Source organism: Cibotium barometz, chromosome 42, assembly GCF_041138505.1.
Source record: "Cibotium barometz isolate CiBa-2024 chromosome 42, ASM4113850v1, whole genome shotgun sequence".
NCBI classification, from domain to species: Eukaryota; Viridiplantae; Streptophyta; class Polypodiopsida; order Cyatheales; family Cibotiaceae; genus Cibotium; species Cibotium barometz.
The window spans coordinates 3,010,357-3,147,301 of NC_141087.1; the positions used below are offsets into that span (position 1 = coordinate 3,010,357).

Sequence of the window (136,945 nt, forward strand, 5' to 3'; positions counted from 1 at the left end):
GATAGCAGTGTTTTGGCTGCATTTTGCTTTCCACATGAGTTTTCTACACTCAGAGGGGGCCTATCTCCAGCTACTTCACTTGAGGATTAGTTTCGGGAGCTGTTTTGTATCTATGGAAACTTTCTTATGTGACACGAGTTTACAGATTTTGGAGGAGAGCAGTGATCTTTTCAGAGATCCTGAGCAAAGTTTATTTTGTCCAGTTCTTTACAGTGTTTGCGCAGGACAAGGAGGATGTTTTGCCCTCGAGGTGTGATCCTTTCACATGGATCATTTTTTTGTTGCTGATTCTTGGGATCTGATTCTACTTATGGACCAGTCTTCTGCTGTCAATGATGCTTTTGAGGACTTTGTTACCACTGTAGTTTATATTCCTACTTCCCTTCTTCATTGTGAGGAGTCTTCCTCTGCCTCTCTTTGTGATGCTTCTGAGGATGCCCCTCCCCCTGCCTGTTCTGCAGGTTTATTGTTTTGGAGGATGGTTTTTTGACCCAGTGGGATGCTTTGGATCTGTGGTTGCTAACCATGCCTAGGGCACAATGGTCCTTCCAGAGTTTTTTGGATTTGGATCAGAATCAGGTTGGGCTTGTACCAGTTCGACGACATCAGTTTTCAGAGGGGAATGTGGAGTCCTCTCATCTTGCGATGCCCACCTCAGTGGCATGTACTTATGTACAGCATCGGGCAACTCATGGTACGGAGTTAGCAGATGGTCCCTATCTTTTCTACATAGTCTTTACATCTTGTGATGCCAATCTTTTCAGAGGATGCTTTTGTTCAGCATTTGGCTACTCTTGGTACAAAGTTGGAGCAAATTGACTCTTTCTTTTGAGGGTTCCAGTGAGGAGCAGTTTGCTTCTCCCAGGATTGATTATATACAGGATCTAATCTTGGTTGGTTATGAGGTTTTTCATACTTTCTCCAAGCTAGATACACAACATTCGACTTCCGGAGTGTTCTTACACTTGGGTTTGGAACCATTATTTGGAGCAGTATGTCGCAGTCTCCCAGGATTGATTATATACAGGATCTTGGTTGGTTATGAGGTTTTTCATACTTTCTCCAAGCTGGATACACAACATTCGACTTCGAGGAGTGTTCTTACACTTGGGTTTGGAACCATTATTTGGAGCAGCATGTCGCAGCCTACATGGTTGTTTTCTTCCAGAGGAGCGGTGTACTTGGCAGCTTGTTCTATTGCTTTTGTAGCTGAGTTGCTCAGGAGATTGCTTGTGGAGCTTTCTTGGTACCTGTTTCTGCAGTCTTTCATCTTTGATCGAGGACAGCGTCTCTGGCTTCTTGGAGTTCACTCCGCATCCGGTGTTGAGAGGGGGTGTTAGAAATCATCCCCTTCTTGCTGGCTTCCTGTTTAGTGTCCTATTTTAGCCTCTAGGGTCGACCATGTTAGCTACATGGACTGGTCACCCCTCACATATGTTTTTCCATTTTATGGAGTCTCGGGTATTTTTCCCAATCGTGGAGGACTTTTTCCCTAGTCGGATGCCTTCATATGGGCATTTATATATCTAGCTTGTCTCCCTCATTCTTCACTGCTTGCTTAGCATTGTTTGCTGCAGTCCCTCACATACGAGGTTCTCCCCTCTTGCTTGGGACGTGTATTCCGAGAGCAGGTTCTCACCTGTGTTCTCTCCATCTCTCTCTCTCACTCTCTCTCCTATGTTTCCACTTTCCCTTCTTCCGCTGCACATTCTATCACATTTGACTTTCAAACACAAGAAAATATCTTAGCAACCTTTGTGGTTTAGAGATTAAAAACACCTTTCTTGACCTTGACAACACTCTAGTGTCACCAAAGGCTAGAAAAACCAACATTGAAGGAATGGGTAGAAATTAAAACCCTAGCTCACATACCAAATGTAATACCTATCTGTGTTGTGCAATGAAATATCAAAGAGAAAGAAGCAAAAGAGGAATTAAAATACATAGATATTGTATAGAGCTTCAATAGTTGGGACGGCTCCGCTTTCGACACCATAGTCAAACAACAATATCCAGAGGTGAAGCCATTACAGACTAAGAATCGGAAGAAGAACCAAAAGACATGAGGAACTAGAAGACCTGGAAAGAGAAAAGGGATCCCAAGAAAGGGACCGATGTCTGTGCCCCTCATGATTGCTCAAATTTCGATCCTGTGGCCAACACTCGCGAGAGCATCCTGTGCTGCTGCTGCTGCTGCTGCTCCTCCTTCCCCTCCTGGGAGTCGTGGCAAGGGGTAGAGTCCAAGTCCTGATTCCATTGAGGCTGGAGTTTTAGCAAAAGGGGACATCTTCAGTGAGTAGAAAGGGCAGCCACCTATGCAGCCAACTAGTTAGCCAACCGAGCAGACAAATGCTCTTGAAAATCACTGGCTAAAGCAGCAAACTACTCCTCATAGCTATGGTAGAAGGCATAAAAAGAAACATAAAGCTTAAGCCGAAGAAACTAGGGTGGAAAAGAAGACTTGTTTCCAAAAAGAATACTCCCTTAACATGGATTGGCCCTACTTAGGCAACCAATTTAAAAAATGGCTAGCAGTGGAGAATTTTAAAATTTAAGGCTCATTGGTCGAAGTACAAGTGAAGAACACAAATAGAAAAGCAACGAAAGACTCAACCTATTTCACATGCACGCGCACATACCTAATCTACTGCAACTGTTCTACTCCTCTGAACAAAGGTTCTATTTATAAGTCTACCAAAAGCTGTGTCTGAAGGCTGAGAATGAAGATACTAAAGAAATCTGCCCAACACCCATGGAACCTAGGTCTTCTCACTTCTAAATAGGGCTCACAACGGCCTAGACTATACCAGTCCAGTACCCCACTAGACAAACCACATGATCTCAGGCTTGATGCATGTGACACCATAATACTTGGTCAATACAAGCGTTATATACAAAGCAATGTGTAAATTTTCACTTAAAAGGTTCAATCGGTCAATCAAGGATGTTCTTTTAATGATTTGTTTTCCAAGTTCAGATGTTTTGCCGTTGCACACGTCGAGCTTTTTAGGATGGTGATGGTCACCCACTTCAGATGGGTTGGTTTGGGGAGAAAACTTCCCCAACGAGTAACCACCATTTTCCACTCTGCGTGTAGAAGAAAAATTTATGGTGCACACGTTTCAATACGGCCAAGCATGCAAAGGATGGTCATGGCAGTATAGTAAATAATAAAGGAAAGATCGCTTACAGCAGCAGAGATACGATCTGCATACTCGGACTGTGCTGTAAAAAGCCGCATCTGCCCCAACCATACCCCACGATGTATCGAGATTATAATTTTTCAGAGAGACCAATTCGAGATCTAACGGATGGGCGGAGTGATGGTATTACCTGGACAAGGACGAAGACGAGGGCGCCCAGGAGCAGCAGGACCCGGGTGTCGCAGAGGCTGCGCTGGATGAGCGATGCGAATCCGCTCGCCATGGCTTGCTTGCTTGCTCCGCCTAACAATTACTTGAAGACTCGAGGTATTAAACTTCACTTTTTTTGAGTTGAAAATTGTATGCATGAGAGAGAGAGAGAGAGAGAGAAAGAAAGAAAGATATACTAACGTCTCCTAACGGCCGAAATGGCCCATGAGACCAAAACAACGTACAACTTATGATGATGATGTCTCATCATAACAAATCTAAAAGAAAGAATGAAAATAGTAACATCCTAAGAGAGCTAAGAGCTGAAAGCTGAATCACTGAATCGTTGCGGTAAACTCCTCCGATGGCGGGCAATGATGGCTCGAATTTGCCGATGGTGAGAGGGAGTCGTGGATGCGATCCTCGTGGTCGTGGTCGTGGTCGTGGTCGTCTCGCTCTACAGATGGCAATGGCTCTGTCCAGGGTGACTCCTCTAGAGGGTGGTCTGCCAGGTAAGCCTGTAGATGGGGGAGTAGAGGCTGGTGGGGTTACAGTGCTGGCTCTGAAAAAATCTGAGGGCTCTCTGTCTAGGCGGCTCTGGTCCCACTTCCCTCATGTCCTTCAATAGGCTCTCTCTGTGGCGTCTAAGCTCAAGTATGAAGAGCCCTAAGCACCTTTGGTCCCCAAAGTCCATGATCCGATGCAAAGGTCCAAAGCCTTCACGAAACAGGCAGTGGTACCTCCCTCGAATCTCATAGTAGACAATACAACGACATATATAGTGTTCCTCCGACTCCACCTCCTAATGGCAAAGCTGGCATATGCGGTCCTCTAGTGATATATCCTCATATCGACGTGTCTCTATCCTCAGCCGGTGTGAAGAGGTGTAAATCTGTCCAATAACACTCCGAATACCATGTGAGAGGTGTGTGTCCATGTAAGCATAGCGTATAATAAACCCTGCACACTGATGGGTCTCCGTATAGAAGATAATGTCTCTATCTCTCTGAATGTGTCTTCAAAGTATCTTGCATCTAGACGTAGAGATCCATTACAATTCCATACTGTCATCTTTAGGGTCCCATGGGCCGCGCACCATCATGTAGATCGACGCTCTGTAATAATCACCCTACCGTCCCTGTACACTGCCCACTTCCCTTCCTTCCGTGCTTCATATACTCGAGGCATATGCTCTTTTCTGTGTGCTACTTCTGTTGGTGATCCTCATCCAGATAAATCTTCTCTCCCTTTAGAGCCATCCTTTTTTATAAGAAGGCCCTCTTTGATCCCATGTCTAGGAACTTCAAGATCAATGCCCGTGCCTTTGTAGCATCCTTGCCCACTCTCCAAGCATCCACTATGGGGAGCTCATATACTCCCATTTTAGTGCCAAGATCTTTTGCATCCTCTTTGGGGAGCTTTTCTGATTCCATCCAGTAACTCGCACATGTAAGGCCCTGGCACGTCTCTTAGCCTCCTCCTTCAGAGTGGCATTCATTACCTCGACTTTATCAACTGACGTACCCTTGTGTTTCTTCACTACATCAATCCACTCTGCCTAATCCTCTAGTACTACCTGGTGTACGTGAGTGGGGGTGATAAACCGACTCCCATGTATATCTGCGCACTATCGGGAGGCGACTCCCTGCACACTGATGGGTCTCTGTATAGAAGATAATGTCTCTATCTCTCTGAATGTGTCTTCAAAGTATCTTGCATCTAGACATAGAGATCCATTACAATTCCATATTGTCATCTCTAGGGTCCCATGGGCCGCGCACCGTCATGTAGATCCACGCTCTGTAATAATCACCCTACCGTCCCTGTACACTGCCCACTTCCCTTCCTTCCGTGCTTCATATACTCGAGGCATATGCTCTTTTCTGTGTGCTACTTCTGTTGGTGATCCTCATCCAGATAAATCTTCTCTCCCTTGAGAGCCATCCTTTTTTATAAGAAGGCCCTCTTCGATCCCATGTCTAGGAACTTCAAGATCAATGCTCGTGCCTTTGTAGCATCCTTGCCCACTCTCCAAGCATCCACTATGGGGAGCTCATATACTCCTATTTTAGTGCCAAGATCTTTTGCATCCTCTTTGGGAGAGCTTTTCTGATTCCATCCAGAACTCGCACATGTAAGGCCCTGGCACGTCTCTTAGCCTCCTCCTTCAGAGTGGCATTCATTACCTCGACTTTATCAACTGACGCACCCTTGTGTTTCTTCACTACATCAATCCACTCCGCCTGATCCTCTAGTACTACCTGGTGTACGTGAGTGGGGGTGATAAACCGACTCCCATGTATATCTGCGCACTATCGGGAGGCGACTCCCTGCACACTGATGGGTTTCCGTATAGAAGATAATGTCTCTATCTCTCTGAATGTGTCTTCAAAGTATCTTGCATCTAGACGTAGAGATCCATTACAATTCCATACTGTCATCTTTAGGGTCCCATGGGCCGCGCACCGTCGTGTAGATCCACGCTCTGTAATAATCACCCTACCGTCCCTATACACTGCCCACTTCCCTTCCTTCCGTGCTTCATATACTCGAGGCATATGCTCTTTTCTGTGTGCTACTTCTGTTGGTGATCCTCATCCAGATAAATCTTCTCTCCTTTGAGAGCCATCCTTTTTTATAAGAAGGCCCTCTTCAATCCCATGTCTAGGAACTTCAAGATCAGAGAGAGAGTTTCTATGTTGAGGAGAAAATAGAGAGAGTGTATGAGTGAGAAATAGAACCAGACAAACAAAAAATTTATGTGTGAAAAAGTGTGTGTGGCGGAGAGAGAGAGTGTGCATTTACATTAATGCATGTACGCTCGTGTGTGTGTGTGTGTGTGTGTGTGTGAGAGAGAGAGAGAGAGAGAGGGTGCATATGCATATGTGCGTGTGTATGTGTGTGTGTGTGTGTGTGTGTGTGTGTGTGTGCATTGAAGTTTTCATGCAGCAAAGGGATTTTAGGCTTGCACAAGTACATGGGGGATGGGCCTCGGCACATAGGGCTTATGAGCATTTACACATTTGGTGTTAGGGTATGAGGGCCTTGGGACTATAAAAGGCACTAGCCCTAGGATGATGGTACCTTTTGTAAACCCTTAGAATACCTTTTGATACTTTTATGGCATTGGATATCTTTAGACTTCTCTAGCTTTCGCTCTAATGTAGCCTAATCAAGGTTAATTAAGCTAATCTAAAGCTAATTTAAGTGTAGCTAATCTCAAGCTAATCTCAATGTAACCTAATCAAGGTTAATTAAGCTAATCTCAAGCTAATCTAAGTGTAGCTTTCTTGTAGTGGTATCGAAGCTCTTTGCCTAGATCTTGATGCTTTAATTAAGGAGTGCTTAATCTATTTTTGGATCAGTGCTTTACACGGTTTTCACATTTTATGTTGATTCTGTTTTGAATAAATTGGCAATGAGATTAGGGATTTTACAAATATATGCTAATCACATATTTCAAAAACCCTAATTCTTGCATAGATTTGAGAGAATCTTAATTTTCAATTTCAAATTTACAATCATTTTCAACATGAGTTTTCCTGAAATCTGTTCCCAAACCATCTTGATTAGAGCCTTTCTTTAATCAACCTACACATAAGCCCTAGTTTTTTTCATCATTTGCCTAAATCTAGGGAATCTTGATAGTTTGAAAAACCTTATTAGTTGCTAAGTAAAATCTTGGTGCAGTTTTTAAGAAAGTGTGCAGAATACAATTCTGTGCAAAATTATTAGTGCAGAGTGTTGTAGTTTGCAAATTCAATAAGAGTTTGCAGACAAAGTTGTGCAGAGTACATTTTACAAAGACTTTGATGTAGCTTCCAAAGACAAGTGTGTAGATTTGATCAAGGTATATGTGCAGACAGTTAATTGCAAAAATCATGAACTATTTACAATATTTTGGTTAATTCTTGATCAAGGTTTATTAAAAGCAAGTGTTTCTTGTTCATCTTAGATGAAATGGTCATAATCTTGATAAATTTTGAAGTAAATACAATAAGGAAAGTGCATTGAAAATAGTTTTGCAAGCATTGTGGGGACAACAGTGTTTGATGCATTGTCATCAAGCTAACGTATGGAATACAATCTATTACAAATCTATCCAATCAGTTCTTTGTAAAGAACACATAGGTGATATCTTGGTGCAAAAGAACGCACAGTTTATGTACAGACCGTGTGAATGCATTGCAAATTTGTGCAAGCATGTGTACATAATGTTTTTCATTTATTTCTTGATGTATGTGTACAATTGGCACAAGAGAAATCAATAAGGGACTTGACACAAGCAAGAAGTTAAGTGTATAAGAAAGGAATTGCACATGCATTGAAAGCAATCTTATTGCATTCAAGGTAGTAAATAGTGGATGCAAGGTAGTAAATAATATTGATTAAGACTGTTACTATGGTCATTGTAAAGTCCCTCCCAAGCCATGTATGTGTCTATTAGCTCCAAAAATCCTAAAAGAAATAAGAAGACAAGAATAGTTCTATTAAGAGATAAGTATCTTCAAAAATAGAAATTCGAATTTAGGTGATAAGAGGTCGTATTTAGAGTATTTTACATATTTAGAGTCCATGCATACAAAAAATGTGAAAAAGCAACGCATTTCTAAAGATGGCACGTTTGTGGCTATATACAGACGTTTTTGCTTATTCTACCTACGCTAGCTTGTAGACTAGATGCCTTCGGGTTCTTTTAACTGGCTCTATGGCCATATTCTGAGTTTTTATCAGAGAGTTATGGCCAAAACAATTTGCTGATTTTGTCAGGGTCTCTACACAAGGAAAACTGTAAGAAGGCAGCAAGTAACCTTAAGGTAATCCTAGAGCTTGAGATATATATATCCCTTCATTCTTATCTAATCTCTTAGAAGAGAAGGTTAGATTGCTATGGCCTTTCGCGAGGCGAGGAAGAGACCAAAACTCCATAGCTTTTCTTTTAAAGAAAGAATAGTATGCCATAGCCCTGCAAGAGAAGGCTATTTTGCCATAGACCTTCGAAAGAGAGAAAAGTCAGAGTATGAGTAAGAGGAGATAAATCTTGGGGATGATCGGATGATTTCAATCGTAAAAGAAGGTATTAGAAGACTCTCTATTCTCATATATCAAGCTCTAAAACTCTTATTAACAAGCAAAGACAACGATAAACGATAAATTTCTATAAGGTATTTTTTTTTCAATTATATATCATTCTTAGGGGGTTGAGTTAATAGTGATCTATTTGATTGATTTACTAGTTAAAGTCTGTATTCTTTTAAACAATAGCATATGCCTTAATAAAGAATGTCTTATCACAATCTCAAGTTTAAATTCTAAAATCTTTATGAAAAAGATTGTTTTCTTAAGAAGGTAACATGGTTTGTAGTCCTATGGTTTAGTTAAGTAAATGGATTGTTATCTTGGTTAAATTAAGATACAGGTACAACTCTCCCTGCCTTGACGTTGCTCGGTTCTTATGCTTGTATAGCCGGACGGCTGAGAAGTTAGTAAGGCCCAGAGTTGGCCCATGGTATCCCTCATACCATTGGGAGAATGAGGTTCGCCGATTGAGAGGCGAGTGATTGTGATGCTGCCTAGTTCTAAGGGCCCAGGCTAGTGCAATGAATGAGCCTACCCTAGTGCGTAGACATCCCTCTGAGGGGCGGGAGGATCGAGCGACGGAGCCTAAGAGGGCGACAGGCTGGGTTGAGTCCTCGCCAGTGGTCGACGATGAGGTGTATGGTCCCGTAGGGTTTTGCCCGGCATGTAGAGGCTGGAAGGCCGAATTCTAGATCATCGATAGTATAAAGGAAAAGAATAAGAGAGCCGATTTGGCTTGTATGAAATTGATTCATGTATAAACGATTTTTATAAATCTTGTCTTTGGCATTATTGTACTGTGGAAAAAGGTTGTTTTAACAAACCTTGTGAAAAGGGCCTTAATTAAGGAACATGTTTATTTATGTCAAACAGTGTGGTAGGATTAATTAGAAAACAAATTGAGTGGATAATCCTAGAGCTTGAGATGTATATATCCCTTCATTCTTATCTAATATCTTAGAAGAGAGGGTTAGATTGCTATGGTCTTTCGGAGGAAGAGACCAAAACTCCATAGCTCTTTTAAAGAAAGAATAGTATGCCGTAGCCTTGCAAGAGAAGGCTATTTTGCCATAGACCTTCAAAAGAGAGAAAAGTCAAGAGTATGAGTAAGAGAAGAAAAATCTTGGGGATGATCGGATAATTTCAATCGTAAGAGAAGGTATTAGAAGACTCTCTATTCTCATATATCAAGTTCTGAAACTCTTATTAATGAGCAAAGACAACGATAAACGACAATTTTCTATAAGGTATATATATTTTTTGTTTTTCAATTATATATCCTTCTTAGGGGTTGAGGTATGGCCCCGGCTTCTCTATTAATTGTTAATAGTGATCTATTTGATTGATTTACTAGTTAAAGTTTGTATTCTTTTAAACAATAGCATATGCCTTAATAAAGAATGTCTTATCGCAATCTCAAGTTGAAATGCTAAAATCTTTATGGAAAAGGATTGTTTTCTTAAGAAGGTAACGTGGATTCTAGTCCTATTGTCTCACTCTTCTCTAAGTACACTCTCTTTCCTTATTGAAATCTATATTAAAAGAGACACATACATGGCTTGGGAGGGACCTTACAGTCATGTCCTTCATTTTGATGCAAGAAAGAATAACATCACTATATATAGATTGTAGAATTTTAGTGTTGGTCTGTGTGCAAGGGGAAATCCACCAAAAGATTATTGGTACAACAAGGCAACATCACAACTCCTACTAGTCATACTTAATCCACATGACAATTCACCTTAATCTCTATTTTCTATACTTTATTCACATCATTCTGATACCTTACTATGTCCACAATTCACCAAAATCCTATGTACGTTGCTTATGTTGCTTAATTTGGTGATGTGCTAGTATTACTGAGCTCATGGAGCTCTCGTGGATGAGCTAATTTGATGGTTTGAACCCCTAAGTCCACCGATAACCACTCATGCTAGAATCTCTTTACTGGCCGCTCAAAGCATTAGACTTTGCAATAGCTAGCCCCAAATTTGTTGAGGCATGGGGACAAAAGTATTTGATAGAGCTGAGGCAGAGGATCGTTTGATAAGGGCCCAGTAGAGGATGTTGTCATATCCAAACTCAGAATAGCCTTCGAGGCATTGGTCAAGGAGTATAAAACATTTACTGATGAGGAAAGGGAAAAGGGTGTCGCAACAAGGGGACCAAATGTTATTGGTTTTAAAAGGCATGAGTCTCAACGTATAAATAACCAACTACGTGGGCACAGTGGTAGGCAAGGAGATCCAAGGAGCTCAAGGTTTCTTGAGTCTTGAAGACAACATCTTCTGCATATTAAGTTGTTTTGAGCTTTGCTTGTGCTTCATGGCACATGGCAAGCTGAGAAATGCTACCAAAAGGCTCGACAGCATGACCATGTAGAGATCATTGCTCAACGAACACCACTAGAGAACACCCATCATCGTGCAAAAAACTCATCATCAACAAGTCTCAACCTAACTCATCATTACTACAACGCAAGCTTCATCAGTGTGATATTTCGTTTTTAGCACGAGTAAGCTGCAGTGCAAGCTTCATCAACATGACAAATCATTTTCATCATCTATCTCTACCGTTGCAACATTGCAGCTTTGCACCCTCAGTGTAGTGAGTGCATCATCACCTTTTCTCACACGGCCTTAGGTGTACACTTCAGTAATTCAAGCATTTCCAATTGCAGTAGCTCACGCATGACAAAGATAATCTCTTTATCTACTGTGCCATATCATCACCTACTTGGGCTCAATGCTTGGAAACATGGAGTAAGCATTGGCGGGAAGTGCTACACCGGTCTTTGTGCAAGGAAACATAAAGCACGTTGGCAGGAAGTAGGTCTTTGTTCTTTCATGCCCATTGATCCTTAGCATCAAAATTAGCAACAATGGCATTTCAAGCACAATAACAGAGTATTGCAAGTAGAGAAAAAAAAATCTAAGCGCTGTAGAAGAAACGATTTATAAAAAAAAACTGAATACAACGCATGGTTTGTAACAAAGGGATTTTAGGCTTACACAAGTACATGGGGGATGGACCTAGGCACATGGGGTTGGTGGTGTTAGGGCATGAGGACCTTGGGACTATAAAAAGGCACTAGCCCTAGGATGATGGTACCTTATGTAAACCTTTGGATTACCTTTTCATACTTTTATGGCATTTGATATCTTTAGACTTCTCGTTCTCTCTAATCTACGCTAATCAAGCTAATGAAGGCTAATCTCACACTAATTTAGGTGTAGCTTTCTTGCACTTCATCATGAAGCTTACATTTTAAGAGAGAGACCCCTATTTTTTTTCTCAAGCAAATCATTAGGTAAGAAGGGATAGCTCTCCTTTCAAAAATTGAAATGACATGAGATGAGAAATTTCAAATTTGAGAAGGGGGTAGCGTGAATCTCTCCCCTTTCTTCTTTGGCTTACTCTCTCGTCTCCTTTGGCAACGTGAAAGGGGAGATGGCTAGAGAGAGTGACACCTAGTATTGGACCCGCGTGTTGCTATGGCCCCTCCTCTATTCATATTAATTAAATTTCATTCCCCTCTCCTATCCAAATTTTTTTTCTAAGGCTTTGTTTTCCTATTTAATAAGGTTTTTTTTCTTAGCTTTTTTTTCTAATGCTTTTTTTTCTAATGCTTTTTTCGCTTGATGCCCTCTCCATCCCTCTCCTCCCCCCTTCATGCAAGGCTCTCCTACTCCCTATCCCTTTCCCTCCAACCCTCTCCTCCTCCTTGCTGCCCCTTCATGCCATCTCCACCCTCTCCTCCTCCCTCTAGTCCACTCCTCCTCCCCCCTACCCTCTCCATGTAACCCCTTCAGGCCATCTTTTCCCTCTCCTCCTACATCCAGCCATCCCGATTACGTAGCCCTCCGATGTTCCTACCCTCTTCTTCTCCCTCCCCAGCCCACTGCTCCTCCCCCTCGTGTCATCTCCACCCTTTCCTCCTACCTTTGTCTTTGGGCTACGTAAAATCTCTCCTCCTCTTGGCCAACCACCCCCCCCCCCGACGCCACCACGTGCTCCTCCCTCACCATCGTTGATTCCTCCTCCTGACCACCCACTCCTCCTCCCTCCTCTCCTCCTCCCTCACCACCTAGTCGTCCTCCTCTACTCCTGCCTAGCATGTTATCCTCCTCCTACTCTTCTATCCCATAGTCAAGCCACATAGTGAAAAACCATACACTGCAAATGATACACCCAAAGGTAAATGTCATGGCTCTGAAAACCATAGGGTCATGTCAACAATCATAGGAACCAAACGCACATAGCTCGTAGTCAGCATCATGCAAAGTTAGATGGGAATCAACGCCGTTGAGCCCGATGTAGCACAATCGAAACATCCGAGGCACGATCCACTATATCCATGTGTGTATGGACATGATTTAAACTATGCACCAAATCCTCGTGTGCAAATCCCTCTATGTGTGTGATCCTCTAAGGTAAAAAAATACGATTAATAGGATCATCATAAGTGTGATTGTCACTGAAGACTAACAATGTATCCACACATGAGAGATAAGTGAAATCATCCACTGAGTCACTAACATCTATGTGTGTCACTAACCATGTGCAAATCCCTCTATGTGTGTGTGTGATCCTCCAACGTAAAAATATGATCATCATAAGCGACATCATCATCACTGAAGACTAACAATGTATCCACACATGAGAGATAAGTGGAATCATCCACAGAGTCACTAACCCTGGAATCTCCAAATTCATTGAAGTAATCCTTATAGGTAAGGTTTATCTCCATCAATATTGGATGTAAGAAAATAAGTCAAATGTAAAACTCTCTAGATCTCACCTCAGCAAAGTCATCACTATCCTCACGTTCAATGTATGACTACTCAAATATATGCACTATACCCACATAAACGCTGCCAACAGATAAACTATGAACACTAGGAGTAGTGGTATCATGAATGCTTTCACATGTGAAAGCCCTAAAAGAATAGCATGATATATCTAGCACAAGAAACTCAGGCCTATGCTCATGTGTATCTTGTGATGCATCACTATTTGAATGCTGACCCCCACAAGATCATCTAATGCTAAACTATGATCCCTAGGAATGTAGGTAGGCCTAGGTGTATTAACTCACATAATGCTTGATGCCATCTCTGCCCTTGAGATCAAACTCACACACATCACTATCACCACATACATCATCGTGCATGTGTCCATGATGCCACCATGTGCACATGTATCACTATCATCATGTGCATGTGTATGTGATACAGTGATATCATCATATGTGTGTGTACGTGGCAATACATCATGTGTGTATGAGTATAAGATACATCATCATCATCATGTTCATGTCATCTATGTTCTCAGGGATGTAGTCATGATTGTTCAAGAATTACAAGTCACCATAAGAAGAGTCATCCCATGCAAACAGTGCTGAGCCATCCATGTCAAGGTAGTAGAGGAATGAAACTACAAAATCACTATGTGTGCGAACAACGTGGCAAGTACATCTGCCTCATCGAAAAGATGCGTTAAGAGGCTAGGCATCAAACCCTCGATCTCAAACATCCACCCGTGGCATGAGTAGGCAGTCTGGGTGTGGAAGTCTAAACCTCAAAGTGCCAAAGGTGTGTGTGAATGCAGCAGAAGATAGGTGTACCAAGAAATAAAGTGGTAGTTCAAGATAACGAGCGTAGAGCCATGATAATAGTGCATGAGCACATCTCCTACTATCAGGATTTGAGAAGTTAGCAAAGCGATGTTTATGATGATGAGAATTGACACTGTGGTGATCATATGAAAGATAGAAATAGTAAGCATAACCCATGGCTAGCAATCACCTAAAGTGTGTGAATTAAGCCCACAATGTACTAAGCATGTGAACAAGGCCTAACAATGCACATGGAACTCACAAGCCCACAATGCCCTGAAGTGTGTGAACAAGGCCAAATAAATCCAAAGGCACGTGAAAGAAACACAAGTGTGGATACAGCAAAGAAATGCTCACAAATGCGCTAGTCATGTGAACAAGGCTAGTAATGCACACAAACTCACAACACCACCACAAAATTTGATGTATCATCCAAATCCCACCACTCACATGTGAACAGCCCTACTTGAAAAGAAACCCTCACATCACATAAAGACTAAGCCGCGTGTAGAGGAGGTGTGAATGCAAGAGAATGGGATTGGGTTAATGTTTGCAAAATAAAAAGCTAATGGGCTCGGCAAGAGGAAAAATAGAGAGCGGACTGAATGTAGACTTGAGTGGGAACCAAATTCTGGCAAGGGTGTGAAAGGAGGTAAAAGAAAACCCTAAGGTTTTAATAGCGCCCTTCTTTATTTTTTGTAAATAAAAAATTTACCCTTCATGCTAGCTTTCTTCTCCCCTTCTCCTCACATTCGCTGGTGGCAGCGCTCGCCTTCTCTTGTGAGGGGTGACTAGCACATAACGGGGGCCGGCCAGCCAGCCACATTAACGAGTGGGCCTTTGCTGAGCTGGCACCCCCTCCCACCCAAAAAGCAACCTTAAGGTTGCCGACTGGGGTCGTGCCCCAGTTTTGCCGCCCAACCTGTGCAAAAGGCAACACGCTCAGGCAATGGCTAGGAGCAACCTCATGTATGCAACGGCTACTCCCTCAGCAAAAGCATAAAAAGGATCATGCTCAACGTTCTCCTCTCTTCTCTTCTCAGCTGTAGAAAAGGCGTTCTCTTCTCACAACAAGGTGCTTAATCATGCTTTGTGTAGATTAAGTTAATCATGTTTTATGTAGATTGTGCTTAATCATACTTTAATTAATCATGCTTTATGTAGATTGTGCTTAATCATACTTTAATTAATCATGCTTTGTGTAGATTGTGAATTAATCATGCTTTGTGTAGATTGAGTTAATCATGCTTTAATTAATCTTCTCTTCTCACAGCAAGGTGCTTAATCATGCTTTGTTTAGATTGAGTTAATCATGCTTTATGTAGATTATGGTTAATCATGTTTTACTTAATCATGCTTCGTGTAGATTGTGATTAATCATACTTTAATTAATCATGCTTTGTGTAGACTATGAATTAATCATGCTTTGTGTAGATTGAGTTAATCATGCTTTATGTAGATTGTGCTTGATCATGCTTTGTGTAGATTATGCTTAATCATACTTTAATTAATCATGCTTTGTGTAGATTGTGCTTAATCATACTTTAATTAATCATGCTTTGTGTAGATTGTGAATTAATCATGCTTTATGTAGATTGTGCTTAATCATGCTTTAATTAATCATGCTTTGTGTAGATTGTGCTTAATCATACTTTAATTAATCATGCTTTGTGTAGATTGTGCTTAATCATACTTTAATTAATCATGCTTTGTGTAGATTGTGAATTAATCATGCTTAATCTACTCTACAGCTATGACCAAATCTACCCACTTACATGCTTAATCTACCCACTCTAGGGAATAAAGTTAGTTATACTTACTCACTTACTGATGAGGCAATCACTTTTATGTGCTAAATAGGTTCACATCACGAGTCAGTTTCCCTTCCATGTTCCGAGATGAGTGAGGGGTTTAGGGAGGGTGACTAGTGGGGAAATTGAGGAGGATAGAGTGCCATGCACACAACAATCCCAAAACATTTACACTGCCATGATGACCGATCCTAATTGGGAGGGATGTTTGAATGATAACGGTGGGACTCTAACACATGGGGGAAATGTCCAACAACACGAAACCATTTCTATTAATCCACCACCTTACTCTAGTGACCATAGGGGTGTGAAACGAGCTCGTTCCACTTTGAAGGTTTCTACTTAGCACATGGACTTTCTTCTAGGACGGTTTCGGAGTTGTTTGGTATAGGTGATTCGAGCATGGACGGTTTCGGAGTTGTTTGTTATAGGTGATTCGAGCTCGTTCCACTTTGAAGGTTTCTACTTAGCACACATGGACATTCTTCTAGGATAGTTTCGAAGTTGTTTTGGTATAGGTGATTCGAGCATTGGGAAATACCTTCGTTGGTGTGCTTTGTACCCAAAGCATGTTAGAGAAAGTGCGCATTTCAGTCCCTTCTTCTGGGGAGTGCTTAAGCCAAATCATATTGGACTTTGAAAACATCATTGCGCTTCCCAATATGTGCGGAGCTATCGATGGCACCCACATCAAACTTCAAAGAAAGCCAGAGCTTGAGTATTTTCCAGCACAATATGTAAGTCATCATGGGTTACATAGTATTGTGGATTCCAAAAAGACATTTTGGAATCTTGTTTGCACGGTGGCGGGACCCATGACTCGACTCTTTTCAAGGGATCAGCTATCTATGCGCAATTGAAGGCATGCAATGTCCTTGGTAGCCCTCTTAAATGCATAGACGGCGTGAATATTAGACCTTACATCGTCGAGGATTCCGCTTATAAGCCAACAAGTTTCTTGTTGAAGGCATTCAAATCGAAAACAAGAGAGAACCTAGAGAAGAAAAATGAGTTTGATAAACAGATTGCCAAGCGAAGAGTGAAAGTCAAGAACACTTTTTGGGATCTTGAAAAACAGATGGCGTATACTCAGAGATTTGAATGTTGCTTTGCCCTTCATTCCTTCTGTGGTCGTAGTTTGTTGTGTTTTGCACAACTATGTGCAATTGCAAGGAGAGAGGAAACCCATTGATCAAGTCGATCCACACCCCAATGTCGATGAACCTCTTAGATGGAGGTGTACGAGTCGACAAAGGGCCATGGGCTTGCGAATGAGAACAGTTCTTTTTAATGATTACGTGAGACGAATGAGTTCCATTCTCACACAGGTAATATCAGATTTGTTGTTGTCAAAAAATATCTTTAACATTTCTCAGACTATGCCTAATGAAAGCCATTCGTTTTTGCAGGACACATGATGGAGAGGGTTTGAGGTGAGCTATTGGACGATGTCCCATTATTTCGTAGGATTTTTTAGGTTTTGTTATCTGTGTGTGTGTATGCATGTGAGCGTGTTCGTTTCTGTGATTGTGTGTGGTTTCGTATGTGTGTCATTTGTTTTATGTTTGATTGGGTTATTGTTTGACAGTGCATAATGTTTGTACTTTGCATGTGTGAAATTTTGTGTGTTCATCATTTGTATTGGCTTGTGTTAGTGTTATGTGTGAATCTCATGAGAGGTAGGTACTCTCTTGAGATTGTGTGTGCGCCATATGGCTTACATCATTGAGGTGGGCTCTCAATGATGGTCTAACAACCTGTGGAGGGTCGGGTTCAATTCTCGGGTGACTTTGACGGAGTGGTCTCCCCCCGTAGCACGCATCTAAGCAATTGCAAAAAAAAAAACGCTATTATATTCATATTTGCGCAAAAAATCGATCATAAATACATGTGTGTGTTTTTTAGGTCTCGTTGGTGGCTGGCCTCCCTTATGTGCTCAAGTATTTCGGCCAACTCCGGTCACCTTACCCGAAACTGACCAACCTCCTTATGTGCTCAAAACAATGGGTGGCAGAAGGCATATTCTAGGAATCTTGGGTGGGCTACAAAGTGACCTTAGGGTGGCCGACCTCCTATATGTGCTAAGGCTATCTGACCTCCTATATGTGCTTAGGGTGGCCGACCTCCTATATTTGCTAAGGCTATCTGACCTAAGCCTTGAAAAAGGCGATGAAGCATTGGCCTTCTCTGCGTTGAGCCTTCACGAAGGCAATGAAGCACAATGTTATTTTGTTTTTTAAAACTATTTGTTGCATTAATCCTTCTCTACACTTGGTGAGCCTCTGATAGGTGATGATATCTTCTCTGCACCACTTGGTGAGCCTCCCCGATCGGTGATGATCCACAAATTTTTTTTTTAAGGTTTAAAAAAAATTTAAACTGCTTGTTGTGATACTTACTAAACTGCTTGTTACACTGCATTGAATTAATGGCTAAGCCATGAAGAAGAAGAGCGATGAAGCCCTGCACTACGTTGATGTGCTACACTTACTGATCATCTCTGTCACTTGAAGAGGTGTATCATGGAAATTTCAAGACGTTGTCTCTATCAAGAAATGTGTTGTGCTCCAAATATAAAGGCACGAGGTCAAGGCCCTCTACGAAGTGCGCTGGCTAGTTTTGGCATGGAAATATCTCAAAGGACAGCTCGGATTTTTGCGGGTGAAGCTAGAGTGATGGCGTAGTTTGTCAACAAATTAATGCGCTTGCTCTGCTTTATTTTCTGGCTGTGACCACTACTACAAGACTTTCCTTGTAACACGCTTGTGGAGTCATAGCAAAGACTCAAAAGAAACAAGGAAAGATGTTGCTAGGACCTGAAAAGCGTCTCATTAGAGAGTGCAGCTAAGAAAACTAAGGAGACAAAGAACCCAAGCGAGGCTCAAGTATGTACATGCACATCATTGTTGAGGTGTTGAAGGCAACAAAGATAGGGAATGGGCTATAAACGAAACAATCTACTAGAGTTTGCACCGTAGTTAAGGAGTAAGTAAGGCATTGGAAAGTTGTGGATGAGGAGATGGTGGCTGCCAAAGAGGTAACGTGGCAATTGAAACATGAATCTTTCTAAGTATGAATTTAAATCATATTGTTACAATAACAATATGATTGAATAGAGAAAAATAATACAAGCATAGAGAAGATGAACGTGAATACTTGAACGGAAAAATGCTTCACCACACAAGACACACCCATTGGGTGCAATCTCTTCTACAAGTGTGGCTCTTTCTTTCACATGCATTATTTATATCATATTCATATTTTTAGTCCTTGGAGTCAATAATAGTACCTTTTCTTACTTTTCGGCTTTTGCTTTACATATAAATAACGTTATCAAAAGTTTGTAAGGTTTATATATGATAAAACTTTTGTCCAATAATAAATACTAATGGGTCTATATAGATACATAATTGTTTGTGTACACATACACTTAGAATCTTGTGTATATTTGCATATAAAATAATCTTGTGCACATTCGTATATATAATAATATTGTGTACACTCGCACATAAAATAATTGTGTACATTTGTATATAGAATAATTTTGTGTACATTCATACATAAAATATACTTGTGTATACTCGGACATAAAATAATCTTATGCACATTTGCTCATAAAATTAGTCACATGATAGGTTACAAATAATTAATCTGATTTTATCTTCATACCATCGTTCAAGTCACCATCCATATACGATATCTCAATTGGTATCCTCATATAGTGTGATACTTCAATCAATATTCTTGTACATCTCATTATCTATACTTATAGGCATAATTCATATTAGTTAAATAATCAATTGAATACTTCAATTAATCTCAATGTTGTTACGAGAAATAGGTAATCATAATATGAAATCATACGTATTAACTAGCACGGTATACACAGGCGTCTCGGATATAAATTACAAAATATAATTCTCAATAATCCAAGAGTGGTTCTCATAACATTTTCTCTTCCTTGGGTTGCAACTGTTCTTAGTTATATAAATCCATGAGAGGATGTAAAACTTGATCAATGGATAGTGTAGATATACAACAATCCAATCAAATAAACATATATAAAACAAGTCTAAGTATCTTATATCATTAAGGCACATTCTTTACATAGAGATGATAAAAGATAAAAGATATTATGTGTTTGGTGTATCTCCTTGAAGTGAATCTGATATTCCATACCATCAGATTAATTTCATATATCACTTCTTCAAAATAGAAGTTTGAGACGAAGTGGTCAATTTTCTTTTGAACTTAAATTTTGACATAATTTTTTATTATTTAAATTTTAAATTCTTAGTTGTGGTATGTTATAAATTAATATCTTAAGTGTGAAAAGTATTTAGATTATACATGCTAAAGTCTATTCTTACTATGAAATGAGAGGTGAGTGAGATGTTAATGAATTTCTTTTCAAAAATCTTATTATGAAAGTTAAGATATTTTTAAAGGAAATTTAAGTTATTTTCTTGAATGTCTTGGTAGATTATCATTATAGATTCTAAATATTTCTTCAATTTTCTAATTTGACCTAATCTTAATGTTGAATTTATGGTTTGATATTTAGGTCTCTAGGTTATAGAAATGATAAAGCAAATGTAAAAACAAATGTAAACTGTTTGCAAAAAGAAGTGAATACATACTTCCATTGTTTGAATCTAAATATTTCTTAAGTTTCCTAATTTGACATAATCTTAATGTTGAATCTATGGTTTGTTATTTAGGTCTCTAGGTTATAGAAATGATAAAGTAAATGTAAAAACAAATGCGAACTGTTTGCGAAAAGAAGTGAATATATACTTTTATCGTTCGATAGTGTATTGATGATGATACTCTCTTGCTTGAGATGTTTGTCATCGACGATTGTGGATGTAGATATGAACTTGTTCTTTTTTTCGTTGAACAATGTTTAGCATAATGTCCTTTTTTAACGACATCTGTAACATGTAATGACATATTTCTTGAACTTTTTACTATAAATGAGTTATAGGTGCTAATTTTCTTGAATTCATTAACTTTCCTTATTTCTTTTTTATTGCTCCTACTCAATCGTTTCAAAAGTTTCTTTTGAAATTTCTTACAAAGCTCTTTTTCTTTATATAAGGACTCACGAAAAGAGTCAATCTATTCTTGGATTGTCAGACGTTGTGGCAAATATGCCATAGTTGAAACTTAAGCAATAACAAATATTTTTGATGAGAAGCGTGTTAAATTCATAAATTATTTGATTAGATACGATTACTTTCTCGAGTGGTAACATAGATTTAAGGTAGTGAAACGAGTAATAAATTTTTCATCAGATACTATTGAGTCGTCTTCTATGCTATATCTCCGAATGATATTTAGGTGTTTCATGATTTGACAAAGGCGGATGTTTAGACCAAAAACTTTGGTGTTGTCCGATGGGTATCATAATGAAGCATTCCTTGTGGTCACGTGTTTAAATCTTCGATCATTCATCATTTTATTTATTATTAAAAATTTGAATTAATTTTTTACATTTCATTCGAATATGGAAGCTAATCGGCTACACTCTAATATGAGTCGTAGGAGTTCAGAGGGTGGATAAGGGTCATGTGGAGATGTCCGAGTCATAGAGCTACAAAAAAAAGAATTCGGCAATCAGAACTTTTCATTTTTTAGGATAAAGAATCCATTAGGATCTTCACTTTTGTTTGTGTAGTCTCTTACATTTATTTTTATCATTGGGAGCTGTTTGATTTGATGTGAGATTGTACTACGTGAATGGATAATAGAGTGAATAACTTTCAATACATCCAAAATTTAAACATGATATAAACATAAAAATAACGAATGACTAGTATCAATCCAAAAACCTTGATGAAGTTGATAAAATGAAGACATGAGTTTAACAATATATTTCACTCCAAGAAGCTATAAGCTTCTCTCATAGACACTCTTTCTAAAACATGTTCTGTAGTATAAGGCAATGGATAATGGTCTTTCCTAGTGGCTACGTTAACCTTTTTAAGATCAACACATACCCTAAACTCTCGTATGTGATAGTTGGAATACTTTTTCTCATAATGGATAAAGTCCATGGATTAATTCCATTAAATCTTGTAGAAGTATCTTCATAGGCATGTGTATCTTAAACTTGAACAAACACCCTATGGTCACAATTTTTAATTAACAAATAAGTCTAACTAAAAGTCTCTAAAAGTTTTACTCTTAGAGTCGCATAATGGAAATTATTTCCTATAGTTGTTCTATCATTTTAACATGGATCCATTTTTAGCAAAATAGAGAAAATAGGAACTTGCAAGAAAATAGATAATTCAAACCAATTAACTCATCAAAGTCCATAAATTCAACACTTAATGTTTGAATGAATAGCAGAAAAATACTCAGCTCAAGATAACGACTCAACATTGGGTGTAATCATCCCCCCTTATGTGTGTGGACTCTCCCCACACATGAGTATTTTCATAATTCTTTATTCCAAAATAGGCCATAGTCTCAAAAAATACAAAAAGATACTTTTACTTGCACAGCACTCTCTTATGCTCAAAATAGAGTGTCCATAAATTGAGGCTAGGGTTAAAGTATATCATGCATTACAAAAGTATGAAAGTTTAAGTCTAAGCTTGATAAATCAAGGCTTTTCAAAATAAATCAAAATGTGCACAAGCTAGCACATGTTTATACAAAGCTTGTCTACAAAAATGTGTGGTGCCAACAAATAATATTGTGCGTATTCTCCTCAATCTTTTGAATCCTCTTTGCTTATAAAATAACCAACAACAAATTGGTAAACAAATATTTCATAAGTATACAAATTATCACCACACACATGTTTGCTAGGCGTAAGTAACTGAGGAATTACTCTTCCATACGAACCAACTGGAGCAAACATTGGAGGCCCCAACCATACATCAATGTATACCAAATGTTTAATATTTATAATGGCATCACTTATGATATTAACATGATTTGGCATGATGCATAGATAATCCAAGTGTCCCCAAATTACCTAAGAGGGTAAAATAATATTTTTAATGAGAGCTTAAAATATATTCTCATACCACATTTCTTGGCTTTAAAAGGTATTAACTTATGTTACATAAGTGAAGTAAAAATAAATAAATAAACTGTTGGAATTAGGGTTGCAGGAATGCACACACAACTTCAAGAAGATGAGGAAGCTTGAGCACAACACAGTAGTGTATTATGAGTGCCAAAAATGAAAGATAACAAGCCCTAGAAGATAATGGGCGTATATACAATGCACGGGGGAAAAAACCTCCTAGTGAGGGAAAAAGTGCCCCGGCGGTCCTAAGTGTGTTCACACACATCACTACTATAATATGGTAACAAATCCCCCCTGGAGTGATGCGGTGAACAAGAGCTAGCACTCATGTATAGGGAAGTGTCTAGCTATGTGGACGAATCCACAAAAGGGAGTAAGCCCAAAGCTTTGCGAAAAGCTTCGAACTTCTCACGAGGCAGAGCCTTTGTGAAAAGGTCTGCAAGGTTATCCTGTGTTGGCACATAAGCCAAACTGATCTCTCCTGCAGAGAGTCTCTCCCTGACATAATGGTAGTGCACCTCAATGTGCTTCGTACGAGCATGGAACACTGGGTTCCGTGCAACTGCCAATGCGCTCTGACTGTCAGTGAAGATGGTGGTGGCAGATGGCTGCCCAACACCCAAATCAGCCATAAGGCGTCTGAGCCACACACACTCAACCGTAGCTGTGAAAGCTGCCTTGTACTCAGCTTCACAACTAGAAGTGGCCACAGTAGGCTGCTTCTTGCTCAACCATGATATGCATGAGCTTCCAAGCATGAAGCAAAAACCACTCGTGGACACGCGTGTGTCATAACAACCAGCCCAGTCAGAATCTGAAAAAGCATGTAAATCTGGCGGCAATGATCCCCCCTTGGGATAAAACAACCCAAGATGCCGAGTACCACTCAAATAGCGAAAGATACGCTTCACTGCCTGCCAATGCTTAATGCCTGGGCTATGCATAAATCTGCTCACCTGTGAGACTGCAAACTGAATGTCTGGCCTCGTAATGCATACATAAATGAGGCAACCAACAGCTGTCTGATAGAGTGTGACATCAAAGTGATCTCCAGCATCATGAAGACTCAACTTCAAACCTGTCTCCATTGGAGTAGCAATAGGCTTGCAGTCTTCAAGGCCAAATCTCCGCAACAATGTTTCAATATACTTTGTCTGACACAAAGCAATACCTCCATCACACTGCTTAAATTGTATCCCCAAATAATGATGCAAATGCCCCAAATCTGACATCTCAAAAGAGGCATTCAAATCAGCCTTAAAATCAGCAATATGACTCTCATTTGGTCCTGTGAGCAGCATGTCATCGACATAGAGAGCAATGATTAGATGTACACCATCCACACGTTTAACATACAAAGTGCTTTCTGTTGGACTATTCTGAAACCCATGTGCAGTCAAATATGCATGTATTTTTTCATACCAAGCTCGTGGAGCTTGCTTTAAACCATATAAAGCCTTTTTTAACCTGCACACTTTGTTTTCCTGCCCTCTTTGAACAAAACCACGAGGCTGCGATACATACACCTCCTCATGCAAATCTCCATTTAAGAACGCAGTCTTTATGTCCAGCTGATGTACATTCCAACCATTATGAGCTGCTAATGCACAGATGCTACGAACAGTGGTCATACGACATGTGGGAGCAAAAGTCTCATCAAAATCAATGCCCTTCTCTTGAGCATAACCTTTTGCAACAAGCCTAGCCTTATGGCGATCCACTGTGCCATCACGCTTACGCTTCAATTTGTATACCCACTTAGTGCCAATGGCCTTCTTGCCAGGGGGCAAGTCACATAAAGACCATGTACCATTCTTCATAATAGCATCGTATTCTGCTTGCATAGCAGCCATCCAATTTTCTGAACTTTGTGCCTCATCAAATGAAACAGGCTCACTTTCATCGCACATACTAGAAACAGCCAATGCATAACAATCTGACGCATAAGAGGCACCATGAGAGCCAGAACGAGTGCGACTAGACAAAGGGGCATCCAACTTGCTGTCACGCAAAGTCTGCACCAGCCATCTAGGCATATTCCTAGAGCCCTCAATCTCTTGTCTCTCATCCTCAAGTGCATCATGCACATCTGCATCAGATATAGGCTGATCTGTGCCATCATTTAAAACCTGCATAGGCTGAAAAACTGCCTCATGAGGTATTGCACTTGACTGTGCACCATTGAAAAGAGGCAACAATGTATCATAGACATCACATGAGCTGATATCTGTCTCCTTAGTACATGAAACCAAGGGCTGAACTGCATCTTCCACAAATACAACATCACGGCTAACCAAAATGCGCTTTGTCTGTGGATGATACAAACGATAGCCTTTGCTCTCAGCACTATATCCAACAAAAATACATTTGACAGCTTTGTCATCCAATTTTCTGCGATGTTGCACAGGCACTAATGCATATGCCAGGCAACCAAAAACACGTAAATGGCCAACAGATGGCTTGCGGCTATGCCAAGCCTCATATGGAGTGACAACCTGTAATGCTTTGGTGGGACACCTGTTTAGTACATAAGTGGCACACATGACAGCCTCAAGCCAAAAACCATGTGGTAGACTTTGACTCTTAACCATACATCTTGCCATTTCCATGAGAGACCTGTTTTTTCTCTCAGCCACACCATTTTGCTGTGGTGTATACGGCACTGTACATTGGTGTTTTATCCCACGCTCAGCCAGAAATGCATTAAATTCTGAAGACATATACTCCCCCCCTCGATCTGAACGGAGGGTGCCCATCTTACTTTCTGACACATTTTCAGCCATAACCAAAAACTGTTTGAAGCACAAAAACACTTCGGACTTTGCCTTCAAAGGATATACCCATGCATGCCTGGTAAAATCATCAATGAAAGTCACGAAGTAAAGGTAGTTTCCAAATGATGGAGTTTGCATGGGACCACAAACATCACTGTGAACAAGCTGCAATCTGCGTTCAGCTCTCACTGATCCATCTTTGGGAAAGGAAGCACGCTGCATTTTACCCAATATGCAGCCCTCACAAACATGCTTGACAGGTGCCTCAAGCTTAGGCAAAGAAGACACCATTTCAGATTTCTGCAGGCGCAGCAAACTTGCAAAATTCAGATGACCAAAACGTGCATGCCACAGTTTTGCATCTGAAATAGCCTGCGTATCCATAATAGCACATGCTGAATCCTCTACACATTTGCCATTCATATTGAGCTTATACAGCCCTCGACATAGTGAACCAGATGCTACAATGATGTCACCACAAGAGAGATCATGAACAGTACATCTGTCATTCACAAATTTTACAACCAAACCTGTTTTGGCAAATGCGGAGACTGACAGCAGATTCTTTTTGATCCCTGGCACATACAATGCATCAAAAAGTGTAAAGGTGTTGCAATTTGCAACATTCAGCACAATCTGTCCAACTCCTTCAACGGGATAAGAGGAGTTATTGGCACAAGTGACAGTATTCCCTGTGGGAGCAGACTCAAGGAAAGTGAATAAACTGCGCTGCGAGGTGATATGCTTAGTGGCACCACTGTCAAAGTACCATACATCTGAATCTACTGCAGACATACATGTGTCATGCAAAGATGGGTCATAACTGCACTGCGCATTGAATGCCCATTCTGTATCTTGCACAACATTAGCAGATTCATTGTTAGAAGGAGAGGCATCTGCAACAGCCATACCAGCCTCTTTCTTCTTAGCCTCTTTCGCAGCCAGCTTAGGACAAGCTTTGATGACATGTGTCATGCAAAGATGGGTCATAACTGCACTGCGCATTGAATGCCCATTCTGTATCTTGCACAACATTAGCAGATTCATTGTTAGAAGGAGAGGCATCTGCAACAGCCATACCAGCCTCTTTCTTCTTAGCCTCTTTCGCAGCCAGCTTAGGACAAGCTTTGATGACATGATCATTTCCCTTACAGTACTTGCAAAATGTCTTCTGTTTGTCACCCTTCTTCTCATCTTTGTCTTCCTTCTTTGGTTGCGCAGCATTTGCAGATTTCTGCTTACTAGAAGAAAAGCCAGCTTTACCTTTCCCGCTTCTCTGACTAGCAACGAAAGCTTGATCTGCGACACGCATAATATTCCTGTTTTGCCTTGACTGGTCTTCTTGCAGCAAAACAGAAACTAACTCCTCAAATGATAAGGCCTTTCATCATCAAGCGAAGAGTGGAAGCAAAACCCTGATAAGAATCTGGTAGACCATTCAAAACAGTCTGCACAAGTGAACTGTCTGACAGGATTTCATCTGCAGAAATGAGCTGCTCTTTGAAATCCTTGATCTTTGTCAAAAAGCTATCCATAGAATCACCTTCGTTCATATGCTCACTCTCCAACTGTTTTCGGAGGTAAGCAACACGAGCCTCATTTCTTGCCTGATACAATGTGGCAAGTACATCCCAAGCATCCTTAGAAGTCCTGCAGGAGCGAATATGTGGGATAATGGTACGTTTGACAGACAGCGCAATCAAGGCATGAGCCTGCGCATCTCTACCATCCCAACGAATCTGCTTTGCTGAAAGTGGTGGTTCTCGAACAGCTGCTACAGCACTTGTGCCTGCACCATCATCTACAGTACCTGTTTCTGATGTGTTTGCAGCATTCCCAGCCACAATAGGACGTGCATCAATACCCTGCACAATGTTCCATAACCCCTTTGCTACCAATACATGTCGCATCATATATGCCCACAATGGATAGTTGGTGCCATCCAACTTATCCTCAGCAGCCAACATGCGGAATACATCATTGTTGTCAGCCATGGCCAATGACTGTACTACTAGATGTAAATGCTGTCTGTAAGAGGTAAACCTGTATAAAATCGACCTGTGCTATGTAGCACAGCCCAAAACAGACGAATGGGCACCTGTCCTGCAGATTTTAATCTTGACAGAAAATCTGCACAGTAGGACGATTTTGCCTGCGCAGTACTTGGAATGCAAAAACGGAGGGCGAAATGACTTCAGATCAAAATTCTGAAACGACCAAGCCCTACGGGCTATCCCACGGCATATACTAACCTGCAGACGCTCGTGAAACCTCGTCGCAATCGGAGGAGATGAAGCGACAGGTGCCGATGATGCTGCCCGGGAGAAGGAAGCCTGCTCTGATACCAATTGTTGGAATTAGGGTTGCAGGAATGCACACACAACTTCAAGAAGATGAGGAAGCTTGAGCACAACACAGTAGTGTATTATGAGTGCCAAAAATGAAAGATAACAAGCCCTAGAAGATAATGGGCGTATATACAATGCACGGGGGAAAAAACCTCCTAGTGAGGGAAAAAGTGCCCCGGCGGTCCTAAGTGTGTTCACACACATCACTACTATAATATGGTAACATAAACTACTTCAAACCCTCACATAAAAATTATGCTTGAGGCTTTGGGAGACTTAAATTTGGCTTTATGAGTTTTAAACTTTGGCATGAATGAGGCCTTTTTTTGAGAGCTTAAATAACAAGGCTTTTAAGTCTGGTAAGCTTTATAGCTTAGTATAGCTATACTATTAGCTATTAGCTATTATGGCTATTGCATGTAAGTAAGCTTAGCTAATAATAACTTGTTTTGACAATAAGAAGCATCACAAAATTGAGAGAAAAGATAAGAAAAACAAGAGGCCAACACAAAACAAGAAAAATTAAAGCTTTTTAAAAAAAGATTTAACTAAAGCTTTTAGACAAAACTTTTATACATTTGTAGTAAAACAACCGACAGCACTACGTGGAGAACTCGCTTGTACACTTGGAATTTTCACCGCCTAAATCGATGGAGAGAGGAGAGAAACATTTTAAAACTTTTATTTTCTCCTTTTTTCCAACTTAGCTAATCTTTAATCACATGGTTAATGACCTGTAAAAGAGCCAAAAAGTGATTTCTCTCTTTTTCCTTCAATTTGCTTGAGTCCACCGTTGCCGTCTTGGAAATCCAACTCCTCTACTAGTTTAGTAATCCAATAATTGAAGAAAGCACATGCTTTTACCCCCAAACCTCAAGGATTATTTGTACACTTAACGATTCAATTTGATAGAGGCTTGTAGGCTTTTTAAAACTATTTTCATACTCCTTGAAACTTTCAAGATATCCTTGTACTTATTACCATGGCTTTGATACTGCTGAAATAGTAATCTTTCTCCAAGTACAAATTAAAACCCATGCTACCAGTGTGTAAATTGTTGCCACGTCTATTTCCACAAAGAGATATGGCTCAGTGTGCAATTTGTTACCAAAATTATACAAGTAGAGAGTGTCCGATGCTATGGCCTATTGTGCTCATTGCCACCTAGTACCATGGGAACCATGATATAACCATTATTAGTACCATGCACTCGGCACCACCATAACCTATTCTACGAGTGCCAAACCAATCACTAGCCCTATCACCCATACTAAATGCTTCTCAACCATGATACAACCCATTGTTAGTACCATGGACCTGTGGCACCACCACAACCTATGCTACTAGTGCCAAAGCGACCAATAGCCCTATCGCTTATAACAAATGCTTCTCAATTAGCACATAATCCAATGCCTATTTATCAGAACCCTATATCAAGAGGTATGTATAGACCACCACCAATGGCATACCCACCTTCAGTATTACCACCCCAACAGGTTCCTCCTAGAACCGCACTAGTATAAAAATGCTCGATGACTTTGCTAGTGTGGGGACACTGAGAGTCTTGAACATGAGAGCTATGACTCATACGAGCAATATGACTCATATAGAACAACCTCTAGCCATAGACTATATACCTCTATGTTCAAAGTCATGGTGTAACAAAGAGTGAGGGATCTCAATAATATGGCATGCTTGCAAGGGCTCACACTATGTTGTTGAGTGTCCCAATGCCATTCACTAATCCACAACCAAATCCTAATGTCATTCATATAAAGGCACATGTTACAAGTGTGGATTCAAACATGCCAATAGATAATGACAATAACCCTAGTGGATAGGAGCATCAGCCACATTGGCAAGCCTTAAAATATTAAGTGTACAAGGATGACTTATACACACTATCCCCTTAATGCCATCACAAGGCTCCAAACCAAGTCGAGGGTAGTTGCTACTAAGGTAAAGAAGTGAAAATCTCAAGCTTTGACCTCAAAGCTAGCATTCCAAGGGCCTATGGCACAAGCCCAAAAGAGTGTAGTAGAGCCCTTGAAATAACTAAAGGACTAAAACAAGAGGTCCAAAAGAAGACCTCAAAGAGTACACATAAATGCAATGTGCAATTAGTTGTCACAAGGGAAATTATGGTGTGACCATTGAAGTGGTTTAAATGAGAGTTTCAAAGCTACCTCCCTTGTAGAGATAGCTAGTGATCTCTTACTCAAGCCTGCCCTTCCTAAGGAAAAGAAACCCATAGATTATGAAAACCTTCTAAAGAAACTCAAAGAGTACCCCAACCCAATGTTGGGAGAAAGAGGGAATGATACAAGCCCAAGAGCTTGTAAAGGAAGGTGCAACTTGAACTAGAGCTAGTACTTGAGCAAGCGGTCGAGTATGAACAGCTAACCTTGCTACCTTAATAGATCTCTAACCCCATTCTTGAGCCAATCATCATAGAACCAATGAAGGGAACTCATTGCCTACAAAAGGTCTTGATCAAAATCGTGACCATTCTTAAGAGGTTATAAAAAGAGTAGTTCTAGCGCCTTTATGTCTATAACCAATCTAACCAGTTATTGTATTTCTAGATTTAGTGGGAGGTGAAAGTTGGCCTTTCATGGGTCATCACAGTCACCACAATATTTTCTCCAATGTGATAGGTCATGATTTCATTTTGATCCCATTAGAGGAACCACCTCCTATGGAAGGATCAGTTTACACATCCTTCACACAACATTGGGTATTTCAAATCCCACCTCCAAGTATGTACAAGCCAAGTGAGGGAACATATCACATGTGGGACATAGCATGCCTCACAAGCTTTTTGTTCTCAGAAGTTTGAGTTGCAATAAGTTCTCTTTTACAAGGAATTTCTCAACTTTGGAGAGACTTGTCTGATTGGATGAACGGGAAATTAAGAGCTTATACAACTAAACCTAAACACCTGAAGAGGAGTAGGATGAGCCCTGTCCCATAAAGCATCCTCCCTCCATAACCAAAACCAAAAGATAACCAAAGGTGCTTATGAACAAGTTGTAGTCAATGTGGAATAGTGGAGCATTTGGAAGATTATTCTCCACCCCTAGTGGGGGTTCTCCATTTGGAATTCTGGAAAGTGTTTAGCGTGGACATGCACATACCCTTTTTACACAATGATGGTGAAATCAAACTCCAAAAGAATAAGCAACCATCTGATGATATACAATGTGGTGCAAGGCTTATTCACCAATTACAACAATGCTTAATGGTTGACAAAGAACATAAATTTGGTAAGCCAACGGGTATTGCGCTTGCACTTCTTCACAACATATACCATGGCTAACCCTTCTCTCTCATTTGGCTCTCCATGTTATTAAGTTGACAGCTAGCAAAGTTCACAAGGAAGTGTGTGTTGTGCTCCCCTCGCTATGCTAACATACATCTAATAGGAAATGCTGAAGTATCAATATGTACATGGAAGATTGTATCCCAATTGGTGGATCTCCAAGTGGGTGTGCTTACTAATGTATTCTTCAATATCTTGTATTCCCTTAGCATTCTTCCATCCATTGGAAGACAATCAACAGCCTATATTATGGTTTAGCATATAAAAGATAAATCTTTTGTAATACCTATGTGCTTGATACTCTCTATACCCCCTTTTATCGGCTGTCAAAACTCTAAGATCACGTAGATCTTGTTTCCATTAGCAGTGGAGATGTCATTCTTGGAAACAATGTGTCTTAAGGATAACACCGTGTTTAACCTAAAATTGACATTTGAGTGGGTTTAATAGGATGTAATAGAGTTTATGGACTAGTCAAAGATAAGCAAGATTCTTATGTGGCACATAGGTTATCAATGAATATATCCATGATCCTTTGAAGGATATCCTTGAAGGCTATACATATCAAGCATTGGAAAGTGGTAGGGGCATTGGCAAATGGCATGACACAATATTCATAGGTTCCCCATTTCATAGTAGCAAATGTCATCTTGTATTGGTTAGCTAGGTTTATCATTTCTTGGTTGTAGTCAGAGAAGCCATCCAAGAGGCTGTAATCTTCTACTTCGGTTACTCTTTCTAGCATATGGTTTGTGTAGGGCAAGAGTAGTGATTGATTGTAGTTGTGGCATTAACCTTTTTAAGGTTAACACACTCTAAGCCTTCCATTCTTTTTAGAAGAATAATCACTATTGGCAAGGTGACACTTAGTGTGCTCAAATTCATACACACAAATCATATTCCACACATTGATAAGATTGTCCGATTGTTCTTTAACCATTTTACTACTTAAATTCATGTAGTAGGCTCTCTATTTGGATTGTTTTGTACCTTTATGTAGAGGGATGGTGTGTTTAACCACTTTTGGAGGAATTCCTTTTTATCTATCATGGAATTCCTTAAGCAAGGTGATTAGTTATTCTTCTTGTAGAGGAATTCCTTTTGTCTCTATGTATTTTATGGTACATCTTGAAATTCCTTGAGCAAGGTGATTAGTTCCTCTTCTTGCTTAGGGGTGAGGTCCTTTTGGCAATTAATATGGACTTAGGTTCTTCACTTAGGACCCCTAGCACTACCACCTCAGTTAATTCCTCTAAGAACCACACCAATATAATAGTACTTGGTGACCTTGCTGCCCCGTAGGAATAGAAAGCCAAGAATAAGAGAGGTATGAGTCTTATGACCAACAAGATACATATGAGCACCAACAATATGATCCCCAAGTATTCTTGGTTGCCACGCTTCACCCATAGACTACACCTCTTTGTTCAAGGTCACGGTGCAACAAAGAGCAAGAGACCTAAATAATATGGTATGTAGGTCATTGATGCAATGTTTCTAATGCAAAGGCCCATTCCATATTATGGAGTGCCAAAACAAAGACCCTCGACCAAGTCCCCCAAGTGCTCTAAGTACTCAAAATCCCATGCCCAACCCTAATATAAATCCTTATGGAGGCATAAGCAATAAGTGTGGATTCGACCATGCTTACAAAGATTGTCCCAATAGAGTGACAATTGCCCTCGTGGTAGAAGCATCTACTTCCACTTCGATTTATAAGTGTACAAGGAGGAATTATTCACTTCATCATTCACACACTCCCTCTTAAAACAATCACAAGTCTCCAAGCTAAGACGAGGGTGGAAACCACCAAAGGAATATCCAAGGCTACCAATAAGTAGAAAGCCCATGTTTCAACTTCAAACCAAGCAGCTAAAGAACCAGAGGCACAAGCCCCACAAGCTATAGTAGCCCTAAATAGCCAATGAACTAGAGCCAGATGTCATGAAGAAGAAGACCTCACAAAGCACACACAAATGCAATGCACAAGACCTCACAAAGCACACACAAATGCAATGCACAAGATCAATTGTCAAGGGTGCAACATGGTGAGACCAATAAGTTGGTTTAAATGAGAGTTCCAAAGTTGCCTCCCTTATAGAGACAATCAGTGATCCACTTAAACATGGTGAGACCAATAAAGTTGGTTTGAATGAGAGTTCCAAAGTTGCCTCCCTTATAGAGACAACCAGTGATCCACTTAAACTCACACTTCCCAAAGAAAAGAAACCCATAGACTATAAGAACTTTCTAAAGAAACTAAAGGAATACCCCAAGAGAGAATGAAGCAAGCCCAAGAGACTATGAGAAAGGTATAGGCTAAACTAAAGCCAATGTTAAAGCAAGTGTTTGTGTATAAACCATTAATCCTACCTCATCGTATCCTAGACCCTATCCTAGAGCCAATCATAGATCTAGTGAGCCACTAACCTTGCTTGAGGGAACCTCAGAGTTTGCCCAAACCTTAGATAGACGTGTATCCATTCTTAAGAAGCTGCCAAATAGAACCAATTCCAAAGATTTTACCTCTGGAACCAAACCAACCAAGCCCCACATGCTAGATGTAACGAGGGAGGACTTAGTGAAAGGTAAAATTTGGCCTTCCGTGCATCACCGTAGCTAATGTAACATTTTCTCCAAAGTGATCGGTGATGACTTTATCTTGTTCCGTTTTCAGAGGCACTGCCTAGTGCATCACATACCTTACACATTAGCGAGTCCTATCCCACCTGTGAGTATCACTCATGTGACATACCAGACCTCAAGATTTCTTATCCTTGGAGCTCTGAGTTTCGATATGTTAGCAAGGAACTTTGCAACATTGGAGAGACTTATCATTTTGGATGAATGGGAGTTTAAGACCCCACATAGCTATACTGGAATTGAAGGAGGAAGAGGATAAACTATGCCCCATTTAGCAGGCTCACTCTATACCAAAACTAAAGGACAACTAAAAGTGCCCATGAACAAGCTTGGATATTATTTTGAAAGCAACAAAATGAATATAGTGTTATTTATCTTGTACAGTCTTTGTGATTTTGGATTGTGGTACTAGTGTCAACTTAATTATCAAGGATTTTTGGGAGGCCTAGGGGGCATGCCACTTGTAGGCACAAGCCTTGTAGTGAAGCTTTTGTCGATGGGAACATAACCAAACCTGTAGACATCCTACAAGATCCAAAAATCAAGACCTTCAAACTAAGCTTTCACCACACATTTTGGAGATGGAACCTTAGTTTGAATGGGAATTTAAGAGCCCACATACCTATACTAGAATCGGAGGAGGAAGAGGATAAACCATGCATCATTCACCAGCACCCTTGCTCTATAGCCAAAACTAAAGGATAGCTAAAAGTGTCCATGAACAAGCTGGGATATTATTTTGAAAGCGACAAAATGATCACAATGTTACTTATTGTGTACAGTCTCTGCAATCTTGGATTGTGGTGCTAGTGTCATCATAATTACCAAGGATTTTTAGGAGCCCTAGGGGAGCATGCCACTTGTAGGCACAAGCCTTATAGTGAAGCTTTTGCCGATTGGAACATAGCCAAACTTGTAGACATCCTACAAGATGCAAAAATCAAGACCTTTGAACTAAGCTTCCACCACACATTTATGGTGATTGATTTTCGTAGAAGTGGGTCATAAACAATGATCCTTGGAAGGCCTTACATGAGAGAAGCAAGGCTTGTTCATGATTAGGAAAACCAATCACATCTATATATGCAAAGGCAACAACTAGTCCTTGAAGATACAACCTAAAAACATAGAAGAGTCATCCCATGGGTCAAGGCATTCTCACCAATGAATCTAACATAACTATTCAGATTGCTTTGGTCAACATCTATAAATGTTCCAGCAAGTTGGATAGTGAAGAACGATGCATTCCAGACATTGCGAGGCTTTAAAAGAGGCCTCAAAGATGATTACCTTGAGTACTTCAAATTAAATCTCGTACTGGAAGGGAGTGAAGAACTCTCTGAGTATCTTACCTAAGGATTTCCACAAGACAAGCCATTAAACAAGGATAGGATACAATGACTTATTAAGTTAGCCGCACCTTATCAGTTTTAATAGTTGGTCAATTGTATAAGCTAGGTAAAGATCATGTGCTAAGAGGATAGTGGAATCATCGTGGATATTTTTTGAGCAAAGTAACTGCAAGAAAGATCTTGCAAGCTGGGTTATGGTAGCCAACTATGTTTGGTAATGCCATGGAAATTCATCAAACACTGTGATGAATATCAACACTTTAACATTTCTCCCCACAAATAAGACAAAATGCCTTTGGTTCTGATCATTGTGTAACAACCTTTTAAGAAATGGGGAATAGACTTCATTGGACCCATTAGTCCAACTTTGCGATAAACATAAACTCGGTATATAATTGTGGCCACCACTGACTATTTCACAAAGTGGGCAAAAGAAAATGCCACGTGAAAGATAAATGCTCATATAAATACTTAATTTTTATACGAGCATATCATATCAAGAATTGGGTGTCGTCTTAAGGGCTCCCATTTTATCAACAAGGTCATTGACGAACACTTGTTGACACAATTTATGGTGGTACACCATAAGTCATCACCTTACTAGCCTCAAGCTAATGAGTAGGTAGAAAGTACTAATAAAGTCCTTTGTGGTATCCTAACTAAGATTATAGAAGCTATCTAAAACAATTAGGAGCATAAGCCAATAGTAGGAAATGTGAGCCTATAGGACCTCCTACAAGGCAGTAGGGCAAACTCATTCTTAGCTCGCTTACAAAACTGAGGCAGTGATGCCCATGGAATATTTGGTGCCCAAGTTGAGAATAGTTGTAAAAGAATGTCTTAGGGAGAATACTCTAGTAGTAGAAAGCTGAGAGGTTAATCAAATTAGAAAAGCTTGATGAGATTAAAGTAATTGCTCTACATTGAATGATAGTGGAGAAGCTTAAGCATAGATGATGGTTTAACCAAAACCTGAAATCTAAAGAGCTACAAGAAGAAGACCTAGTACTCATGTACGAGGTCATCTCTTCCATGAGAAAAAACAAGGAGCAACTCGCATCGAGACCATTGATGAAATTGAGATACAAGGCTACATAAATGGTAGCAAACTTAAAAAATACTATGGACCCTTAACAAAAGACATGTTGAAAGAGGCATGCAAAATAAAATAAGAAACGCTAAAACAAGAAAAACTCAAGGAAGCATAGAAAAGAGGCTAAGGTGAGGGTAGCCCAAGCCAAGCAAAACAAAACGGGCTAGCACTGCAAATAAACATGGCTACTCTAACCCTGAGTGACGAAGAAGACCTTGAAATAGAGCCTGCATGGCTCTAGGTATGACCCTTTGTGGAAGGGAAAACAACTAATCTCCTTGCAATGATTGACTCGGGGAATCACTTTCATATGAGACATGGGTGAAACTGAGGAAGTGAGAGTTTGGAGACAATATCATCCAAAGTTACAAGTGTGCATGTGGGGACCATAAGAGCTATTGGAAGTTTGAAAGTTAATGTTTCTACCAAAAACAAACTTGATCGTGTAAGGGTTTTATCATGCCTACAGGTATCTTCGAAGAGGTAATGTTGCTCGGGCAAAGTTGGATCTCTGTTATGAATGTAAGGTCTCCGCCTTAGTTGGATCAAGGGGATCCTTTTGATAGGCAGCTAAGTCCCCTTGTCTTCGATTTGACGACACCTTGATCTCTTGGAAATATGAGGATACGAGCAAACGGAGGGACCTAACTCTATCTCGTAGGGAAAACGTAATTATTCTAATAGGAATCTATTCCTGTGATCAAATGACACTCAATGTGCATGATCAAGGATGGAACAAATCTGCACTTGGTTCATGGAATCCAATGCCTTTTTCCTCTTTTCTTTATGAGGCACGGACGGCCACTAGCTTGTTCTCCTAAAAATAGAACTTGTTTGGGAACTATTCTATTATGGATCGTAAATAATAATTATGTTAGGAAGTAACCCAACAAATCGGGTCTACCCATCCACAGGATGGCACCGTCGGGGCATCCATCCACCCATGCACCCAATCATTTTGGTATCTAATTAGGTCCTATCACACTATGAAACATATAAAAACACATTCTTTAGTTAAAGACATTCCACAATGTTCCTTAAAACAGCCTTTGAGAACAATATTTACATCAAATAGTTCTTATAGAAAAATATTCACAAAAGAGAGAAGGAGAGAAGCTAGAGCATCACCATTGTGAACAAGTGGTGCGCACTCAAAAACTCTTGTATTAGTTTATAAAATGCTTTGTAATGTTTATCACCTTTGCAGGTTCACATTCATTTAAAAATGGGTGGATGTTTTTATGAAGTGTTCGGGGCCCAACTTAGTGGGCACCCAGTTTGGGCACCCTAGTGGCCACAATGTGTGGGGTGGGCACCCCATAAGTGAGGGGTGACAACCCATGGGTTCAAATTTTGGTGTGGGCTACCAATGACTCTCTACACATTATATTTAATGAGTAAGCCACCTCACCACACAAATATAGAAGTCATCCACCCAAACTTAGAGATAGGGGGCGTACCATCTAACTAGCACACCCAAGAGAGTCCTAATCAAGGACATAAGCATGGATGAGTTGGCAATCTGGTCAACCAATTAGACTGGAATTATCAGGGCTAGGCCCAAGGTTAAGGACAATCCAAGCTAGTTCCTCAAGCCAAACACCCACACTTATTCCTATGAAGAGATATTGTTTGCTATGTCAAACCCATACAAGTAGGACAATCCTAGCTAGTTCCTCAAGCCAAACACCCACACTTATTCCTACAAAGACATATTATTTTTGCTATGTCAAAGCCATACAAGTATCGAGTGTCCATCACTAAGGCCTAGAAAATAACAATATTTTACTTATTTCCATTACAAAAACCATAAGATATTTAATTATTGGTACTAAGGAAACCTAGAAGGGTGGATGGACTCTGACAAGTACTATAGATGATCCTCCCCATGCTGAGGTAGCATTAGCCTTAGTAGCTCCACCCATTCCTCAGACAGCATAAGATCTAGTGCATGCATAACGAAACCCCTTGTATAGATTGCCAAAATTGCAATATCCACTTTTGGTATTACCACCTCATTGGGTTCCTCCATGAGTACAATAGTATTTGGTGACTCTACCTCCTACAGAGATAAAATTTAAGAAAAATGAGAGCTATGAGCCTTAGGAATAGCAAGATGGCAAACATCATGATTATTTTTATAGTATACATTTATATCTAGAATAGGATCCAACCATCGACTATTCAACTTTGTTCAAAGCCATGATGGTTTAACAAAGAGCAAGAGACCTCAAATATATGGTACATAAGCTAATGATGATACAATGATTTTGATGCAAAAACCCACACCATATTGTAGAGTGTCCATACAAGGATCTTGCACCAAATACCCCATGTTTTCTAAGCATCCAAATCTTGCATCAAACCCTAATGTCATTCCATAAGTCGGCACATGTTACAAGTGTGGGATTTGACGATGCTTAATAAGGATTGTGCCATTAGAGTGACCATTTTCTTGGTGGAAAAAGCATCAGTAAACAATCACTTCGTCAATTTTCTACATGCACTATCTTAGGTTCCTCCTTTGTGAATGTGAGCACAAATGCCTTGCTCTATTTTTATTTCATTTGAGGGATCCCAAAAGACACTTTTATAATATATGACATAGTTATATGTGAGGTTTTCATTGATGATTGGAAAGATGTTTTTAAGGATAGGTGATATTGGGTTTGTATTGAAGCAAGAATGTGTAGATGATGTGTTTGAGCTGATTTCTAGAATTGAACTTGAGGATGGGGTCTTTGGATTCAAACTAGATGGCACATATGTTTGTAGTTATGTATATTTGATGTGTGTACTAATTTTGAAGTACCGTGTGGTTTGGACATGTTGAGTGATAACTTATATATGTCAACTTCATTTTAATTGAATTATTATGTTAAAACTTGTTTCCCATTGAAGAAATCATTGTTCTACTTGGACTGATGATGCTCTCGAGAGCCTTGCTTAGTTCTCGATTGCTCAGATTTTAGTAATCCTCAAAGTGGATTGATACTACATAATGTACAATCCATTAATGATCATGAGACCATGTCATAATGCTAAAGCTGTGTAATAGTGCTATTATGAAAAGATAAACCAACTATGGGCTCTTCCTCCTTAACCACCCTATTGAGATCGATGAAGCCTCGATGTCGACTTTCACTCAAGTTTAATATCCTTTGTCTCATTATCAAGGCAACTCAACCTCACACTAAAAGATAATGCAACATTTATCCACCCAAGTTAACAATCCTCATTGTCTTTTCATAATGCTGAAGCTCTGTGATAGTGCTATTATGAAAAGATAAACCAACTATGGGCTCTTCGTCCTTAACCACCCTATTGAGATCGATGAAGCCTCGACATTAACTTTCACTCAAGTTTAATCCTTTGTCTCACTGTCAAGGTAACTCAACCTCACACTAAAAGATAATGCAACAATTATCCACCCAATTTAACAATCCTCATTGTTGATTCTTGGATTGTCCAAGACCTGTAACTTATTTTCCATGCTACTCACCAGTATAAAACTAAATGCATAGGTTAATTAATAATAATTACAATCTCAAAAGTATCATCAAGAAATCCCCCTTGTTATTACCACTTCATAGGTTAACAAGGTTTCACATGCCCCAACCTATTGTAAGGTGTTTTGCCATGTTACCACGGACTTTATAAAGTGGCATTACCTTGAGCTCAATATCAAATAGATAAGTTAACAACTTCGTGTACATATTTGCTTAAAACTAGAACTTAAGAAAGACACATTCATTTCCTTGCAATAGAATACTTTTCTTGCTTACTTGTGTTTTGTTGGATTCTTGCATGCTTGATGGTTTGCTTTCTTGAATAGTTTCAAGTGTAGACTTCTCTCTCCTATTAGCTTCTTCTCCACCCATCTCTTATGAGAGAGAACCATCTGTTCCCGGTGCTCCATCTAGGTAAAGAGATATCTTCGTTCACCCCTTTAGCAAAAGAAGCATTTCAGTGTGATAACAAAGTGAGGACACAATGGATTAGCTAGAACTCCCAAATTGAGAAGCTACTTCTTATGGCTCTAAGGTGAGACTAAGCGATAGTTGTCTTTGATAAAGGCTAAGGTAAGTTCTTGACGAACATATTTGGCACCACTGCAGACAGGGACTAGCCTAGGAATTACCTGTATTTTCTATTGATTCCAAGCTATTGGGATCATGAAATATTGATTGGTGTTGATCTTGGTCACACTTCAAAAAACTTACGGTTTGAAGGTTTGGATATGTTAGTTTCATTGTTTTTTATTTTGGTTTGAAGCTTATTTACATTAGGCCATTCTATTTGTATACTTGGGAGAATGGTTTGAAGCCCACAAGGCTTTGATTTTGTTGCATTGAATCAATAAATATCTTAGCATTTATTATTAGGAGTGTAATTCAACTAAGCTTGGAGTTCATTTGGTATGGATTAGAGCTTCATTTGGTACGGATTAGAGTGAGAAAGCTGTGATTTTGTTTATCCATTTCTTAAATTTTCATGCATTTCTGAAATTCATAGCTTAGAGCATGTAAAATCAACCAAAAATAATCAACTCAATCACTTTCACAAGCCTCATTAATTAAGACTAGTATCCTTAATCACCCTTATTTAAGTCTAAGAAACCATTAAAAAATCTAAAAACCAAGCCAAAGAATCTCTTGGGAGATGGGAGACGCGAGCCCACGTGGATTCTTGTGAAAAAGAAACGACATGAGTCTAGGTAGAGACAGGAAGAGCCATGAGGTGGAGATATGAGTCGTTAGTCTATAGACGTGAGAGCTTGGAGACGTGAGTTATGAGCGTGTAACTAAAGATAGATGAACCTAAAATTACACCAACCAATCAAAACTACCTTGAAGACATATAATGTCACACCTACTCATGTCATTCTATAAAGATTTTCATGTCATTATTTTGTACCAATGAAAAATTCCAAGAAAAATTCATGTCCTTTGTAAACTATTGGATCATTAATTATATCTATCACCTAATAGTTGCTTACCAACCTTGTCATAGGCCCAGAGAACCATCTAGTATTTAGAATTTTTGCCCAAGGGCTATTTCATAAAAATCAAACTTCATGAACCTATTTCATAAAAAAAATCAAACCCCGTGAACATAGTTTGTAAAACAAATCCATGGGCCCATCCAGGTGTTAGTTGTTAGTCCACAAGATGTGAGCAAACATGAACAAGTCCAGTAGATACGATCATGTCCACAAACATGAGTTTACTATGTGTAATGCAAATTTAGCTCACTAGACCCGCATCATGAGCCTATTTCATATAAAAAAGGATGTGAACAGTCACCATACATGAGCCTAGCTAGGTGTGAGTCCACAGAACCATGAGCTGTGAGCCAAGAGACATGAGACAATAGACATGAGCCAACAGATGTGAGCCCACTTCTGTGATGTGAGCTGATATTTTCTTTAAAAAGAGGGGTTTAAAAAAAACTAAAAAAAACATTTAGTTTTTGCAACTTGAGTAAATGCATGTGTCCCAATCCGTTTAGACCTGCACAGGGGCCGATTCACTAGAGAGAAACCCTTTGATGCAAACTCTATACAAACTAGAAATGTTAATCCAATAGAACGTAATGCATTGATGGTAGTGCATTAAAACATACCTCCTTAAATGCACCTAGACTCCTTTAAATCTACCTTAAGTAAAGTGTTCAGGGAATAAATAAGCCAATTAAACAAAAACATGGGTACAGAAGCTATAAAACCCTCGAAATAGGAGTTGCCAAGTCCTTCGAGCCCTAGATTTTCCAATAGGCTTAGTGAATAGTACTTTTAACTTTATGAAAAGGGTATTAAACCACTTTGTCTTTGGGTGAAGCTCTAGTGATTGCCTTTTTTGGGTAAAGGAGCAAGAGTAGTACCAGGAACCTCAAGGTTTTCTCCCACAAGAAGTGCTCAAACCATGTGAGATGCCACACCCTTACATCCTTTTTGTCGATTGCAAGTTGGCCAACTCATGATCGAACTCAGGATTGGCACAAAATGTTTGGAAGAGTGTGGTTTTGGCCAAGTGCAACACCAACAGTTACAACAATCATGACTTGTCTTTTTTGTAGTATCATAACGGGGATGAATAATCCACAAACCAACTAGTAAGCACATATAGTGTAAAGAGGAGTCCAACCTTCTTAAGGAGCCCATTATGAAAACTTCTTCACCATGGAACCAAGTTCAGTTCCCCTCCATTCGGGCAAGATTTAGACAAGGAACTTGGAATATGGGGAAAGCTAAAGAGCCAATAACAGGGACCACTTCAAGCCTATATGATTCTCTACAAAGGTAATCACATAAGTTGTCTCTGCAAGTTGTTGCTGCCAGCATGTATCCTCAAAGCCAAGTAGGCTGAATCCAAGACTACCAATACGTAGAAAGCTCAAAGCAAGTAGCTAAAGAGCCTTAGGTGTAGCTCTAAAAGCCATAGCAACCCTTAAATAGACCAGAGATTTAAAAGAAGGAAACATTAAAAAGCATGTGGAAATGTTTGCACAATTTATTATCAAGGAGTGTACTGATGTCATGACTATTGAAAGTGGTTCTTGGATTAGAGCTCCAAAGTTGCATTTCTCTTATAAAAACATCAAGTGGTCTCCCACTCAAACTATGTCTTCCTAAAGAGAAGAATCCCTAAGTGAAAAAAAACGTGTGAAACACATTTTAAAAAAAACGATAAACGGATTTATTTTTTTCATGTGTGTCGCTGAGTATTTTTAGGTGGTACTAACTATACTACTATAAGGTGGGATGCTCATAAAAGCTTGATTTTTATTGTCTTAGGTATTTTAAAAAGGCCTTTTCTTGGGGAACAAAAATATTTATGTATTTATGGCCTTTCTATAGAACTTATACTAAAATATCTCTAGTGAGTGTATTGACCTTGAATAGGTCTTATGGTCAATTTTTGTGAATAACTCTCATTAGTTGTATGTAAGCGTTAACAATTATGGTTGAAGTTGCAGTTTTGCCCCAAAGTTGTGAACTTCTTTGATTGGCCATGTAGTGCAAGCTTATATTTAGCATGTCATTCATTAAATGGACATATTTTTTTAGTGTCATTCATTAAATGGGCATATTTTTTAGTCGAATTGCACAACATCATGTTTAAATGATCTTGGAAATATGTGCATAAATGCTAGCACACACATTGAGGCATTATCCTATACGCTTGAAAAATAAAAAAATTCTTATTGCTTCCCCCTCCCCAACCCATTTTGTAGTTGTAGATCATTCCTATGTAGCTATAGCTCTCATCTCTTTGTAACTTCTTTGTTTTAAAAAAACAAAAAATGCTAAAGTCCCAACTAGAGACATATTGGTACGAAACCACTGAGGCTAGATACATCTTTTTCATTTGAGATTTTAACTAAATCAATTTTCTAAGTTCCCGGTCTTTAGTTGTTATATTCTCATTGCATTTTTGCATAAAATCTTAACTCTATTCTACATAGTGCATTCTTGAGTATCCTATTTAGTGAAGCTAGTGAAGCATTCTTAAACATCCTATCTAGCGAAGCTAGAGAACCTTTGAAAGCTTCCTTATGCTAACTAGGAAGACTTATAGGCTAGAAGAGTAATGGGAAGTGAGGTGAATAGAAGTAAAAGGAAGCTCTTTTGAAGAAGAGAAATGCACTACACATTTTATTAATAAAAAAAAGCACACGCAGTGTCAAAAATTACACATAAGTACGTTGAGTGAAAGAGATTCTTAGGAGAAAAGTGGAGTCTAGAAGGCAAGGAAAAGGATCAATGCAAGAGGGGAGTACTATAAAATCACTAGAGTCTCCTCTGTAATGTAGGAAATTATGTACACATGTAGGATGAGGGCCTAAGCACATGTCATGGGGCATAGGACTTGGGTTTATGGGCAGCCCATGTGTGAAAGGTCCTAGGAGCAAGTGACTGTACAAGTCACTTATGAGATAGTTTGTACACCTTTTTTGATATCTTTGATATATGATCATCTATATGGTTATCTCCTTGCCTTGAGCAAGCTTCCATGGTGAGCTTCTCCCACATGAGATTCTAGGATGGTGACCTATACTCATGTTGTCTACTCCATGTGATGAGTGAGCCTTCTTTTTGAAGTGGTATCATGATCCATTTTTCTTGATTTTCTTGACTTTCTTGATTTTTTGATCAAGAAGATGGTTATGGTGACCTTGATTGGGTAAAGTTCCATTTCTTGATCTAACTCCTAAAGCTTTTGGGACCATGGGTTTACTGTGGACCAAATCTTTGGGAGAGCCGTACCAAAATTTGAATCTAAGGACCAAAATTGGGGGAAGAAAGTTATTAATGTCACTAATCATGATTACTTTGATAATGCAAAACGTTTTTCTTTTCCCTCTTCTCTCTATTGATCTCTAAGAGCTATGGTGCTTCATAGTAGCTTGCTTGTGCTTGGAGATTTGATTAGGCAAGCTATGGGCAACATTTTAAAAGTTGTTGGGCTTCGTTTGATGGTGATTTCGCACAATCTTTCTACCCGCCACAGGGCTGTTGTATTCCACGCTTTTCTCAGGCCGTTTTGGATCATTATGGCTTGTATTTGAGCTAGCTTAAGTTTAGATAAAGCCTAAACAAGCATATGGTCCATTCTACGCCTTACATTGCATAATCCTTGAGAAACTGTGGCCGTGAGATGTTGATTCACGCTGCGCGTTGTTCATGAAGAAAGGGAGCTCAATATTCACCATTGGACGGCTACAAGGCTTGAAAATGCAAGTAATATGCGTAAGAAAGCTTCTAATTCCATCTATGCTTCAATTTCTCCTTCTCTTGCATATTAGGGTTTCCTTCATCATCATATGTTTGGATAGAGTTGCCTTCTATTCACCTTGATGCATTTGCTTTTCTATCAAGTCATTAATGCACATTACATGCTATAATCAAGTCATTAATCATCATATGTTTGAAAAATTCTAAGATTAGCCATTCTCAGCTTTTCCTTGATGCATGGGGAGCCCTAAGGTTGCACATGAATATTCCTCAATGATGCTTATTAACTCATGAATACAATGGTATTAATTACAATGTCTTGATTCTTGCAAGAGTTGCCTTTTATTTGATTCCATGGCTCAAGAATTGGGGGTTTTCATGAAGAGTCTATAAGTCCATACCATTGCTATTCTTGCAAGCTAATTGCATTGATTTTTTGCCATTAAGCTTTTCAATTGATATAATTTGCAATGACAAGCTATCATATAAGCCATTGAGCCAACCCTAGAGCAACAATGTGGGGGTTCTCGCTTCATTGTGCCATTTGGATACAAATTATGATATTCATGGCCATCCTTATGTCATTTAAATAGCATATATTGGAATTACGTACTCCAATCATATTCATGATTGCCATAACCACATGTTAGATGTGTTTGTTTGATTGATGGAGTTATTCTACATGATGGAAACATGAATCAATGCTTTGGAATAGCATATGATATGCTTATGTGAATGCTCAATATGCATGTACATGGAGGTATTGAATGCTCATGCTTTTTTGACATGCCTATGTAAGGGGCATACATGTGTTTTGATTGATGCCTTTGGAGCTTTATGGTGTTGTGGAAGAGCATGAAAAATTATGAGATTGATATTATGATGTTGGCATGAGTACATGCTTGAGTATATGAACGTTTGTAAGAGCATGAGTCATGCTTAAAATCATTTGTAAAGTGATCTCACCATCTATTTGAGTTTCAATCACTCTCCACATCACGATAGTACTACTCTCATTTCTAGCTACTAGTGTGATGTGTGAGGGTACTGTATGTGGGGAAGAGACCGAGGGGAGCATGGCTTGAACTCACCGTGCCGTGGTAAAGCGGTACGATGAGGGATTAGGTATTGGTGGTGACGACTTGGCCCAAACCTTTTCTTCTAAACTTGGGTAAAGGGGTTGGAAGAGCTTTTCCAGGAGATCGGCAAGCTTCAACGCGCATCAACAATGATCTTGTGGGTAATTACATTTGGAGCAATGGCACAACAAAGTGGCATTGACAATCATCTTGTTGGTAATTGCATTTGGAGCAAAGTAATGGCATAAGCAAAGGGAGAAAAGATTGCAATTGTTAGTATTTGCATATTGTCTATGCTTGGGGGTCATTTGTGATCACATTTTGGATTGAGTTTCGGTAGAAATTGCCCAAAGGTCGTATCGAAATTTCTAAAACTTTTCATGCATACCTGCAACCTAAATTTGGTCTTGCCTAGGTCATTATACTCTCTTTTAATACTCTAAGTACTTTGCCTCAAGCTTTAAAGATCTTGATCCCAACATCGTTTGGGGAGTAAAATTAGGGTTTTTAAAAAATGACCAAATCTTAATTCAGTCATAAACCCTAAATTGTATCGCATGGGTCTTTACATATATTCTTTTATTACTTCATTAGACCTTCCAATAAAGCCCTTAATTCTTTGATTCCAATTTTATTTGCTAGGTCAAAGTGACAATTGACTTTCTAACAAAAAATAGAGTTGACTTTCACTTTGACTTTAGTCAAACACTTTGGGTGAATGATAGTACATGCTAAGATAGTTCCAAAAAGATATAGATCATCAAAATCGATAAAGTTTTGGTCATAAAGAGGCAATGGATGTAAATTCTTATCAAAGGCCTTTATCAATTGAGAGTGAAGACAGAACAATATACTTTTGAAGACATAAGGATTATGGAACACTATGATGCAAAAGCAAGGTTTAGATTTTCTATGATGTATGAAATTTTGCATACAAGGTTGTTGGAATCAATGAAAGTGCAAGATTTTCTTGAGTATATGGTATCTACTCAAGTGACTAGTTTATGGTTGAAAAGAGAAGAGCCATTTACACAAAGATTTTTTGCATTCTATGGTGAAGAAGTCACTTGCATGGGACTCAAGGATTGGATTCATGATTGGGATGCCTATTTTCAGGCCTTTCCTAAGCAAGATAGCATGTTGAGCTAAGCAAGATAGAAATGAATGAGTTAGTGGTACCCATTCTTGGCTACACTTCATGCTTGAATGGGGATGAAATGCTTCAGCTCATGTTGAAAGATTTGAATATCAAAAGGGATAAAAGAGGTTACCTACTCACTCAATCTTTTGGTGATTGCATGGATTATGATTATGTGGGTCTTTGTGAGTTCATTGAGGGTATCCTTGGGGTCAACACACTTGCTAAAAATTCTGAAAAGCAAGTGATTATAAAACCATACACTCAAGTGCAAGAAGTTTTGTCTCATGTACCGATTGTGTTCGACATGCATAGATCTTTTTCTTATGTTGGAAACATCCATATGTGTTGATGTAGCCGGGCCATTGTGAGCCAATGATGAGTTTTGTGATGGGCAGGAAATTCACAGCTCATTGATGGTTGTGTGAATGAGCCTCTTTCACCTTCTTCAAAAACTCTTCACACTTGGCTTAGTGATGTATCAATTGATGATATTTATGGACAATATACACGTGGATTGGCACCAAGTTTCTTGTGGTGACTTATCTTTTCTTTCGGTTAATATGGAGTCATCCTCAAAAGATATCGATATGTATGAGATGACGGAGTCCATATGTGATATGGAGGTGGATGGTTTTTCTTTGGACACTACACCTTCTATCGATGCATGTACCTATGGGCATAATAACTTGGCGGAAGTGATGGATACCTATGTTCACAAGAGGTTGGATAGTTGTGCATCTACTTTGTGTGATGCTCATGATGTGTACATATGAGATACTCATAGTGTGGACAGCTTGGCTTTTGGTCTGTCTATGGTAGGTGTTACACACTCATTGATTGGTGGCAACAACCATGTTAGGGATTCACTTATGGATGCTTTAAAGGATGGTCCATCGACTACATTTGTGAATCCAATTTATGATGCTTTTCCGAGCTCGAAGTGGAAAATTTATGATTGTGAGCTCTATGAGACCGTTTCATGTGTGGATGTCTTATAGCAGTCTAGTGTTGAGAGGATCATGCTTATGATGGTCTTGAGGATTGTACCTTGGATGCGTGGGCAGATTACACGTGGTGATGGTTATGCACATCATGATTTGGCATGTATTTATCAGTGTTGTGCCTTACAGTGATGCCTTACACACACCTATTGGAAATTCTTCTTGTTTCCGTGATATGTATGACGACTCTCCTTGTACATGGGACATTGATAGGTGCTATGCTCATTACATAGAGGATGACATAGAGAGACTCATGAAGGGATTGCCATATTATTATTGTACTATCATCTATCATGAGGATGGGGATGATTATGATGATGCATGCTTCATGCTTGATGGTGGAGATTTCCATATGTACAGTGAGCATGCGTATTTGGATGATCACACATATGCCCATATGAGATGTGTATCTTTCGACTTTGTGGATGTCAGCTATGAGGTGGATGTTGACATGAGATGATGGTTTATGCAATTGGGGCATTGCTTTTTGGATGTGCTTCGTGCCATTTTGAGTGTAATTTTGATGGAGAGCACATGACTATATTCATCATAGATGATGGCCCTTCACATTTTCCATTTGATCCCGGCAGTCATGTGGATCATCATTTTGGTAGATTATTGGATGGAGCTTCCTTCAGTACATGTGGTTACACATGTGTGCATATGGACCACTGGTTCTTTGGACTTCCATTTGATCCAAGAGACTATGTGATGATTGAGGATGCATGGCTACATCATCTTTTCAAGCCAGGCGGCATCATGTTCTACAGCTTGGGAGTTGGCCCATGGAGTTTTCCATTCGATCCAAGAGGCTATGAGGACCTTTGATGTTGATGTTGATGTTGATGTTGTTTGTGCATTGACATTTGAGGGTTTCCATTTGATGCTAGCGGTGACTCGACTTATTATATAGGATCATGGACTATTGGCACTTACCATGGTCTATGACTCCACATGTTGTGAGTCGGTTTTGGTTTGTTTTGCATGACCACCCTTCGATTTTAAGAACGAAATCATTGTAGGAGGGGATGGTTTGTAATGTAGAAAATTATGTGCACGTGTAGGATGAGGGCCTAAGCACATGTTATAGGGCATAGGACTTGGATTTATGGGCAGCCCATGTGTGAAAGGTCCTAGGAGTAAATGACTATATAAGTCACTTATGGGATAATTTGTACACCTTTTTTGGTATCTTTGATCCATGACCATATGGTTATCTCCTTTTGGTATCTTTCTCCTTGCCTTGAGCAAGCTTCCATGGTGAGCTTCTCCCATATTAGATGTAAGAAGAAGGCCCATGTGATGAGTGGGCCTTCTTCTTGTATCCTTAGTGTCATGATGATGAGACTAGGCCTAGGCCATTGTCGCGTTAAATGGGATTATTGGTCTATTCGAGTCTAAAAAAATCTGGAAACTATATACCATGGACCTACAACTCTATTATATATTTTTTAATAAATTTTATTTTTTCTCAATTTTGAGAAATCTGCAAAAACTTAATACATTTTAGCTATATTTTAGCTCATAATCTAAAAATTCTCAACAAAAACTTTCAAATTTTTAAGACTTAAGTTTTATAATTTGTTGAGATATTTTTTTTAAAATGTGAACACTAGTATGGGTGTGTTTACTGTTGGCAATGATTGTGATGTGACTTGCATGTGATAGGTAAGTGAGGTGTAGGGCATGGATAAAGGGAAGGAGCTTACTTTTTTTAAAAACTTCTTTCTAACCAGTTAAAATGAAGTTAATGCTTGACAGTAACATATATAGTAATAAAATAGAGAATACCACGATTACAACTAAAATGCATTGATTTTTGTTCCTTTAAAATGAAGGCAATGCCAAACTTCAACCAAGAATTTTGAGATTGCAAACCGGGTTTTTTAAGCACTAGGAAGGAGGTGGGAGTAGCATAGGTAAACCACAACCAAACATAGCTCAAGAAAACATAAACTTAAAAAGCCCAAAAACCAAACTTGCAACAAGTCGACCAACTCATAGAGGGGTAGAAAAGCTCGCTACCCACATCAACTTGAACGGTTATTCATCGGAGCTTGTGAAGACCAAAATTCCAGTATGAAGTCATTTGTCTTGTGGAGCTTAACTCCATGAAAGATATAAGGGAACATCATACAAAGTTTTTTCAATTTCTATATATCATACATTAGACCCACTAACCATGGTTATTGTTTCTATAGAAAACCCCCAGAGCTACCTACCTATGGTAGTCGAGAAGTCGTAGGTTTATATCGCTTATAAGAAGTTAACAAGGTCACAAAGGAAAACATCATCTTACACCCTTTTGGGATTTGAATTAGATAAAATCTTGTATATTATTTTTCAAAGTTGTATCCCCAAAATTTTGAGTATATACTCCACATTGTGAGAGAGTGTGTCAAAGCGCAAAACCTAACCATAGATGCAGCCTCCTATCAAGCACAAACAATAAGATGAAGAGTTCTCAAACCCTGTCAAGCACAAACAATAAGAGGAAGAGCTCTCAAAAGCAAGGAACGCTAGTATGATAGTTGGTTTAATATATGACATCATGTATATACCAATCCCTACCATGGCATAAATGGTTAAACTTGCCATTCATATATATATATATATACCAATGACTCTGAGCATCCAATGTGATGTTTCCAATGCTCCCACTATTAGGACTGTAGCAGCTCGAGTGGGAGATCTTCTTTGGACATTTTATTGGATGTTTTTATAGACATGCTTGTGTGAGCTATTTCTCAAACACATTATTATAACTCACACGTCAAACTACGAAAAGGAGCAATACGATAAAAATAAGACATTACATTTCATATAGAGTCAAAAGAGAACCCATTGCCTAGCTTCCAACTAAACAAGCCACTTTGGTCGAAAATACAACCAAAAAAACAAAGGAATGACGGTGTGCTCTTCCCTTGTGAAAAGGTTCTAGTGCATCTTAAAGTTCACACACAGATCACTAATCAATAGGAGGTAATGTGTGAACATGTTTTCTTTTGTTGAATCCATACTACCAACGTTGTTGTGTGAACACGTTTTCTTTTGTTGAATATGTTGTGTGTGTGTGTGTGTGTGTTGTTAAGCAAGTTTTCATCCTCTACATGTTAGAGCAAGTGCATGAAGGTTACCAGACATACACATCATATGTGGTGGCTCCATCCATTTTTGAGCCATGAAACATCATGTGGAAGCCATAACCGATATACAGGTCTCATTTACAAATAGAAAAGAAAGGACTAGATTTTCGATATAAGCAATTGAGATACGCCAAAGGCTAGTTGCAATGGAAAGGTATACAGATGGTAATTTTCTCTCTTGGCTTTCAGAAGATTATGCTTATTTCTTGTTTGTAGAAATTTTAAGATTTGTCCTGTAAAGCTATTCACAATACTTTGATGTGAATCTCTGATGCCATCTCTATTGACGTGAATACCTCTCTCTCTCTATCTCTCTCTCTCTATATATATATATATATATATATATATATATATATATATATATATATATATAATAGTGAATCTCTGATGCCATCTCTATTGACGTGAATACCTCTCTCTCTATATATATATATATATATACCTCTCTCTCTCTCTCTCTCTCTCTCTATCTCTCTCTCTCTCTCTCTCTATATATATATATATATATATATATATATATATATATAATAGTGAATCTCTGATGCCATCTCTATTGACGTGAATACCTCTCTCTCTCTCTCTCTCTCTCTCTCTCTCTATATATATATATATATATATATATATATATATATATACACTATCCACTTAAGACCAGCCTTCATATCACCGTGCCCTGGGAAGGCTTGGCAACATACTTGCTCATGCACCTACTACACGCAATTTTGCAGAAAACAATTACGCTTGCAATTACTTTTAGTGTCTTGCACACTTTCTCCACAAGTGACACAATAAAGAACACTCCTATACTTCCCTTTCATGTACAATGAACCTACTGTGCTTTGACACAAACATCAATATTTATTTTCCTGTCTTTGCTTATAGCAATACCTTTACAAATGATCCATGTGCCTTGCATGCGCTTCACTTCAGATTAGCTGTGCCAACCACTCAGAAAAAGGAAAGAAACTAGCCGACATAATTTCGCTGGTCCTCAGAACTAAGTCATTTGTTACGTGGCGGAATGAAGCAAACGGTAACTGACCAGCCAGTACAGGAAGTACTAAAACCATGATAATGTGAAAAGAAAGCCTCCTAAACCAAAATGGGATCCCGAATTTTGATCTGGTACTCGAAGGTGAACCATGTAGTAGGCTGTAAAAATAAGGGGTGAAACAGTTGGTGAGTGCATGCAGCATGCAGAACATTTCCCATGGAACCAACCATCGGATTCCACTGCCACCTAAGCTGTCCACAGATATCTTTCCTAAAAAGCCACATAATCCCCCAAGTATGATAACGAGTATTGTTGCTGGCATTGACTGACTGGAGCTTGTCACACTCCGCCGAAGAAGTGATGAAGCTACCACTGCAACGACGGCCGATCCAATCAGGATACGCCCTGTCACAGTGATGTGGCACACAAAAGCCTGAAGCTTCCCTGCCAGTGAATCGAGAGAGTTGTAGAGCCAATCAATATGAAACATCGATGACCGGCGTGGTTCCTGCAATATAAAACAACATAATCATAGATAAGTGGCATGATCTTTTGAATAAACACTTCCATTGTGAAATCTAAGCAGTGCTTTCATGTAAAGGGCCTTAAAGCAAAGTTCTGTGTACCTACCTTGACTGAAGGCTGGCATGTTGAAACTAGATCATTCAGCAGCACAAAGGAGTATTTCCGCACACCATATATCAGTGATACCAGCATGACAAACAGCCCCGCAACCAACTCATCTGCACATGTGCTGCTGAAGCTAACATATGCAGCATTCGCCCTCTGTTCGAGAACTGTGCTTTTCTTGAAGTTTGATTCTGACCGATTTAGCTCTATGTTCTCTCGCATGAGATCATTGGATGCAGATGTCAGTAGTATTTTCTCTTCTTCTAAAATATGTTGCTTTATTAAATGTGCCACCTCAACAGATTTAATATGATTGTGCTGCTCTTGTGCTCGAACATACCTCTCAAAAATATTAAGGAATGCCTTTTCAAAATCAGAATGGGCCGCTCCATAAGAATGGCCCACCAAAGCAATGGCATCCAGTGTCCCAACTGTGTTTGACTGCATAATGCTAGACACCTCTTCACAAATACTGCTAGCATTGTCAACCTGGTAATCTAGCTCTGCCACAGCTTCTTTGCCTATCACTTTCACTTCACTATTGATGAAGGAAGTTTGCTCAAGATCAACTTCATTGCACAACCTAGGAGTCCCCTGTATCTTCTCCTCCTCAGATTTTACTTGTCGGTGTTCAACACTTCTATAGCCAACAGCTTGTTCTGCATGTGAAGAGTTATAATTATGGACCGCAGATGTAACAAGAGCACCATTCTGCTCACTTACAATAGCATTTTCCACGGTGCGACAAGTATCTCTATTTGCCAATTTGTGAACTCTTCCAGTAGAATAAGACTCCCCATGATCAGCCAATACATTAAAATTTCCAAGATTCTCTAACACAACATCCACAGCAGGGGAACTCCTCGACTCAGATTTGTCTTGCTTACTGTCATGGGTAGAAAAGTGGCGAGGCACCTCACATTTAACCTGCTCACTATCATTCGAGGGGTCTGTGCTCACAGCATGATTCATTAGCTCATTTAGTTTGGTGCTTGAACTGTGTTTCTCAGTAGCATAGCTGCATGAATGTTTCAGATTAGAGGACTCGCCATGCTCACTTTGTGGGTGCATGGAATTCATCTCCCTTGAACCTTCATATGCAGCTCCCAGATATTCTGAACATGCTTGGTGAATCCTGTAGATTGTCATATATGTACTTTTAAATGAAGTCATTAAATCCTCTACAAGTCCTGAACATCCAACACCTCTGCCAACCTGCACGGAGAAAAGAAACCACTAACAATGCTCTCTCTCTCTCTCTCTCTCTCTCTCTCTCTCTCTCTCTCACACACACACACTCACAGACAAGACCCAGCAATAGTTCCAGCTTCTCTCTCTCTCTCTCTCTCTCTCTCTCTCTCTCTCTCGCGCGCGCTACTCCCTGCCTGTGGGAAGCGCTGCAGAGTAATCTCGAGGAATGGCTCCGAGTCTCCAAGAGAAGCTCGAGGCCCTCCAGACGGCAATGAAGGCACTAATCAAGGAGAACAAGAAGACATCCGATTCCAACCTCAATGAGGTGGAGAACAAATTATACCGGCACATCATGGCCCTCGAAGCACGGGTCACGGACCTTGAACAAGGGAACACGGCACTCAAGGAGAAGGTGAGTGCATTCAAAGTGGAACTGGTAGCCGTCAAGAACACCGAGAAGGAAGAAGGGGAGATCAATGACAACACTCTCATGGCCATCAAAGAGGAGATCTCCAAGGAGATCACAAAGGACATGGAGGGAAAACTCGAAGCCAAGCAGTCACGATGGGTTGAAGTGGTGAAGAAGAACATCCGTAAAGAAGTGAGGGAGGAGACTCAAAGGGAAGAACACCAAATCATTCACACCACCATTGAGGAGGAGAAGATGAGGCAGGCCCGCCGCCTCAACATTCGAGTCACAAGTATAGCCGAGACACCCGACTCCACTCCCGAGAAAGATGGAAAGCTTCTATGCACGAAGCTCGGCTACAGGGAAGAGGACCCTCTCCCCTTCACCAAAGAATGGAGAGCCGGGAAAGACTCAACACGCAAGCGAGCCCTCATCCTACAGTTTGCAGGAGAGACGGAGAGGGTCACCTTCATGAGGAAGAGGGTGATTCTACGAGGATTACAGGGAGATCCCATCTATTTGGATGACGACCTTACAAGGATGCAGATAGAACACAGGAAAACATGCATGCCGAGAGTCCTACAGGCCCAGAAAGAGGTCAAGAGAGCATTCTATCGCGATGGCCATGTCATCATCGATGGCAAGGCCACCTATTAGCGCCAGGCGGCCTATGGGACATCGACTATGGAGGATCCAGATTCACAGATACACAGCAGTTTGGAACTGCAATGGAGCACTTTGGACACATCCTGGGAGGATGGAGGAGGTCATGGAGGGACGGGACATCATACTACTTACAGAGATGCACCAGAGCCCAGAGAGGGGGCTACCCAAAGTAGAGGGCTATCAATGGGAGTTTACATACAGGGGGACCACACGACAGAGCACATCGAGAGGATCTGGAGGTATAGCGGTACTCTTCAAGCGAGAGCTACAAGAGCGCCTACAGGTGGTAGCACGTGACCAGGATGCTAGATACATGTGGATCAGAATGCAGCTCTCGACAGACAGGGTGTTATACATTGCTTTATGCTACTTCTCTCCTAGAGGATCGAGATATGCCATGACAGCAAAGGAGGAGAGTAGAGGGGAGGAGGAGGACACAGGGCCATTAGGAGAGTCACCATATGCAGCCCTTTCAGATGAGATCATACACTACTCCAACCAAGGGGAAGTCCTCCTTATGGGGGACTTCAATGCATGGACACAGAGCCGACAGTGCGACATTTATGATTTCGAGCACCCCGAGGTGATGCACACACTAGAGGTGGAGGACACCGGAGCTTGCAGGGTGTCAGAGGACATGGGGCCGGATAACACCAGATATGGTCATCACTTACTTGAGCTGGGAGCCCGACACCATCTCGTTATTTATAACGGGATGAGACAGTGGCAGGATTTAGGAGCACTGACATGCTTTCCACGATCAGGGGGGGTAGCACAGTGGACTACATCATGGGGTCCACGGAGACCACACAGACAGTGACATCTTTCACCATCCCCCCGTCCTATTGGTGCGGATCACACGTACCTCTTACTGTCACTGGCGAGCTCCACACTAGCACCCACACAGCCCACACAGGCATCGCATACAACTTTCTACTTCACCCATGACTTGGCAGACATATATGAGCATCATGTATATGACGGGCTACTCCAGATGGATCCCCTGTCACCTCTAGACACACTCACCACCCAGCAGTCATCTCTACTACATAAGGCCGCCACCCGCACACAGAGATCTGGGAGCATGCCCCAGAATCGGTGGTATGATGATCAGTGCAGAGAGCTATATAGATACCTCTGTGCCCAAAGAGCATTGGGGACCATTACACAGAGACAGGCGAGCCGATAAATGAGGACCCTCACACGCCGTAAGAGGCGTGCATATGAGGAGGCACAGTACTAGGATATATACCACCTACTCATGAGCAGAGATGCAACCACTGCATGGCGCAGGATGAGAGAGCCTCCCCCTCGCACCCCGATTGAGGATCCACACACATGGCACACATATGCAAAGAGCCTCTACCATATCCCTCAGCAAGCTGCCATACCACAACCACAAGAGTCCCGCCCTACCACCTCTTCTTTCTTTACCGCCTTGATGGTAGAGAGAGCTATCCGCCGGTTACACCATGGGAGATCGGCTGACCACACATGTATACATAGTGAGCATCTCCACAAAGCGGGAGACATGCTAGACCTCAGCAACTACAGGACTATCATGATTGGTCATACATTGGCCAAAATTTATGGCGCAATGCTCGAGGCAGAGTTAAGCTCATATGCAGAGAAGGAGGGACTGCGAGCACCAAGGCAGGCTGGATTCCGACGAGCTTTCTCCACTGTTGACCATATATTCACTCTGAATGTTTGATTGACCAGGCTAGGGCGCGGGAGAAGAGATTATCCTGCTGCTTTGTGGATTTCCGCAAAGCATTTGACACGGTGCCACGAGAGACTCTTCCAACGCCTACAATCATTGGGGATCCCATTAGAGATGGTTTGGGGCATCTATGCTTTATATGAGCAGGTCCTCGGGCGCATACGATGCCACGGGGAGCTATCTGATGTTACTGCTAGCACCATAGGTGTGAAGCAAGGATGCCCACTCTCTCCTACACTATTTGGGCTATACATCGATGAGGTGGCTGGCTTCATTGGTCACAGTGGTGGGGACGGGGTAGACATCTCAGGTACCACAGTTCACATTATGCTATATGCAAATGATATTATTTTGGTCTCTGAGTCGCGGATGGGACTTCAGCACCATCTCATGCACTCAACAACTTCTGCACACAGAGGAGGCTTACAGTGAACCGTGGGAAAACCAAGGCCATGATTTTCAACACCTCAGGGCCGGTTCGACGACAGGCCATCTTCACACTAGCAGGAGGACAGGTAGAGGTGGTAGACTCATATGTGTACCTGGGAATTACATTTACGACTCCGCCAGGAAGATTTACTATGGCCCAGGCAGCCAAGGATAGACTCACACGAGGGTATGTAGCTCTGGCCATGCTAGAGAGAGAGTGTCACCAGGCACACTTCCAAGAGCCCCGCACGAAGGGGTGGTTGTTTGACACACTAGTCACCCCTGCTTTGATGTATGCTGCAACAGTATGGGCACCTGGTGTCATGTGCACAGTGTGTATCTACCGTGTGCTACACGCACACAAGACTAGCTTCGAGGTTGGGGAAGCTTGGAGCTAGGCAGGCTGATTGGCGAGCTGAGTTAGGGATAGACTAACGATCGGGCACCCAAGTATGGACGGGCGGACGCCCAAGTGTGGACGGCCGATGACCGGCCAAGAGCCTATAAAAGGGTGGCCAAGGTTAGTCATTAGTTATATAGCATCTCGCGAGTCTTTGTGAGAGCTCTATGGTCAAGAGCCTGGATCTAGTGCAGACGTGCACCTGCTTTATGGAGCCGAGGCCGGCAGCAGTCTCGAGGCCCGCAAGGGTAGCTTTGTGGCGATATGGGACGTCACGAGGTAGAGATTGGTCGGTACGTCCATCTAGTTAGCTCAGCTCGTGGCTCCGTGGGGACAGCCAAGACTTGTGGGCTTGCCCACGGCTGTCAAGGTTGGGAGGTGAGTCAGGCCTGCACCCCCTTCATGTTTGTTCGTTTGTTTGCAGGTTTCAAGTCTTATAGCAAGAACGTTCTACAAGGAGACCTAATTAATAAACCATAAATTCAACATTAAGATTAGTTCAAGTTCAATCAATAACTTAAATAAAATTTCTAGATAGAGAAAATTTGTGTCGAAATTTAAGTCTCAGAGGAAACTGGCCACTCCGCCTCAAACTTCTATTCTGAAAGGAAGTGATGTATGGAATTAATCTGGTGGTATGGGACATCAGATTGGTTTCATATACTTACTCCAGATACATTTATGTCTTCTATCTTTTACCATCCTATGTGTGTATGTGCAACGTGCCTATGTGGTATGGAACACTTAGACTCGTCTTACATATATTCATTTGATTGGTTCATTACATATGCATTGTGTAGATCTAGTCTTCCACACCAATCATGAAGTCATCCTCTCATGCGTTTATTATGCAAATGTATATCGGGGGCGCTCGTATATGGCATGCTTTTGGGCCTCCACTATTTGTTTCAGTTGGTTTGTATGTAGGGGTGATTCCCGAGTTACTTACGCTTGGCAAACATGTGTGTAGCTGTTATTTGATCCTATGGAAATTTGACAGTGGTATCAGAGCAAGCCTCGTGAACGAGCAAGTCGGTAGGTAGAGAAAAGAGGTCGAAGAAAAGAAATGAGTTCGAGAAGCTTCCTGTTTTTTCTATGCATACTGTTATTTTTCACATTCAGTATGTTGTTTTTTCATCGTAGGAGCCCGTGATGATGGAGGTTTTGGTCTAGTTGGATTGTTTGCTTTACAAAGAAGGCTGGATGCGTTTTTGCAACTGTGTGAACAGTTATGAGAGAGAAAATGGAAAAGCCTGTCGGCTGTTTGTAAGAGAGAGAGAGAGAGAGAGAGCCTGTGTGGCTGTATCGCCTGTGGGATTGGAGCGTACAAGTGGCTGCGCATAAGTCACTGTGTGGCGCCTGAGTGGTTGCGCACCACACGTAAGCGAAGTAGGCAAGCGGGCGGTACACGCAACCTTTATGACTATCACACGCACGCAGGCGACTGGTACGCGTAGGCGGGCTTACACGTGGTGCTCGCAGTCGGTCAGGTGCAGGCGCAGGCGAGTCAATATGTGCACAGACCGATTGAAGCGGACACGCTACAGGGAAACGTGAAAGCAAAGTCACCGGGTGGTAAGTTTTTTTTAGCTTTTTATTTTTATTTTGTTTAAACAAAACAAAAACTCCACGCGATGCTTTCATTGTTTTGAACCTGCATTGAAGGGTTTTAATAAACCCACACCTTGTTTTATGTGTTTTTTTACATTAAAAAAACCTACATACATACATACATACATACATATATATATATATATATATATATATATTCTTTTTTTCTTTTAAAAAAAAAATACAAAAGCAAAAGCTAAGTTAGCTTTTGGGGAAGCCTATATATTCCCCTTAAGCGTGCTTCTTGCCACACATCTCTCAAGTTCTCAAGCTCTCAAGCTCTTAAGTTCTCTAGCACTCTTATTTGTGCAAGATCAACCTTTTCTCTCACCTTACCCTCTTCAAGATGTCGACCCAGGAATCCGAGTTGGATCCCCTTATCGAACGTGAAGACCTGCCAACTACGAAAGACACCGGTGCCGATCTTTTCGATGATTATGTGTCAAAATCAGATTTCCAAGAATTTAAAGTTGGTCTCGAAGCTTCTTCCTTGGAACGTTAAGCACAAATCGCCGCGCAGATGCAAGCTTTGCAAAACTCCATCTCTTTGTTGACCACTACCCTATCTACTCTTTCGGGTATGGATACCTTGGCATCTGCTTTAGGCCCCAATATTACTCCGGAACAGTTTGGGGGCGAGCAAAAGCAGCGTACCAAGGAGATAGTGAACACTTGGCTACATAAGTGGCAAGTCCATTTTCAGTTTGTCACATGCACTCTGCACTAAGTGCATGGTGACAAACTGGCTCATCATCAACAGTGCAACATTTGTACAGTATTAGATCCCTGTAGGATGATAATTGTCATACGCCGTGACCCCGTTGTACATCCTCAGTCCAGGATAAGTCAAGCACGAGCTACATAGGTCATTCCTCGGCCTTAGCGGGTCAGTCAGTCAAGTCCCTTAACCCACTTGGAGAGAATCATTCATGCATGTAGAGTCAGTAGAAGCCTTAGGGTTTGCATCAGAAAGCACTCTGCATCTTGCATAATATGCATTCATATGCATGTGCATCATTTAGAACATCCGAGAAATCTTAGGGAATTTACTAGGATTTATCTGGTATTTTTTCCATAATTTATGGTATTTATTTAGCATTTAATGTCATTTATAAACATAAACTTTATTAAATAAATGACTTGACCAGCCCCTATCTAGTATAAATAGGCTTGCATAGAGCTTAGTTTACAGGACTAGTCACTCTCTCCCACTTTTTGGGCTATACGATGAGAACTCACGTTTTATCAACAGATTGAGAGGTGCAGGATCACGGCTAGCTAGACAATAATGTCACCAGCTCCGACATTTCCTAGTATGAAAGGGGTCTGGTGGACTCCAGGAAGTCTAAATATTTGGAAAGTACAAGCTTTGGGAATGGGAGATTATCCAATACAAAAGATCTAGCGCCTGAAGTTTGGTCTAAGCACTGGAGATGGTTTCTTGGACACAAAAGTGGGCATTAGAGCTCAAGTGTCAAGTGGAAAGCATGTATGGCGAGCTCCCAAGCATTTGGGTGAGATCTAGTATTGAAACATGGTTCTACATGGTGCTCACATACATTTCTAATAAGGTGGGATACAAAGGATCACCTTCCTAAAATCTAGGAGGGTTAATATTTTTGGACAACCTCCAATGGAAATTCCGTTTATGTCATTACATCCGTAAGCTAAGCGAATGGGGAGACTTGTTGAAGCACCTTTGACAAAACGCCTATGAGTTGAGATATTTTTAGAGATGAAGTTTAAGGGCGGTAACCACCTCTTAAATTGAAACGTGGCACGACAGTGGATCAAAGTAAGACAAGGGGCCTCACACTTGTCACCTCAGCCCGCTTGTCATTATAGCTTTTACTTGCCATTCTAGCTCATGAAAGCCCCAAATCTATAAATTGGAACTCTCTCTCTTCATTTGCAGGCTCTATTGCTGCAAACTAGCCTCTATCATGTCAGCAACTCTTCTCTATTCTTGGTGGTTCTTTACTCCAAGGTTATGGCTCTCTACCATCGCTAGAGGCAGAGCACAAAACTTAACAAAGCTAAAAACTTGAAAATTGCACATGTACACCATCACCATTCTTCTCCCCTGGCATCTCGCATCTAACCTATAATTCACGCCGCTAGGTGTGAGCACGTATTGGACACCGTCTCTTAGCACTTAATGAAATGGACACAGCACAAAACTTAACAAAGCTAAAAACTGAAAATTGCACATGTACACCACATTGGGGCCAAAGCCCGGGCTGACCTCCCCCCCTTAGAAGTATATTATTAGAGTATTTTATTTGTACAATGTTCCACAGGCTATGATAGCTAGATTTGCCATAAACAAAGAAATGAATACAAATACCAAAAAGTGTTCGTCGGAGAAGAATTCGGACGACGAAGACTTTCAAAATTCCCCATCACTCACTGGAGAGAATCAAACGCGTCCCTATTATTCCGGGTCTACACATGACACCGGTGTGCCAGTACTAGCGCCTAGCTTGCCCTCTCACAATGCAGGAATGCTGAAAATGGAGAACTCGCACCGGTGGACACTGCAAGGCACGATTTCAAGCAGTGGTGATGTTGATGATGAATTTATGTCGCATAAACTTCAAAGGATTTGTTGTGAGCTGGTCAAGCCATTCTGGGGGCTGGTTGTGCTGATTTAAGGCTGTTTTGGGCATCCATAGTGCCTGCTTGTGCCTATGGGGGGCAGCTCACGGAAGCCGAACAGCAGCAAAACCAGCCGTTGATGATGGCGTGGCGCCCACATGGCCACCCTAATGAAGTAGCCAGAAAGCCAACGCAGAGGGAGTAGCTGGACAGTTTTATAATGCCGATCACACATATGTGCTCGAATTTGCAAAAGGGTGAGTGTAGCACCTACAATGAGCAAAAACGATGGAGAGGCAGGCGTGCTAGAAAGCAACAATTTGCTTGCAAAGAAGATAAAAATGAATCGTGCATGGATTATTAGTTGCCCACACCAAAATTTGAACCCATGGGTTGTCACCCCTCACTTATGGGGTGCCCACCCCACACATTGTGACCACTAGGGTGCCCAAACTGGGTGCCCACTAAGTTGGGCCCCGAACACTTCATAAAAACATCCACCCATTTTTAAATGAATGTGAACCTGCAAAGGTGATAAACATTACAAAGCATTTTATAAACTAATACAAGAGTTTTTGAGTGCGCACCACTTGTTCACAAGCCACAAAACACATCAGAATACATGGCAATCGCATCTTTCACAAGTAGGCCCATGAACTGAACATTCATAGCAAGCAAACACACGAAAACAATTCACGTGAAAACAATTTCAAGCATGCAAACATCTGTGCATGTGCACTTTATGAGCAGATCTCTTGGATATGGAAGAAGTATAGCACTAGCATTTTCGGGCACAAACCTAGCACATCAGAAAGTGTGGAACTAGGATCTCACACACTCAGATCCACACACTCGCCATAAACAAGCACGAGAAACTCGGATTCCGGACACTCAAATCCACAAACTGGCTATAAACAGGCACAAGAAACTCGGATCCCGAACACTCCAATCCACAAACAAGCCATAGACAAGCGCGAAAAACTGGGGGTGGCCAAATGGTGACATCCCCCTTCCCGGCTTTTAAACAATTGTCCTCAACTGAAAAGTGTCGAGGTACGCCGGAAGAAGCTATGGATAGTCAAAGAAGTATTCTTCATCAACCCACTTTTCATCAATCGGAAGATAGTTTTTAAATTTCACAAGGAATCGCTTGGAAAGCTTGCCTCAAGCTAGCCAGGCCTCTCTCTTGAACCTCCGGGGGAAGCTGGCTGTATGCAAGCCAATCTCCAAGGGACCTAGCAGGTCCTATGGTCGACGCTCCCCATGATACATGGGGTCGGCCCCCGACATATGGCCACTGGGTAAACGGATCAAGGGTGATCAGGGGCTACTGAAGACGCTCCTCCGAGGCTACCGAAGCTAATTGCCTAAGGGCCGGCCTTAGGTGATGCCAAGCTCGGAGTAGGCTGGCGGCAAATTTGTCCTCGAAAGCTGGGCTAAATCCACGGGCTTGCATCTCTGTGAAGATCCATCTGGTGCTCTGCGGCCAAGGCCCCCCCAGGCTCGGAGTACGGACTGAAATCCAGGCCAAGGGGAAGTCCTTTCAAGGCTCACCACCTAGAAGGAATCCTCTAACGATCAACTTGCCCAGCAAGGCGTGACTCTGAATGCCGGGGTCAATGATTCCTAGGCCCTCTCTGCGTCGCGACTGAATGATCACTCTCCAAGCTACCTTGGCCCGGGCAAGCCTCCCATAATTGCCGGCCCACAAGAAGTTCCGGATTAACCATTGTACCTGACCAATGCATGCTCAAGACTTTCCTCAAGTATAAATCTCGAACCTCTCCCTTCTCATCATTGTTGAAGATTGGAACCTCTCTTGTAGCACCTGGAGCTATCATCAAAGCTTGAATAATATCTTCTCCATCATCATCATCAAGCTCGTGGAAGTGAGCGAGAAGATCATCATCATCAACAACGCCAACGCCATTGGTTTACCCCTCCTAGAAGCGCCGCTTGCGCCAGCCCTACTACCGCCTGACTCCAATTGCATGGTTGCTGCCTCCAAAGCCAACCGCCTGGTCACAGCTGCCCGTGTACCGCCTTTTGCCAAGGACAACCAGCCAACGCCTTGCGCCATGATTTGTTGTGCCTTCTGCCCAATACCAGCCACTTGCAGCCAGTGTTATGCATGTCCCAGCCCCCCCTGTGTCACCATTTGGCCACCCAATTGGTCCACCCGTGCTTTCTCATTATGTATGTAGATTGGACTAGCGTCCATGGCAGTTGCATATGCCAGGGATTGATGTCACTCAGGTGATACTGTGGACTTGACTTTCCGTTGGGACTTGTGTCTGTGTGTACATGGCCGGAAATGCCTTGAGGATTGGTGTTCCATTGGGTCTAGTACCTCGTGCACTTGCCAAGGGCATGTCTATTTTGGTATAGTTTCATGAACGGGGATTGTCCATATCAATGCTGCATTGCATAGTATCTTTATGGCAATTGAAATTGCATGTTGTTTTCATACTGGCTTGACCAATGTGTAGTTTCATGTAAGGGGACGCCCGCCCGTGAAGTTTGAACCATGCGTGTGAAATTGTCTGCTGACATGGTTATGTGACATGTGACAGGTGGTAAGTATTGGTCATAAAATACACACACCATTAAGTTTTAGGCGACCAAAACTCACTTGTAAGTTATAACCAGCCCTGTGTTCGTACACACTGATGTCTCGAGGTGGACAAAACCCAATGCCCACCACCCAGACCTTATCCCCTTTGTAAAGGGAGCAACCAGCCATGTGTCCGTTCTAGCTTGCACCACAAGGCACTTGTCCTCTCTACTTGACACCTAGAGTGGACAATTCACCATCTCTCTCTAGAAGTAGACGCCTCCTTCATGAGGCCTCTTTGGCAGTATTTTTACACTTTTCTCCTTCCCAACTCCATATCCAAGCTTGCTAGTGTGTTTTCCAAGCTTCCAAGAGTGTTTCCAAGTGGTGTTCACTCTCCCACACACTCCCAATGACTGAAATTCAGCAAAACAGCTCTTATTTTTGCTCTAATTTCTGGTCTTTGCTGAAAACCCTAATTTCAGCCTTCCTTTCTCAAGTTGAACCATAGGGAAAGGGAATGCTTTCCCAAGCTTCCCTTCATCCTCTTGAAGACTCTTGTCACGAAGGATCGCGACAAATCGAAGATTTCAACACTCCAAACGCTTCCATCACGAAGACTTCCACTGTCATCGACTCTACTTGCAATTGGTAAGCTTTGATGCTTAAATATGGAAGCAAAGAGCACAAGGGAGGAACCGGATTCCATGATCACATACCATGTGTAGTGTTCTCTTGTCCTACGTGCTCTTTTGCAGATTGTTGCTACCATGTGTTGGTGGAACAATAGAGAGCAAATGGTAGGGAACATGGGCACTTGAGAGGGTAGTGTTAGTTGCAAGTCTACACCATCAACCCCATTGTTTGCAATACTATATTTGTTGGAAATTATTTCATCCCTAGATGGACTTTCCCATGCATATTCATGCTTGTATCTCGCTCCATATGAAGCCCTGCATTGGCATATCTTAGCAAAGATTATTCAACGTTTTTTCTACCATTTTTGGGTATTTTTTAGGCATTTTATAGCATTTTTTTACTACAGCCATGCTATCGGCCTGCTACGGCTGGCCGACTAGCATACTGAGGTACTATAAAAGGACTGGCTCCCTTTTCCCTCAGAACATCTCATTTTTCAGCTTCTGCAGTGATAGCCAGCATCTACAGGACCTCCCTCGTGCTGCTCCACATGATGTACTACCTTTTCTGGTGATATTCAGCAGTGATCTTCTTTTCTCCTTTATGTTTGCTGTCCATATACAATGTTGTACAGTTCTTGCAGCATTTCTGAGTGGGTATCTCAGCACAGTACCCATTCTTTCATGGTATCAGAGCGGGAAATGTTAGGGTAAAGGCATTATGCCCACCCTTATAGTGTGTACTAGCCCATAAGTTATAGTACATAGTACACTTAGTACTTTTAATGTACTAGGTGCACTATGTGTACTAGTGCAAATATACATGTGTGATAGGGGAGTCACACACTCACATTCCAATGAGTTGACTTATCCCCATATGTCTCTCTCTCTCTCCCTTCTTCTTCTCTGTGTATGTCTCCCACATGAAACCCTAATTCTCCCATTCAACTGGTATCAGAGCCTGCGTGTACTGTACGGACTTGCGTGCTGCATCAGAACCGGTTGCCTGGGTGTGCTGCGTAGACAGAAGCTTGTGTAGGTGCCTTCTACAGTTAGTGCAACAGGGCCAGTAGTCGGTGCTGCAACCACAATGGACGGCGCTCATCCTTGAGGCTAACGTGGAGTTTCTCGTGCGCAGCAGGAGGAGTCGGGCGTACTGGATTTTTGCGCGCAGCTGGAGGAGTCGGGCGTCGTGCGTGACACGCTCCGTTCCAATCGGTAGCTGCAGCTCGTTCCAATTGGTAGCTGCAGCTCGTTCCGGAGCCTGAGGACACGTGCATCCTTTGGAGCTTCCCCGTGGCGCCGTGTAACGCTGGCCACTAGGCGGAGGCTGTGCTGGCGCTTCTGCTGACTGCGCCCTACCCTGCCCCCTTACGCCGGCGCCTGGTAGCCCTAGTTGCCTCGCTTCTACGCGGGCAACTTGTCCTTCGACATCTCACCGTACTGGGCGAAGACGGCTAGGAGGTCGCCTTCTGTGAGAGAAGGACTCTGCCACAGAGGAGAACTGACCAGCGCAACACAGTCCTTGCAGTCGAATAAAGTTGCCTGAGGAACTGCCGTCAGCACGTTTGCTGCCCTTCAATCCTGCTCCCGCCACGTCAACAACTAGTCAGCACTTCAGCAAAGCAGCTAGGAGAAGTCTTGACCTGCAACCTGCAAGACCTACACAGAACAGCAGCAGCAGCATCACCCCCTTTTCCTGCAACAAAAAATCAGAAATTACGAGAAAATTGGATGTCAAAATTTGGGGCTTTTGATGTAATTGTGCCATTGGTGGGCATTCATACATGCTGTATGATGTGAGCAATCTCACATTCGGGCCTAAATTGCAGGAAATTGCAGTGCAGATCAAAGGGCTTTTGTGCCGATTGAGTTGATTTGCATGCAGGCACTGGCATTTGACGCTTTGGGCAATGTGTTGATGCCTATCAAGCACTCAATGTGCCTGTAAATCAAGGGGCTTTTATGTATTGGATGTATATGTGGCCAGGGGGAAGCATTGTGAAGACTCTGGATGCCTTCATGTGCGTTAATGTACCATGTATGATCAGAAATTGATCTTAAATCAAGGGGCTTTTCAAGATTTTATGCTTGTTGAGCTTGGCAAAGCAACAGGCAAGACTTTTATGCCTTGAATCCTCAGAAATCCACTTGCAATCAAGAGGCTTTTTCCCAATTTCTGTTCAGGACTGTTGTATGCAGTGGTGGGGACTGTAAAAGTCTGATTTTCACTCATTTGGACAGCCAAGAGAGCAATTATTGCTGCTGTACTTGCTGGTACAGATTTGGTACAACTTTGTGCAAGTTTTGGCATGGCTGTACATTGATTTGAGTGAGGAAAGGGTTCATTTTCAGCTGCTGTACTTGCCGGTATAGATTTGGTACATCATTCGTGAGCACTTAGTACTGCTGTACAGTACTTTGGAAGGAGAACAGAGCACATTTAAGGTGCTGTCCTAAATCTGCAGCAACCAGATTTTGGTGATTTCATCACATTCAGTGGGAGTAGAGTTGCATTCGTGCTTCCGCAGTGGGAGATAAACTTTGGGAGAACAACTGTGAGCACTTTGTGTGCTTTTGGTGCAGTGTTTACACATCTTGCAGGGAGTCAGGCATTGACTGTGTCAGGTTGCATATTGCTATGGCAATCACAGGTGAGAGCTCTTCATTGCTTCACATCAAGAAGCTTGAAGGCTCACATAATTATGACATTTGGCAAACCCAGTGCTATAATGTGTTGCTCTAGAAGAAGCAGCACAAGCCCATCAAAGAAAGGGGTGTAAAGCCCGCTTCTCTTACTGCTGAAGAATGGGAAGATATGGATGAGCTAGCAAGATCCACCATCATGTTGTCTGTGTCAGACACTTTACTTTTCAGCATACGTGAAGAGAAGACAGCTTGGGGAATGTGGCAAAGATTGCAGGACTTGTATGCCCAGCAAAGTGCCTCAAGCAAAGTGTATTGGTTGAAGAAACTCATAGGTCTTCAAATGAAGGAAGGGGCGTCTATGACAGCCCATCTAAATGAGTTTAATGGTGTTGTCAGCCAGGTAATCAATCAAAAGTTGGCAATGGACGATGAGTTCAAAGCCACCTTTCTCTTATGCACTTTGCCAGAGAGTTGGGACACATTCAGGACAGCCACTAGTGTAACTTGGTTGAAACTTGAACACAATGCTAATCAATACACTTAAATACACTAAGATTTGAAGGACACTTGCTCAAATACAAGAAGTAAATTGCTGAATTGACAAGAGGCACACAATGAGCCGGAACGGCCGACCCCTCCCTTTAAGTAAATTGTATTACTATTGTAGAAATTCAATACATAGTTTCACGGGCATCCATTGCCAAATCCTCCATGCCAATGCATATGAAATTCAGCATTTAGAAAACAATGGTATGTCGATGTAGATCACCAAGGAGCTGCCTTGATGCCCGGCCCGACTTCAGTGCCCATATTCTCTACCATTGGCTCTATGTTCTACCAAGCAAGGTAGTAACATCTTTAAGAGCACATAGGACAAGAGAAATACTACACATGACGGCTAAACAAGGAGTCCTGCTCTTCTATGAAGACTGGTAAGGTAATTGGACAATGTATTGTCATTACTACATAGGACAAGAGAAATACTACACATGACGGCTAAACAAGGAGTCCTGCCCTTCTACTGAGTAAGTAATGACAATACATTGTCCAATTACCTTACCAGTCTTCATAGAAGTTGTTGCAAGCGGAAGCCTTCGCGTTGGAAGCTTTAGAAGTGTTCATATCTTCGATTTGCCGCAATCCTTCGCGACAAAAGTCTTCAAGAGGATGAAGGGAACCTTGGGAAAGCTTCCCCTATGGTTCAACTTGAGAAAGGAAGGCTGAAATTAGGGTTTTCAGCAAAAAGACCAAAAATTACAGCAAAAATGAGAGCTGTTTTGCTGAATTTCAGTCATTGGGAGTGAGTAGGAGAGTGATTAGCACTTGGAAATACTCTTGGAAGCTTTGAAAACACCCTAGCAAGTTGGGTATGGCTATGGAGAGCTTGGAAATGGAGAGAAATGGTGGAAAAACAGAGTTTTCAGCCTCCAAAAATCCTCATGAAGAGAAAACACGAATTTCTCTTAATAAGTAAGTGAATTGGGGTCCAATCAGGTGAAGGGACATGGGGAGATGCCCATTTATGAGTAAAATGGGAGGATCAGGTCCTGGACATTGAGTCTTGTCCGCCTCGGGACTTCAGTGAGTGTGAACTTGGAAGAGGTCATAATTTATAAGTGACTTTTGGGCGCCCAAACTTTAATGAAATGGGAACGCACTCACTTATAAATATTGGCTAAGTCCTAAGGGCTATTTGAGCCTAGATCGGGAAATACTTACCACCTGTTCACATGCCACACAACCATGTCAGCAGACAGTTTCACACGCACGGTTCACGGGCGGGCGTCCCCTTACCCGGAACTACACATAGGTCATGCAGGCATGAAAACAGCATGCAATTTCATTTGCAGGCAAGTACATAAAGATGCTATGCAATGCAGCATTGGCATGAGCAATTTCCGTTCATGAAACCATATAAGACCAGGCGTTTCCAGGCAAGTATACGCAATACCAGACCCAGTGGAAAGCCAATCCTCCAGGCGTTTCCGGGCATGTACACAAAGGCACAAGTCCCAGCGGAAAGCCAAGTCCTCCAGATATTCCGGGCATGATAACATCAAGTCCCAGCGGAATATCATATCCAACTATACAGCATGACACGTGTCAATCACCTGCATAGGCATATTCCATAAGCCATGGACACCAATCCAATATGTACATAGTGTGAAAGCAAGAGTGAACCATTCAGGTGGCCAAACGGTGACATCCCCCCCCCCCCCCCCCCCCGCTTCTAAACAGTTGTCCGCAACTGAAATGCATCCAAATATGTCTGAAGCACATGCGGGCAATCTTTGAAGAACTCTTCATCTACCCATTTAGCATCAATGGGAAGATAGTTCTTAAACTTCACAAGATAACGCCTCACAACTTTGCCTGCAGCAAGCTTGCGTTCCTTGTGATACACAATCTGCTCTGGCTGCAAGATCTCCTCAAGCTCATCCACTTCTGGTAAATCCTCAATGACCATTTCACTGGGCTCCGGCCCTACATACTTTCGAAGGAGACTCACATGAAAAGCATTGTGTATGTGCCAATGACTAGGTAATGCCAATCTGAAAGCCACTTCATTGATCTTCTCGATCACTCGAAAAGGCCCATAGTACTTGGTTGCAAGCTTAGGATATGCACCCTCTTTGCCAGGCCTCTTTGCAAGTCTTGCTTTCTCAAATTTCAGCAATACCCAATCATTCTCTTTAACATCCAATTGCCTTCTATGCTTGTCGGCAGCCTTTTTATGCTTGTCTTGTGACCTTGCAATGGCTGTCCACACCTGAGCAAAAGCAATATCCAAGTCTCTTACATACTCATCAGCTGCAAATATCTCATCCTTTGTGCGAAGGATGGGTGGCAAAACCACCTTACCATAAACAATCTCAAACGGGGCCTTTCCCGTAGATGCATGCACTGTGTTGTTGTATGCAAATTCCACAAGCGGTAAGTACTTCTCCCAAGAAGACTTCTGATCCGCCACATAACATTTCAAGAGATCCAACACAGCTGAATTTGCAGCTTCACTTTGCCCATCCGTTTGAAGGTGATAAGCTGATGAGAAGTCCAATTTGGTGCCCATATTATCAAATAAGGCCCGCCAAAAGAGACTTGTAGTCCTGGGATCTCTATCCCCCACAATGGACTTCGGCATTCCATGATGTTTGAACACTTGTGCAAGATATATTTTAACCATATGCTCAGCTTTGATGGTCTTTTTGACCGGCAAGAAATGAGCTTGCTTGCTAAACCTGTCCACCATTGTCCAAATTGCATCATTACCCTGTTGGGTACGTGGCAAGTCCATAATGAAATCCATTGTAATACTTTCCCATGGCTGCATGGGAATAGGCAATGGCTGAAGCAAACCTGGTGCCTTTTGCCTATCAAATTTGACCTTTTGACAAGTGATACATGCACGTACATGTGCCTCTATGTCCTTCCGCATACCTGGCCAAAAGAAATACCGCTCAATCATGTGCGTAGTAGGCATTATGCCTCTATGACCAGCATATGGAGGAGCATGGCACTCATCCAAAACCTTTTGCCTCATGTCAGAGACCACACATAGGCAATTATCTTTCATGAGATAACCCTCTTTGATCACATATGAGGCATGTGCATGACCAGCCATCAAATCAGCCCAAATAGTGGCAAAATCAGCATCCGTATGATACAAATCACGCATGGTAGACAAGTCCCCATGAGAGGCAACCGAGATAGCTGCTACATACGGCTTTCGTGACAATGCATCGGCCACTACATTCTTCTTTCCTGGGGTGTGCAAGATCTGAAAATGAAACATAGAGAGGAAATTGGCCATCCTCATATGCTTCTCTGATAACTTAGTTTGAGTAAGAAAATACCTCAAACTCTGGTCATCTGTCTTCACAGTGAAATCAGCCCCAAGAAGGTAATGTTTCCATATAGTAAGTGCATGAATTACAGCCAAGAGCTCTTTCTCATAAATGCCAAGAGATAGCTCTGCATCATGCAATCTACGACTCTCATAAGCCACGGCATGTCCCTCTTGATTAAGGACAGTCCCTATGCAATTTCCAGATGCATCACATTCCACACAAAAAGACTTTTGCAAATCCGGAACGATCAACACTGGACCATGAGTAGTTGCATCTTTCAATTTGAGGAATGCATCTCTCTCTACATTAGTCCATTTGAACACGGCCTTCTTCTTTGTCAAATCATGCAAAGGAGAAGCAATCCATGCAAAGTGCCGAATGAACCTGCAGGTAGTAAGAGCATAATCCAAGAAAACTACGGATCTCATGCACCGAACTCAATTCGGGCCAATTCCGAATTGCATCAATCTTTGCAAGATCCATCCGCACTCCATCTTTGGACACAATATGCCCAAGATAATGTATCTCTGACAAGAAGAACTCACTCTTCTTTGCATTTATGAAGAGTTTATGCTTATGGAGCTCTTCAAAAACAATAGCCAAATGAGCTTTATGCTCTTCTTCAGTCTTCGAGAAGACTAGGATGTCATCAAAGAAGACACCTGTAAATTTCCTGTGCCCACGGAATATGCGATCCATCATTCTATTGAATGTAGCCGGGGCATTTGTAAGACCAAAAGGCATAACAAGATACTCATAAAGCCCAAATTTGGAGGCATGCATTTCATTGTCCTTGCCTCTTGTATTAGCATCTCCAACATTCATTGTATGGCTGTCCATAATGTTCTAAGTGTAGAGATAGCTAGTGTTCACGGTGATCGTCTCTCACGATAGAAGTGAAAGAGAACCGTATGCTCTGATACCAATGTAACTTGGTTAAACACAATGCTAATCAATACACTTAAATACACTAAGATTTGAAGGACACTTGCTCAAATACAAGAAGTAAATTGCTGAATTGACAAGAGGCACACAATGAGCCGGAACGGCCGACCCCTCCCTTTGAGTAAATTGTATTACTATTGTAGAAATTCAATACATAGTTTCACGGGCATCCATTGCCAAATCCTCCATGCCAATGCATATGAAATTCAGCATTTAGAAAACAATGGTATGTCGATGTAGATCACCAAGGAGCTGCCTTGATGCCCGGCCCGACTTCAGTGCCCATATTCTCTACCATTGGCTCTATGTTCTACCAAGCAAGGTAGTAACATCTTTAAGAGCACATAGGACAAGAGAAATACTACACATGACGGCTAAACAAGGAGTCCTGCCCTTCTACTTAGTAAGTAATGACAATACATTGTCCAATTACCTTACCAGTCTTCATAGAAGTTGTTGCAAGCGGAAGCCTTCGCGTTGGGAGCTTTAGAAGTGTTGATATCTTCGATTTGCCGCAATCCTTCGCGACAAAAGTCTTCAAGAGGATGAAGGGAACCTTGGGAAAGCTTCCCCTATGGTTCAACTTGAGAAAGGAAGGCTGAATTTAGGGTTTTCAGCAAAAAGACCAGAAATTACAGCAAAAATGAGAGCTGTTTTGCTGAATTTCAGTCATTGGGAGTGAGTAGGAGAGTGATTAGCACTTGGAAACACTCTTGGAAGCTTGGAAAACACCCTAGCAAGTTGGGTATGGCTATAGAGAGCTTGGAAATGGAGAGAAATGGTGGAAAAACAGAGTTTTCAGCCTCCAAAAATCCTCATGAAGAGAAAACACGAATTTCTCTTAATAAGTAAGTGAATTGGGGTCCAATCAGGTGAAGGGACATGGGGAGATGGCCATTTATGAGTAAAAGGGGAGGATCAGGTCCTGGACATTGAGTCTTGTCCGCCTCGGGACTTCAGTGAGTGTGAACTTGGAAGAGGTCATAATTTATAAGTGACTTTTGGGCGCCCAAACTTTAATGAAATGGGAACGCACTCACTTATAAATATTGGCTAAGTCCTAAGGGCTATTTGAGCCTAGATCGGGAAATACTTACCACCTGTTCACATACCACACAATCATGTCAGCAGACAGTTTCACACGCACGGTTCACGGGCGGGCGTCCCCTTACCCGGAACTACACATAGGTCATGCAGGCATGAAAACAGCATGCAATTTCATTTGCAGGCAAGCACATAAAGATGCTATGCAATGCAGCATTGCCATGAGCAATTTCCGTTCATGAAACCATATAAGACCAGGCATTTCCAGGCAAGTATACGCAATACCAGACCCAGTGGAAAGCCAATCCTCCAGGCGTTTCCGGGCATGTACACAAAGGCACAAGTCCCAGCGGAAAGCCAAGTCCTCCAGATATTCCGGGCATGATAACATCAAGTCCCAGCGGAATATCATATCCAACTATACAGCATGACACGTGTCAATCACCTGCATAGGCATATTCCATAAGCCATGGACACCAATCCAATATGTACATAGTGTGAAAGCAAGAGTGAACCATTCAGGTGGCCAAATGGTGACAACTAGCAATTCAAATGCTATGCTGTCATATGCAGATGTGGAGGGTGCTCTTCTTCAAGAGGAGATGAACAGGAAGAACAACTCTATTGGAAAGTCCAATGCAATGAATGCACGTGGGAGATCCCAGCAAAGGGGTAAAAGCCAAGAACGGGGAAGGAGCAAGTCTCGCTCCAAAAAGGACTTGGAATGCCATTATTGTGGCAAGAAGGGACACTTCAAAAAGCAATGCTACAAATGGAAGAATGATCAAAAGGAAAAGGGCAAAGAAAAAGACAAAGACAAAGATGAAGCCAAAGATGCAAAGCCAAAGGGCAAAAGTGGAGTCAAGATTGAAGAAGTCAATGTGTCACATGCAAGTGACAGTGAGGATGAGGTCCTATTCACGTCTTCACTTGATGCCCATTGACTGTGGGGAGCCCTCATGTTATAAGGAGGCTTTACAGAGGACAGACAAGGCTCTTTGGGAGCGTGCCATGAAGTCAGAGATGGATTCTTTGCACAAAAATGGAACATGGAAGTTGGTGCATTTGCCTACAGGCAAGAAGGTTTTGCCATGCAAGTGGGTTTACAGGCTCAAAGTTGCACCTGATGCAAAGCCAAGATACAAAGCCAGGTTAGTGGCTAAGGGCTTCAAGCAAGAATATGGTGTGGACTTTGATGAGATCTTCTCTCCAGTGGTCAAAATGACCACACTTAGAGCTGTATTAGCTTTGGTTGCTCATGATGATCTGGATTTGATTCAGATGGATGTGAAGACTGCTTTTCTTCACGGTGATCTCCATGAGGAGATATATATGCAACAGCCAGAGGGTTATGCAGTGAATGGAAAGGAGAAGCTTGTATGCAAGCTGAAAAAGAGTCTTTATGGGCTCAAACAGGCACCAAGGGAATGGTATCATAAATTTGATACATTCATGAAATCCCAGGATTTCAGGAGAAGTGACATAGATCACTGCTTATACACCAAGAAAGCTTTGGATGGCAGTCTATTGATCCTCATCTTGTATGTTGATGATATGTTGATTGCCGGGAAATCTCGTAAGGAGATGGATGCCTTGAAGAAGAGGCTGCATCAAACCTTTGATATGAAGGATTTGGGTGATGTAAATCACATTTTGGGTATGCGGATACTTCGGGACAGAAATCAGCATGTGTTGTATTTGTCTCAGAAGGAATACATTGGCAAAGTTTTGCAGAGGTTCAATATGGACGGGGGGAAGAAGACTAGTACTCCTTTGCCTCCATATGTGAAACTCAGTGCTATGGACAGCCCACAGTCGGATAGTGACAGGGCTGATATGGCCAAGATTCCGTATGCTTCAGCTTGTGGCAGTCTCATGTATGCCATGGTTGCTACCAGGCCGGACATTGCATTTGCAGTGGGAGTGGTTTCTAGATACATGGCCAAACCTGGCAAGAAGCATTGGGAAGCAGTGAAAGGTGTCATGAGATACCTGAAGGGCACACAGGATATGTGCATATGCTTTGGCAAACAGGATGCATTAGTGCATGGTTGCACGGATTCGGATTATGCCGGTCATCCAGATAACCGAAAGTCTACTACCGGTTATGTGTTTTACATTCACAGGAGGTGCTGTGTCATGGATATCCAGGATACAGAAGTGCACTGCCTTATCTACTACAGAGGCCGAGTATATTGCAGCCACAGAGGCTTGCAAGGAGGCATTATGGCTATCTCGGTTAGTGGTTGATTTGGGTTATACAGGGGATATTCCATTGTTGCATTGTGATAGTCAGAGTGCCATCCAGTTGGCAAAGAACCCTGTCTTTCATGCAAAGACGAAGCATGTGGAGGTGAAGTATCACTTCATCAGAGAGGTGATAGAGAACAAGCAAATTCAGCTTGTTAAGATTCATACGGATGACAACCCGGCTGATCTGTTGACAAAGAGTTTGCCGCCAGAGCGATTTGCTCATTGCAGACACTTGATGGGCATTGGATGAGGCCAGTTTTAGCCTTGATATGGCCTTGTATATTATCATGTACATGCTGATTTTTCTTTACCTTTACTTAAGGGCACTTTGCCTTTAAGTGGGAGGTTGTTGGGGTAAAGGCATTATGCCCACCCTTATAGTGTGTACTAGTCCATAAGTTATAGTACATAGTACACTTAGTACTTTTAATGTACTAGGTGCACTATGTGTACTAGTGTAAATATACATGTGTGATAGGGGAGTCACACACTCACATTCCAATGAGTTGACTTATCCCCATATGTCTCTCTCTCTCCCCCTTCTTCTTCTCTGTGTATGTCTCCCACATGAAACCCTAATTCTCCCATTCAGGAAATTTTTTTTCCCATGCTACTGTTGACTGTTTACAGCATATAGGAGCTGTTTACTGCTGCATTTCTTCATCAGTAACCTGCGTTTTCATGTGGAGCTGCCTTTTCACTCGGGACTGCCTCAAGGGCTGCAATTTCTTGCTACTGTAGGCTGTGTTTTCTACATAGCTTCTGCAATTTTACTTTTATTAGCTGAAACCCTCTTCATAGGTGCTGAGGATAGATAGTCTGCTTCTTCTATTTTCAGATTCCCACCCTCCCGTCCCTTTCTTTCTTCTTTCTTCTTTCTCTTGCTATGCACAGCTTGAGAGAAGGTACTTTTTTTTTCAACAAACATCGCTTCAGGAGACCACTTCTCTACAGCCATTCCTTCTCCTATATGACCAACCTCCAGTTAGTATAAATAGGCTTGCCTAGAGCCTCTTTTCCTCATTCAGTCTTCATTGTGCTAAGAGCTCTCCTCCTTCTTGCTTTCAGCCCAAGACTAATCCAGCCCTAGAGCCCATAAGCTTGCTTCTCCAGCCCTTGAGAAACCCTAGCTTCATTCAGCCCTAGGTGCCTGCATTCAGCCCTGAATTCAGCATCAGTTCAGGCCCACAGTTCAGCATAGATTAACGCCAGCAATCAGCAATCATCTCTGCGTTTTTGCACAGCCGTACAGCAGGTCTTCAGCGTTTCTGTTCCAGCCGTACAGCAGCCCTGCAGTCCTCTGTTTGCTCATGCGTTTCAGTCCTCAGCCCTCTCTACAGCTCAGCGTTTCTGTCCACAGCAGATTCCAGCCCTGAAGGTTCAGTCTACAGCAGTTTCCAGCCCTGAAACTGTTGTTTGCATCAGTGTCCAGCCTTCTGTGCATCATCCACACATTCAGCAGTCATCTGGTGAAGGTAACACAGCATTCTTATGTGTTTTCAGCATTCTAACAGTGTGTAGAACAGTCCACCTTCTTCTTCTTTGAGCCTCAGGTGTGCAGCCCTTCCTCATGCCCTTGGGAGGAGTGCATAGGCTCGAGATCAAGTCATTGCGGTGTTTCTACAGCAGTGTACAGATCAGCCACTCTCCGATCCTCCGAGATCTTGCGTTTGGCTTATCTACAGTCCACAGTCATTCTCTCTAAAGTAATAAAGCAAATACTATCTCGTTATCGGGATAAGGGGCCCTTCAGTGGGTAATTCGGGACCCAATCTGGTGTACAGTTCTCATATCTCTCTCTCTCATCTCTTTAAAGTTTGAAGTAAATGAAATGGATTGCTAAACTCACGAAACTCAGGATACAGAAGACAGTGTGAGCATATTGTGTGACAGGATCAACCAATACAAAGACTTCCGTTGCATATCACAACTTCCAAATAAGAACTGTAGCTATTACAGCACAACATTCCATAGAGAAGGCACAACTGTACAACACCTCGCTACTTGAAAAGGTCTTCTCCATCGCTACCATGGATCTCACGAACCCTTTCCCAAACAACAGTAGGGCTGTACCAAACCATATGTCCTTCCCTGTAGTCACAGCTTGCATGTAACCTCGAGAAAACTACAACCTGTTCATATGAATCCAAAGACATGTTTTCCACATGAAACCAAAGAAATGTATCCGATAAACCATAGACCTGTATCCATAAAACATAGGCCTATTTCCTCGACACTAAAGTCCTGTTTCCTCTCGAAAACCAATGTCATGTTTCCATGACAGATATACCATCCAAGCATGGTTGCCAAAACCTAAGAGAAGAGAGAGAGAGGACGTGTCAAGCAATCCCTGAATACACATAAGTTCAAGTCGAAGAGAACTACACATCTCTTCCAAGAACATCATCATGTGCATCTTAACTTGATCCTCTGTATCCCCATCTCGTAAAACAAGGCCTACAATCCACTGAGAGAGAGAGAGAGAGAGAGAGGTCTCTCGGCTGTGTATTTCCTACAACCCCACTTGCTCGCGAAGAGAGAGAGAGAAAGAGAGAAAGAGAAAACCCCTTGGCTGTTAGCCCCTCGGCGCCTCCTTCAGCTCGCCTCCTTCCAAGAGAGATAAGAGTCTTGTTGTTCAGCCCTTGCGCCTTTGTGGCCACCTGCAGTCCTCCTGGCTGCCCGTCGCTACCCGCCTGGTCGCCCTCTGCTGGCTGTAGCCCATATGCGCAGCCCGTCTGGCACCCTCTGTTGGCTGCAACCCGCCTGGCTGTAGCCCATGCGCAACCTGCCTAGCGCTCCTTGCTAGCTGCAGCCCGCCTGGCTGTAGCCCATGCGTAGCTTGCCTGACGCTAAGGTGAGTCGCAAGTGAACTGCTCTCGAAGTGATGCGCCCGCGTAAACCACCTGACGACCACACCGCCATGGCCCACCATAGTCACGACCACAAACCGGGAGAAGCACCTCAAGCCACTCGACGACTCGCCACAGCAACCTGCCCTCTTCAGCTCCGCCACCCTTCGCTTTATAAAAGAGGCGATACAACTTTCTCAAAAACGCCAAAAGCAAAACGCATGCCTTCAAAAAATATATATATATTTCTAAGCCTTCCAAGGTTATTAAACCTTATAAACTTTAAAATCCCTTTTGTCTCCTTTCACACTTGGGCTGGCCACCATATATGGGTTTCCTTTTTATATCCAAACTGATGCCTATTACTGTCCATCCCATGCCCATGTCCAGAGGGAAAAACACACTGTCGTAACATCGTGCCTCGACATCAATATCGACTTGTATATACTATATCGGCATATTTGTTTGCTTTTGTATTCATTGATGTATTGATCTTGGCCAGCGTGCCCGTGGATTGTTCATGAATAAATTCCTAAAATGGAGCGAGGCTTGTTCCCCGCTCAGTGTGGTGTATTGTGCAAGATCCCTATTCCCTTCTCTCTTTATATCTTTATCTCTTGGACACGTGATTGAATCTGTCACAGCACGCCCCGCTGGGCTTACACCGGTATCTCTCCTAAAGAAACTTTCTTAGCGTGATAGAGCCATGTCGAAAGAAGAAGCAAACCAAGGATCTAATGAAAGGAACAACTATGAGGCCGATACAGGACTTCAAGATGGGAACCAAGGCTGTCGATCTATTTCTCATGAGACCACAGCCACGACATCGGGAGTGCCGAGATTTTCAGCAAAAGTTCAAGCTGCTAAAGCCTATCTTCTGGCCAAAGGAGTCACCTTTCCAGAAGGCTCTAGAGCTACTCGGTCTATTTCTCGTGGAGGAAACATGGAGGCTATCCCTAGGTCTATTTTCTCAGATGCAGCTTCTTTGGAACAGGTAAAGGAAAGAAAGGCAAAGGAGCCTACATCAACCAATAAGATGGACTTCAAACCGGGAGAGAAGACCGTCAAGTTTGATGCTTTTTATGGAAAGTAGGACACCCAAAAAGCTCTATCTTTTGTCATACAGTTTGACACCGCTTTTGGAGGAGACAACTACTCTGAAAAGTCAAAGCTTCGAATGGTCCGTATGCATTTGAAGGATGCCGCCTTGAATTGGTGGCTAAAAGTAGTACAAGAAGGGACCGAGCCGAAGACACGGACCGACTTCAAGACTATGTTCAACAAGAAGTCTCTACCCGCAAACTTTGAGGCAGATGTGCAAAAGGAATGGGATGAGGTAAAGCAAAAAGCCAGTGAGAATGTGGCATCGTACCTTAACAACTTTTCAGCAATTTCTTTGAAGTTTATTTCTTATACTCCTATTCCACCACTAATGCGCGTAAGTTTGTAAATGGACTGCAACGTAAGTTTTGTGACTTTTCTTGTCATCAAGAAAGATTCTTTTATGAAGTAAACCCATTTATGTGTAACAAAGGACTAGAAGACAAAAGTGTCTACAACTCAAGCTTGGGAGAAGCTACTACTATTGGCCTAGCAGAAAGAACATTAAGTTTTATGTTCGAGAATGATTGGTTCTGTCAGATGCTCAAGTATTACCAACAAAGGCAAGCAAGATTATTGCACCCATCAAATGTTTCATGGAAAAGTACTGCTATGGATTTTATTCGGATTGCCAAAGTCAAGGAATGATGGCATATGGACCTTTTTAGGTTACCAAAAAGATCAACAATGTATGTTATCGGTTGGACCTTTTAGATCATTGGACGACACACAATGCCTTCCTTGACAATTTATTGGAACCATGTATAGATTACCCGTAGAGGAGCCTGTATTGGAGGATCTCCCAAGGGTGGAAGAGCCAGAACAAATTCCTCCTCATTCTGTGAGAAAACGAGGAAAGACAGTGGTCAGAAAGTTTCTCTTGGAATTCGAGAATTATTCGCTATTGGATGCGAAATGGATGCCAAAAATGTACTTCAAAGACTATCCAAATATACTTCGAGTTTATGAGGAAACGGTTGGTTCAGATATATTTGAAGTACGAGTACACAGACGTCTTGCAATCACAACAGATTCAAGAGAGGGATTGTACCGCTAGTCCTCTTCATTGTATATATATTGGATTGGATTTGATCATTATTCTACTTATATAATGATTACTTGGACATGCTCTACTTTGGGTGGCAACGATACCCGATAGCCCAAGATTGATTTATATTTGGGTGGCAACGATACCAGATGACCCATTGGACGGCAACAATGCTAGAATGAGATTTGTATATGGGAGGCAACGATGCCAGATGACCCATCGGACAACAACGATGCCAGATATCTTGAACTTCACAGTCGGGCAGTCATTGCAACCACATGGCCCAGAAGACTATTGGATTTCACAGTCGGGCGGTCATTGTGACTAGATGGCCCAAATGATTGTATTGGACTTCACAGTCGAACGGCCATTGCGACCAAATGGCCCAAATGACTGTATTGGATTTTATAGTCGGACAATAAATGAGACCACATGGCCCAAATCACTATTGATGAACTCTCGGGCGGTCCTAGTGACCAGCTGACCTTGAGTGATAGTCTAAGCGGTTTCCCTCAAGAGCCTGATGGCTCAGCACAGTTTCCGATGATTGAAGGTCTTGGGACATCTCCACCTTCACTTCGAAGTGAAGTTTGTTGGGTTTCAGAGTGTTCATGTGTGTGTACCCCCTTGTGTCTGTGTATGAGCAACCCCTACAAAGGCTATTGTTCTTTTATGTGTGTGTGGACACTCACTTATGTGAGTATGTGTGTGAACCCACTCTTAGAGTGATTACAATAAATATCTAGATATTATACTTGTTTGACATAAGCAGTTGCCAGTGATGTCACTCAAGTCAAAAGAGCCTCTAAAGGCTACAAAAGCATTGTACTTGGTGAAGCTTTCATCTATCACATGAATCAATCTAGTCTCATTGAGTCGTGCAATATTTCTCTCTCCAGAGCATTGGTCCTCTCTCTTCTCTCTCTAACACTCTCTCTCTACTCGTGCAACCAGGATGCCTTCAATCCACCATAGCTAGAACTCTATAACCCTAAAGCTACAATTGTACCCAGTTGACATTCAGTTCATTTCATTTTTCATTTTTGTACTATCTAGGATGAGATATATCTGTCACATGCACTCTACACTCAGTGCATGGTGACAAACTGGCTCATCATCAGCAGTGCAACATTTGTACAGTATTAGAACCCAGTAGGATGATATTTGTCATACGCCGTGACCCCATTGTACATCCTCAGTCCAAGATAAGTCAGGCACGATCTACGTAGGTCATTACTCAGCCTTAGCGGGTCGGTCAGTCGGTCAAGTCCCTTAACCCACTTGGAGAGAATCATTCATGCATGTAGAGTCAGTAGAAGCCTTAGGGTTTGCATCAGAAAGCACTCTACATCCTGCATAATATGCGTTCATATGCCTGTGCATCATTTAGAACATCCCAAAAGCCTTAGGGAATTTACTAGGATTTATCTGGTATTTATTTGGCATTTAATGTCATTTATAAATATTAACTTTATTAAATAAATGACCAGCCAACTTGACCAGCCCTTATCTAGTATAAATAGGCTTGCATAGGACTTAGTTTCCCATTCAGTCTTCAGTGTGCTAAGAGCTTTCCTCCTCAGGCCTAGGAGTACCCTTGCCTTCAGCACTAGACTAGTATCATCCAGCCCTTGGAGTACTTGAGCTTTGCTTCTCCAGCCCTCTGAGCATTTGCGTTTTTGCTTCAGTCATCCATAGTCTCAAGCGCAGCAATTCAGCAGTCTCAACGCAGCAGTCCAGCAGTCATAACGCAGCAATACAGTAGGACAGCATTCAGGCACAACCGTACAGTCCCCCACAGTCCCCAAATCAGCAAACAGACCTGTGTTTCTGTCCAGAATCAGCCTACAGCCCTGCGTTTCTGTCCAGCATTAGCCTACAGTCTGCGTTTCAGTCCAGCATCAGCCATACAGTCTACGTTTCAGTCTACAGCAGTTCTCAGCCTTCTAATCATCATCCACATCTGCCCCAGCCATCTGGAGAAGGTAACACAGCATTTACAGCATTCTAACATAGCTTAGAACAGTCCACCGCCTTCTTTTCTCAGCCTCAAGTGTGCAGCCCTTCCTCATGCCCTTGGGAAGAGTGCATAGGCTCGAGATCAGTTCATCGACGTGTTTCTACAGCTGTGTACAGTTCAACCAGGCTTCTGGTCCTCCGAGATCTTGCGTTTGGCTTATCTACAGTCCACAATCATTCTCTCTAGAGTAATAAAGCATATACTATCTTGTTATCGGGATAGGGGGCCCTTCAGTGGGTAATTTGGGACCCAATCGGTGTAAAGTTCTCATATCTCTTTAAAGTTTGAAGTATTAAAGTGGATTGCTAAACTCACGAAACTCAGGATACAGAAGACGGTGTGAGCATTTGTGTGACAAGATCTTCCAATACAAAGACTTCCACTGCATATCACATTGGTATCAGATTCAAATTGTCCACACACATCGTATCCTAGCGTGGGGGCATCCTTGCATTGTTAGATTGCGTTCCCGCACGACCACCGACTTCAGCATCATGTCTACAGAAGAGAGTACTCATCAGCCGGAAGACGTCTCCCCCCAAGGAGACCATGTTCTTCCGCCTACAACAGACACCATAGCTCTTCTTCTGCTCAAAACTAGCTGCTCATGGAGCGTCTCCAACTCTTGGAGGCAGCAGCAACACGTCCTTCTCCGCCTCCAGCAGCACCCGACTACATCTCCCTCTTCTTTCAGATGGAACAACAAAGGAGAAAGGATGAGGCCCGAAGGAAAGAAGAAAAAGCAGAAAGACGGGACTGTGAGGAAGCCCAACGCAGGATCGACGAAGACCGACGTCAGGCTGAACTCGCCGCTCGGGAAAACTGAAACCGGCCTGTACTACTGACTGGGCGGTAGATCTTCTTCAATACACACGGCTTTCACCAGTTTATGTCGTCACTTAATACCTTAGCTTAAACACAGAGCAAAAACAACAAAATCCTGTGAACTAGAATGTCCCCAGGAGCTGACACCGACACCAGATAGGCCCCAAAGCTTGGCGCCCCTTTCGGTATTTATTTATTCTTCAGAAAAAGAGATTTTTACAAGGTATTGAGTTTGCTGAATTTTCTGCACATTCCTGAAAATTTCGCCAGCATAACTGTCCCAAAACTGACCCAAAATATGTCAGAATCATTCCAAACCACTTCTGTCCTCTTCAGTACGTCGAAACCCTCTCAACAGAGCATAAAAACCAGTAATTCAGCTTGCTGTAATTTCTGCACAGCACTGAAATTTACTCTGTTTTGCACACATATGGCCCTCTGTTCACTCTGGAATCCATCTGGCTTGACCTTATTGCAATCCGGTACCTTCTCGGGCTCCGAAACAGCCCAAAAACAGTCATAAACAGCAACAATAAATTGCTGAATTTGACACCTGCTTTGTGGGGTTATGACCCCCACAGGTACCTGCTATGGTACGGTGGTTAACCGCGCCTGTTCCTATCAAAGGAGGCTCTTGCCTCAGCCAGGAAGCATGAATTCCTCACAGCTGCACATACACATAAGAAAGCCTCTTGCAAGCATAATCATTCTGAGAGAGTAGAGGAGTGGTTTACAGCCACGTATGGCTCACTGCATCAAGGCAAAGGGAGTAGGCAGCTCTCAACAGCCCTTAACCTGCTTCAATCCACCTGCAAACTCACCAAATGAGCTCCCACAGAGAGAAAACGAGTGCTCAGCCTCCCACGAGTGGAAAGTTTTTGTAAAATGTGACAAATGGCACATTAATAAGCAATTTCCTGCTTTGGACTTCCAGCCTAAAAATATCCTGGCCAGCTCATCAGCTCACTGCAGGTCTTTGGGGACTATTGTTCCCCATTTAATTGCCCTCCTTTTGACGCGAACACATTTCAATTCCGACATAGGCCAAAAATAGCAGGTTCCCCTAAAATTTAGGAGATGTCAGAATCGCGTCCCTCTGATCTTCTGGATGCTCTTCTATCTCTAGAGCACTGACAAATTCCAAGTGCACTGCCCTCTAGCAGAGATATTTATCTGTCTTCTTCTTCTTTCGACCCACCCTTCTCTTAGCCTTAATCTAATGTCAATATTCAGTGCCTGTAAACCTTAGGCCATCCAAACTTAGACTCTCTCACTGAACTTTAATGCTGTCCACTCCGACTGAGCAATGCAGACATTTTGGATTCCAAAAGGGGTTTCTAAACAGGAAACCAATCCGATAAAGAAAGCAAAAACAAAGTTAGTCATTGCCACAGGCTCGTGACATACCCCCCTCTTGAAATCGCAAATGTCCTCATTTGCATGCGTCGTATACATGTTTCCAGTTAACGAGATGAACCAACATCAAGTTAAGACATGTATACTACAAGCATGGTCATTGCTCTGTCGATGAACCCAACACTAACAGTGACATTCAGTCACACTGCAACATAGTTCACGTAGAGTCTAAATTCAGAAATACATGTTGACAAAACCAAAACCATAGTACTGAAACATATGCCAAAATTGGTGACTACATGTATCTATTAACTGAATAATCCACAAGACAAAAGATAGACTAGCTGTACATGATCGATGGAGCAATTGTATTATAACAATCTATACAGCTCCTCAATCAATGGGTCAAGGTAGGCTGCAGACTAAATGCCTCAAGGTAAAGTCCCAATACATTAGGTGACTCAGCGAGTTCACCCTCTTCCATCCACTTAGCATCCAAAGGTGGATAGTTTCTGAACTTCACCAAATAGCGTCTAGCAGCCTTGCCTTTTACTTTCCGTTCCTTATGTGCCAAGATCTGTTCTGGAACAAGAATTTCATCAAGTTCTTCAACTTCAGGTTGATCTTGAGGTGGCATATCCACTGGCACATCACCCACAAAGGGTCTAAGAAGACTCACATGGAAGGCATTGTGAATCTTCCACTGCTCAGGCAATTTCAGCCGATAGCATACATCGCTGATCTTCTCTGTTACTTGAAAAGGCCCATAATACCGCATACTCAGCTTAGTAAACAGGCTTTCCTTGCCCTTACGTTTCTTAAGCCGTGCCTTTTCAAAGCGTAACAAGACCCAATCATGCTCTTTAAACATGAGCTCTCGGCGATGCATATCTGCTGCTCTTTTCTGCTTAGCCTGAGTCTTCTCAAGGGCATGCTTAATCTTCTTGTATGTCTCATCCATATTCTGCACAAACTGATCTGCCTCAAAAATCTTATCTTTTGTATGCAAAATGGGGGGCACTTTCTTGCCACCTTCTACAATCTCAAAAGGTGCTTTGCCAGTTGAAGAGTGCACTGTATTATTATATGCATACTCAACCAATGGCAAATACTGCTCCCACTTTGCTTTCTGCTCTGATACATAACACTTTAGCAGATCAAGGACAGTAGAATTTGCCTCTTCAGACTGCCCATCAGTTTGCGGATGAAACGAAGAAGAAAACTTCAACGTGCTGCCCATGTTCTCAAATATGCCTCTCCAGAAAAGACTAGTCATTCGTGGATCACGGTCACTAATCACAGACTGTGGCATCCCATGGTACTTGAAAATGTTGCACATAAACAATCGTGCCATCTGCTCTGGCTTAATCTTCTTTCGAACAGGAATGAAATGAGCCTGCTTACTGAACCTACATATAATGGTCCATATTCCATCATTCCCTGTCTGTGTCCTAGGAAGATCAAACACAAAGTCCATTGCTATGCTTTCCCATGGCTTCTCTGGAATAGGCAATGGCTGTAACAGCCCTGGTGCTTTTTGCCTGTCAAACTTGACCTTCTGGCAAATCACACACTGCCGTACATAATCTTCAACATCTCTTCTCAAAGTAGGCCAGTAAAAGAAAGTCTCAACCGCCTTAACTGTAGCATCTATACCACGATGTCCAGCATACGGAGGAGAATGACTCTCTGTCATCACTTTCACTCTCAGTGGCCTAGTGACACACAGTCTCCCATGCATCAACATATAACCCTCTTTGAGAAGATAGTGGTCATGAGGTTGTCCATTCACAATGTGATCATAGACTCGGGCAAAATCCTCATCAACAGCATACTGCTCCTTCATGTCATCTAACTCATGATGATAAGGAATAGACACTGCTGAAATCTGTGGCTTCCTTGATAAAGCATCTGCCACAACATTCTTCTTGCCTTCCACATGCACAATCTGAAAGTGGAACATAGACAAAAAGTTTGCCCATCTCATATGCTTCTCCGACAATTTTGTCTGAGTCAGAAAATAGCGTAAAGTCTGATGATCTGTCTGAACAACAAAATCAGCACCTAAAAGGTAGTGTTTCCAACTTTCTAGAGCATGAACTACAGCCAGCAGTTCTTTCTCATAGACCTGCATAGTCTTCTCTGGCCCTTGTAATATTCTACTCTCATATGCCACTACCCTTCCTTCTTGCATTAAGACAGCACCAACACTGCTGCCACATGCATCACACTGGACAACAAATGACTTCCTGAGGTCTGGCAATATAATCACTGGACTAGAAGTCATCTTTTCTTTCAGTAGCTCAAAAGCTGAAATCTCTTTCTGTGTCCATCTGAAAGAGACGTCTTTCTTTTGCAGAGCATGCAACGGTGAAGCAATCTCAGCAAAATTTCTGATAAATCTCCTGTAGTAAGAGCATAAACCAAGAAAACTTCTGACATCATGCACAGTCTTCAAGGCTGGCCATGTCTTGATTGCCTCAACCTTAGCAGGATCCATTCTGACCCCATCCTTAGACACAATGTGCCCCAAGAACTGAATCTGTTCCAAGAAGAACTTACTCTTCTTGCCATTCACAAGCAGTCTATGACTACGTAATTCATTGAACACCTCTGACAAGTGGTCTCTATGCTCCTCTTCCGACTTTGAAAAGACAATCATGTCATCAAAGAAGGTGCCAACAAACTGTCTAAACGGTCGGAATATCCGATCCATCATCCGATTAAATGTGGCAGGAGCATTCGTCAGACCAAATGGCATCACAAGGAATTCATACAGGCCAAAGGTCGTCCTGAACGCAGTCTTATGCACATCTTCAGTTCTAATCCTGATCTGATGGTAGCCACTTTTCAGATCTATCCTGCTAAACATAGACGCGCCTTCCAAGCGGTCTAAGATGTCATCAATCCTTGGAATAGGGAACCTGTTCTTTATGGTGGCCTTATTCAAAGCGCGGTAATCTATACACATGCGCCATGAGCCATCCTTCTTCTGCACTAAGAGCACAGGAGAGCAAAAGGGAGATGAACTTGGCTGTATCAACCCTTTTTCCAGCAGCTCATTCACCTGGCTCATAATCTCTTTCTGCTGCGCTGCACTAACCCTGTACGGAGGTCGATTCGGTGGACTACTGCCTGGAATCAGATCTATACCATGATCCTCTGACCTCTCTGGTGGTAACTCAGACGGTAATGAGTCAGAAAAGACATCACTAAATTGTGACAAAAATTCAGATCTGTCTTTCTCAAGTACTGACAAATTTGACTCACTTGCTTCATTCAAATCACGTGCAAATATCAAATACGCAGAAAGATGATTCTTTATTACCGAGGTAATAGCAGAAGCTGAAATTATAGGTACAGACTCTCCTTTGAGCTTAACATCTAGCACATGAGTCTTCCCTCTACTTTCCAAGGTCACAGTCTTCTTGAAGGAATCCAAGATGCCATGCACTCTGTACAACCACGGCATACCAAGCAATACATCGCATCCCTCAAGCGGCATGATATAAAAGTCTTCTGCATCCACATAAGACTGTATATGCAGACGTAACTTTCCAAGGATGGGTGTCACAGACTCTGAATGGCCAGGACATGCCAAACCTGCCTCAGCTGTGTATCCCATCTCATCAGCTCTGATGCCCAACTGTGCAGCCAACTGTGGGGAAATGAAGTTTGCCTTTGCCCCAGGGTCAAAGAAAATGAGAACATGCTGATCTCTGACCTTTCCCCAGGCTCTACACAACTCACTGGCATCTGTCTGAGGTCTATCCCCTAGCATATCTGGCACTAAACCTGCCGAAGGGGTGACCTTCTTTCCTTTCTTGTTTTCTTTCTCTTCTGAGTCAGCTGGCCTTTTCTTGTCAGGACAAAACCTTGATATGTGACCAGCTTTCTCACAGATAAAGCATTTACCCTCAGTCCTTAAAGCCTGTGTTTCCTCTTCAGTTCTCTGCTTAAACTGAGGCTTGCTGCTCTTCGACTGACGCCAAAAAGCCTTGGCTAATTTCTTCTTTGCTGATCCAGCTTTACCTGTCTTCTGAGGGCCCTGCTCATCAACCTTTTCAACCTGTTTGGCTGCTGAAATTCTGGCTGATTTGCCCTCTTTGCTGCTGCCCCCAAAACCACTAGTCTGACCCAGCAACAGTGCATTCCCTGTGTTTGCATTCTCAATCAGCTGAGTCAATGTGGTAACCTTGGTCTTTGTGCAATAATTGCGCAATTCTTTTGGCAGGCCACAACAGTACTTCTCTATCTGCTCAGTTAACGGCACAATTCTATAAGAAGTGACTGGCAACAAAGCTTTCCAGAACTTCTTATTATAATCCTCGAGATCCTTACACTTTGAGGCATCCAAACTGTGCCAGGCTGACATCACATCAACCTCAAACTCATTGGTTAACCAAGCTGCAGCAAACACTTGCTTAAAGCCAACCCAAGTGGACGGTGCCTGACCTTGCATCAACAAAGTGGTCCACCATTGGCTAGCATTGCCTTTCAGAAAAGTGGCAGCCTTTCTCACTTTAGAAACTTCTGTGAAGTTCCCTCCAGCAAAGGCAGCATCAAACTGCTGTATGAAGGAAAGTGCTTTAGTCCTGTCTTCAAAGCCTCTAAAAGTGTCAAACTGTACAGCTGCTCCACCTTCTTTGTATGGCTTCGGTTTATCAACAGTAGGTGCTGGCATCATTAGGACACTATCCGATGGCATCATCATCCCTCTGTCACCCACAAACGGGTTTGACTGTACAAGAGGTGGTGGCTGATTCTGAAAAGCAGCCATGCCAAAAGTGCCCTGTGGCATTCCAAAACTGCTCTGAACACCCTGAAAACCTGGCTGCATGCCAATATTGCCATACATGGGGTTTGGCATAAAACTCTGTGAACCCCCAAACACAGTTCTCTGCTGGTAATCCACTGTTCCTGGCGCATAACCAGCCATGCTCTGAAACACAGAACCGCCTCCAAAATAGCCTGGATGCAAGGTAGGTGGTGGAAATACCTGCGGCGGTGCCTGGAACTGACTTCCCTGTCCAAACTGGCCAACTAATGGCTGCTGTAAGGTGGCGGGCTGCTCAACAAAAGCCGGCACAACTGGCGTTTCAGCCACCTGTTCGTGAACAGAAGGAAGTACTGGTGCTCTTTCCACTGACCCCACAAGCTGCCTTGCCCTTTCTCGTGAGTCGGCAGGATGTACACTGAGTGTCTGAACCTCAACAGGTTCTTGCACTAACTCTGTAGCCCCAATGGGCTGAGTAGATTGGGGAGGTTGCAGAAACTCCAAGAAACGTGGATTCTGCATGACCTGGGAAAACATACCCACTGCTGCTAGCAACTGAGCTCTGAAAGCAGCATCCTCATCTGCTCTGGCTCCCTGTGGTATAGGCATGACAGGAGGTGGCACTGCATGAGACGGCCTAGACGGCTCTCCAGCCTCTGAAACCACTAGAACCTCTCTTCTTTCCTGGGAGGAAGAGAACTCCTCTCTAGCTTCTTCACGTCGGTCAGCCATCAGTGCTCTGTGCTTCTACCCAACAGGCCCAGGCTCACTTCAATAAAACAAAGTGATGTTTATCCCGGCAATGGAACCATGAAACCGGCCTGTACTACTGACTGGGCGGTAGATCTTCTTCAATACACACGGCTTTCACCAGTTTATGTCGTCACTTAATACCTTAGCTTAAACACAGAGCAAAAACAACAAAATCCTGTGAACTAGAATGTCCCCAGGAGCTGACACCGACACCAGATAGGCCCCAAAGCTTGGCGCCCCTTTCGGTATTTATTTATTCTTCAGAAAAAGAGATTTTTACAAGGTATTGAGTTTGCTGAATTTTCTGCACATTCCTGAAAATTTCGCCAGCATAACTGTCCCAAAACTGACCCAAAATATGTCAGAATCATTCCAAACCACTTCTGTCCTCTTCAGTACGTCGAAACCCTCTCAACAGAGCATAAAAACCAGTAATTCAGCTTGCTGTAATTTCTGCACAGCACTGAAATTTACTCTGTTTTGCACACATATGGCCCTCTGTTCACTCTGGAATCCATCTGGCTTGACCTTATTGCAATCCGGTACCTTCTCGGGCTCCGAAACAGCCCAAAAACAGTCATAAACAGCAACAATAAATTGCTGAATTTGACACCTGCTTTGTGGGGTTATGACCCCCACAGGTACCTGCTATGGTACGGTGGTTAACCGCGCCTGTTCCTATCAAAGGAGGCTCTTGCCTCAGCCAGGAAGCATGAATTCCTCACAGCTGCACATACACATAAGAAAGCCTCTTGCAAGCATAATCATTCTGAGAGAGTAGAGGAGTGGTTTACAGCCACGTATGGCTCACTGCATCAAGGCAAAGGGAGTAGGCAGCTCTCAACAGCCCTTAACCTGCTTCAATCCACCTGCAAACTCACCAAATGAGCTCCCACAGAGAGAAAACGAGTGCTCAGCCTCCCACGAGTGGAAAGTTTTTGTAAAATGTGACAAATGGCACATTAATAAGCAATTTCCTGCTTTGGACTTCCAGCCTAAAAATATCCTGGCCAGCTCATCAGCTCACTGCAGGTCTTTGGGGACTATTGTTCCCCATTTAATTGCCCTCCTTTTGACGCGAACACATTTCAATTCCGACATAGGCCAAAAATAGCAGGTTCCCCTAAAATTTAGGAGATGTCAGAATCGCGTCCCTCTGATCTTCTGGATGCTCTTCTATCTCTAGAGCACTGACAAATTCCAAGTGCACTGCCCTCTAGCAGAGATATTTATCTGTCTTCTTCTTCTTTCGACCCACCCTTCTCTTAGCCTTAATCTAATGTCAATATTCAGTGCCTGTAAACCTTAGGCCATCCAAACTTAGACTCTCTCACTGAACTTTAATGCTGTCCACTCCGACTGAGCAATGCAGACATTTTGGATTCCAAAAGGGGTTTCTAAACAGGAAACCAATCCGATAAAGAAAGCAAAAACAAAGTTAGTCATTGCCACAGGCTCGTGACAAAAACCAACGTGAGCTTGATCGAGAACGTATGTTACTCGAGCACCAACGAGAAAAGGAGGCCATACACTTGAGGTATCAGCCTCCTCAGTCTCCCCAGTCATAGGTGTCAACAGTTCGCAGCAGCATCAACCACCGTAATTCGCACTCAACCAAACTTCAGGTAAGTGTGATCATTCATCAGTTAATCAATTTATTCATCAGTTTAATGCTCATTTTCCATTAGTTAGGATCACAGACCCACAAAATAAAGTCCACTTAGCGGCTCCCCATCTCACTGGTGAGGCAGTCACTTGGTGGCAGCATTGGTCTAGTATTCATACAGACCAGGGCACAGGTGTCACAGCCTTTTGACTGGAACATCTTTGTCCATGACCTGAAGACCAGATTTCTCCCACCCCAGTACATGACCGGTCTGAAAGATGAGTTCTATGGACTCAGACACAACAGATCCCCAATGCTTCAGTTTTTCAGTAAGGTTATTACTTTAGCACAGCAGTTAGGGTTATCTGCGCAAGCTAAGATGGAGCAATTCATTCGTGGATTGGACTCTTAACATTCGGTTCACAGTTTGTAACTTTGAACCAAGTACATATGACCGGGCTCTGACTCTCGCTCAGAATGAAGAAATGAAGCTCAACGGGGACAAGCCCAAGCAGTCATCTCCATCTAGTACCAAACCCCAGCAGCAACAATCAACTGCACAGACAGGGAAAGGTAACGCGTCTTCTAAAGATGCTAAGAAGGACGGCAATAATAGCTCTAGTTCAGGGGCTAAGAAAGATAAAGAGCCTAAGAAAACCCCTGATGAAAAGGCTAAAGCAGGCATTACTGGAGGTTATCTTCCTCCACAGGAGCAAAGGAAGTACCAGTCAGAAAATAGATGTTTTTTCTGTCATATTATAGGGCATGGTAAGAAGGATTGCCACAAATGGTAAGCGGCACAAGCCGCTAAAGCTCCTTCTGCCACAGTTGCCACAGCCTCACGGCTCCTCCAACCCCACCTACTACCTCAAATGCAGTTCAACTTTTACCTTCTATGCATCCTATGCCATCCGTGGTATTTGATGCTAAGCAGGAGGGTGAGAGCGATGCTGCTCAGAAGAGCCTCATCCGAGCTTATGGCTCTGCCCAGGGCCGACAGTTTGTAGTCCTTTTCGATATGGGTAGTTCTGATGACGCCATCTCTCCCCAATTGGCTAATAAATCGAACTGCACATTAGTCCCATATCATTTGGATGTGGACGGGTTTACACCTGGTCTTCGCACCCACATTTCCGAGAAGGCACAACAATTTGCCTTTGAAGTTCAAAACATCTTCAGTCCCTCAGTTAGCAGACCTCCTATCCAGACATCAGGATATTATGCTTGGGGTCGATCTCCCACCCAGTCTCCAACCCTCTCGCCCTGAGGACCATCACATTGATTTGGTCCCTGGATCAGATCCTCCTAGCAGGTTTCCCTATCGTCTTTCTAAGACTTTACAGGGCAAGTTAGAAAAGCAGTTATCTAAGTTTCTCCGAGCCGGATTCATTCGGCCTTCTTCCTTCCCATTTGCTCCACCTATCCTATTTGTCCAAAAGAAGGACAAGTCTGCACGCCTATGTGTAGACTACAAGGCATTAAACAAACTCACTATCAAGAATAAGTTTCCTATGCCAAGGATAGAGTACATTTTGGAGCGTTTAGACAGTGCTAAGTTTTTCACTAAGATCGACCTCAAGAGTGGTTACCATCAGGTCCGCATTTTTTGAGCCGACATTCCAAAAACAGCTTTTCGGACAGAGCATGGTCACTACGAGTTCATAGTCATGCCTTTTAGGCTTGCAAATGCACCCGCAACCTTCAATAAGATGATGTCTAGGATTTTCGCATTCCACATTGGAAAGTGTGTTTTCATATTCCTTGATGACATACTAGTCTTCTCAGCCACTACGAAGCAGCATGAGAAAGATGTGGAGGAAGTTCAATATTTGGGCTACATCATCGGTTCCGATGGGATTAGACTACATCCATCAAAGGTTCAGGAGATCTTAGATTGGGACATTCTCAAGTTCGCCGAAGAAATCCGTTCATTCGTAGGTCTTTGTCAGGCCTATAGTACCCATGTCCATCAATTTTCCAAGCTTGCAGCACCTCTTACCGACTTGCTCAAGGGGGTGAAGACTCGCAAGCAGAAAGTCTCAGTTACAGGCAAGGCGCTTGATGCATTCCTTGCACTCCAGAAAGCTGCCTCAGAAGCACCTGTATTAAAGTTAGCATCATGGGACGAACCTTTCGAGGTCATCACTGATGCCAGCAATGTAGCCATAGGTACAGTCCTCCAGCAAGACAATAGACCCGTGGCATATTACAGTAGAAAGTTGGATGTCGCCGAAAAGAATTATTCGGTATATGACAAAGAGCTTTTGGGTGTGATCACAGCGCTCAAGCATCAGAAGCCTTTTCTTTATGGAAATGCTTTCGCAGTGAAAACAAACCACCAAGCACTTAAGTGACTTCAGACTATGCCAAGTGCCCAATGGAGTGATCTACAGGCCAAGTGGAGTCAAATCTTCCAACAGTTTGGAGGTATCATTGAATACATCCCTGGTATAAGCATAACCCAGTAGTTAGCAGATGCTCTTAGTCGAAAGTCCAGCATCCAGACAGTCCAAGAATCTACCATTCTCGAAATCACACGGAAGGACTTAGATAGTATGAAAGACCAATATGTCGACTCCCCTGAGTTTGGTACTCAGTACAGTTTGGCCCTCAATTCTGAGCCTGGCCACTATTCAGTACAGAATGGTTGGTTGTTCTACAAGAACCGTCTCTGTGTTACTCGGGAAAAGCGTTCCGCTCTTCTCCACGATGCCCATGACTCCTTAGTTGGAGGACATAGGATCAACAGTACCCTCGAGAAATTAGAACGATCCTTTGTTGGCCAAAGATGAGGCGTGATGACTACGCACATGTACAAGCCTGTAAGATTTGTCAAAAAGTCAAGGTTCCCCATACAAAGACGGCAGGTTTACTTCAGCCTTTGCCTATCTCCGACAGACCTTTCATTGACATATCTATCGACTCTGTAGGGCCTCTACCAGCATCCACCGAATCCCGTAACACTCAGTGTTTTACCATTGTGGATTGCTTTAGTAAATTCTGCATGCTCATCCCATGCAAGCATACGGCCACAGCCGAGGACGTAGCCCGTTTGTTTCTCAAGCATTGGTACCCAATTTGTGGTTTACCTAGCACCATAACATCAGATAGAGATTCCAAGTTTACCTCGCATTTCTGGAGGGCATTATTTGAAAACTTCGGAACTAAGTTGCAGTTGTCTAGTGCATTCCATCAGCAGACAGATGGCCAAACAGAAATTTATAACCAGTTGGCCTTTGATGTTGTCAAGTCATACTGTCATGACCAGCAGTCCAGATGGAAACATTATCTTATATTGGTCCAAGCTATCTTGAACGACACTCATTCATCCAGTGTCGGACAGACTCCATATGAAACAGCCTTTGGTCGTCGTTTTTCTTCTCTTTTGACGATAATGGTGTCTCCATCTTTAGAGGATAAAAAAACCACGGAAGCATTTTCCGAGATCATTGAGTCAGTCAAGGACCGCTTGACCAAAGCTCAGGAAGCACATAGCAGACAGACAAATAAGTCTAGACGAGATGTCCACTTCAAGGAAAGGGATTGGGTCTATTTACGTATCATGAAACAGAGATTGAAACAAGTGGACAAAAGTTGTCCCAAGCTTTCATTCCGTAGTTTTGGCCCTTTTCCAATAGTTAAGAAGTTAAGTGATGTCTCCATGAAGTTAAAGTTGCATGATGTTTTCCATGTTTCCTGGCTAAAACCATATGTTGGTCCAGAAGTGTTTGATGTTTCAGATGAACAACAGCTAGACGTGGAAGACGAAGCAGAAGTTATTGAGCCCGAGGAGATCCTTCTTCATCGATGGAAGCATGGTTCCTATCGACGGATACGTCACTTCTGTACGAAATTCCAAGATCGAGGTAACCACGAAGCCGTATGGCTCGACGAGGAGTTCTTCCAAGAGTACCCCCAGTTGTTGGCGGACTACTTGGAAGCCATGAACCTGCCGCCAAGCTAAGCAAGAGGAAATGTCACATGCACTCTGCACTCAGTGCATGGTGACAAACTGGCTCATCATCAGCAGTGCAACATTTGTACAGTATTAGAACCCAGTAGGATGATATTTGTCGTACACCGTGACCCCATTGTACATCCTCAGTCCAGGATAAGTTAGGCACGAGCTACGTAGGTCATTCCTCAGCCTTAGCGGGTCAATCAATGAGTCAAGTCCCTTAACCCACTTGGAGAGAATCATTCGTGCACGTAGAGTCAGTAGAAGCCTTAGAGTTTGCATCAAAAGCACTCTGCATCCTGCATAATATGCATTCATATGCCTGTGCATCATTTAGAACATCCGAGAACCTAAGGGAATTTACTAGGATTTATCTAGTATTTTTTCCATATTTTATGGTATTTATTTAGCATTTAATGTCATTTATAAATATAAACTTTATTAAATAAATGACCAACCAACTTGAACAGCCCCTATCTAGTATAAATAGGCTTGCATAGGGCTTAGTTTCCCATTCAGTCTTCAGTGTGCTAAGAGCTTTCCTCCTCAGTCCTAGGAGTACCCTTGCCTTCAGCACTAGACTAGTCCTAGGAGTACCCTTGCCTTCAGCACTAGACTAGTATCATCCAGCCCTTGAAGTACTTGAGCTTTGCTTCTCCAGCCCTCTGAGCATCTGCGTTTTTGCTTCAATCATCCATAGTCTCAAGCGCAACAATTCAACAATCCCAACGCAGCAGTCCAGCAGTCATAACACAGCAGTACAGTAGGACACCATTCAAGCGCAGCCGTACAGTCCTCCACAGTCCCCAAATCAGCAAACAGACCTGCATTTCTGTCGAGCATCAGCCTACAGCCCTACGTTTCTGTCCAGCATTAGCCAGCCATCTGGTGAAGGTAACACAGCATTCTAACATAGCTTAGAACAGTCCACCGCCTTCTTTTCTCAGCCTCAGGTGTGCAGCCCTTCCTCATGCCCTTGGGAAGAGTGCATAGGCTTGAGATCAATTCATCGAGGTGTTTCTACAGCCGTGCACAGTTCAGCCACGCTTCCGATCCTCCGAGATCTTGCGTTTGGCTTATCTACAGTCCACAGTCATTCTCTCTAAAGTAATAAAGCAAATACTATCTCGTTATCGGGATAGAGGGCCCTTCAGTGGGTAATTTGGGACCCAATCGGGTGTATCTACAGTCCACAGTCATTCTCTCTAAAGTAATAAAGCAAATACTATCTCGTTATCGGAATAGGGGACCCTTCAGTGGGTAATTTGGGACCCAATCGGGTGTAGAGATGACATCTTGGTTCCAGGCACATGGTTTTAGCATCGACAGATTGCCTCCCTTCCAGTATTCTCTGGAGGCACCCTCTCTCACTCTCACACGGACAGAGATTACCAAACTCATCCGTCAAGATTTAGTTCAGCTGGACATTAGGAGGACATGGATACAGCCGACACATGGATGTTCACTTGTCTCATGCAGTATGATGTGCTATTGGTCAGATTCGCACATCCTCACACCAGCTTGAGATTGAGATTGGCCGATATAGAGGTATACCAGCTGAGGCCAGGATATGCCGAGTATGCCATGGGGAGCCAGAGGGACAGAGCTGCATTATATATGCCATTGTACTACATACTATGAGATACGTGGTCGTTTCCACTGTTTATTCAGAGAGGGTTTTGGACCACTTTCCAGAGTCATGGGGTACCAGGACCAGAGGTGTTTGGGATTGTTCTTGCTTGAGCTGCGGAGATATAGAGATAGCCTCCTTAGGCGCACAGAGAGCCAGACTCAGAGGCACATTACAGACTTCTTTAGTCCAGCCATCACTGCGCCAGATGGACCACAGCAGCAGCAGGACATGGATACCGCCCACACCAACGGTACACTGATTGAGCAATTTCGATGTGTTGTAAGTTGGGCAGGTGTTGCATTCATTTGGGGAACCCTTGGCTCCGCCTCATTGCATGTCACCAAGTTCCATAGGCCTTTGCCTTTGAGAAAATTTGTCATATGATACTTCAAAATGTGGAAGTTGTGCCTATCAAGCTTCTCACCAGCAATTTTATCAGGGTTGTCACTCATTTTGTTTACCACAATGCTCACTAAGGATTTCCAATAATCAACTTAGACATAAACCTCGGCACCAATGATGTCCACACAGCCTAAAATTTTTATGGCAATAACTTCTTGGACTCAAAAACACTGCTTGCAAATGCTGAAAACAACCTGGTGCCGCTCACAAATTCTGAGAAATGCGTCCAAAACAGTCATCCACTTTGCAGAAACCTTTATGGATTGCTAAACTCACGAAACTCAGGATACAGAAGACGGTGTGAGCATTTGTGTGACAGGATCTTCCAATACAATGTCATGGAAACATTGTAACACTTCGGTCTCATAGGCCAATTCAGCCTTTTGTAGATATTTAAACTCTCTCTCTCTCTCTCTCTCTCATAGGTCATTATGGCCTTTTGAAGACGTTAATATAACATTTCATTTCATTTCATTTCTCATGGAGTTGTTATTCAACACGTCTTGTGTTCGAATCTCACTCCCGTCGGATAGATCATATTTGGTCTCTTGGGATTGTTCCTACGACGTTAAAAGGGCTTCTTCATCGGATGTGTGGGTAAATAAACAAAATGGGCTACAACGTTAAAAGGGCTGCTTCTTCTTCTTCTTCTTCTTCTTCTTCTTCTTCTTCTCTCTCTCTCTCTCTCTCTCTCTCTCTCTCTCTCTCTCTCTCTCCAGTTCATCACTTAAATACAGAGGGTACAATATCTAGGGGACACAACAGAGGGCAGACAATAGCTCCCATATGGCTGACCTCATCTTCATTCATGCCAATTTCTGGTATGCCAAAGTGAGGATCTCTCTCCATAGATGCTATGCGACCTTTCCAGTACTCAGGTCAGCCACATGCACTACGGAATCAGGAACTGAATAAAATCATTAGAGACAGCATTCAGTAGACATATATTCATAAAACATGGATACATCCAGAGACTCTCCATCTTGTAACAAGACCATTTTCTCACAGTAACAGCAGATGGCTTTACCCACATGCCAAGATATATGGGGATTCATATCACATGCACTCAGCATTTCCATGGACCAGATCATGGTGTCATCACAAAGGCTCCAAATTGAGGCTGCATCTCAAGGCACCATCTAAGAAACCCTAATCCATATTTAACATGTAAACACATGTCATGATTGAGGACGTTGGTGACATGAGGTGGGAAGAAGTATTTTATACCCATGGCATGGGGCATGGGGCAATGCTCTGTGGGTCAAGGGAGTGTCACATGGGTTCGCAGTTGGCTATTCACCAACCCTATGAGTGTCGATCAAGATTAGCGGTAAAAGTGGGTCTTGGACTGCCGAGCTTTGTAGGCTGGTAATGGTTCGTGGTATGGGCACGCACAGTGGTGGTCTGTCTACGCGTTGGTCCCAAGATGCAAAGGCCTCACGATCCTAGTTACCAAGCGTATCAGAAACAGCTGGTACAAAATGTGTTTCAGAAGTTTTAAACAGGTTTCATAAATGTTTCGTACAAGAGGGGGGGCAGGGAGGAAGGGCGGCGGAGTCTTACATACAATTTTGACATGTGCATCAGCATAGAAGCTACGCAACAGTAACACAAAGAGCAAGTACAAGCAATGGAAAGCAAATACAGGCGGCACAAATTTCAAGATATGGGTCACTTTTTCTGTGTGCATGTTTTTGGGCCTGATGTAACGAAGCAACAACTTAGGGTGCACATGGGCATGGTTCTAGGCACATGGGCTTAGGACATGCCTATACATGTGGGATTAGGGCACATATGGTCTACCTTCGTTAGCAAGTTGACCAACTATTGTGGGCAAGAAGGAAGCTTGGTGCACACTTGTGAGAGAGGAGGTTGTTCTTGTACTCGTTTTTGCTCCTAGAGGCTCCATAACTGCAAGGCCAGCTCCTCTGCAGGCATGCCCACTGTCCACCAGCTCTCCTTCCCATTATGCACCGGCTGGTTGCCCTAGGTCATTTTTATGCTGGTTGTGCTTTACAAACAGCCATACAGATCATAACCTGTTTTGATTGCTCTTGAGGTGTTTCTCCTTCACATGGGTGGAAGGAGGAGTTGGAAATCATCGTCATTTCTCATCTAACACCCTGCAGAGCTCTGCAGCCAATTGATGCGATCAAATCCACCTCTAGCTGCAGCACTTACTCATCTCTGCATGACTGGTTGACTTCTTACACTGAATACCTACTGGTCATACTGTACGCATTATTGCCTGGCATCTTGAAACTTTGGGAATCCAGAGAGATTCCATTCAAATGTAACCCAACTGCTAAACCTTTCTCTGAGAAGAAGCCAAACTTCTCCTTGCTTATGTGGACCTCATTTTCTGTTCCTTCGACAACTCCAAGTACTCTAAATGCTCTTCCAAAGCCTGAGCGTAAACCAAGATGTCATTCAAGACGACAAACTCACACTATTCCAATCCAAGGGTCAAGAAACACGTGTGGCACATCAATCAGACCACACGGCACCCCTCAAAACTCAATAGTACACTTCGTTCTAAAAGCGGGTCCTACATGACAATTTCGATGATCAAAAGATCCCCGCCTTCCATAAATCCTGAAAATTTTTCCAATCACTAAGGACACTAGGGATGTGACACATGTTTGGCCTCAATAAATGTAGTAAAAGGTCTAAGACTGGACCCTATACTGAGGCTAGAGATACACAATGCCCAAAAAACGTGATCCTGAGGGTAACTAAATAACCCATGAGTAACCACTTAGAAAGGGCCACTTCACAAAGCATGACCTTAAGAGAATTACCAGCAGGCAAGATGATTATTTCTAACCTCTTTTTTATTTTCAGTTGAAGTGCTCTTCTAGAAGTACTTTCTAAAAGACATCTTAGAATCAAGTGTAGTGACATATGTAGTGCCAACATTGTCACATGTCTGTCAACATTCATAGCCTATATGGATATTGTCACAATGTCCCATATAAGAGCCATGTGGGCATGCTTCCTACATGCAACCACCAGCCAGACACGTGTTCCGCATGACGGACAGAAAGGTGCCCAGGTTCAACAAATGTGAACAGCTTTTAGATACATTGTATTTTGTCATGCACAGTTGGCACGATTCGCCAACCAGCCAACCCTACCAACTGACCAGCCCCTTGCCACTATAAAAGGGCAAGTCAGAGATCATTTTGAGCATCTCTCAGGTGTTGGCAAGAACCCCACATAGAGGTAACCCGAGGCAGCTCTAGGCAAGAACGCAAACATCTAAAAAGCACCACCAAGCTGTGGATAAAACATCTTTCAGTATGCATCAATAGATAGGCATGCATGAGTAGGATCTAAGTTCAGATCCAAGAACCATTGTCGATATTCATGTTTTGACAATACATAGGTTACATTTCTTTTTTCTCTCTTCTTTTGTGTTTGCTAGACCATTATAATTATTGTTTGCTAGAATAGGGTTACATTTCTTTTTTCTCTCTTCTTTTGTGTTTGCTAGACCATTATAATTATTGTTATCGAAATAGCTCTTGACCAGCATTGCAAACCCTTTTAGTGGAAGAAGAAATGTCAAGTAGGCATAGGGCTAGCTACTCTGTAAAGACAAGGGAAGGGCTAGTTACTAAGAAGAGAGGTCAGGTAGGCAAAGGGCTAGCTGCTCTGTAAAGACAAAGAAGGGCTAGTTACTAAGAAAAGGGGTAGCTACTATGCAAAGACCAGGTAAGGGCTGTCTCCAAACTAGCTACTCAGAAAAGGCAGAGCATTCCTACTACTGCATGACACACAAGAGGCAGCACCCTCCTGCTACTTTGTAATTTTGAAAGCACAGCCGGTCTTAGTTACTGGTGCACATCCCTGAGCAAAGGCTGTGCGCTGTGCGTTCACTTCCTCTATAGGTCTCTATTATGCAGTTTATGTGAGTTTATCCATCTCCATGATCAAACAACTACGTGAAATGAATAGTCATGTAGCTTAATTTCTTTCACGGATCCATATTATACAGTTCTCAATTGTGCACGTGTTTATCCATTTCCATCTGCATTCTAAGCATATTAAGCAAGAATCTAGAACCACTTTCCTTTGCATTGGTTGAAGATACAGAGGTAGAAGTTTACCGGAACCAATGACTCTTTCAGAGCAGTTTCCAAGAGCTGTAGAGCCCCATCAAAAAAAAAAAGTCCATTAGCTTGGAATACAAAAGAAAAAGACTGCACTGCAATGGATCATGGATTGAGTACCACCCTTACCATGCTTATCTTGTCTGCTGGCACAGACGATCCAGAGCTGCAAGTTGTCAAAAGCACCTGCCAAAATAAAGCACAAAATAAGAGGATGATTAACTTAAACTCCAGAGAAAAGGCAGTACTATGTAAGAGGGCACTTTACCTCAGCAAAGACAGCACCTATGGCAGAGCCGAGAGGGCCGCCAAGGGTCCAGGGGTAAGCAGTTTCAGCATGTTGTTTTGATGGGGTGTCATCGACAACTTCTTCTTTTCCAGAGACAGGTGCAGCTTCCATGCTGTCCACTTGTAAGCATATGATGCTTACTTCAGAAGGCTTCTTGCTCTTGGTTTTCTCTCTCCTGCACCCCCTGGCCATCACAAGAAGGAGCTTGACCAATGTCAGCACTCCCAGGCTCAGCTTCAGCCAACCAGACAAGGAGTCACCTTCCATCGCCCTGCAGAGCCCGAAAGCGTCTTATGAAGTGCAAATGAAATACGCATAAAGAAAACCAACCTCTTTCTGGTTTATGAAAGTACCTCGTTTCGTCTGTGGCTGTCTCTCCACTTTGCAAGTGGCTGACAGTAACCTCTTCAGCAGTTTCGAAATCCCAGCTCCCGATTGCTGTAGAGTTAGAATCACCGTCACCGCGTCCTTTTTCTACTACGCTATCGCTTGATGATGTGTCCTGTGTAGGAGGCCCATCCACTATGGGCTGCTCAGTCTGGGAATCCTTGTGCAGAATCGGAGTCTCGGAATATTCGGAAGATTCTGCAATCGAGGCCGGCTGCAAGCACTCTAGCCAGCGCCCCAGCGCCGTCTCCTCGTGGCTTTGCATGATGCAGCGTATGCCATCCTTGCTCAGCTCTTCGTGGGCTTGGCCCTGCACGTGCCGCAGGAAAAGAAAGAGAAGCACCACTACCACCCGCATCATCATACACAAAGCACATAAGAGCATAAGAAAAAGGTTACCAAAAAATGGGCCACGTAGCGTCGGTAGTAGTCATCCCGCGCAAGGCACGAATGACATATCCGGCAATGATGACTTGCGGGCTAAGTTTGGCAAGAGAAGTATTAATTAATGCCTTAGCGTATCATAAGGTTAGGCAAAGGGCTGGCATGCAACATCCACAGACGGGCAGGAAGAGAGGATCGACGACCACCACATAGAGAGGGAGAGCTTCGACGACTAGCACACACCGCCGGCTTGCCAGTCTAGCTCTCGGTCCACTCCCACTTCCTTGCCCAAGCCATGCCCCTCCCCTCTCCCAACCTGCTATAGAACTTCAAAAGCAAAGAGCCACAAGGCTGATTTGTACTACCAAAGCATTGTGAGCAAGTGGTCTTTAAGGAGGACCCAAGAGATAGGTTTGTAATTCAAGTGTCACCATGCAGTAAACAAATATATGAAGACGTGGAAAGGTTTTTAACCATCTTGCCCTTTTCTAAAGCTCCACACAATTGAAAACCATCCCCTCATTAATTAACACAAAAACAAAATTGGGTACCCATATTCTCCCCCTTTTCAAGATTTCGATGAAAAAGAGAGGGGTTCTTGTCACTCCCAATTTATGAGAGATAAGTAGGGGAGATTCTCCCCCTTTTTTAAGATTTCGATGAAAAAGAGAGGGGTTGTCATGATAAAACACATGTAGGCAATAAAGACTTGTCTCGTGGTGATGACATGTGGGTGAGGAGATGGAGAGTCGCAATAGAGGAAAGCAAATCCCGTGCGTCCACGATGAGTTCAAGATTTCGACCTCTTGCACATCGCCCTCGTCTAGCAACAAGAGTATCGTGAATATCCCCTTCGAACTATCAACTTGCCCAAAAGGGCACGGCTTTGAATGAAGGGGTAGATGATGCTCAGGCCCCCTTGTGTCACGCTAAATGATCACTCTCCCAGGATACCTTGGCTCAGGCAGGCCTCCCATAAGTCGTCCCCAAGCTTTACATGTAACCATGTCTTTGGTATCATGTGAAGTATTCTCTTGCACCTCAAGAACCATGCAATTTTTGGGAGCTTATGTGTGGCACATGTTGAAGTTTCTTCATGTATGCAATCAATCCACCCCAAGGACATCCAGAGGCAAGTTCTCAATCTCAAGGAAGAGAAATAAGTGTGGGGTCCTAAAGTTTCTAAATCTACGCAACCTTTCCATCCACAGGACCTCTATGGAGTCTATTGTATAAACTTGGAGAAATTTGTAAGGGAGTTCTTTTGAATTCATTTGACATGTGGAGTATGAGATGCTCCATTCTTGTGCTTGTTGGTCGAGTAGCATTTGTATGACCATAGGGCATCTCTTGATACCTCATATTCTCAAATGTATAGAATGCTCAAACTAAAGTAATAATGACCTTTGATGCAAACTTGATTTGGACTATTTATTGGAAACAACAACAATACAGTCAACTATATCGCATCAAACCACACTTTCTCAAACCCACCAACCTTACGATCCTAGCAAACAACCAGCACTCAGCAAAGTGCACCCTTATTAAAAAGGTTAGCTCTTTTAGACCCACCCTTTGGGAAGAAATAAGCCAATGAAACACAGACGTGAGGAGAGGAATAGCAGAACACCTGGAAACAGGAGCCGCTACTACCATAGTTCCTTGAGCTCCAGATTCACCAACTCACTCTGTAAACAACGTCATAAATTGTATGAAAAGGACATTAAATTGCCCTATTTTCGAGCGAAGCTCCAGTAAAGAAACGAGAGGAGCCGAGCCAGAAACCTCAAGGTTTGCTCCCTTAGGAACATGGACATTTCTCTTTTGTTGTACCATTAGAGACAATTGTTCCTCAAGACCCAGTAGCAAAGCATACACAATGTAAGCAAAAGTCCTGATCTCCACATAAGCTCATTATATAAAAGCGGCCTTTCCACAAAACCAGGTTTTAATTCTTCTCCGTTCGGATGAGAAAAAGGGAACGTAGGAAAGGGTAAAGAGCCAATGTTTAGGACTACCTCAAACCAAAGGGAAGGGATCCACAAGGGCATTCACATCATGCACATCGAGCCGCAGAGGCTAGCAGGGAAAGTGCTGTTGGAAACCACATAGCCTAACCCCATGGAGTAAGAAATCCTTAACCCTAAAACAAAGGGTTTCATGCAATCACTCCTTTATGTTCCATTATGAATATGTACAGAAGACATGCTTAGGATGGTGGTTGAAATGGGAAGGGGGATTGCCACACAAACATAGCACCTAGAGGCCTGATCAAAGTTTGGCACACAAAACAAAGCCAATCCATATCTCAAGAATGATGACCAAGTTTGACAGAACTGGAGATCCCATTCAGTATCTAGAGAAATTCAAACAAATTTGTGAGGCCATGGAAGGATTGATGATCCCAAGATTTTGTCATTAAGACTTTGCCTTGAGGCCAATGGTTTAGATCTCTAAACCCACATGAAAAGGCCAACCTACGAGGTCTTGAGACACACATTCATTGTGGGATTCTCACCCAATAGAGCTAAATGGAGCCCCATTGCACAAATCTATAGCCTCAAGCAAGATGAGGGGGAAATAATGCAAGATAACATTGTTAAAACCAAGTATCTCCACATGAGATGCAACCCCTGCGAGAGACTAGATGACTTATCACTCATTGATTAATTTATGAACGGGCTCAAGAGCAAGAGGCTTGATGACCACCTCTAGAGATCTAGACACTACATCTTCGATGAGTGTTGCTATGATGCAATAGACCTAGTAGACAATCTGCAAGACAAGGATGATGTAGAAGTCATCCACCCGAACCCCAAGAGATAGGAGATGTAACATCCAAAGCCTCAACAGTTAAGGGTGCCTAACCATCACGATAGCTAGAGTCCTATTCAAGGACATAAGCATGGATGAGTTGGTAAAAAATCTACTCAACTGGTTAGGCCAACAATGGCAGGGCTAGCCCGAGCTAGTTCCCAAGTAGGACACCCACATTTATTTCCACAAAGATGGTTTGGTGTGTAATCTATCTTGCCAAAACCATATGAAACCTTAAACCTTGTTATACATATGTAGTATAGCTTCATAATAATTATACAGATGTACATGTGTGCCACATGGCGATGCAGGCTCAATTGTGCCAAGCGGCAACATAAGCCCATGGGTGCCACATGGCGATGTAGGCTCAAGTGTGCCAAGTGGCAACAGAAGCCCATGAGTGCCACATCATCACGCCCAAAAAAAGAAGAAAGAAAAATAAAAGTACGATGTGGTGGTGATGTAGGCTCATGTGGCAATGTAAACTCATAAGTGCCATGAACGTTATCACTGAAAAAATATATTAATTTTAAAATTTGAGAAAAAATAAGTGCCACATGGGAACATTGGCTTGCGTGTGGTACATGGCAATGTAGGCTCACAAGTGACACGTCACCCCAAAAATCTAATAAGAAAAAAAAAGTGCCACATGGCAACCTAGGCTCACATGTGGCAGGTATCAAAAAAATGTAACATTTTAAACTATTTATTTCTATACACACACAGATATATAGAAAGAGGAGAAAGAAAGAAAGAAAGAAAGAGAGAAAGAGAAAATAAGAGAAGAAGAGAGAGAGAGAGAGAGAGAGAGAGAGAGAGAGAGAGAGAGAGGGGGGGGGGGCATAAAAACCTTCCCCCCTAAGAAGAGAACTAGGAAGAGAACCTAAACATAGAGAAGAGTCAACAACGCAATCAAAGCCGACAAAAGCCCAAGAATCAACTGGGCTCCACCTCTCCCTCCAAGGCACAAAACATTCCCATAAACATGCTAATCAAATGAGGTAGAGATGCCTAGGTCATTGCAAGGCTATCTACCAATGGTTGGCATTATTTGGCAAGCCATTGCAATCTACAAAAACAGACATCATGTCATACTAGGTGTCCTAAATTCTTCTATTCTCATAGACAACCCAACCTCATTCACACCTACCTTATCGGTGTGGGCGGCCAGACTTGCTACACATCAACACTCAATTCCTTACCTCAAATCATGTGTAAGAGTCAAAAAAGTGGTGTGTTGGAGTTTTCATCAAAAGGAGCTTCCTTGTTGCCCAACGCCCATGCACGACACCTGTAATATATACACACGGGCTTTATATCTTAGATTAATATGCATCAATATCTCAAGCGCTTACATTAAGCCTCATAGTCAATAGTCATCCTAGTACATTTATGGATAAGAGCACCATGGCAATAGACACAAGCCTAGTCCATGGTAAGACTTGGTATATTTCTGGATGGGGGCACCATGACAGGCATAAGGCCATGGTAAGACCCATCACCTAGACCTTTTAGCAGGAACCTTCCACCCATGGCCTCTTACCTTCTTCAATCCCATGACACATTGATCCATTGATCCACATTGGCTTTATCCCTAGTGCTCTGGCTAACACCAAATCCCTTAAGCCATAGAGGCCACACCTTTAAGTTGAAGAAATCTTTAAGTTAGAGGAGTATATAAGGACACACCTTCTGCCCATTGTCCATGCACGTCACCTGCATATATCACTATATGTATCGCATTTTTTTTCATATCTTGCATCTCACGGCACACACAAATGCATGCATGTGCAACTAGCCTCGTCAACTCTAACCCTCCATGTTCATCTTTGGATGCGGGGATCATGGTGGAGGCAGAGGCCTGGCCCATGGTATGACTCATCATGCTTGGAGAATCCTCAACCTTATAGAGTATGTACAAAGAGCTTGAATGCATGCTTGTAAGAAGGTCCATGCGATGGGTCATACCATGGAGGCCGCCTCACCACCTCTTGGCCTCTTGTCGGATCACACGCTTCTTTGGCGGTAATTTATCTCATGAGCTTTACCTTTCGTTCAATCGCCACCTCTCATCTCATGATTATGGGCAAAAGTGATGTAACATGATTTTGCAGAATCATGGTGGAGAGTCTAATGTTTTCCAGGTGTGTTAGTACTATTAGACAATTAGTTAGTTAGTCCTTTAGGCCTGTTGCGCGATCACTGTGATTTGCTAGCCTACTGCTCCATGGAATAGGTCCAAGCATATATGGATGAAGCTCTTGATGTAGAAGGGGTGTGTTGGTGTGACATTTGCATATCATCTATTGTTGCTCCATCCATTGAATGTGCAGGCTCTTGTGTAAACATGTCTTGCTTGGATATGTGATCTTGTGGGTCTACTATGATAACTTTGCCCTTGGGGGACAGGAAATTGGGCAATTCACATGTTTTATCCTAGTTTGCTTGGCATCCTTTGTGACGTTGAGTTGGGAAGTTTTGTTGACAAGTGTGAACACCCCCTAGAAGTTTGGCATTAGCTTAGGTGTGAAAACCCCTAGTAGTATTAGCTTAGGCTAATAAGTTGTGAGATTTGGTCATTAAAAGATATCATATTAAGAAGTGGTTACAAGAGGGCTAGTGGGGAGTTAGGATCTTGTGGAGGTTATGGGAGCCCAATAGTCACATGGGTATCCCAAGAGTCACATGGTTGGATGGTTAAAGGGGGAGTACACCATGATGTTTTGCTTGTGTCTTTATCTTGCCCTTGATCCATGTATCTTACTTCATGCTCATGTGAACATGTGTACTCCATGGCTATGTGTTTAGACGCATGTGTTTTCCACCATGTTAGTAAGTGTATGCTAACACTTTGGCACACTTAGTGCTAGAGTACTAAACTCTCTTTACTACACCTTGATCTTTCTTATAAATTTCCCATTTCACTCCCCTAACTTCCCATTCTAAGGAGGAAGACTCAGAAAGAACAAATAGAGAAGATGCACTTCCCACCCATTCTTTAAAAACCTCTTTAATATTGTAAGAGGCATAACTCTTCATAGAAGCATCGGATTTTATGCTGTAAAAAGAAAAGTTGTAGATCTCAACCTAATTTTCAACTTCTCTTTAGATGTTAGGTGAGAAATATGACTCCATTTATCTTTATTTTTGCTACAAGCAGGTACAATCAAAGGTGCACGGTTCTGTAGAATTTGGGTAGCATTGTAGAGGTTATAACTCTTCGTAGAAGCATCATATTGCTACATTGTAAAAACAAAAGTTATATCTCTCAACCTAATCTACATTGTTATGTTGTAAAAAGTAAAATTATAGCTCTCAACCTAATCTACAACTTCTCTTCATCAATTAGGTCCAAATTTTGCATATTGTTTGTGCTATAGTCTCTGTAAGCAATAGAGGTCATTATACAATGCAATTGTGTTTTTATTTATGGATTTTTTAAATGTTTTTTTATGGGCACTTTCTTCCCTTCCACTTGACCTCTTAGGATGATTCAAGTATGATATTTTTCCATTCATTCTCTCTCATTTCTTCATATTGAGGAGTCATACACCCATCCAACCCCGATTATCGCCAATCAAAATGGAGAGCTCCTGCACGCAAATCGAGGCCAACGTCCCAAATTTGGGACCCCACCCCAAAAAGGACCGTACACACTCACCAAGGTTTTGTACAATGGCTGCATAAGGACCAAAGACCGACCACCCATTGTATGGTCCACACGTACTGCCACGTGGACATCCATGCTGCCTCTGACCAAAAGGGTACATGCGTACCACACCTTTGCCTGTGCACCTCCACCGTACCTTTCCCCAGGCTCATGCAGACCAGTGATTGGTACACTTTGACGGCACACTGTCCCTTTCACCCGTACTATGCTCAGCACCGCAACCGTACCTTGCATTTATATATAAACATCCGTGTACTCTATGCCCAGTAGCGCATTGCATAGAGTACACCCCTTGGCTGCATGCGACACGAGGCCTTCTATAGTGCTATAGTGTCATTGGAGGTGTCAAACCCTCTGGAAATCACTTCGCTTTACAACCCAATCAGATTCCATACCGCCATTCTGTGCATGCATACTGTACTTGTTATGTGCTTGCTGTACCTGTAACCATCCCTTGCACCTTCCTCTCAGTACTCCCTCCTAATCAGCCAACTCTCAGATAAGCCCATTCTCAATCACCCCCACCCTTGTGTGAGCAGAGGGTGTCCTTAACTCTTCTCCCCCCCGGTGTGAAGAGACTTACAGCCCTCACCCTCTACAAGCAACACGTTTTTGCCTTTAGGACATCTCACAACCCCCCCCCCTCTATTTGCGTAGACTTTAGCAAGAGGTTTTTGAGCCTAGAGGAGGTTCACACGCTGTGGTTTTTTGCTCATAGAGTGAACAAACAATCTCAGAATCGAGATCCAACTGAAGCACTATGATCGTAACGTCGAGCACTATGAGGTGGTGATCAAGATGGCCCCATCCCAAAAATGCCAAAATGTCACCTCGAGATAAGCACGCAACAATGAAATTAGAGAAGATGCTCCTAATGCGGCTCCAACCCTTCCGTAAGCTCCACAAGGAAACAGTGGCCAGGTTAGCTTGGTTATCATTTAAAAGAAGTTTTAAATTATTATTTAATATTAATATCAATAAATCAAGAAAGAAGTTGTTAATTTTTCTATTGAAAAAATGTTATAAATTCTATGAAGTTACTATTTGACGTGATGTTATATTTTGTAATGAATGGTTCGTATTGAAATTGCTATCTAAAGGAGAAAGAGTACATGTATTTTTTCTTCTAGCTTCGACACTAACTCTATTTTTGTGCTTGTGTAGCCGGGCGATGTCATTTTAGTAAAGCCCGAGATCGGCCCATGGTATCCCTCATACCATTGGGAGAATGAGGTTCATCGATTGAGGCGAGTGATTATGATGTTGTCTAGTTCTGAGGGCCCAGGCTAGTGCAGTGAATAAGCCCACCCTAGCATGCAGACATCCCTCTGAGGGGCGGGAGGATCGAGTGATGGAGCCTGAGGGGACGATAGGTCGGCTTTAGTCCTCGCTAGTGGCCGACGACAAGGTGTATGGTCCTGTAGGGTTTTGCCCAGCATGTAGAGGTTGGAAGGCCAAATTCTAGATCATCGACAGTATAAAGGAAAAGAATAAGAGAGCCGGTTTGGCTTGTATAGAATTGATTCTTATATAAACTTTTTTTTCTACGAATCTTATCTTTGGCATTATTATATTGTGGAAAGAGGTTATTTTAATGAACCTTGTGAAAGGGCCTTAATTAAGGAGCATGTTTATTTATGTCAAACAGTGTGGTAGGATTAATTAGAAAACAAATCGACGCGTGAGTACGGTGGAAAGTGGGAGGATGGAATGCCCCGACAGCATCATCCTATGGACGGGTGGACCCGATTCGTGGGTAGCTTTCTAACAGATTAAGTGAAAGCCCTACGCTAGATAAATAGGTTCTTGGGCAACTCTATTCTAGAAGACTAGGCCAGTAGCTATGCCTTGCATGGATAAGGAAAAAAGCGTTGTCTCTAGGAATCAAGATTAGTAGTTTCCCAAATTATGATCATACCCTATGGGTGATTTGATTTCTAAAAGACCACACTCCCCATGTGAGATAGGACTAGGTCTTACCTACAAATCGTATCCTCGAATCTTTGTATGGTCAAGGTGTCAACGAGTAGGAAATTTTCTCCAAGTTAGGACTTAGTAGACTATCTTAAGTGTTTCCCCTATTTTGGAAGGGGGAAACCTTACACACTTTCAAGTGTTTCATAACATTCTTTCTACTCCAAACTCTTCTCACCCACAAACCATTCTATACAGCTTTATATACAACAAAGGCATGATCCAGCATCTCATCTCCCTCCTATATCAAAAGGATACAAAAGAATCCTCCAAAACCATGCATTGATCTAGCCATCGGGATCGGATACCTATTGCTCAGATAGATTACGAGCCCCCTCTTTGCCCCTATCAAAGGGCAGAATCTAGCTAGATCTCTTGTAAGCCCTCCTCTTGGGTCGTTCATCCATAGACACCCTGGTACCATCATATAACCCATATCCTCTTCCTAGCCTATGTGCCTCTATCACGCATTCATCCCTCTTCTCTAAAGCATCTGTATCTACAAGAGAAACATTCCTCTCTTCCCTAGACACACCCTTCTCATTGCAAGGCTGCCCATCCAGATTATCATCAAGAACATTCACATGAACAGAATGGTCATCTTTCAACATGGGATTACAATCCTTCTCACAACTCTCTTCTCCCTGCAAAATAGTGTTAGCACAGATTCCATCATTTTGCTCACTAATTATTGCATCCACACCTTGGGTTTGCTTCCAATAGTCAACAACCTATATGTAGTCACCCTCATCCAACTCATCAAGCCACTTGGCTGGTCACTCACATAGGCCACTTCTACGGGCTCAACAACATCTGCAACATTATCCCTATCATCCACTTCAAAACAAGTAGCATCACATAGGCCACTTCTACGGGCTCAACAACATCTGCAACATTATCCCTATCATCCACTTCAAAACAAGTAGCATCAATATCATCTAGAAAAGTATCATCGAAACATAGAGAAGCATCTTGCAGTACAACCCGCTCGCATTCACAACATCCTACAATTCTTTGCCAGTTCTAAAATACATTCAAATGCATGCTTCACAATGCCATCTTCTTCCAGTTCCCTTCCTAAAAACACACAATCATCTCAATATCCTTCAAGCCTATATTTGCTTCCTCTAAAAGTATATCAGCAGTCAGCTCCAAGATTCCATGAGCTTAGTGCATGTATCTTCTTCCACTGCTGACTCTACCCAACTCTGATCCAAGTCTATTTCCTCATTTGGTTCATCAGAAGGCTCTGCCACTTCCATGATAGCTCCAGCCATATCCACATTACTAAAATGTTTTGAGGGTTGCCCTTGACTCCAATCAACTCCCAAAATCTCTAGCACAGCAAGATTTAGACTTCCTACTTGATTAGTTAGCTTCTGAACCTCTTGATGCAAACCCTCCTGTCTTCTACGTGGCTCCACCAACCTAGGAGTTTCCACACAACTTTCCCTTTGTACATGTTAAGGCTGTCACTTGAAACCTGTGTGCTTTCCTCTCTTTCCTAGCCAATTTGTGCTTCCTTAGCTTCTTTTTCCACACTGTTCAATTGCCATCTTCATAGCTTCAACAAAGGTTCTTGGATCTTTCAACTCCACCATCACCCTGATGCTCTCATGCAACACACCAATGAACCTGACTTTTTTTAGAAAATTAGGTGGTACCTGATCCTCACCCAAAGATTTCAGAAACCCTCTCCAAATAGTTTCAAACCTGCCAAGAAAAATAGACATGCCTTCATCCTCTGCCTAATTTGGCCTTTGAAGTTCTCTCCACAATTTCTCTAGGCATTCAGCTTTACCATACTTTCTCTCAAGGCTCCCTTCAAAATATCCCAACTTCCTCTATCCAACATCCATGATCTCATATTCAAACCACTCTCTCACTGCATCTTCTAATAACAAATCTACCACCTTTAGCTTGTAGGCATCATCATCTCTATCATTGCTCAAAGCCACCAATTCAATCCTCCTTAGAAACTGAGACATTCTCATCCTTCTATCCTCTGAACACATCATAATCAAAATCAGCCACCATAGGTCCCGAGTTGCTCATCAAGTGGACTCCAACACGCTGACCAAAGACCTTAATAAAAGAACCTTTTGGTCCTCACTGGGGGCACCAAAGAATGTGTGGTGGTTGGGTGATGGCCTCTACGAGCACATAAGAAGAAAATGTAGGAGGAACAAAACTAGGGGATACTAGGATCCCAACTCAAAAAGCACCAATTAGACATACAACTGTCCTTAGTCTTCTGGCTGACTCAATCTAACACCTCTCAACACCCTCCCAACCTCCCTATCTGGCCCAGATGTCTCCTCCAGTTGTCCTCCTAGGTCAACACTGATCTGCAAAAGCTCAGATCTTCCAACTTTTAGCCTTAGCTGACCACAACTGAGATCCAACTGACCAGAAACTCCACCAACTAACTCAAGACTGCCTGCGGTAAACTACCTCCGAAATCCTCCACTTGTCCCCAGTTAGACACTAGTCATCCAGGCTCCCAAAATGTCTTCTAATGTCAACTCACCTCAAAACCTTGCTTTAGAAGCTTCCTGAACTAGTGAGCTACCCTCTGCTAACACACAGTTGTTGCCCTTTTGACAGAACTGGCTGAGACACACCCGGCTGACAGAAATAAAGTAAACGGATTCAAAAGACTCAACTGAGACAGAATTCTTGTCTTATGTCAGCTAACACTTCCAGGCTCTTAGAACACTCAAATCTACCCAGGATCTAACACTTTAGATACTTAACTGATAGCAGTTGACTCACGGCTAACTTTGGATCAATACTTAACCCACTATCCCATCTGATTTTGCTGATTACTGACTTTTGACAGTTAGACATGACTCACAAACACTTTTCTCATATTCAAGCAAGCCAGGGCAAGGTGCCTACACTTCCTAACAGTTCTGATGTCTCGCTCCTCCTCAACTAATTCTGACTAAGTCAGTAACAGCTCACTAGTCATCAGGCTGATATATATAGGATCTCCATCCTCAAGAACTCAACCCAGACAACTCACTCATCATAATAAAAGTATTAAATCAACAGACTTTGCATCAATTTTATAACTAATACAACTCAAATTTCCGGTTTGCTTCAGATAGATCAAAATCAATTCACTGTCTCAACATCCCTGAGACATGGGTTCACAAATTAGATAAAAACACAAAAAGTTATAGGGTCCTCCATAGGTAGACCACAACAACAATCCTTCATAGTTTTATCTTCAATCAATAGTATTCACTACCACAAGCGGCATTTGTTTCTTAAACCCAAACATATCAGCACTCAGCTCACAATCAGCATCATAGTCAAACAAGAATCGAACTGAGTCAAGTATCTAATAGAGTTGTCTATAGAGAATCTAGGAAACATGCCTCCTAGCCAATTCTCCTTTGGACAAACTCTGCTTTGACTTAATCAATTTCTCTCTCATGCTGTGCTATCCTCTTCTATGCAACCTCAAAAATCCGCAGGTACTCTAGCCTGGAAATTTCAAGAAACAAAGCCAACCTATGGGTAACTTCTACACTACTGTTTCCCACTCTTTCTCTCTTTGGTGGTCACTCCTACCACCTTCTCTTGTCTCCAAAAAACTCTTCTTTTCTCTTGAACTCGCATCGCCACCTTTGTCTTCCTTCTAGAACCTACATCGCCCGATTCACTCGATCTTCCATACTGTTTCCTTTTTCATTGTGCACCACATGTCTCTATTTACCACACACCATCATACATACATTGCATCACTCTATACATCAGATTTGGAGTGGGCTTGAGATTCTCCTCACATATAGACAGCCATACCAACCGAAAGCCATGGCCATACCCAAAAGAAGCCATGAGCGTACCATTTTCACAATCAAGAGTGTACGCCCATTCCATCCACTATGCCATGGCCGTTTCTAAGAGAATCCACAGCCATACCAACTTCCAGACATGCCTTTACCCTAAAGAAGCCACGATCGTACCAATCTTTGCCACACTTGTGTCCTTTATGAAAAACTATAAAAGGGGCCAACCACCTCATTTTCCTCACTCTTTTCTCTTCCTCTAGCCAAACCCTTGCCAATTTTTTTCTTGAGATTGCACCTTCCTACCTCCTATCCTCACCCAATGGCCAAACACTCAGACTCCTCGCTTGAGGTCCTCACCCACACCCCATAGAAGAAGAAGTGTCCACTTGAGGAATGCTTTGAAGAATATGGCCAGAACCCCACACAATTGTCCCACCTTGGGGAGACCTTGATGAAACAGGTCAGTGGACACATAGCCTTATGAAAAACAATCATAAGGTGGAGCACAAGCTCCTCTATTACATAGGGCCTTGCAGAGCTGTCATGCACGGATCCAGCTATTGTCGCCCGCCTAGAGCAGATTGGGCTCGATGGGCTGCCCACCTTAGAGTCTTCGGAAAAACTAGGGACTTGTACATTGAGCTAAGAAAAGGGGGGGGGGAATATGGAGTATTGTAATAAGATTTGAAGGGTGAGTTGGAGCCTTGGTTATCGGGAAAAGTGCTGGAAGCTGCTATGGGATAGTTAGCTACCTATCAAATTTTAGGTTTTTCTGTGGAGGAGTCTGCCCATTGGGTCTAAACTGATGCAAAGGAACTTTACCAGTGGGTGCTGTCCCAGGTGTAGATCTACTTTGGAAGATGGAAGACATGCTTTTTGGGAGTGCCTAGCCATTAGAGGCGCATGGGGAAAAATTGGAAAGTGGGTGGAGTAGTGTTTGGGGATTCATGCTTATTAGGGTGATTGGATGATAGGGAAGCTGACTTGTAATGATGAGGTTGCAAATATACTTTTCAACATTATTAGAGCATGTTATTTGTGGGAAGTCTGGAGCTCTAGGAATGTTATTTTATTTTGAGTTGGGGTTGGATGTTACAGATATGATGCATAGATATGTGTGCATGTGTTGGTCTATTATTGGTGTGAATTAGCTAATGCAAAAACTGCAAATGGGCATCACTTGATTTCTATATTCATTTTGGGGGTTCGAACCTTCAAGCATACTAGGGTAACCTAACAGATGATTATATGTTGCAGGTCACTATTCATGAGAGTTTGAAGCCTAAGCTGCCCGAATTTCGCCAGAAACTAGAAGATGGTACCTTAAAGAGAAGAAAATTGATCATACTTTTGTTGCCTTTATAGAAAACCCAATGGTATGGGGACCAGACCCGCAAGCAAGATTTGGTCAAAAAAGGGAGACATCTTGGAAAAGCAAACCCCTAGAGGGTGCACCACTGAGGCTATGATGGAAGCTTGCATCCAATTGGGGTACCAAATCTCTTGGGAGCAATCCAGCTTTCTTTTGGAGGATGACAGATGGAATTTTCTATGTAATCTACTAAATGAAGTGAAGTGTGGAAAGTAGCGGGTGTGTGCAGTATGCAGTCTTATCTCAAGTTGCTGTTTTGGTTGGTGATAAGGACTGAGTTATGTATTTAGTTCTGAGATTATATATATATATATATATATATATATATATATTGGTCCAAAAAAAGAACCTTGGGGCCTCAATCTATTCAACTGCCTATATTTCACCAAGACCTACCAAGTACTGGATGCTACAGGCTAAAGCCATACCGTCCACCTACGTCTCGACATGGTCCGCGAAGCTTGCACCTCCCGAGGATGAACCAACTGACCAGCACCACCCGTCTCGCTCATGAAACTTACCAAGGCGCCACCACCAATGATGGGGTGGAGTGGGCCAACATTACCAAGGCAAAGCTTGTCATGCCAACCCCAGGACCCTGTCCTTTCTGCTAACCACTTGATGGACATATCGATTCAATTGCTGCTGATGCATCCTATCTACGCTCGCCAGGGTCCACCAAAGCACACCCATCAACTGGGCAGAGTACCTACATAAGGAGCTGCACTCCATATGTGCCAACCCACAGGGAAAAGCTCATGGTCGCGTCCCTACTCACAAAGGTGTTGTACCCTACTCGCAAGGTGGGACAAACTCCCCAAGGCCATTCAGCTGTGGAGGGGCCGAATGCAGTGCCAACCTCTCTCCCTCCCCCTCGTGATGAGCTCCTCTCCCACCTCTCCACCCTCCAAGTGCAACCATGCCATAGGAGAAGGTTCAACCCCAATCCGATGCTGGCGCAAATACAGAGACACACGCCGCTAAAGCACACTGCAAGGCTGCTAAGGAGGGGGTGCAACGAAAGGCCTTTTTTGACCAAAATCTATACAAAACCCCACCACCCGCGGGCTCCTCTCCATTCTCTCCTCACTTCTTAGAAGCTGGCCCATCTTCCCCTGCCTCTCCCCATAGAAACACATTGGAAATGCTTTGTTGGGTGCACATAGGCAACTTTCGGTCCCATGAGGCTTACTTTGAAGGAGTCCGTCATCACATGGGGAAGTGCCAGACTTTGTTCAAGGTTTCTCCCACTTGGCTCGAGAGATTATCAGTTGGATGACACACTGCATGTATGGGCAGCAGGAACTCGACAAAGTGGTGCAACAACAAATGTTGCTTGCAAAGGTCCAGGAGCAACCAAACTAGGAAGCTCTTTACAATGCCACTATCACCAACATCAACCTCCAACTAGCACTGGAGGATAGAGAGAGGACCCTTGCCAACACCCTCATGTCCACACGCTTAGAGCTTCATAGACAGCCAGTTACATGTGGCCCATGAAGTAGAGCAACAGGCCCTGCACAACCTTTTCCTTGCCCATGCCGAAGCACAGGACCTCCGGAAAAGAGCAACCCCACAGCTAAAGAATCCCTCACAAAAACCAACCTTGACTTTCGGCAATACCTTGAAGTCACAAAGGAGGCCCTCCACCAGAAACCTGCCCAACTCAAAGCTGCAGAAGCTTGGGATGCCCAACACCCACCCACCCCATCTAGCCCTGTCCCCAACGCGCTCAAAAGAAAGGTCGACATGCTGATGGTGGACACCGCCACCGATAACCCATCTTGCCATAGCACCCATAGCAACATGCTTCATTACACACTTATACAAAGTTTCAAGCACATCCCAAGCATCTTTGGCTGTCTTACATGTACGAATGTGAGGAATGATACTCCTCTTGACTAGTAGGGCAAGAAATGCATGTGCATGTGCATCTGTACCATCCCATTAAGTATGTTCTAGCATAGGATATACATGTGCATCTGTCCCATCCCATTAAGTATGTTCTAGTGTAGGATATGCTTCGTCTTGTGGTAACAAACCATGAGCAGCCAAGTTTGTGTCGTCAAATACGGCCTTCTTTAGCTTGTACATTCAAAGAACGAGGATGCTTCTCCTCGCATTCCATGAGCCTTTAGCAACTAGTACATGTCTCATGAGTCATATAAGACCATAATGGATAGTGGACAACATTCAAAATACATCACTGTAAGCCATTTTTGATAATACACAAGCAAATATGCACACAATATGCAAGTTCTTAAGTGCAAATATGCACACAATATGCAACTGCTTAAGTGACCCCTTGATACAACCAAACTCATTTGTTACAATGTCATTGAGCCCTACAAGATGTATGAAAGAAATTCATAGTGTAAAGTACATAAATGTTACATTAATATGCAAAAATCGATGTCATTGAAGTGTATCTTGTAGATGAAATTTGGTGTGGTGCAGGAGTGAAGATGCTTCCACGTATGTTTGTACATCCATCTATAGAGCTAACAAAATAACTCTAGAATCTGAAGAAGAACAACACAAAATCATGTTACGAAGATGGGTGCAAAAATTGAAAATTGTGCAAATGGCCACCAAAGCGACTAAAACAAAAATCTTCTTTCTCCTCTCAGAAGGGCTCCCTACTGCAGATTTTTGATATCACACTCCCTAGTGCAAAAATTTACGATCTTACCACACGGTGCACCTGATCCGATGCCTGATAGCAATGAAACTTGGCAATCCAATGGCAATGGGCACTGCCCACTTGCTTGCCAAATTCATGGCCATCGGATAACACACAAGTTTGGGGTGTGATAAAATCGCAGATTTTCTATATCGCACTCCTTAGTGTGAAAATCTATGATCCTAGCACACCGTGCCCCCTATCCAACACCCAATGGCCATGAAACTTGGCAAGCTAGTGGAACTAGTCACCCCCCCACATTCTTGCCATGTTTCACAGCCATCGAACTCCGCACAAGTTTGGGATGTGCTAAAATCGCATATTTTCTATATGGGACCATATGCAGTCCCAAGTGTGAAAATCTCAATCCTAGCACATCGAGCCCTTGATCCAAGGTCCAATGGACATGAAACTTGGCAAATTAGTGGAAATGGTCAACCCCCATGTGCTTACCAGGGTTCATGGTCATCGAACTTGGGAGTGCACTAGAATCATAGATTTTCTATATCACACTTCCTACTGCAAAAATATGTGATCCTAGCACACTGTGCCCGCCATCCAACGGCCATGAAACTTGGCAAGCCATTGGAAATGATCACCACCCATGTACTTGCCAAATTTCATGGCCATCAAAAGACACATGAGTTTGGGGGGGCGCTAGAATCATCATAGATTTTCTATATGGGACCATATGCAGTCCCTAGTGCAAAAATCTAAACTTGCAAGGACATCTTCTCCATTCCTCCACATAACCTATCCCAACTCCTTGAACTTCATTTCCTCACTATTCGCCTCAACTTACTTTAGCATGATATTTTCATAGACAAACCGCTCTCACAAGCCACCTTCTCCTAGATCCTAACCAAACTCTTACTTCATAGCATCTCCCTACTAGCTACACTCTTCTTTCAGGAACAACTCTCCTTCACCCACCCCACCATATTTTTTTAACTCCCTGCCCATCCCCTCTTATGAACTGGGCCCATCTCCTTTAGTATGGCCAACCCACCAAACAAATTGACCCAATTGACCACGCCATCGTGTCGATGGGCTATGCCCTCCTTACTTCCCCAAAACAATAGAGGCCCTTTGATTCCTACAATATACCAGTTGGGATATCATAAATGTAGCACCCGACTTCTCTATACTAGCCGCCCCAATGCCACAAGCCAGAGACATGAATACAATGGCAAAATGACCACCTATGCAGTGCTATCGTTGCGCAGGGCCTCACCAAATTGTGGAGTGTCCTATCAAGAAAGGGATGGCGAGTACCTTTGTAGGTGTTCCCACATTAACTCCTTTGTGCATTGGGTGTGGAATCGACCATATGTATAAAGATTGTTCGCTAAGACGGAACAACAGGGAAGGCTCGTGAAGCTAATTTGAGCACCAGCACTAACCTGCTGAGTGGCTTCATCCACATGGTCCCTCTCAACATAGTAACCCAACTACAAAATAGATAGAGAGTCGCAGCTCATGCTACAGAGGCATCAACTTCACGAGACTAGGGCCAAGAAAATGTCCTTGAACAAGCATGAGCAACTAGATGCTTAAGAAAGAAAACCACAAAGATCAGGAAGACAACCGAGTAGTCAAAAGTGGTTCGGAAGACGACACGACAACACATGCTTCAACTTCTTCGTCAAAGAGGAAGATTTGATACGCTTAGCTACCTGAGCTCGAGAACTAATTGAGGTTACCCAGCTCTTGAAAAAGCTTGCTAAATATTCTAACCCCATAGAGGAGAAAGAAAGATTAATGGAAGCCTAAGCATCGCTCAAGAATTGCCAAGCACAAATAGAAGATGAGCCTCCTACTACCTACCTTGAGCCTTATCTGTCGGTCTCCAATGTGAGACCTACAGATGAAGCTTATGTATATTCTAAAGAGCTTCCAAACCTATCACCCGTACAGAGACCAACATAAGCAACAGCTACCCCCCTTAAGAGAACAGATATAGAAATCCATATCCACATTCCATACACACAAAAGAGCTTAAGATTAAGCCCAAACAACCTTCCTCAAGGAATAGCCTCTGCCCCTAGAGACAGTACTAGTATCTCTTCCTTTAGATCTAGATCCCTATCGACACCTTGCTTCAAGGTAGCCTAAGCTTATGGAAAGATCTAAAAGATGGATGGAGGGACGCCTAAGGGTACGTATGCAAGAATCCATGGAGCTAGATAGCTATAATGAATCTGAGGAAGAGGAACTTGTTATACCCCACAAAATAATTGGCACCCCCCACCGTCTGAGTCAATATGCTTGGAAAGTACTTTAAAGGAGACAAACTAAATGCGGCTTTGTTGATAACCTTCGATGGCCTCTAGGTCACAACAATCCTAGATGGGGGAGCTAGAGTGAGCATTGTTACAAAACAATGCTAGGAAAAATGGGGATCACCTACCATGGATGACACCACATTGTTAGTCAAACTCACTGATGGAGCCACAGCTAGAAGACCCATTGGTCTATTGAAGGATTTGAAGATAAATATCCTTGGAACCCCTTATACCACCACACCTTTGCAGTGATGAACTTTGGATGTCAACCTGTTCTTATGACAGTTCATGAGAGAATCAACGATGATCCACGACTGGGATACCGACCACATTTACATTCTAAGACAGGATCAAACTGTAAAGATCAATCGACGCATGTGGAAGGTACACTCTATGAGTGGCAGACCATTTGCAGAGGACTAAGTCACAACAACTAGATCTACTGCAGTCCATCTGTGTCAAAACGTGCCACAAGACACTCGATGATGAAAAGGATAGCGAGGAATGTGCACCTCTTCTAGAGCTGAAATACTCTAATAATTGGATGCGTATCCTTGCCACCTTGGACATTCTACCTAGACGCACCAGCACGAGGTTTTCTATAGTAGACCGACAAGAGATCACATCTCTGTATATGCTTAGCTCAGCATAATTGCCTACTAGCATTGCCATCCAAGAACTGGAATAGGCCATTAGAGCGGAACCATCAAGGGACACATGCTCCCACAAGATTCACAAGACTGATGGATTCCAAGAGCCAGAACGATATGTCTTTCTAGACGATTCAGACAGCCACTTGCTAAAGTATGTTGGGGCTATTAAATCACATAACCACTTCAATGATATATTGCAAAAGGAGTTTGCCAATAGCTCCCTTCTAGTCCACATGACCACTCCAAAGCTATTGGAACCCGTTGAACCCACAACAAAACTAGAAAAGCTTTATTGCTTAGCACGTAGAGCTCGCAATAAAAAGTTAGCGCTAGAAGAAAAAGAGGCCAAACGACTAGTGCAAGAAGAAAGCACTAAGGAAGAAGAGACCAAACAGGTACCCAAACATTTCAAGACCTTTTAGATAGCCGACAGATTCATCCAGTATGACTCGGCCCAAAGATCTCAAAATGGGCAACTAGGGACCTCTTATGATGGTCGAGCCAAGGTCAAAGAGATAAACCTGGCAGGCTCAAGTGAAGACTCAAGCCAGTATATATTGGTGAAGAACCTCTCTACAGAGGAAGAGATCAAACTCTTTGCTCTGCTTACAAAATTCCAGGATTGCTTCACCTAGAAGTACAGAGATATAAATGGTGTACCTCCCAAAGTAGTTAAGCACACCATCCTGATGGTTGATGGAGCAAGGCCGGTCAAACAAAGGGCATATCCTATGAACCCGAAATATTCCAAGATGGTTTGAGAAGAGATTGATAGACTCATTGATGCCGGATTCATCTATGAAATATAATATACATAATGGGTATCACCCATTGTGATAGTGCCCAAGAAGAACGGGAAAGTCAGTGTGTGCGTAGACGTCAAAAAGGTCAATGCTGTCAACATAAGGGATTATTGCCCCTTACTGTTCACTGAACATGTACTAGAATGAGTAGCAAGAAAGGAAGCCTACAGCTTCCTTGATGGATTCTATGGCTACAACCAGGTGTTGATCGACCCAAAGGATCAGCACAAAATAGCCTTTGCCACCAAATGGGACACATATGCATACAGTGTCATGCCCTTCAGGCTGACAAATGCCCTTGGCACCTTCTAGCATTTAATGTACATTGCCTACAAGGAATGTCTTCGAAAATTCCTACAGGTCTTTATGGATGACCTTTGTGTCAACACCTCCTGGAAGGCACACCTTGACTATTTGCATAAGGTGTTAGAAAAATGCAATCTATATCCCATCTCATTGAACCCACTTAAATGTCAATTCTGGGTTAGGCATAGAGTCATCCTGGGACACATTGTCTCCAGGAATCTCTGCAGATGATAGTAAAGTGCAGCTCATCCTTGAGCTGCCTCCACCCACTAACTTTAAGGAAGTCCAACGCTTCATGGGACATGTTGGCTACTATAGGTGATTCATTTTCATGTATGCTGATATAACTCAACCCCTTTATGGACTTTTGATGGTTTTCGAGTGGACAGAGGAATGCCAACAGGCTTATACAATGCTCAAGAAAGCCTTGGCCAGTGCTCCAATTCTCAGGTCCCCCAACTAGGACATTAACTTTCAAGTTCCATGTCCTGTAAACGTAGGATGATTGATCATCTGCTCAATATCTTTTTTGGTGTACAAACGGTCCTCCACTTCACCTGCTGCTCGTGCTAGATTATCCTCTTCTTCTAGGGTTACAAACCCTTCCTCAGCTCTAGGCTCTTCATTTATGGGTTCTAAGTTTGGATTTTCTCCCCTCACTTCTTTCCATGACTATCTCCAGATCCTTACCCCGTGATTGGAGTAGGTTTGAACCTCCCATCTCCTTTGTTCAGCTCTCACCCTTCGAGTATCGAGCTCTTGTTTCCTTAAGCTCAACTCTCATAGCTCTCGTTCCACCTTAATCCTTTTTAGATCTAACTCTACTTCTTCTAAGGTGTGGGGAAGAATACTTGACCCATCTTGGCTGCACTTTCCATGTCCAAAAGGATCACATGTTCTTGTAGACCATATGTCAAGGATCCCTAATGGTGAGCCGCTCGTGGGAGTCAAAGATGATTTATCAAATGCCGCCCTATTCTAGCTATGCTTAATTCTTGAGTGGGGTGAGGAGGTAGCAAACTTTTTAGCCAACGGCTTACCAAAGGACCCCCTCCTAAACAAAGACTATGCCCATTGCCTAATTAAATAAGCAGTCCCCTACCAACACATCGCAAGACAACTCTATAGGTAGGGGAAGCACAAAATTCTTATCTTGCTTGTAGAACAGGCTCACTGTGTTGGTGGGCACTTTGCAATGGATATCATTGCAAGCAAGGTCTTAACAGTCGAGTTATAGTGGCCAACCTTAATGGCGGATGCATCAGAATATGTCAAGCGGTGTGACGAGTGCCAAGGTGCGGCGATTCCCCACTTTAAGAACAATATGCCCTTGAATCCCGTATTGTCCTTGCAACCATTTGAGAAATGGGGCATCAATTTCATGGGACCCATCAATCTAGCAACCAGATACACCCAAGCTAGATATATAATTTTTGCCATGGACCATTGCACTAAGTGGGTTGAAGCTTGGGCTACTTGTAAAGCTGATGCACGATCGACTACCAAATTCCTTTATGAATCAGTAATCACCCGCTTTGGTTTCCCCCTTGACCTTGTGAGCGACAATGGGATACATTTCATTAATGAGGTAGTCCAATTCTTCTTGCAAGAGTTCCTTCACAGTCATCACAGGAAGTCCTCCCCCTATTACCCACAAGCGGATGGCCAAGTAGAAAGTACAAACAAAGTTTTATGTGCCATTCTGACCAAAACTATGGAGGCCAGTCACAACAACGATTGGGAACAAAAGTTATTGGCAATAGTTTAGGCTTATAGAACTTCCTACAAGGCAGCAACCAAAGCCACTCCCTTTAGTTTAACCTATGGTACTAAAGCGGTCATGCTAATGGAGTTCTTAGTCCCCAGCTTGAGCATTATAGTACAAGAGAAGCTCATAGGAAATGTCTTAGGCTGCCACCTTTTTCGCTTGAAAAGCTCAATGAAACATGCCTTTTAGTGGTATACAACATGATCGTTGAGAAGCTAAGTCGCAAACAATGGTTCGACAAACCAGCTACTAAAAGACAAATAGATGAATGAGGGCGACATGGGCCTCCTATTCAGTACAAAGATGCACAAGAAGAAGCTCAAGCTCAGAGGCTTAGGACCCTTCCTGGTCACTGAGATTACCCCACAAGGTGGTTTGCACAATGCCTAGTTATTTCAACGGTAGCAAAGAAAAACGCTACTATGGCCCTCTCATTGAAGCCACCTTAAAAGCCATCCATGATTTAAAAAAAAACAATGCAAAAAGGACCATGAGAACGTGAAACAAGCCACCCAACAAGAGGCCAAAGCGAGGCAAGCCAAGCTTTGGCAACAATAAATCATGGTCAATATGGCCCAAGTGATCGACCTTGAAGAAGAGGAATGGGAGGTGAAGCCTGTTTGGTTATGGTTAGGAATGGCCACCCCGACAAGCTTCATCCAGAAATTAGCTCTTGTAGACACATGGACTAATTACAATTCAATGTCTCACGATTCATGGCTTTCCCTCGAGTTACCGTACTGAAAGATACCCTAGCCACAGTCACATTAGTGGAATCATAGCATGTTCCACGGCTTAGGCACAGTCACACTTTTATTTCACATTGGGAAATAAGTCCTTGGAAGGGAAGCTCTATGTAATGCTTGTAGGAATGATGCAAGAAGAAATACTCCTTGGATGGGGTTGGATGGGACATAACAGATGCAACATCGATTGGGATGCACGAACGACGACCTTACAACCGGCCTCTGGCCAAGTTATTGTCCTCATGACAAATGAAGAGCCCTTACGCACTGCTCCCACATTCCAAGAAGTCATCCCTCCTACACCCGCCACCATCATTCCATCTTTAGACCCCCACAGATCCATCCCACTCAAGAAGAGGCTGGCCAGACTTCCAACCACATCATTGCCTCTCACACCCTCCCCACTACTACCACACTCGGCAACAACCCACTCCAACATCTCCCCAATCACACAAGATGCCAATCCACAACCAAAAAACTAACCACACTAACACTTCTAACCGTAGTAACCTATGCATAGGCACTCCTTCTCTGACTTGGGTGGCTAAGAAGCTCCTAACCGCACTAGGTTTTTGCGAGGGCACATCTACATTGTGGATCCCTGACGATCCAAATCCCACCCTCATCCCACCGGCACCCAAAGCTTCTCGTCCCCCTTGCCAGCAACCAATTCGCCAACCACAAGCCTACAGGGTACAAGAAAGATGAATTCCCAAATGCTCTCCATAGAACCCCTATCCTCAATCAAACCCTCAATCATGCCCAAAACCGACATTCAATTGGATTCCCAAACCTCTACTGCAAGCCCAACACTTCTATGAGGGCAATCAATACATTGGATCCCCAAATCACCCCAACCCCAACTCCCACCTCTGGTGTCACTCAGTAGTCTCACCAACCTTTCAATGAAAAACCAAGGTGGCCTCTGCCACAAAGACTGCCCAAGACAAAGGCAAGCAAAAGATTCACAAAGACACTCTGACCCCCATTCTGATGCACCGACAGATCTTCACAATGATATATCCTCAATGTCGGTAACTCCTCCACCCATTATGGTAAGGCTACCTCTCAGAGTATTCCAAAGCCATTGTCAACCTCTTCAATTTTAGGTACTCCCTTGTCATCAGCTTCTACATCCACCCAGGAATCACATGTCCCCATCACGCCATCACCCAATTGGAACCAACTCCTAACTTTGGCGAATTGGGCACATCATCAAGTACAAGATCCAAAATGGAGTGCTGGTAGCATAACCCATCCCATGGGTACAAAACTGGATTTAGGGTGCCCTACAAAAGAAAAAACCTGAAATGCCACGGCCATATCAAATCTGCCAACTACCGTACCATTCGAATTTCCCATTTGCCATGGCCGCACCAAGTAGAACTTTAAATGTGCCCCGGCCATTTCGAATATGCCATGGCTGCACCAACTTACAATGAAAATGCCACGGCCCTTCTAAATCTTGATGATCAGCTTGCCACGGTCGTACCAAACCACAAAAAGAAGTGCCATGGCCATTCCATCATTACACCAAATTGCCCCACTCGTTCTGAAATTACCATGATTGCACCATTCAAAAACTCCCAAATTGCCATGATTGCACCATTCAAAACTCCCAATTTGCCACGGTCATACCATTCCCACACCTGAAGTGCCACGCCCATACCAATTCCAAACTAGGGATGTCATGCCCGTTTGCTCAAGATGCCAAGCCCATTTGCTGGAACTACCACACCAGTACCATCCAAATGCCATGACCGTGTCCTAAAAATGTATAAATATGGGCCACACCCCCCACATCAAACTCCTCCAGGAAGGTCCTCCACCACACTACCATCAAGAGGAAGTATCCAATGGGGGGCTGCTTTGAAGAGTATGCCCCCCCTCCCCCACACACACAACTGTCACATCTGGGGGAGGCTCTCATGAAGTAGGTGGGCAGCCACACAGTACACTCATTGATGAAGAGAAACCACAAGGTGAAGCACAAGCTCCTCTACTTCATAGGGCCGTGCTACATGGTAGTAGCAGCTGACCCTGTGGTCGTATCAAAGCTAGAGCAGCTCGTCTGGGAGGATTGCCTACTCTGGAGCCATGGGGGCTAGACTTATACAACAGTTTGTATTTCACTAAGACCTATGATGCAAACTTGCGCAAAGGGGGAAGTTATGGATAATGAGGGCCATCTGCAAAGAGTGCAGCTCAGCGTGGAACTGATTAGAGATGCCTTATAGCTCCCCCACCTGGACGAGCCCTACGTAAGACTCACAAATTTCCCCAATCTGATCAAAGGCACATGCAGGAGCAACACAAACAAAGACAAGGTCGAGTGGGTGAACATTACCTAGGAAGATTTGATTATACCAGCCCAAGCCCTATAGTTTCTCCTCACCACACGTTGGACAGACAGATTCAGTAGGTGCAACATGTCCACTCTAGCCCGGCTGCACCAGGGAGAGATCATCAACTCGGAACAGTACTTGCACAAAGAACTTTATGTAGTATGTTCTAACCCGCAAGGGAAGGTGGCAGTGGCCACTTTATTGACAAAGGTACTTTATCATGCGGCCAGGTGGGAGGAGTTACCCCGTGCCATCCAGCTTAGTGGCCCAGACGCGGTGCCAATATCTATGTCCTCTCCAAAGTCACCACCTGCAAGAGGCACCACCTGGAACCTAAGGGAAAAGAGCAGGTACCCCCATCACCAATTGAGCCCCCCTACACAAGAGGAGCTAGCAACTAAGGAAGCAAGAAGAAAGGTCACGGAGGAGGAGAAGCAAAAACATGATTTTTTTCAGTAGAACCTTTTCAAAACACCGCCTCCAAAGCACTTTACAAATTTAAACCCTCATTTCTGGACCCTCCTCCCCTCATGCATCTCACACCCACACTGGAGACTCTCTGCTGGGCACGATCAAGCAGTTTTAGGTCCAGCCAGACATACGCAGAGCAGTGTGCATCTAGCCCAGCGATGTACCCAATTTCGCACTTGGCTTTTCTCATATGGCCAAAGAGTTAATCACTCAGATGACAGATTATATCTATCATCAGGAGGTGGCCGCAGGTTCACAACACAAGATGTTATTAGCAAAGATGCAGGAGAGGCAAGTATCCAAAGATCTCTACCAGGTTAATCTGCATAACCTCCAGTTACAGAATAAGATCAATGAAAAGGAGCAGCAGGTCGGGCAAGCCATAATCAGGATTACAGAACTCTAGCAGCATCTCCAACAAGCCCACAAAGCTGCTCAGAGGGCCCACTATGAACTCTTTTTAGTAGAAACCATTGTCCAAGACACCCAAGAGAGAGCACAAGCTACGGAGGAGTCCCTTGCACAAACAAAGCTAGATTTCCAAAGATACACGGAAGTCTCGAAGGATACCATCCACAAGATGGAGGAACACTTGGGAGAAGCCGAAGCCAGAGCTACACAGTTGCCACCTACTCCCTCTGCTTCCTCCTCTAGTGCCCCAAATCGAAAAGTAGACACCCTTATGGATACAACAACATAGCTACCAGTACTTCCCTCCCCCCACAGAACCCCTTTCAACTCATCGACCTCCATTACAGGAGCATGAGGCTCAATCTACTCCAACACAATGTCTTTTTGGATGAGCTGATCTCTCGCTAGACCTACACCTCTCTCCTCACCAAGCTCCCTATCATCAGCATCACTCTCATACCCTACTTTTACTTCAGGGGCTCATATCATTGACCCACCCCCACGACTTCTACGAGATGCCTCCCCACCCTCTACAAGCCATATTGATTAGCTGGAGTCATCTCCTTTGCTTTGGCTTTCCATTTGACCCAGCTGATGTTATAGACCTCTTCATCCCGGAAGGTCTATGTCCATACCCCTACCCCTCCCAGAGAACAATTGACGCCTTGCAACATCTACATGGTAGGGGATGGCATGTCGTGAAGCCTACCACTCCCTCCACACTGATGCCCTTCCCCCTTACTCAGTGGCTGGCCTCCTTGTACTATACCATTGATGTCATGAGAAAGTTGAGGTCATGGAAGCCACATGAATATGCCAGTTTGACAACTCACATGTGGCATTGCCCCATGGAATTCACCTTTGAAGAAGCGGTAGTAGGGGTGGCTGAAGCATTTTTCCAATCCCATGGACCAGCTGACTCGACAGAAGATGCTCATGACCACGACAACCATGACGGAGGCGACGACAGCCAATGCAGCCTACCACCTCCACCCCCACCATCCTCATCTCCCGCACCACCCAATCCTCTTGCCCAATTACCAGCACCCACCACCAGCCCCACCCCCATCTGCTACATCCACGCTACCACTCTTCCCTCCCCAAACCACTCCACCCATTCATTTTCCTACATCACCCCCCTCACTCACTCCACCCTCACCCCCCTCCTTATCATTACAGTTGCAAATGCACACTGCAGTCATTACACAACATCTCGTCCACCTCAACCAAGTCCCCATCCTTCTTTGATGCCCACCTCGCCATGAGAGCCTCCACATTGACAACCCCTCTACCCTCCTCACCGACACATCACCCCTCCCACACCCAACCCTTGAAGAAGGAAGGATTTTGCCACTACCACCACTAGAGTGCAAGGAGGTAGACCTGCTACTTAACCCTCTCAAATTGCACATGCACTTTTGCCCCGGGAGTAAAGAATCTAATACCTCTGGCCACTTTGGGTTACAGGTGAAAGTAATGAATAAATCGGGCTTGCCCTTTGAATGAACAATTGCCATGGCATCCTGATAAAGCTGATACATTTATCGTGGCCTACCAGTAAAACTGGAAGGTAACACTATTCTGCTTCCCATTGTCCTTCCTGCAATACCACTTCCACTTCCTTCTACATGAAGCATGTCTGCTAAACCACTATAAACCTCTGAACGCAAACTTTCTTGATTATGGCATATCCAAGATAATCGTGACTCTTCAACACTGCAATAGGCATCAACCATAAACTGTTGCAACAACCTTCCACCACATAGCAAGCATGCATTTGTATCTAGACAAATTTACAACCGATAAGCATAGTATTGTCATTGAGTCACACAATGACCATTCCTCAATGCACTCACTTGTGCAATAGCATAAGGGATTTTCAAGAGCCATCCGTCCTCCCCTCATGGAAATAACATAACGTACAAAAGAGGCATATAGCACCTATGCACATTAAAGATGTGTTTGCATGTTCTTTCTTGAGTATGCAATAAAATATCATGACGACCAACATTATGATCGTCACCTTGACCAATCATGATTCCAGCGATCTCGAAAGCTGATGGCATCGAGTACCGCCTAGATGTGGATTTCGTCTCACATATAGTCATTTTCAATTCCAAACCCATATTTTCACTCAACATTCTTCCCACATACTTAAAAGCTTGTGCAAATGGATTAGAAGTGCGCATCATGGATTGAAGTGCTTTCGAGGTCATGGATTCCAATCCATTCATGACACCTAGTCGATTTTGTAATTCGTGCTCAGTATCAAACACATACAATTATGCAAACTGTGGCTTAGGATTGTACATATCATTGGGGACCAAGGACCCAATCCGATGATAAACACTCCCATGCACCTTGAAAGTATAGATACTACTCAGTACAACCCTTCTAACCACACCCTCATCACCTGCATTAAGGCACACCACTACTGCCTCATTATTTGCCATAACACCCTAATTAGCCACCACCCGCAGGACCCTTGTTAAAAGAAATTATGTTCATAGCTAATGTCGTGGATGTTGCAAGACTCTCGTTAGCTCCATCAAATGTTACTCTTCTAGTTGCATTATATGAAGCCTTATTTCTAGCAATGAAGCACCAATACCTTCTCGTAAGTCTCAAACTTTCAACCAATGACATCCCGGAATAATCCATTTGTCATGTCTCTTATTATTTCTTTCAAAAGAGTCCTATTTCTAGCAATCTCATGGGGCAAACACTTCTAGCACTCTTGTTAGATATCCTTTTATCTCCATCTAGGGCAATTTGAGACCTCTTAGTGTTAGATTGAGGTAAATACGTCAAAGTTTCTTTTGCTAGTTTTTTTTGCAAAAAAGGTATCGTTTTTTTTGCAAGAATCCTATGAGTCTCTTGCATCAATACATCACCAGTATTATAGGTAACATTATGCACCCTTGCATCATAAGAATGAGGTTCACTACCCCTTGCCTCCTGTGCACATTTTATTTTTTCATTTCTTTTTCTTTTCCTTGGAGCAGTTAAGGAAATGGTCTAAAGAGGACACCTTAAACTACATGTCTCTACCATTCTTGCAATAGACCTAATTCCATCAAGTATTCAATAAGAAAGAGTGGCATATTGAGTATAAAGTCATTTTCTTTATTATAAAATAGTAAACATTGAATAAAAATAACAATATTTTTATACACATAATATGCAATCCCTCATGAGATTTTCTCCAATCTTCACATGCATACTAAAAGATTATAAAGCTCTCTCTCTCTCTCTCTCTCTCTCTCTCTCTATATATATATATATATATATATATATATATATATATATATATATATATATATATATATATACATGTATGCATACATGAATATAAATATAAATATATATATAAATATAAATATATATATATATATATATATATATATGTATGTATGTATGTATATATATTTTATTTGATTTACACACACACACACACATATAATATTTAATATATTTTTTAAATTTTAGAGCAATTTAAAACAAAATAAATCATTTTTTAATAAAAAAACCCAAATAATTCTACACTCTCTCTCTCTCTTTCTCTCTCTCTCTCTCTCTCTCTCTCTCTATATATATATATATATATATATATATATATATATATATATATATCATATATCAAAATAAAATACATTATTAAAAAATAAAATAAAATATAATTTTAAAAAAATAAAAATAAAATGCATGGAGGAGTTGGACCTGGAGCTGTGAAGTTGACGCTGGAGCACATGCGCAACTGGAGAGTAGGGGCTTGCCTACATGGAGGGAGGGGCGTGGAGGAGCGTGGACTTGGCTTTAGGGAGGCGTTGGACCTGGAGCGTGAGTGAAGTTGATGCTAGAGCGTAGGCGTAACTGGAGGGAGGGGCATGGAGGAGCGTGGACCTGGCTTCATCAGGGAGGCGTGAGTGAAGCGTGCGACTTGGAGCGTGAGTGAAGCGACTGGAGCGCAGGGGATTGCCTACGTGAAAGGAGCAGCTTCGTCATGAACAGGGAGGCATGAAGTTCAGGCTGGAGCACAGGGGATTGGAGATTGGAGATTAAAAAAAAAACGCGCACAGAGCACCACGTCCTACACCGAACACTTATCCTTAATCTTGTATAGATAGGTAGAGATTCGGTTTTTTGAAATTACTGATGGACCTATGTCATTGTGCTTTTTTTATAAAGACCGGTTAGAAAAAAAAGTTGGGAGATAAGCTACCGTATAGATCGACCCAGCTAATCATGATCACAATGGCGTGCATTGTGTAGTACCGGGTGTGTCACTGCGTTGTCCATTCTGTAGTACCAGGTGCATTGTGCATCGTGCTCCATTTATCAAGAAAATCCCGATGAGCTAGAATTAGCTGTGATTTTACAGCAAATAATGTATCATGTATACAATATATCAGTATGTTTGCATGTTTCGCGCCTCGTCAGAATGTACACAAATTCCCAAATCCAAATTTGGACCAAGTTAGAAGTCATGCAAATGAATGTGCAAGACTTGTATCTCTTACAAGATGATTACGGAGAAAGAGACCAACATCAGGACCGAAACTAGGCCCCTTACCAGGATGGTTCTGGCAGCCGAGGCGGCCGCTAACTGCACAATGAAATCACAGCTCCCTACAGACGGGTTGTGGTAAGTGATCAATCCAAGGCCATCAAAGTAACAAGTGCCGGCCCTCTGGCTGTTAATTTGGAAGTACTGGTTGAAAGCATAGGAGGCGTTCCCTCTTGTGTCGAGGTAAGGGTTGCAGGAGCTCCCGTAACCAAGGGAGGTGCAGTCAGAGTAAGTGCAGGCAAACGTGATGGATTTGCCCAAGCTGGAGAGATCAGCATTGTTTGCGAGTACACACCATCGCCGTTGCAGGTACTCCACCCCTTGTGCATTCACGAGGGCCCCGTTTCCTGCAGAGCGCGCTCGGGATGGAAAGCGGGTATTTTGCCAAGCCGTTGTACTGGAATATGCCCCAATGCCTCTCAAAGTTGCCAGGTTCAATGCTCTTCTGGTCCTCGTCGAGCAGGCTGAAAAGATAGAACTGTATGTTGGAGTTCGGACGGCTTGGAGTGCCCGCGTTACTGAGAATATGATTCAAGAAGCCCAGGTTGAACCTCTGCACATTCTGCCTCGTGGCCGTCGTGAAGCCATATCCGTCGGAAATCCTATCTCCCCCACGATGATGGCCGTGTCGGGAAAACCTGCGTTCGCCAGAGCTACCACTAGTGTGTCGTAGCTCGCATCAAGGGACGGTGGCCTTGATCTGATCCCCCAGATTGGCATTGTTGAGGGCATTCTGAATGTTCCGAAGGTGAGGCTAATGAAACTTCCGTTGTAGGTCTTCAGGAACGGCTCATTTCCCACTGCTACATGAGTTCACATCTATACAGGATTAAGGGAGAGTGGCCCTCCCTCCACGTGGGCAAAGGAGGGGGGCCTATTTCAAAATGGCCACTCCTCCTTCAAGCGTGAGGAGGAGCCAAATCTCACATCTTCCAAAGCAATTTTGAATTTGAATCTAAGAAGATCTCATCTCACATCTTTCAATGAAATCTTTGTATACATGCTTACATACCTATAGATATACACACTTATATATATTATGTATGTATGTGTATCTATAGGTATGTAAGCATATATATATAAATAGTGTACATGTGTGTGTGTGTGTGTGTGAGAGAGAGAGAGAGAGAGAGAGAGAGAGAGAGAGAGATTACATGAAAGATGCATTTATTTGAGAGTGAGTACACCTCACCACTCATCCTTACCATTAAAATTTAATCTAAAATTTAATTAATTAAAATTATATATATGTGTAAATCTATTTAAGTGTGTGTGTGTGTGTGTGTGTGTGTGTGTGTGTGTGTGAGAGAGAGAGAGAGAGAGAGAGAGTTTCTATGTGAGAGAGTGTGCGTGAAGAGAGAGAGAGTGTATGTGTGTGTGTGCATGAGAGAGAGAGAGAGCGTGAAGAGAGAGAGTGTGTGTGTGTGTGTGCATGAGAGTTTCTATGTGAGAGAGTGTGCGTGAAGAGAGAGAGAGTATGTGTGTGTGTGTGTGTGTGAGAGAGAGAGAGAAAGAGAGAGAGAGACGACAGATAATTTCTACGTAGGAGATAGTTTGTGTGAGAGGAAGAGTGTGCGTTTAGATTAGTGTATGTGCGGTGTGTACATATGTGTGTGTGTGTGTGTGTGTGTGAGAGAGAGAGAGAGAGAGAGAGAGAGAGTATATGCATGCATGTGTGTACATCTGCATCTATGTGTAGAATGTGCTTGAGAGAGAGAGTGAGATGGGGCAGACCTAGAAAGAGAGAGAGAGAGAGAGAGATGTAATGAGGGAGGGTGAAAAGAGAGAGAAAGAGAATAAAAAGTATCTTTTAATAAAATATAAATTAAATAGAAAACATATATGTATATGTGTGTATGTGTGTGTGTTTTTATTTACATTTATATATACATACATACATATGTATGTATATATATATACATATATATGTTTGTGTGTGTGTGTGTGTGTGTGTGTTTAGATGTGTGTATGATCTATCTATCTATATATTTAAAAGTGACCACAACTTATCACCCATCTCCGCACATTAAAATTTATTCAAAATTAATTAAATTATGTCGATGTTTGTATTTATATTTTTAAATACATGTATATATGTATAAGTATATGTGTCTATATATAGGTTTATGTATCTAAAACATAATATTGTAGGGAAAAATAGTATTTTTAGAGATAAAATGCGCGTGCTTTTGAGAAAAAAACAAAATATTTGATCATTTAAAAATTTTCCTAGAAAATGAAACACTATTTTTCTTTTAACAATTATGCCTCAACAGGATCGAAAATAGTTAATTACGACGAAAGACTCTCTTTTTTTTTAAGGTATTTAAAGAAAAAACATGTATATATAAATAGTGTGCATGTGCATGTGCATATAGGCAGTAGTAGCCATTAGGGTTTTTGAGTGTTCAAATTTATAGGCAAGCATTAGGCCATTAGGGTTTTATATCTTAACCATGGACATTAGGTATGAAAACCCTAATATAATGATTAGCTAAATGAATTTTTATTTATTTCTACACCTATATGTTTTATACATTTTCACCTATAAGTATTGGCCATATGACTTTTTGATTTATGTCTTTACCTATATGGTTATGCATGTAAAAAGACTTATTAAAAAGAGTTGTCTAACGATAAAA

General features: G+C 42.5%; 3 protein-coding genes, 1 long non-coding RNA gene and 1 pseudogene across 6 annotated transcripts in view; 1 reads left to right on the top strand and 4 right to left on the bottom strand.

The window, feature by feature from the left end:
- LOC147614063 (alpha-1,3-mannosyl-glycoprotein 2-beta-N-acetylglucosaminyltransferase-like) overlaps positions 1-3,512 on the bottom strand; it is a 122,871-nt gene extending 119,359 nt beyond the window's left edge. Inside the window, exons 1-2 of the mRNA XM_086780359.1 lie at positions 3,334-3,512; positions 3,191-3,241 (exon numbers count right to left, since the gene is read on the bottom strand). Of these exons, the coding sequence (XP_086636485.1) occupies positions 3,191-3,241; positions 3,334-3,426 (144 nt within the window). The 5' untranslated portion in view covers positions 3,427-3,512. The remainder of the gene's footprint in view (positions 1-3,190; positions 3,242-3,333) is intronic.
- An 11,457-nt stretch (positions 3,513-14,969) lies between these two features.
- LOC147614065 (uncharacterized) lies at positions 14,970-17,888 on the top strand. Its single transcript, XR_015263047.1, has 3 exons — positions 14,970-15,124; positions 17,270-17,293; positions 17,766-17,888. It is a non-coding gene; the product is annotated as an uncharacterized LOC147614065 (long non-coding RNA).
- Positions 17,889-52,264: 34,376 nt separating this feature from the next.
- CPR5 (protein) lies at positions 52,265-104,020 on the bottom strand. Of its 3 annotated transcripts, none has more exons than XM_086780606.1 (7): positions 103,212-104,020; positions 102,838-103,129; positions 102,699-102,755; positions 102,567-102,602; positions 54,227-54,383; positions 53,169-54,118; positions 52,265-53,046 (listed from the first exon to the last, which is right to left on the bottom strand). In XM_086780606.1, the coding sequence occupies exons 1-7, from the start codon at positions 103,628-103,630 to the stop codon at positions 52,471-52,473; spliced, it is 2,487 nt and encodes an 828-aa protein (XP_086636732.1). In that variant the 5' UTR covers positions 103,631-104,020; the 3' UTR covers positions 52,265-52,470. The 3 variants fall into 3 exon arrangements, with proteins under 3 accessions (XP_086636732.1, XP_086636733.1, XP_086636731.1); XM_086780607.1 differs by having other exon boundaries at positions 53,169-54,383; positions 103,212-103,555; positions 103,645-103,960; XM_086780605.1 differs by having other exon boundaries at positions 53,169-54,383.
- Positions 85,582-90,935, bottom strand: LOC147614067 (uncharacterized). Its single transcript, XM_086780604.1, has one exon. The coding sequence runs from the start codon at positions 90,832-90,834 to the stop codon at positions 85,723-85,725; it is 5,112 nt and encodes a 1,703-aa protein (XP_086636730.1). The 5' UTR covers positions 90,835-90,935; the 3' UTR covers positions 85,582-85,722.
- Positions 104,021-134,252: 30,232 nt separating the features above from the next.
- Positions 134,253-135,110, bottom strand: LOC147614068 (glucan endo-1,3-beta-glucosidase 8 pseudogene; annotated as a pseudogene).
- Between the last annotated feature and the right edge of the window lie 1,835 nt (positions 135,111-136,945).

What these genes read in the sequence shown, in the direction of transcription:
- LOC147614067 (XM_086780604.1), bottom strand. Translation starts at nt 90,834, where the DNA reads ATGGCTGACCGACGTGAAGAAGCTAGAGAGGAGTTCTCTTCCTCCCAG.
- CPR5 (XM_086780605.1), bottom strand. Translation starts at nt 103,630, where the DNA reads ATGCTCTTATGTGCTTTGTGTATGATGATGCGGGTGGTAGTGGTGCTT. An exon ending in TGAAAGAGTCATTGGTTCCG is followed by an intron (nt 54,384 to 102,566) that starts GTAAACTTCTAC and finishes TTCTCCGTGCAG; the next exon opens with GTTGGCAGAGGTGTTGGATG. An exon ending in CATGCCAGCCTTCAGTCAAG is followed by an intron (nt 53,047 to 53,168) that starts GTAGGTACACAG and finishes TTTATATTGCAG; the next exon opens with GAACCACGCCGGTCATCGAT.